Source organism: Taudactylus pleione, unplaced genomic scaffold (genome assembly GCF_031769625.1).
Source record: "Taudactylus pleione unplaced genomic scaffold, aTauple2 ptg000518l, whole genome shotgun sequence".
NCBI lineage: Eukaryota > Metazoa > Chordata > Amphibia > Anura > Myobatrachidae > Taudactylus > Taudactylus pleione.
In genome coordinates, this window is record NW_028284920.1 from 7,761,733 (window position 1) to 7,891,336 (window position 129,604).

The following is a 129,604-nucleotide window of genomic DNA, read 5'->3' on the forward strand; positions in this document are numbered from 1 at the left end:
TTTGGGGGGGAACCCTACGTAATTTTTTTTTAATTATCCCTATTTTATCTATTTACAGGCAGAAACATACATAAATCACAATGATTTGTGTATGTTTCTGACCATCTCACAGCTCAGGATGTTGAGAGATTGAAAAGTGATTTTGCAAGAGAGTTTGCTCAAATCTCACCCGAGCTTGTCATCCCGATTCTTTGTACATTTGAGAGATGTATGTTTTAGGTGAAAAATACTTCCGATTTGGGCTGATGGTGATTTGATTCGAGATTGCGATCTTACCCGATTTTGAGTTACAGGGAGGCCGAGGGCAGGTACACTGAGGGGGAGTTACAGGGAGGGTGAGGGCAGTGACACTGAGGGTGGGGGGGTTACAGGGAGGTTGAGGGCAGTGACACTGAGGGGGAGTTACAGGGAGGGTGAGGACAGGGACACTGAGGAGGAGTTGCCGGAAGGGTGAGGGCGGGTACACTGAGGGGAAGTTACAGGGGGAGTGAGGGCAGGGACACTGGGGGTGAGTCAGGGCCGCAACTAGGGGGGCTAAGGGGGCACGTGCGTGACCTGGGTGCCGGACTTGAGGGGGTGCTGGGGAGAGGGTGCCGGGAGACTAGGTTGCTGCTCTTGTGAGTTTTTAGCATTGAGAGGCACAGAGACACCATCAGTCTAATGTGGTGCCGATCACAAGCCAATCGGTGCTCGCAGACCGGTAGCCAATCAGCAGAGGCTGCTGGTCCATGAGCTCCAATTGGTTCGCGAGCAGCTCCACATTACAATGACGGCAGCATTGACAGTTCCCCAGCGTGTGGCAGCCCCATTCTGTGCCACCCCGAGCTCACCCACCACACGGCCCTGGCAGGTAAGAGAAGGGAGATGGTGCGTTACTGTGGCTTAATGTAAAAACGAACTTACTGTGGCATAATGTGTAAGGGGCATTACTGTAACTTAATGACTAATGGGCATTACTGAGGCATAATGTGTTGTAAGGGGCATTACTGTGGCAGAATGTGTTGTAAGAGGCATTACTGTGTGGCATAATGTTTTGTAAAGGGAATTACTGTGGCATAATGTGTTATAAGGGTCATTAATGTGTGGCATCATTTATTATATGGGGCAATATTGTGTCACAAAACCACACACCCTTTTCGTCTGTATGTTGTATTTTTTTGGGGGAGGTGCCAAATTATGGCCTTGCCCCTGGTGACAAAAATCCTAGTTTCGGCCCTGGGATGAGTTATAGGGAGGGTGATGGCAGGGACACTGAGGGGTAGTTACAGAGAGGGAGAGGACTGGGAACTAAGGGGGAATTACAGGGAGGCTTTGGGTAAGGACACTGAGGGGGAATTACAGGGAAGCTGCGGGTAAGGACACTGGGGGAATTACGAGGAGGCTGTGGGTAAGGACACTGAGTAGGGTTATAGGGAGGGTGAGGGCGGGGACACTGAGGGGAAGGAATTGCATCTTGCACTCACCAGTTGGAACAAGCTAACCTCCAGTAGCACTGCAAACTTGATTTGAATGCCCTGAGTGGACACCCCTGGCCTACAGCCATTGCATCTCTGGGGTCAGGCACTCTGCTGCCACTCTCTTTTCACCATACCGCACTAGCTATGAGGCACACTGGGAACTTCTCAGAAAAACACACAGTAATTACACTGCAGGAGCGCTGGAGTGGGTAAAATGATAGCCAATAGACAGATAAAAGCAGCTGTATAAGAAGAGGGTAGTCAGTCCTCAAAGATATTAAACAAGAAATAGAGAAAATAACAGCGCTCAACTATATTGAGTACATTTAATCATTTAATAAGGCATACAAGATACCAATATGCATATAGTTAAAAATATTCAAGGGGGCATAAAATCAGTCCAATCCACCAGTCACATAGATCTCATTAGATGTTAGGAGGCTTAGATGATAGTCCAATAGTATTGATCCAGTGGTACTGAGCATGTGCAATTTTAAAGGTCAGTCCAGACTTATAATTACCAAATCCAGTGTCCGCTTAGATTTAGGGGTCCTAATTAGCAGTGCTTGTGGGCTTCCGCAGGAAATGGTTCCCGGGCAGAGGTTTCGGCAGTCCGTTCTGTATAGCTAGATGGCACGTTGCTTTGACCAAGTATCAGCACTCCTGTGGTGGGTGGGTATTGTGAAAAAGCAGCCAAACTGACGCGTTTCGCTGTGTAGTACCCACAGCTTTTTGAGGTTGGAGTTGGAGACGTGACCGGTCGCCATGTCAATAAGCCCCACCCCCTCATGGGAAAATGCTGCGATTCGCGGTTCGATTGGGAGGGGGTGGAGCCAAATGATGCAATTCTGATTATATTGCATCATATTGGCTCCGCCTCCTCCCCAGTGACCCGTGAATTGCAGAAATTTGATGTGAGGGGTGGGGCTTAATAACATGGTGGTGCTTGCTCTCCCCTCTGTCAGGGGGGGTTTCTAGGTACTCAGAAACCCCCCCTGCGTGCGCTACTGCCACGAGGGGACAAGTTTTATTTTTTGGTGGACTGTAAGGGCATGAAAACATACTTCTCCCCTCACTCCACGTCACTTCCAGTACTAATACTGAAGGGGAAATATACCTTTTCATAAAACTTACTAGAAAAAAGGTCCTGACAGCAAAAATATGTAAATGTAAGGGTAATATCACCTGCTTAAACATAACAAAGCAAGTGGCAGCAGCATTCGGTAAATAATAAATCAATTGCTAGACAATGAAGTCTAACGTGCAATAATTGTGCAATGTTCAGAGCCCCCTCCCAACCCTTACTAAATGCAATGCACAGACCCTCTCCTCCAACCATTACTAAATGCAATGCTCAGACCTCCCGAACCCTTACTAAATGCAGTTCACACAGACACCCCCAACCCTTACTAAATGCAATGTAGACAGACCTCCCCAACCCTTACAAAATGCAGTCATATATCTTGTAGCCTGCGTGCAGCTTTGCAATTGCGATCCATGATGAATCAGGCCCTGGGTCTCTATCTCGGTCTTCAAGAGTAACTGAGGACACACCCAAGTTTGTATCTTAGGGCCTGATTCAGAGCCACTCACTCTGAATTAGGGTGGGGATTTTTTATTTTTTTTCACCTGCCCGCTCGCTAAGCTGTGGGTGCCCACCCACAGCTTGTGCGAGTGGGCTGGAGATGGTCGCGATTATCGCGTCCATCGGGCTTGGGAGGAGTGGTAGGGAGGAGACCCTGTGGTAAGGAGGAGACCCTGTGGTAGGGAACTCAGCTCTCGCAAGCCCAAGTGGACTTCCTGCACTAATAGAGCAGGAAGTCCACTACTAACATCACTAGTGATGTCAGTAGGGCCGCCCACAAACGCCAGGCATTCCTAAGGGAACGCCTGCATTTGTGCAGCCTCCCCGCCTACAAAACGGGGCGAGCTGTCACTCACCATCGACAGCCGCCCTGTCTTGTAGTGAGCCCCGGAGCGACTGAACTTCAGTCGCTCGTTGAGGCGGCGCATGCGCAGGGGGCAAACATCGACCTGCTTGCGAACGCTGTGCACTTGCGTGCGGGTCGGAATCAGGCCCTTAGTCAGGTGATTAATCTGTGGCATTCTCCTGCTGGTTTATATGGCAGGGAAGAGAGGAACGCCTCGAATCGTTTAAAAATAAGCTTAACGTACTCACCTTCAATTCCAGTAACAAGGAGGTAAACTTCCTAGACCTTTTTATGTAGAAAACAATACCTTAAAAACTAAAAATTATTGCAAACCAGCAGATTGCAATGCATATATACTGTAGATGTAAAAAGTAACTATCATCCGGTTTGGAAAAATATATCAAAAGGCCAAATCAGACGCATCCGTAGGAATTGTTCAGATGTCAAGATGTTTGAGGAACAAGTTACTACATATAAGAATAGGGTCATTTTGAAGGGATACAAAAGGAAGGAAATAGATATTCCCATTGAAGAAATGAAAATATGTGATAGAGATACATTATTACTATCCAAAACACAAAAAGAAAATCCTGAATCCTTCATACTACCTTTCATTACAACTTTTAACGGTCAACACAAAGATTTTTTTAAAAATCGTAAAGAGACATTGGAATCTCCTAACAGGAGACCCTATTTTGGAACCAATCTTATCGGCCCAGCCAAAATGTATCTATAGAAAAGCGCCAATTTACGTAATAAAATAGTAAAAAGCGCAGTTCCCTCTAAGATCACAGGAAGAATTAAAACAACAGGCTTCCATAGATGTGGAATATGCATAGTATGCAGAAATTTCACTAAACAACAGTCCAAATTAGAAACATATAAATCCAACAGTACCGGTGTATCATATGACATTACTGATTTTATTACCTGCAATAGCAGAAATTGTGCAAATCTTATAGAAGTACATGTGGCCTCCAGTATATAGGGAGAACATCTAGACCCCTGAAGGAGAGATGGGCTAAACAGCTCAAAAAAATTAGAAAAGGTTTTGATAAACATACGTTATCGACCCATTTTAAAGAAATGCATATGAGCTCATGTAATTCCATCAAATTCATATTAGGTATAAAACAAATAGAAAATCATTGGAGGAAAAAAGATTTGGAAGCCAATTTAGCCAAAGTAGAAATGAAATATATTTATGACTTTAAAACACTAATTCCAAAGGGCCTCAATGGGGATTTTGAATTAAAATATTTTTTATAATTTTTTAATGAAAATTCTAATTTTAGATATCTTATATCTGATAGGATTTATATGCTTAAATGTAACTTGTTTTTATTCTTTGTATCCTAGATGTAGATATTTATTACTGTCAGCCGGAAGTTAAGAATCCAACATATTAGTTATGCATTGGGCGCACTATAAACAACATTGTGAGTGCGGTCCACGCTAAACCGGAAGTTCCAATATCATACTTCCGGTGGACGGCACCGATACTAAGGATAGTGTCCCACTTGCTCTATTTATATATTAACATGTTTCCAACTACTCTTATATATCATTTATACATAGATAAGTACTTATTACTAGATATCTGTTAGTCAGGTGTCTACCACACGGATTGGACATTAGGCATGCCATGGCAACCATGTGAGTGCGTGTGGAACGCATAAACCGGCACCGATGTTGGGGGTAATGTCCCAATGATCCTGGTACATAGTGGAGGAGTGCATATACTCCTTGGATAACAGGGACTCAGTCACCACCTGATTTATATAATGATATAGCCTCAGAATAAGGTTATACCTACATATCGTGAACCAGAAGTGACGTGTTTCAGAAGGAAAACCGGAAGTGGTTTTCAGCGCCGCTATTGATAATTCAAAAACAAATCAAAAGTCAATTTATAAGTTTTAACCAAGTTTTTATCATGTTGTTATTCATTGTTAAGGATGTACATCAATGACCATGTGAAATTTCTGTTTTAATAAGTATTAATAATTCAATTATGATGGACCAATGAGAAAGCTAATATAGGGATATAAGCTGGACTTCACCACCAGACCTGAACACACCTTGATAAGGGCTCCCAAGGGAGTTGAAACGCGTTGGTGATCGAAGTAAAAGACTGTCCAGCTGACGTTTTGGGATGTTAGTGTTGGACAACTGTAAATGTGAGTATAGGTGTATCAACTACACCCACCCCGTCTGGTACACCTTAATTACTTACTTTTGGTGGTTATTCAGAGACTAGACGATCTATGTGTGTTACTGTTGTCTGTATTTATGATTTTTTTGTGATTATCATTAAATACTTCACTATTGTGGACTCCACTATCTCCCCTTGTTTTTGCATATGGATTCATACTAAATGGGAGTATAAGGAGTACCCATGGTATAAGGAATATTCAAGGTTCCGCTTATTGAAGACCTCATTGAAAAGGAAAGAATTCCACATCCTGTGGACGAAGTGACTATATCTTTTTTGTCTCAAGACTGTCTGTTCTGGTTTACGTATTGAAGTCCTGACATAAAGGGAGTGCACTGAGTGTTTTATATTATATTGATGTCTGTTAAGGGTGTTTCTAGGGACCACCCCTTTACACTCATTAGCAGCAACCCCAGGAAGCGCAGGTTTCTAGAATCACTTTAATGATCCAGCTCCTGTGCTTAGCAAGTTACTAAAGTGCTCCTCCTCTGCGCTTCTTCAGAGCACAGACAGGCAAGCACAGAGGTTGCGCGGCAGCATGACGTCATAACGTCACGCGCAAATCCTGGGTAAGAAAGCACAGCCGCACAGGCAGAGCTCGGAAGGTTCTGTGTTCCTCTCTTTGCTTACCTGACGGGCTGTGGTGGCAGAGGAAAGTATAATTGAAAAAAATTCTGGCAATCTAATGGGTGGTCCGGTGCACACCCGGACCAATCCTTAGTTTTGCCTATGACCCTCTCCCTGCTCTCACACCCTCACCCTGCTCATGCCCTCACCCTGCTCTCCCACCTTCACCTCTATATTATAGACTGACATGTTAACATCCACCCCCACTGCCCAAACTTTGATAATTTTTTTAAAACTGGTTTACGCACCAATTGATGTCCCACCTCTGCTGCCGCTCCACCCACATTATCCACAGCAACGCCCACATCCGACAAACTGCCCCCGCACCCAAGGGCCGGCGGTTCAAATCCCGACAGCAGCTGCCCGACAAAGGAGGAAATCCCGATCGTCCTAAAGGTAAGTATAAACTAATCTAATTCTACCCCCTAACCCTAGCCCTCCTTTAGGGTGCCTAACCCTAAGCTCCCCCCCCTGTGCCTAACCCCCCTCTAAGTGCCTAAACCAAACCCCCCCCTTCCCCGCTGCCTAACCCTAAGTCCCCACCGGGGGTGCCTAACCCTAACCCTCCGTCCCCCTAGCCTACCCTTAACCCTCCCAGGGGGGTACCTAACCCTAAGTCCCCCCCGGGTGCCCTAAACCTAACCCTCCCCCCCCTCGGCTGTCCGCTCGCGGCGCCCGGCATTGGGGAAATGTCAGGCATCTACATCTAGGTGCCCGGCATTTCACCCTCGCCGGGATATGAAAGTCGGGATGCTGGCTGCTGGTATTAAGGCAGCTGGTTTCCCGATTGTATACCCTGGGGAGGGGCCCTGCCTATTTTGTCAATCCTGGGCCCCACAAACTCTGATGACAGCCCTGACACTCTGTAAGGCACAGCTGACCATATGTAGTGCCCTATAAATAAAGGTTAATAATAATTAAAGTGAATTTACATACGCAATATACACCTTGTTAAAATACATTATTGATAGTGAGCATACTCATAATATCATTTATTGTTTCTAAATTATCAGCATACAATAAGAACAGATGCTGAAAAGTACATCCAGAATAAAATAAGCGCTAGCTAAGTAGTAACTACTACTGTAGGGTTTCACAGCTATGCTGCAGTTAAGCAAGTAGCAGTTTCAATGTTGATTGCAATAAATACAGAGATCAGCAGATGGCAGCAGTCACCGCTCAGCCAGCCACAGCAACTAGGGATGGGACATCGAAAGAAAACATTGGAAGTACCGATGTTTTTAACATTGAATGCAAAACATTATTTAGATATAAACAATGGTTCTCTGAAACCGATGTTTACCGATTGTTTTTTTTTTTTTTAAAGCAATCTGTATTTAAACATTTAATAGACTAATAAACGTATACTATGGCTATCTTCATGGAGGCAACAGTGTGTATATGTATATATGTATATATATATATATATATATATATATATATATATATATACACAAAGCAGCACAAGAGGGTATTTGATTTCAAGGTGGCATTTTAAATTAGATGTGTTTGCACATGTTTTTATCTTCTTGCTGCAGTATCTGCAAATAGCTGTTTTGGGCGGTATGCAATCGGGAAGCCGACTGCCTAAATACCGGCAGCCAGCTTCCCGACTGTCATATCCCAGCAAGGGTGAAATGCCGGGCATCTAGATGTAGACGCCCGGCATTTCCCCGACGCCGGGAGACCGGCGCCCAGCATCCCGATCGTAGTGATGCCGGGCGCCGCGAGCGGACAGCCGCGGGGGGGAGGGTTAGGCTTAGGGCGCCCGGGGGGGACTTAGGGTTAGGCACCCCCCCGGGAGGGTTAGGCTAGGGGGAGGGAGGGTTAGGGTTGGCACCCCTGGGGGGGACTTAGGTTTTGGGCTCATTATCTTTCCTATCAAAGTGTTTCCACAAATGACTTTTGGGTGGTGCCATTTTATTTGTATTGTCAGTACTCACTACTAGTGACAGACAGTATTGCAGAAGTGTTGTGTGTTACTGCTGGCTTCGTTCGCCACGCTTCAGGCACGGTGGCTCGCTACACTTGCCACATGGTTATATTCCCCCTCTATGCCCATTTGGATGGTAGGGAATGACGTTGGACACTGGCTGATGATGTCATGGTAAATCTACGGAAAGGGATCTAGCTGTTACCCTCTCAGCTCTTCACCAATGATGTCACTCCAGACACTTAGGCACCACTGAGTCTGTCACATGCAGAGTGCACATGCAGTGAGTGCCTGACAGTGACACTGTGAGACCGACAGCTCAGTTACCAATAGCTGCAGCAGCCAGACACCCCGGAAGCCAACCAGTGTTCACTGAGAGCAGCACCAGCAGGGCAGGGCTTGGCGATGGGGGCGGGGCTTAGCGACGGGGGGTAGTAGCGGCGGCCGGTCGGCGCATGCACGGGGCACGTGTCACGGTATTTTTTTGCGAAAATACCGTGACTAGTGTGCTGAGGGGATTCGCAGGGACAGAGCTTTCTCGCAAGCTCTGTCCCTGCAAGGGATTTGTAGTAAATCCCTGTGATATTGCCTGAATTTGCAATGCGAATTCACTCGGTAATATCTAACTACAATCTGCATTACCAATGCGGATTGTAGTAAATAGAGCCCTGGAAGAGGGGGGAAGGTTGTGTCTGGGGAATAGAGGGCAGTAGCTGGAGTACAGGGTGAAGTTGGAGGGGGCAGGCAAGAAGAAGAGGTAAACTAGATGATAGAAATGAGGCAGGTACATGGGGGTGAGTTAAAATGACTGAGGGCCTGATTCAGACCCGCTCGCGAGCGGGTCGATGTTGCTCAAGTGCGCATGCGCACGACCCGAATAACGACGGCCAAGCCGTCGTTATGGGTCTTGCACCAAAGGGGGCGTGCTGTCGATGGTGATTGTCGATGGTGGGCGTGTCGGGGGCGTGGCTGCCCATACGGAGGCGTTCCCATGGGAACGCCTACCGTCTGGGGCCGGCCCCACTGACATCACTAGTGATGTCAGTGGGAGTGCTTTTGGCTCTGATAGAGCCAAAAGCACTCCAGGGCTTGCGGCAGACGAGACCCTACCACAAGGGTCTTGTCGCAAGCCCGATGGTTGCGATGGTCTTGACCATCACGACCATCATTTTGGCCGCTCGCTATAGCTGTGGGTGGTCACCCACAGCTATGCGAGCGGCCAGGAGGCCGCTCCAAAAAGTAAGAGGGACGGCCCTGATTCAGAGCGAGCGATCTGTCAGAGCGTCCGGGGATAATGGAATTAGATAGGTGACAGGAATGAAGGAGGTAAGGAAGAGGGGTGAGAGAAATGTGGAGAAGAAGAGTCAGGTAAAGGAAAGGTGGGTACACACGAGACGATTTGTCGCCTGATCCTGCTGATTGGGCTGACATATCATCCACATCGGCCAGTGTGTAACCCTATGCATGTTCCTGCGCACTCCTGCGGGTCGTCAATCGGGGGTGTTCCGTCGGCCTGCATGTAGGTCCGATGGAACGACCCCGATCCCGACACTGGTATAGTGGATGGAGCCGGTGCCCGACATATCGGACGTTTGGTCACCACATCTTGCAGTATGTATCGACCATCTGATATATATTGCATGGTCAGGTGTCGCATAACTGGGAACACACATCAGCAAGTGTGTACCCAGCTGAAGACTGGCAAGGGAATGAGGTATGAAAAGAGTGAGGAGGTAAAAATATGGCGGCTTATGTAGAGGGAGAAAAGCAATATAGGCAGATAAGGCTGTGCATACACTAACATATTTAGGTTAGAGAAGATTGGGAATAAGGGAAGTTAGGCAGGTAGATAGTGAGGATAAAGATACACCCCCATCAATTGGGCTTTTTTATTGGCAATTTTAGGATTGGTTTGGGCTTGTTTTGGGCTTGTTTTTTACTTCTAGGTTGCTTGTTTTCCATTTCAGAGTTGGCAACACTGGGTGTGACCGTGTAATGCTGGTACAGTAGTCAGTGTACTGAGCGAGTGTAGTACAGAGTCAGACAACAACATGTCTAAGCGGAGGGTGATTGAGCTGTTCTATGATGTGATCTCCCCATATTCCTGGCTGGGGTTTGAGGTCTGTATATATTTACCTATTCCCTGTATACACATATGTGTGCAATTACTCAGGAAGCAGCAACCTATCAACAATGAATGCACTAGTATAGAGGTTCCCAAACATGGTCCTCAAGGCTCCCCAACAGTTCAGATTTTAGAGCTATCCATGGTTGAGCACAGGTGACTTAATTAGTTCCTCAGTCAATTAAATTTAACCACCTGTGCTCATCCATGGATATAACTAAAACCTGAACTGTTGGGGAGCCTTAAGGACTGCGTTTGGGAACCTCTGCACTAGTATGTTAATAAACCTAATAAATTCTCTCTACTTATCTGTATTGTTTTCTTTTATTCTCTCCCAGTGACTTTCTTTATCAGATTAAGGGACCTATGTATCAAGCCATATTTTACAGAAAATGATGTAGAAACTGCCGTTTCTGCATAATTTTATCTAGTTACCTATGTACTAAAAGCACAATGCAGGGGAGCTCAGAGAAATCTCCTGCAAAGTGCTAATTAGCGCTGCAGATCGCAGTCCCCATTATTAGCAATGGGAACTATAATCTGACCCCTATGTACTAAACTCCAAAATGCAAAGCTTTTCGGAGTTTAGCCCCAGTAGTTGCCACCATCTTCTATGGGGGCTCCAGGTGCAGGTGAGATATATTTCGATCTCTCCCCCGCAACCCCTGGTGGGCTCCGGAAGCTGACACTGTGCACATGTGTAGTGTCATCTTCCCCAGGGGAAGTCTTTCACTTTTAAAAGACTTCTAGATGGCGGGGATATAATTTGCAGGGACAGCGGTTACCGCAACCTCTGTCCCTGCGAGTTCCCCTCTGTACATAGTGGGGATATTTTCATTAAAAATTAATATATCCCCTGCGAGTTGGATACATAATAATCGCAGCAGTACCGCCATTATTAGTACATAGGCCCCTTTATATATGTGAGAGTGAAAAAATATTTAAGACCGGTCAGGAAATTGCTTTTGAACTGAATGTGTGATCTGGTTTATATGTATTAAAAAAAGAGCGATGTGTCCAAAAAGTTAGTGATATGGCCATGCAAGAGACGGCACTCAGGTGAGTATATTTTTTTTGTTCAAGATGCACACGAAAAGAGTTGTTGCCTTTATAGTATTTATGTTTGTATAATATATAATGTGTGTGTATTTACTTTACTGAGCAGTGGATTTTACATTTGTTATTATTGAATCGAGGGTTTGCTAAATCGACCTCTTAGTGAATATGCCCCATAGTGTGGTATGTAGATAGATATTATGGGGTAAATTTACTAAAGGGAGAGTTTTTAGAAGTGGAGATGTTGCCCATAGCAACCAATCAGATTCTACTTAACATTTAACTAGCACCTTCTATTAGATAATAGCTAGAATCTGATTGGTTGTTATGGGCAACATCTCCACTTCTAAACACTCTCCCTTTAGTAAATTTACCCCTATGGCTCTGAAGTATTTTATTTTAATGGAATGACACTTTCACTTTCTGTCCAGTTGATCTTACCCGACCCACACTTACCCGACCCACACTTACCCGACCCGGCAGCTCACCGGCCATCGCACTGACCGATCAGCCGATTTGATAAGCTACTAATTCTGCAGGAGAAGTCACTGGTGGCAGCAGTCACCGCTCAGCCACCCACTGCAAGGTCACCCGACTGCAGGAGGAAGAGAACACACAATCTCCCCATTACTTGTGTAGTAAGGGTTCTGGAGATAATGCTGGGGAGCTGGCGACTTTGGGGTGTTTGAAATCATTTAAAAGATTAGGATGAGGTACCTGTAGAAATTCTCGTTTTCTTTTAAATAAGTAAGTAAAGGTCAGACAATTTCACAAGTCATCTTTTTATTAGTGTCTTTAAACTCTGTGTGAAGTGATCATGCACACATTCATTGCATCAGGGTTGCATAAAACTCAGATTTTTTTTTTTTATAAAAATCAAAAAAACCTGATTTATTTGATTGAAATCAGATTTTTTTGGATTTAAATAGGATTTTTTTATTACATTTTTTTTAAGTAAACTTTAATTTTAGATGTTTAAACCTTGTTTTAGTAAAAAATGAACATTTTTTTAAGTGAGAACAGTAACAAAATGAACACAGTAATAGAATAAATCCACACTAAACAGTTGAATCAAGAAATACAATTAGGCTCTGAATTTCACTCAGTTGTTTGAGTCTGAGTCAAACATGTACATGTCTTTGTCCACGTTCTCACGTTTGTCCTCAAAAGAAAAGGCTCTGTAGAATGCAACCAGTTTAGCTGCTTTTTCATTTCCCAATCTGTTGCGTGTTTTAGATTGTACAAAACTGTATGTTGAAAAAATCCTTTAAATTCCTGCACTTGATGAAACTGCGGTGTCATCTGCTACAGAAGGTTTACTACAGAAGTGTTTTAACTGAAGTTGAGCTGTGTAAGACATCCACCAGGGTAGAGGAGATGCTTGGTGTCCACTTCAAACATGTATAGTGCAAATGGTTTCATGGATGCACGAAAGTTGATGATGACCGGCATAATTTGACGATTACTGGCATGAGCAAACTCTATAGCAGTCTCAATTTCAGCAGGGCTAAGATTTTTTCCCCTGTACCTAGGATCAAGTAGATTAGCCAGCAAGTGGGCATCAGTGAGTGCAATTTTAGCTCCTGCCTTTGCCATCTTTGTGCACGATCCAGAGCTACAGCTACATCATTTTATTTAAATCGTGCAACCCTGATGATTTAAATAATGATTTAATCATTTGATTTAAATCGTGCAACCCTGTTGCAAATGTTAGTCATATGCTTTAATGAAGCTACGCAGGATGTGCAGTTTTTACGTAGTTCTCTCTGGCTTTTCTAAGTGTATTTATGCTGTTTTTCTCTCTATAGGTCCTGTGCCGGTATAAGAACGTGTGGAATGTAGATATTCAGTTGTGTCCTGGGTTCCTTGGGGGAATAATGCAGGCATCTGGTATGTAACAGAACATAGAGCAGGGAGCAGACAATTTTTATTATCCGTTATTTATATAGCGCACATATATTCCACAGCACATGCGATGGGTAATAACGTGGTCCTGCTTTATAAAGTTCCCATATGGGATTAGGTACAGTAGTATGATTCCTGTATTATGTTCTAAACAAAGCACTTACACAGACTCTGTGGACCCTTATCAAGTCATGCATCACCCAGAATCTCCATTCATTACCCGGTGTCAGTGTAGGGAAGCAGTCGCGAAGCCGATGGACGGAATCCCGACCGTCGGCTTCCCGACTGTATAACCCTGGCAAGGGTTAAATGACAGGCGTCAAAATCCTGATGCCTGTCATTTTCCCTACGCCGGGAGCCCGACACCCGGCTTACCGATCGGGCGTGGATAGCCAGGGGGGGAGGGTTAGGTTTAGGGTTCCCGGGGGGACTAGGTTAGGCACCCCCCCTGGGAGGTTAGGTTTAGGCTAGGGGAAGGGAGGGTTAGGCACCCCCCCCCCGGGGGACTTAGGTTTAATCAGCGTGGAAGGGGGGGTTAGGTATAGGCTAGGCTCTTAGAGGGGAGATTAGGGTTAGGCACCTCTAAGGGAGGGTTAGGGATAGGGGGGAGAATAGGTTAGTCAATACTTACCTTTCCACGATCGGGATTTTCACTGCTGCCGGGATGCCGCTGTCGGGATTTGAACCGCCGGCCATGATAACCAGGGAAAAGTAAGTTTTGCTTATGTTCTGCAGCAATGCTCTCTATATAGTGCTCTCTATATTTTATTAATAGTGACTCCACTCTATTGAAATAATAATGAGTCCTTCCACAATGGAAGTAAACCCATATCCCCTGTACAATGATCCTTATATCTAGGTGACCTTTTAATCTAAATGCCGTTTATGCACAGGCATTATTGAGCACTTTGAATATGTGTTATATGGTACAAGTGGGTGAGGCTTGTTGGATTGCATACTTTGCATGTATGATCTATGCACTATAGATGTGTCCTTATATATCTTTGCTGCACTCGCCCCAAAAAGTCCCTCTTGGCGCCCCAGGTCCTGTGCAACTCTGCTAAAGGCACTATACACTAGCAGAGGTGCACAGGACCCGGTGGTTCACTAATGCCAGGCAAGTCGCGCTGTGAGGCTAGATGTATGAGGACACATCTGTAATTGTGTTATTAGCCTTTTGCAAAATACACCTAAAAATGACGTATCTACTTAGCAAGAGCATAGACCATATTAAGATGAATGTACTCCCATAAACACTTCTATACTCCAGAGGAACCTGTGAGGAGGGGGAAGTCACAGCCCCCCAAAGTTACAATGGAGAAGGTGCGTGTGTGTTAACTTGTGTGTCCTCTCCTGGTATAAGTGACAAACTTCTTAGGGGCTACGTTCTATATTACTGGGACCTCTGCAGTACAGTTGTGCTAGTTATCCTGGTTGGATTGGGAGGAATCTCAGTGCTTTTCATCAAGGGATTTGTAACATTTGGAAGAGGAGAACACTTTTTTTTCTGTCTTGTGCAATGTAACAAAATGTATGTATCCGTTTAGAAGTTATATATGGTAATGGCTCTAATGTGATATAACTGGGGATGAGGAGGGCTTCACTGTGCCTATGCTCATACCTTCAGTTGTGGTTGGGGAGAGAGCTCGTCTGTGATTGGTGGCAATGCTTCGTGTTTGTATCTGCTGCAGATCCTAATTGTATTTCTTGATTCCACTGTTTAGTGTGGATTTATTCTATTACTGTGTTCATTTTGTTACTGTTCTCACTTCAAAAATTGTTCATTTTTTACTAAAACAAGGTTTCAACATCTAAAATTAAAGTTTACTTAAAAAAAATGTAATAAAAAAATCCTATTTAAATCCAAAAAAATCTGATTTCAATCAAATAAATCCGATGTTCCACGTAAGAGTCAGAATGCCCAAATAAATGATAATGTATATTGTTTCCTATGCCCCATTGTGCTACTATATTATTTCTTAAAGGATTGTTGTGTTCTATTTGAAAATATGACCAGTAAGCTACAGAGCTGGATACACAGGAATATATGAGTGAGTTATAGGGGCCTATTTATCAAGAAATATTTGGGGGATATGCCCTGAAAACACCCGGATTGGGGTTACCTGCAAATATTAAGTGTCCTTGACATTTATGTATGGAAGACTGTTGAAAATATCTGTTGCGTTCCTTTTACTGCAAAAGCAATCTACATAGGTTTCTATCGGGGCTGAATTTACGAAGCTTTGATCCGCCAGCTAGCGCCATCTTCAGGTGGCCACTGTATCCCAAGGGCTATGCTACCCAGATATTACCTGGAAACAGTTCCGTAAGAACACTCCTCGGGCCATGGTCACCCCACAACCGTGCCTGTGCAGTAGAGCTGCCGTGTACTGATAAAGAAATGAAGTGATTGCATTAGATCTTACACATCGCAGGGACAGGCTCCTTCTAGAGCAGCCCAGTATACAGAAGAGGTGCTCTGAATATAAGGAACAAGAATGGATTGTGCGGTGTGTGGTGGGTGTAAATAATGTAAAATCTTACATACATATTCCACTGGTTCCCTACGTATTGTGTACATATTATACAAAATACCCAACAGCAATTTCAAAACGCCAAGCACTGAAGAAGTCAATGTCCATAATAACTATATCATTTGTTCTGTCATCAACACTTGTGTATGCAATATATTGCAGTCTTCTAAAACCTGCCTAATCATCTATATTGTATGTCCATATGATAGCTGGAAAACTGTGTTATTCTTTTCTGATACAGGTAACACATTTCTTGCAATGGTTCCCAATAAAGGTGCATACATGAGACAAGACATAGAGAGACTGTCCAAGTTTTATCAGGTTCCTCTTCAGCAACCAAGTGATTTCTTCAATGTTATCCTGAATAAAGGTCAGTCTTTATATTGAGCTATAACATATTCGTGCATGACCAGGTCCATGACAGTAGCAGCTTGGCTTCATACGGTTACAATGTATTTTTCTAGAGCAACAGTTTCCAGAAATGTCCTGTTTCTCGCTTTTAAATTAATGATACATAAAAGCTTGTGCTGTATATAAGGAAATGCACACTACCTGATTGTTTTGTATGAACTTTTGTTTGTGCTCTTCATATTTACATTATGCTGTTTTTATGTTTATGTGGAGTTGTAGCAGTTTATTCCTTGTACTGTACATCTGCTACATAGGTCATGAGCTAGTCTTTGTGTACTACTAATCTATTTGTACATTTCCGGCTTTACACTTATCTTTACATGAATAGGGGCATATATCTATAGGAATTAATAAATGGACATGATAAGTTATACGAGTAGCAGAGACCCATGCTGTCACTTTCTTTAGGGTCTGATTCAGAGATAAAGGCAGCAGCGATATTTACACAGTTACTCTTAGTGCAAACGCAAAGGCGTTCGTAATTGCGTACAGCATCCCTAACACTTGATAAGGGGTTTGGCAGGTGACCTAAAGTGATCTCAAAAAGGGGTCGTATCATGGGCGTGTTGGGAGTGTCACAAGCGTGTCTGGGAGCGCTGCTGCGTTCCCAATTGCTAATTCACAGCTTCAGAGGCCATGTTTAGTTGCATTAGAGAAAAGTAGCTAGAGTAGCCCCTAGCCTACCACAAATGCCGATGGTGCAACCGATGTTGCTTCGATGTTGGTGTGTTTACAGTCTTCATATCAAATGCACAGACCACACAGCCTGAAAGTGGGCATCTCACCGCTCATACACTCCATCATACAGTCCAGCACAAAGAGAAGGCTGAGATTAGCATTCGTGTATTCCCGCAGCCGCTATTGCCAGAGCTGCTATGACTCTGGCTGCATGACCAACCGTCTCAGAATCGGGGCCCTCTTTACACAACCTCATTTCTTGCACTGACCTAATTGGCCTTTGGAGTCCTAATATAATCAGTGATCTGTCTCTTCCTCCATTCTCTACTTCTTCTCGGTAACATGTCAGAGTCCATTTCACAGGGAGTCTGTCAGCCATGCGTTTTGTCACTGCTGTTCAGATGTCACATCCGGAATTCCTAGAGCCAGTTTCCCGGGAGCTGTGGATACGGATATGGTCTGAGGTTGGTGTTACTTAGATTACTGGGGTCTTCCTCTAACTACATGCTGTATCACTCACATTGACAGTGCATTAGTGTGCTTGGTGTAAAAGCTTATGTTTTATTTTTGATTTTATTATGTTCCAACAGGATAAAGATATTACAGAACCAGAGAGTATACTGGAGGTAATAATCCCCACAGCTGGCCTGAGTATAAAGGCATTACAATGCTTCTCTTTCCTTTCATTTGTTTGTTTAATGTTCGTAACATTTTGCACAGGTACATCTCTGCGCTAAAACAGTATCAACCAATCCAACGGGATGCAGTGAAGATGCTGATTGTCTAAATGTTGACCGTCGTCATCCCGGCAAGTGTCTAATGATTGGCGTCGAAATTCCGATGCCGGTCATTAGACCTAACGCCAGGAGCCCGACACCTGGCTTACCGATCAAAGGTAACCCGGGCGTGGACAGCCGCAGGGGTGGGGGAGGGTTAGGTTAGGGACTCCCTGGGGGGACTTAGGGTTAGGCACCCCACCGGGAGGTTAGGGCTAGGCTAGCGGAAGGAGGTTAGGGTTAGGCACCCCCGGGGGGTGGTTAGGGTTAGGCGGCACAAACCCCCCCCCCCGGGAGACTTAGCATTAAGCTGCGGGGAAGGGGGGGAGGTCAGGGTTAGGGGGCGGGAATTAGATTAGTTTTACTTACCTGAAGAACGATCGGGATTTCCTCCTCTGTCGGGCTGCCACTGTCGTGATTAGAACCGCCGGCCAGCAGTAAATCGTATGTATTCCAATCCAACATTGCCTTTCATTGGCTGACCAATAAAAGCTAATGTCTGATTGGTAGTTATGGTTTGTACCTTTTAGAAATGTTGGTGAATAATCCTCTGTCATTTCACTTCGAACTGAACAGGAATATAGCAGCTGTACAGTGGAACCCGGATTATTTGGGATGGCATTAACTGTGTTGCAGATTAACAGGGCATGATAAAAATATATATGTTTTTAACCCTACCTGGTACTACACTTTATAAATACAGTACAGTAGTCTGGGCTAGGATCCACGTGCTAATTTCTGGTGCAACTCTACTTACACTACGTATGTATTTTACTTTCCAATTTTGCTTCACAGAGTGAATTGTGTCTACATTAATAGCTAAATACAATACTGTAGTTAGTGTAGATGTAGCAATTATATTACAATGATTTAGACTACCCAGGCAACCCCTCAACTTGTTTAATTGGGGTTCTACTGTATAACATATTTTTTATTTATTATTTTACATTTCTCCCCCCCTTAAGTACATAACAATGAGTAACACGCACAGACGATTTGAATCACATTCCACAATGGCATTAATAATAACAAGATTTCATTATAGGATACTGGGCTGCTTTACAATGTGTTGTTCCTTTTTAAACTGTGTGTAATTGTTTTTTCTACTCCAGGGTCCTTAGGGAATAACAGGGATACCTTGCGGGTATAGGCTTGGCTCCGCCATGGGCACCACACAGTTAAATCTTTAATCCCAGGATGCACCAGGCCCCCTCCTATACCCTGCCCCCAGGCCAAGTCACCTCAGTTTCAGTAGGTGCCCGGCCGGAGCTGGGTTACCGCACAGGGGGCTGTGTTTCATGGCCCCTGAAGATCTTCAAGAGCAGCAACATGGACAGTCCAGCGGACGTCCATGTCACTGCTCCGACACCCCCGCCAGCGCCGACCACCGGTAGCGATCCGGGGAGCTCGGTGGACTCTGGGGGGTTCCAGCTAGCGGAACCCCCGGGGGTCTGTGACTGCGGCCGAACGTACAGGGGACATTATCAGGTAAGAAGCAGGCATCTGCGGATAGGCGCCCGCTGATACGCAGTCCGGCGTCCCCAGGGCTGGGGGCTCCCTGGGGCCGGCAGTATAGTGGAGCCAGACATGAGCCTGCGCTCACACTAGACCACCAGGGATGCGGGGCTGGAGCATTAAGGACGCACTCCAGCATCCCAGGGTTAATGGCCTGCCAGGGGAGGACGCCTTCCCTGTTCAACACAGTAGGTTCCTCCCCTTTCACTGTCCTCACGCGCCTTACTAATAGGTTTTGGCGGGCTGAGGCAGTGATCCTCCCAGGCCCGCCTCCCTTCACTCCGGCGGCCATTGTATGATGTGCATAACGCGTTGGATGGCAGAGTGCAGTGCCTGGGTGCCCCTTACATACCTCTCCTCCTAAGGTCAGCGTATGTAAACCTATCATTACCGGGCTACTGCTCAGGGTAGTGAATAGTACAATTAGTGCAGGAAGTTTTTCTGCATTGTATGTCACTTTTATGCTAGCGCTGTGTGTCTGAACTTCTCTATCAGCCATTTTACTATCCATATTCTTTTTTCTGCTCAGCCCTCTCGGTGCCAGTACTGTCAGGGTGGAAATCTGCCTCACAGTTTTTACAGAAAATTGTATTACTGGGGCAGAAGTCACATACAGATATGTCCAGTCAGGAATCTGTGTCCATTGGGGCACCTCTCCTATTTTCCTGTTCTAAATGTAAAACAGGTGTGGGGGAGGGGGAGGTACTTCAGGATGGTTTATGCACTGCATGTTTGGCCTCTCCGGGTACCTCTACTGCACCCAGCAACACCCAGGAACCACCTTGGGTTTGTTTGGCACAGGCCTTAAATGTCCTTATAAATAGACTGACAGTCCCACCTGCGTTTCCCCATTTGGGGTTCGCACAGCAGACGGTAGTCCCGCCTCCAGTACTAGGGGTTCAAGGGCCGTTGGTAATGGCACAGTGCCCGCCGCAACAGGTTATTGCTCCAGCAGACCCTGGTTGGCCTAATCCTGTGTCAGCTCCAGTACAAAATGCTGTGGAGCAGGATTCAGCAAGACCTGCTAAGAGGCCATTATTGTTGTATCCATCCACTCAGGATGATGATGACATGTCGTCTGATGACGGGGAAATTCTAGATTTGTCAGACACTGACACCCCTCAAGCAGGGGCAGAGGTTAAATCTAGTATATATATACCAGGTCAGTGCGGCCATGGTGATTACTGACGACAACCTACCTACAGCACCTACACATGCTTATTTCAAAGAAATTAAAAGTGCTGCAGCAGTGTTTCCTCTATCTAGTCAACTAGTAGATCACCTAGAGGAAGCGTGGAAATCTCCGGGAAAAAGATTTCAGCCTCACAAGCGCATGGCCCGAGCATACCCTTTTGCGGATGATTATTTCGCAAAATGGGAGTCTTCACCTCAAGTAGACTCATGTGACGCGGTTAGTAAAGAGTGCAACTTTACCGATGCCGTCCATGTCCTCCCTGATGGATACTACAGACTGTAAGGTGAGTGTGTGTTAAGTCTATCTATTCACTTGCAGGAGGAGCATCCAGACCAGCTATGGCAGTTTGCTGGGTGGCCCAGGCTATGGAAAGATGGGCAGATGCGTTGGAGGCATCGTTCACTCCGGAGTGTACCAGTGAACAGGTTGTGTTAGTAGGTAACATCAGGGATTTCGCTACATATATTAACGAAGCGGCCTTGTATTTGAGCCTTCTAACCTCTAGAATTTCCGTATCGGCTGTGGCTGCTCGACGCTCTTTATGGCTACGTTCTTGGAGGGCGGATGCAGAATCCAAGAAGGGTTTGGGAGGCTTACCTTATAATTGACAGGTCTTGTTCGGACCAGCTCTGGACAAGATAGTGAACACGCTGGTGGCAGCCAAGCCTGCATGTTTACCTTCAGCTCCGACCCCGTCGGATTCTAAAAATCCGTCCTTTCGGCCCTATCGCCCACAGGGCAAGCCTAAGGTACAGTCCTTTCCGAGACCTTCAGGCCCCAAAAACGCTGTCCAAGCCCAAGAAACAAGCTTGGAGTACTAGACATCCAGCCGCCAAGCCGGACGACAAACCCTCAACCTTATGGGTTGGGCCTCCTCTTGGGGGGACCCAAAGTGGGAGGCCGACTTCTGCAATACGCCCAGTGTTGGTACCAGACCACCACAGACACTTGGGTAAGGGAAGTGGTATCTCAGGGATATGCCCTCTCCTTCCGCAGAGGGCCCCCATCAGTACTTTGCAGCAGGCCTTCCTTCAGATCCAGCGAAGGCTCTAGCGATCCTGGGGGTAGTATGCTCTATGTTCCAGAGGAGTCTCATACAGCCGGTACCGTCTCCCCTAAGGAGGACTGGGTACTACTCGAACCTCTTTCTGGTCCCAAAACCAAATGGATCGTTCCGACCTTTCCTCAACCTCAAATCCCTGCACAAGTTTTTAAGAGTCCCTCGGTTCCCGATGGAGATTCTGGGCCTGATTCAGAGCCGAACGCTCTGACCAGAGAGCTCGCTCTGAATCAGTGCCCTCCATGAAAATGGAACGGCCTCCTGGCCGCTCGCATAGCTGTGGGTGACCACCCACAGCATATGCGAGCGTCCATGATGATGGTCGCGATGGTCTTGACCATCGGGCTTGCGACGGAGACCCTGCGGTAGGGTCTCGCTGCCGCAAGCCCTGGAGTGATTTTGGCTCTATCAGAGCCAAAATCACTCCCACTGACATCACTAGTGATGTCAGTGGGGCCGGCTTCAGACGGTAGGCGTTTCCATGGGAACGCCTCCGTCTGGCAGGCACGCCCCCGGCACGCCCACCAAAGGGGGCGTGCTGTCAATCAACATCGACAGCACGCCCCCTTTGGTGCGAGACCCGGAGCGATGGAGAGCCCGTCGCTCGCCTGGTCTCGCGCATGCGCACGACGGAGCTCCCTCCGTCGTGTGCATGCGCACTGGGGGAACATCGACCCACTTGCGAGCGTCCTGCGCTCGCGAGCGGGTCTGAATGACCCCCTTTGCATTCTATTGTGTTAGCTATGCAACCTGGGGATTTTATGGTGTCCCTGGATATTCAGGATGCTTACCTGCTTATCCCCATTGCCAGGGTGCATCAGCATTACCTCAGATTTGCAGTGTTGGACCAACAGTACCAATTTCAAGCTCTACCGTTTGGCCTTTCCACGGCTCCTCGGGTGTTCACAAAGGTGATGGCGGCACACCTGCGGTTGCAGGGAGTTCGCCTGTTACCTTACTTGGACGACCTTCTGTTGTTGGCAGGGTCGCCACAGGTTCTTTGCAGCCATCTGCAACTGACAATGTCAGTGTTGCAGGCTCACGTCTGGTTAGTGCACTGGAAGACATCATCTTTAGTTCCTTCTCAAAGGATGATCCACCTTGGAGCGTTGTTGGACTCTCAACAACAGACAATCTTTTTGACGGAAGAAGAGATCACCCTGTTGCAATCCAAGATACGCAAGGTTCTAAAGAGTCGTCGAATGTCTCTTCTCTTGGCAGTGAAGTTACTGGGTTCCATGGTGTCAACATTCGACATGGTGGAATATGCCCAGTTCCATTCCAGGCATCTGCAGATGTTGATCCTCTCCAGATGGGACGGAATTCCCCATCAAATAAAGACGAGGATGATCAGGCTCACTCCAGAGATGCGCCTGTCCCTGACCTGGTGGTTACAGAAGTTCCATCTCGGCAGGGGACGTCCATTTTGGATTTTGGATTGGATCCTTCTAACAACAGATGCCTGCCATCGGGGCTGGGTGCTGTGACGGGTCCACACGTCTTTCAGGGTCGGTGGACGTCAGAAGAATCGATTCTGCCAATCAATATATAGGAGCTTCGGGCAGTACTCAGAGCACTGCAACAAGCAAGACCTTTCCTGCAGGGAATTCCCGGTGGCTTACATAAACCATCAAGGAGGAACTCGAAGTCTAGCAGCTCTAAGGGAAGTATCTCGTATTCTGACTTGGGCAGAAAGCAATCTTCCAGCCATCTTGGCTGTGTTCATCCCGGGAGTGCTCAACTGGGAAGCGGACTCTCTCAGCCGCCATGCTGTACACCCGGGGGAATGGTCTCTTCACCAGGAGGTGTTCCAACTTCTGGTGGACAAGCAGGGTCTTCCCGAAATAGAGCTCATATCCTCAAGACACAACTGCAAGCTGTGGGCGTACGGGTCCTGAACAAGAGACGCAGCGGCACTCCTGGGACGCTCTGTCGGTGCGGTGGAACTTCCAGTTCGCGTACCTGTTTCCTCCATTCTCCCTTCTGCCTCTGGTAATTCGAAAGTTCAGGCAGGAAGGAGGCAAGATCCTACTATTGGCTCCTGCGTGGCCAGACGGAACTGGTATTCGGATCTTCAGTGTCTGTCCATCAACACTCCATTGCTGTTACCTCAGCGTCCGGACCTGTTGTCTCAGGGTCCTTGTCTCTACCCAGACCTGGCGGCGTGGCTCTTGAGTCTTCTCTCTTGAGATCAAAGGGTTTCTCTGGAGCGGTGGTTAATACCATGCATCAAGGACGGAAACCTGCTTCAGCTAGAATCTACCACAGGGTGTGGCATACTTATTTCGAGTGGTGTCGCCCTAGAGGATATGATCCTCAATAGTTTCAGATATCCAGGGTGCTGGCTTTCTTACAGGTGGGCTTAGAGCTAGGTCTACGCCTCGCTTCACTGAAGGTGCATGTTTCTGCCCTGTCGGTTTGGTTTCAGTATAGGATCGCTACTCTCTCTGATAGCCGCACTTTTATGCAAGGTGTCCTTCACATCTAGCCTTCCTTTGTCCCTCCGGTGGCTCCTTGGGACTTGGCTGTGGTCCTAAGGGCGCTTCAAGGTCCTCCATTTGAACCTTTTGGGTTCAGTGGATTTGAAAAGGCTTATAATAAAGACAGTGGGTCTCATTCAGACCCGCTCGCGAGCGCAGAACGCTCGCAAGCGGGTCGATGGTACCCAAATGCGCATGCGCACGACGGAGGCTGCTCCGTCGTGCGCATGCGCGAGACCAGCGAGTGACGGGGAAGCCGTCGCTCAGGGTCTCGCACCAAAGGGGGCGTGCTGTCGATGGTGAGTGTCAGCATGCCCCCTTTGGTGGGCGTGCCGGGGCGTGGCTGCCCGTCTGGGTCCAGCCCCACTGACATCACTAGTGATGTCAGTGGGAGTGATTTTGGCTCTGATAGAGCCAAAATCACTCCAGGGCTTGCGGCAGTGAGACCCTACCGCAGGGTCTCGTCGCAAGCCCGATGGTCTTGACCATCGCGACCATCATCATGGACGCTCGCATAAACTGTGGGTGGTAAAAAAACACCCTGATTCAGAGCGGGCACTCTTTCAGAGCGTCCGGCTCTGAATCAGGCCCTGTGTTCCTTCTAGCTATTGCTTCGGCTAGAAGAGTGTCGGATTTTGGGGCTCTCTATTGTCGCCCCCCTTTTCTGATTTTTCATTCGGACAGGGCGGTACTTCGGACCCGCCCTGGTCTCCTTCCGAAAGTGGTGTCTAGTTTCCACATCAACGAGGAAATTGTAGTCCCAGCCTTTAATTCATTGGATCTCTCAGCTGGTGAGGCTTCTTTGGACGTGGTACAGGCTCTGCGTATTTATGTGGACCGTACCAGTCCTTTGAGAAAATCGGACTCTTTGTTTGTCCTCTATGGGTTCCATAAGAGGGGTTGGCCTGCCAGTAAGCAGACCTTGGCACGGTGGATTTGCATGGCTATCTCTGAGGCTTACGCTCATGAGGGTCTTCTGGTGCCACCCTCAGTGAAGGCTCATTCTACGAGGTCTGTGGGTCCTTCGTGGGCTGCTCGCCGTGGTGCCTCGGCTGTTCAACTTTGTAAGGCGGCCACTTGGTCCTCTGTCCATACTTTCGTCAGGCATTGCGCACTTGACACATTTGCTTCTCAGGATGCTTCCTTCGGGCGGCGGGTGCTCCTTTCTGCACAGGAGCGTCTCCTCCCTTGAAGGGTACTGCTTTGGGACATCCCCAAGGTATCCCTGTGGAACCCTAAGGACCCTGGAGTAGAAAACAAGAGATATGGTAAGAACTTACCTTTGTTATCTCTGTTTGTACAAAGTCCTTAGGGTCCACAGGGCGCCTGCCCTGATGCTTGCCCTGACGCCCTGTGCTTCTGTAGGGTGCTGTTCTGGTTGCCAGTTTCTGTCTCCTTTTCTGTGAGAATGTGAATCTTGTGTGTTCCAGACTTTCTTCTTTCTTTCTCTCCTGCTCCGGCCTATGGCTTGTTACTAAAACTGAGGTGCCTTGGCCTGGGGGCGGGGTATAGGAGGGGGCCCGGTGCATCCTGGGATTAAAGGTTTAACTGTGTGGTGCCCATGGCGGAGCCAAGCCTATACCCCCAAGGTATCCCTGTGGACCCTAAGGACTTCGTAGAAACAGAGATAACAAAGGTAAGTTCTTACCATATCTCTTGTTTTATACTCTTACAGGCTGCTAAAAAGGCAGGGATACCCGAAGATCAGGCTAAAAATGTGCTGAGCACAATATCTTCCCCAGAAGTTAAAAACAAACTGAAGGAAACTACAGATAAAGCTTTGGCTTATGGGGTGAGCACCTATGAGCAGAATCTGGGAAGCGATCGCCTTAGGTCACAATAATACACTATGGGCCTTAATTGCAGCTGCATCTATTGGTGACTTTCTGCAAATGCCACTACAAACTCCATCCCTCATGTACAGCCATGGCCAAAAGTTTTCAGATTGACACAAGTATTGGTTTTCACAAAGTTTGCTGCTTCAGTGTTTTTAGACCTTTTTGTCAGATGTTACTGTGGTATACTGAAGTAAAATTACAAGCATTTCATAAGTGTTATTGACAATTACATTAAGTTTATGCAAAGAGTCAATATTTGCAGTGTTGACCCTTCTTTTTCAAGACTTCTGCAATTCGCCCTGGCATGCTGTCAAACAGTAAAGCATCCTGAGACCATTCATATGTGGGGCTGCTTCTCAGCCAAGGGAGTGGGATCACTCACAATTTTGCACAGCCATGCATAAAGAATGGTACCAAAACATCCTCGAAGAGCAACTTCTCCCAACCATCCATGAATAGTTTGGTGACGAACAATGCCTTTTCCAGCATTATGGAGCACCTTGCCATAAGGCAAAAGTGATAACTAAGTGGCTCGGGGAACAAAATATCGAAATTTTGAGTCCATGGCCAGGAAACTCCCCAGACCTTAATCCCATTGAGAACTTGTGGTCAATCCTCAGAGGCGGGTGAACAAACAAAAACCCACAAATTCTGACAAACTCCAAGCACTGATTAGGCAAGAATGGGCGCCCATCAGTCAGTATGTAGCCCAGAAGTTGACTGACAGCATGCCAGGGTGAATTGCAGACGTCTTGAAAAAGAAGGGTCAACATTACAAATATTGACTCTTTGCATAAACTGACTGTAATTGTCAATAAAAGCCTTTGACACTTATGAAATGCTTGTAATGTTACTTCAGTATATCATAGTAACATCTGACAAAAAGGTCTAAAAACACTGAAGCAGGAAACTTTGTGAAAACCAATACTTGTGTCATTCTCAAAATTTTTGGCCATGGCTGTACATCCGTGCGACCAAATGTGCAAGGTCTGAATCGCCCATTTTCTGCGCCTGTACACGCAGCAATACCGATTTCTGCGTCCTTAGATGCTGCCATCAGTCGCACCAGCACTATGACACCAGCTGCAGTTTTGCCTTCTGACAAAGGCCTCCTGCGGCTGTGTGTCTGTGTACGCATCCGTTATCAAAGACACGCCAGCGACACTCCCATAACACGCCAAGTGTGCGCTGTTAATTTGATATTTATCTGCTCCAGAAGTCCCTACATTTCATTTATAGTTTGATCCTTTTTGTTTCCCTTATTGTATCACAGATTTTTGGTATGCCTTCCATTGTGGCTCATATAAATGACAAACCCCAGCTGTATTTTGGATCTGATCGCTTTGAAGTTCTAGCGCATGAACTGGGTCAGTATTGAAATTCTATCTATCTGCTCGTATCTATCTGAAACAATATTTTAAGAAATAAGCCTTAACATAGTCTAGTAAAATGCACAGTCTTAAATGTTCATAGCATGTCAAAAACTTGTTTTTACTAGCAAACCCATTTGTTTATTAAGCCTACAGATGGGTCCACATACATCTAGCCTCCTGGCGCGTTAAACAGCCCTTCTAGTCGCGCCACCGTGACCAATCGTCTTTTCGTGGGTCTTTGTACCTTCAAATGCATCTTATTCGCACAACGATGCGAATAGCTAGCACAAGCAGCTTCGGCTGATGATATGCAGTAAGCCTGTGTTCTCTGTGTATCTGCATGAAAAATGCTACGTTACAGTGTTACAGCCGCTGAGCTTGAACTGTAGCATTTCGCATGCAGATACACCCGCAGACACACACAGAGAACACAGCATGCTGCATATCATATTAATCAGCAGAAGCTGCTTGTGCTAGCTATTCACGTCACTGTGTGAATAAGACACATTTGAAGGTAAAAGGACGAAAAAACGCTCGGCACTCCCGCATTATATGTGGCACGATCTGTAGCGCACGGAGGATAGATGTATGTGGGCGCATCTGTACAAAAGGCCCTGAAAGGTCTTGACAGGTTGTAGTTGGAATCCTGACTGGAAAACTGTGACTGCACCCCTTATCCTGTGACTGCACCCCTTATCCTGTATATATTGCAAAACAATGAATTGAGTCGACTAATATCAACACAAAATACAAGAATTAGCTTCCTGTAGATAAAAAGAAGAATCACTGTACTTTTCTGATCAATGGTTTTATCCAAAATGTATAGTAAATCTACTTGGCGCGTATCCTGTTCATGATTTTCTTTCCCTTTTGAAAGATGTTATGTTGCTCTTTGGGCCAGATTCAGTAGCATACGCAATTCTGATTGCAATCGCCTACGCATCGAAGCTGCTAAAATATGCTAATGCTTGCCAAGGCACAACCGACATAAGGACGCTCGCTGCTGCATTCTCACATCTGTCCAATGTCGCTCTTCTACGTAAACATTGATGCACATCGCACACAAGTCTGACAAGCCACACACTCTGCAATTATCCTCGCACGCAGAAAGAGCTCTCATGCTGCGTATGCAATTGCAGTGGCTAATTTATGCATGCCCCTGAAAACGGTGTTTAAACGGACAGACGCACCGGCGTTTTTCCGACCACCCCTAAACGCTGACAGCCTGTCACTCATTTTGCGATGGATTCCTCTGTGTGTTCATAATCGAAATGCGATAGGTGCGCACACGGTTTGGTTTATAGGCATTCGCAATGGTAAACAATCGCTTGGTCTGCGTCCATAATCTCAATTGCTTACACTACTGAAACAGGCCCTTTGTCCGTTAAAGAATGAACAAACGTAAAACAAATATGGTGTAGTGATTCAATGGCACTCACTACATATTTGCACATTGAGGATATACATCCAACAGCAAGCTGCGTGTGAGTCCCATAGATTAGAAGATCATCATCCACCAACTCTCCTCCACAACAGGTATTCAGGTATTATTCTTACCTGAAACTAGAAGTTAGCCTGCATATCCCACATACAACAACATAATGGTTCAAGCCTCTACTCTGGTGTGTAATAATATTTCCTCCCAGTTTCATATGTGGTCATAAGTACTGTAAGCAGTTACGTTTGTTCTACTATATATTTGCTCACATAAAGTATATAAACAACAACATTGAAACCACCACTATAACTAAGAATGATTAATACAGTTATATATTATATTTATTTTCCCACTAACGATTGATATTAAATTGTTTCCTGTCTCTCTGCCTGGAAACTTCCCCTAACCAGGGCCGGTCCAACAGATACTGTAGCTACGCAGGTTCTTCATTAGGGAATGGGTATGTAATGCTGGCTGTCGGGATGCCTCCTGTCAGAATACAGACAGCGACATCCCGATGGTTGGTTTCCCGGTCGTGTAAGTATACTTACCCTCCCCTCTTTTCCTCCTAACCCTCCCTTATTATAGCCTAAACCTAAGTCTCCCCACTTCATGCCTAAACCTATCCCTCACCCCTTAGTAGCTAACCCCTCCCCCCCTCCCAGCGGTGCCTAACCCTATCCACTAGAGGTGCCTAACCCTATCCCCCCCCTTGAAACCTAACGCTGCTACGCTCCCTAAACTTAACCCCCCCCCCCCCCCCCCGCAGCTAACAGTAAGGGCACCACTTATCTCGTACGGCTTGGCGTTCTGACGTAGGGACTAAGATAGGCGTCTGTATTTCGATGCCTTTCTTAAGTCCCTTGACGGGACTTTCTTAAGCCCCTGTCGGTATTGAGGCCGGCGGCTTACATCCTCTGTATTAGCTGGTAGCAGAGAGCTGCTGTCATTGCTGAGTGCAATGCTGCCGGATACCACTAGATGCCCCCATTTCCATTGCACCATCCACCTTTGCCAGAAGTCTACAGACAAAAAGGAATGAGATACACCTGAGAGGAAGACGCGCACAGAAAGGACCCAAACAGAGAGAGGGGGAAACGTCCACTTATCGAATCTTTAGATGGCTTCAAACAAGTGGAGAAGTTTCCTATAGCCACCAATCAGCTTCTGCCTATCAGTTTATAGAATGTACTTGATAAATGCTAACTAGGAGCTGATTGGTTGCTATGGGCAACTTCGCCACTTGTTCACTCTTTAGAAGGTTTGATACATTTCCCCGATAGTGCTGTGGGGGGTTCCAGAGAAACCACTGTAGAGCTGCAGTAGGTAAATACAGAACCTAAGCTGTTCCCACTTACTTGACCTCTGTGCTCCACTTTATCCCAGGAGCCCCTCCTTATGTGGGCTGCTCCAATCAGGTGTTTCACCCCTTTTATTGTTTACAGTTTCTCTTATTAGTAAGATTCTCATAGGGCACTAATCTCTCGTTTCATAGTTGTCAGTGGGCCCTCCACATCCTGATAGTGCACATGTTACATGGAAGTAAATAAATGACAGCAATTTATCTCTGATTACTAAATTACAATAAAAATTAGTACTGTCTTTGGCCCTCATTCAGAGCCGCTCGTTAGCGGCTGTACGCTCGTTCCGAGCGATGTTTGCACATCTGCGCATGCGTACGCGTTTTAGTACGCATGCGCGAACCAGTCAGTGCGGCCGAAAATCCTTTGTACGCTATATAGCGAGTGCCTGCTATTTTGAGTGACAGAATGAGGCGTATGTGGGTGGTAACAGGGGAAGGTGCTTGAAAATGGGGAGTGGAGATCCGAACGCAGGCGTGCTTAAAGGTCAAAGCGGGCGTTTTATGGGTGTGTATATTTAAAACAGCAGCGTCATTGACCACGTCACTGGGTTATTTTATAGCCAGAACTGCACGCAAATTTGTGGTAGCAAACACCAACCACAAGAATAGCGAGCAGTTCATACGCTGGTCGATGTACTCGATTAATCTAATAAATAGCGGACATGACGTAGGATGCGAGCGGCCAGGGGGCGTTTTTAACAAATAAACGAGCGTATGTTTTGCACGCAGACTTAGAGGTGTGGACAGACAGCAATGTGCGTACGGATCATTTGAATAGCCACCCCTTGTTTTTAAACGAACGACCGCAAATAGCGAACGGCTCTGAATGAGGGCCTTTGTTTTCTCATTTGGAAAAGTCTGAATATTCCCAAATATATGTAATATAGTGTGTTTATGTGTTTGTCCTGCAATCCTGGGTCTATACATTGTGTAAGAATCCTCAGGGAATGAAAAAGCCTCCAGAATACAGACAATGTAATATACTGTATCTCCTCTTCTCTTGTAGGTGAACAATGGTTGGGACCAGTGCCTCAAAAATCCAGATTGTGACACAGCATAGATAGGAAGACACTGCCACATGAAGCTGGGGATGTGGGCAGGTCAGAAGCCATGCTTCTAATCCTCTCCTCCTTATGTGGTTTGTCTGGATCCTCCTGATACACTTCTCCAAGAAACTGTGTATTTCAAGCTGAGACCTATTGTACTGATAATACTGCAATAATATGTTGTCTGAGTACATCATTATGTGATGTATAATAGCAAAAAAATATATCATTGGCTTATAGCCACCGGAAAATTAATTAAACCTACACAGTAATTCAAATCCGAACTATAGATCGCAAAGATGGATCACAGGTTTAATCTGGTGTGAAGCCAATAAAGTTTAAGAACGTCTATTATAAGCTACAGTATATCTGCCACTAATTCTGCCATGGTTAATAAATTCAGTCTGCATAGTTTGATTATTGACCTTTGTGTGATTTACTGTTAAATTATACCATTGTTTATTACATGGGAATTATGGGCCTGATTCAGATGGCAGTGCGCACGCGAGCCCCGGAGCGAGCGACAAATCATTCGCTCCGGGGCTCGCAACAATACGGGGCGGCTGTCGATGTTGATCGACAGCTCGCCCCATTTTGTAGGTGGAGAGGGGGGGTGGCTGGCCAAACGGAAGTGTTCCCGAAGGAATGCCTGCCGTTTGAGGGCGGCCCTACTGACATCACTCGTGATGTCAGTAGTTGAGCTTCCTGCTCTATTAGAGCAGGAAGCTCACTGGGGCTTGCGGGAACGAGACACTACCACAAGGGTCCCGTCGCAAGCCCGATGGTCACAACCATCACGACCATAACTTGGCCGCTCGCAAAAGCTGTGGGTGGTCACCCACAGCTTAGCGAACGGCCAGGAGGCCGGATTGAAAAAAAAAAAACAGGCCGCCCTGATTCAGAGCGAGCGCTCACAAAGAGCGTCCGGCTCTGAATCAGGGCCTATATTTACAGGGTTAATGGCACACTTTTCGTAATGTGATTTCGTATAACTGCACATTCTCTGCTTTACATGGGCCCATCCTGTCCTTGTGACATAGGGTTGGGGAGGTTATTGGTGTCGACAGAGTTTGCAAGCTACAGGGCATGTTACATAGGGAGAAGCCCCATCTTAGGGCTCTTCTTATGATAAATAGACTCCTACATTGTACATTGCTGCAGTCGCGCCAAATAACCCCTCTCGGCGTGCCAGTTCCCTTGAGACTCTGCTAGCGCCAGGTGTCTTTCTCGTGTCTCTTTTTGCTGAAAATGCGATATGACTAGGACGCACTAGGAAACTGTGCTGATTAATGTAATGTGTGACACTTGTATAACTGTGTGCAGTTATACAGTCCCTGGATCAGCATGCAAAGTGCTACGATGCACTGGCCGCAGCTTTTTTCCACACCAAGTTCTGTTTACAGGCGCAGTCCCACATAGATATACAAATGTCACATATCAAATTAATCAGCACAGTCTCCTGGTGCATCCTAGTACATCTCATTGCAACCTACATATTTTTGTCAAAAAAAGACACTCGATGGTAGCAGAGTTGCACGGGACCTGGCGGCTCACTCATGCCAGCCGCATGGCGTATTGAGGGTAGATGTAGGAGGACACCTCTGTATATAAGGTTTAAATGGGATTCACATAAATAAATATTACTTTACCACATAGGCATAATGGGGGCATACAAAAAACATTATTTCGGGCATTCAAATAAAATATTTGTTGTACTTCTAGAAGCACTTACTACTTATGGTCTCTCATATCTGCTAGTGTCTATGTAGGTGGGTCCTGTGCAGAATCAGGCACTGGAATAAGTGGGCTGGGAGAAGGGATTACTACTACTACCCTGAACTTTAATGATGTCTCTGACACTGTGGGGTAGCTTTACTAAATTCCAGTCTTTCAAAGCTGCCCATCATCAGCGACTTTGACCGATGGATTTAGCTAGGTTGATTTAGCATTGATTCCTTTGCAGTTTTAGAGCGATTGGTCAAAGCTACATTGTTGGTTTGCTGCCAAAGGTTGACTTAAGGGTCTTTCTACTTTGCGAGTGTCCAGTTGCAGAATCCCCTGTGCTGCGCATGTGTGACCATGAATCATCCATGGACAGCTTTAGCAATGACTGCCTAGACTAGCTCAGCGTTGCAACAGTTCAGTTGCAGAATCCCCTGTGCTGCGCATGTGTGACCATGAATCATCCATGGACAGCATTAGCAATGACTGCCTAGACTAGCTCAGCGTTGCAACAGTTCAGTTGCTGCAGCAATCACTCTGTTTTCACTGCCACTTGTAAAGGACCCACAGTAGGCTGTCCTCTGCCAGTCCCTTTCTATATAAACGCTACTGTCGTCATTGCAAAGTAAAGACTGGAGAAACAAATCCAGGCAGGGTAACAGATTTTAATTCTATGTATGCGAGGCCAACAGGTAGCAGGGACCATTAATGATATCCCCAATGACATTGACCATACCTCACCCAAAAATAGCCTTTACAAAATCTGACAAATAAAAACCAAAAGAAAATTTTTATTTCTTAAATGAAACTGTCCTATATATATATACTGTATATTAATGTGCTCTAACCGTCATCTATATGTTCAACCCCAGCCCCCATGTCTATACCTTACTTATTATGCACCCCAGTCCTCTCTTGTTGACTCCTCACCTCTGATAGGCAGTGTCACAAAACCAACATTACATAACACTGGCAATGCTGCCTGGGAACAGGAGCCTCTTCAGGCACTACTCCGCATCATACAGTGCTAGGCCCAGATCCCCTGGTGGGCTGACTGCATTACCTCCTCCCCTCAGCCGCACAGCACGCTAGGTGGAGTACTGCTATCTCACTATACTACCGGAGGCGTGCAGAGGCTGCGTGTCCAACTTAGGGCCTGGCTCTGGCAGGGGTGCCTGAGTCACGGGGCCCTAGATGGTGGCTACCTATGATGTCCTTACTTCATGCTGCTTCATATTTTTATACAACATATTCTTCAAGTGATTTTAAACTTCTCTATTCACTGACTAAGCTTCAATTAAATGAACAAAAATGTTATTTTGTGCTCTTTGGGGCCCAAGGGTTGTTTTATGTGCCTAGTTGTCTGCCTTTGTTGGATACTTTCTCACAGGTACGTCGTTCCAAGTGACTAAGTACTTTTTTAATTGGATCTGTTATGAGATAGCATAATACACACACAGGACATGTTTTTGGAAGAGATCACTCAAGTCAATAGAGATCACAAAACCACTAAGTACCCCAGCCTGGATGGCTTTTCCTCAGCCTGCTATAAAAAATTTTTGCAGAAACCTTGGAGCAACCACTCCCCTCTGTGTTCAGTGCTTTGCTTCGGGGTCCTTCCTTCCCCAAGTCCATGTTCGAAGCCAGGGTAGTGACTATACATATAGTAAGGAGGGAAAGACTTGCATAAGTCTGGGAGTTACTGAACCATTCCAGTGCTTAACAATGATTTTAAACTGTGTGCCAAGATCCTGGCTAACCACTAAAGTTCTTCCAGAAATTGTTCACTATGACCAAGTAGGATTTCTTCCAGGGCGTCACGGCTAGAGATAAAATAAGGAGAACTATATGTAGATCTCATTGTTAACACGATGAAACTGCCTGCTGTGATTTTATCCCTGGATGTGGAGGAAACATTCAATAGAATGTTTTTGCAAATGTATGTTTCAAACATTGAAAGTTTTTGGTATCTCAAGTGAATTCCTCACAGGAATCACTGTTCTCTACAGCTAGGGTGATAGTCAATGGCAATCCATATAAAATCATTGTATATATTACATGACTAGCCACGGTTGTCCTCTGTCACCTTTTGGTTTTTACCCTGCTAATAGATTCCCTTGCAGCATTGCGCAGAAGCACAAAAACTATATGAGGAGTGCAGATGAATTATCAACACTTTAACGTCCCATTGTTCGCAGATGATCATCTCCTATCTCTTACTTATCTTCAAAGCTCCATTCCTGTCCTTTATGATTTGATAGTGAAGGTTGCTTTTCTGGTTACAAAATAAATTTTCGAAAATCATTAATTCAGCTTTCCCCAAATTTGTCTGGAACAATAAATCTACCAAAAGGGACAAGAGACTTTCCAGATGTCAGGCTGTATTATTTAGCTTTGCATTTGACCCTAGTTGTCGCTACATTTATCCAGCCCAACACTATTGCATAGGTGGACATAAATTCTAAACCCATTGGCTTTAACCATCTTCTCTTTTTGAGATAACAAATAACTGTCTCTTAGGGGGGAGTTCAATTCAACGCGATGTTGAATGGCCGCGGGAGGGAGCTCCCGCAGCTACTCAATACACCGTGTTGGGTGGTCGGAGAATGCCAGTTATCACGCCTACACAAGGGTGTTAAGGTGCATTAACCGGCATTCTTTGACCAAAGTGCCGGGTGCGCGGCTGTTAGCGCCGCACTATGCAGAAAAACAGCTGCGCGCCCGCCACTTTGGTCGGATATTTCCTCGCATCACCAGGGAGGTGCAAGAAGAAATCCTTAGCGCGCCCAAACAGCTCGGTGTATTGAATAGCTGCGGGAGCTCCCTCCCGCGGCTATTCAAAATCGCGTTGAATTGAATTCTCTCCTTAAATTTTGTCATCCATTTGGTACACAAATAATCCTAAATTATTGAGCATACTGAGATGATATCTGTCAAAATTCTCGCTTTTTAGACCCCAGTTCTTTGATTTTTTTTTTCCAAGTTAGGCATTTCCTTACATCCCACCCTCTCACAGACACCCTGAGAGAGTTAACTCCATTCAAACAATTTGTCTGATACCCCTGATCAGTAAACATGATCTCTGCAATCTGCAACCTACTTATAGAGGTAACCTTAGACTCATGGGAATGACATACACTGTACAAAGGAAATGGGAGAGTAATTTCAAGCCACCTCCAGATCAGTTCTACTGGGAACATGTCTTCCACAATGTCGAGGAGGATAGAAAAAACTGAATATAAGAACTATTACAAATGGTACTACACAAAATTACAGGGAACAAAACGAGTAGGGTTCCACCATAATTTAGGTACCAGCACCAGGCTGCAAGGCCAGTCCTTGTTTTAATTATAGGGGGGGAAATTGCGTAGGGGTTCCCCAATAATTAAAACCAGCATTGGACCCAAAACGGCCGGGCCGTAACACCACAGCCCGAGAGATATCTCGATCTGCTTCACCATCAGCCAACTCACTTTCAGCTAAACTCACTTCTTAGTTAATTTGCGAGATGAAAAACAGGAAAATCACCCGAGATTCGGTGATGCAAATCGAGATAAAAAAAATAAATAAACTTGACCATTCTCGATTCTTAGTAAATTTACCCCCTGGTCTCTAACATTCTTTCAACGGCAAAATTTCAACTAGCTAAAAACTGGAAGAAACAGGAATCCCACTGTATATTGATGCTCCAAAATGTAATTTGACACATTGCAAGCATGGAGACCATACTAACATACTATCTTCACTATAACAAATCTAAATTTTGTGTTATCTGGACTTTGAGCAACACAATGTCATTCGTATAAAGGGACTGACTCAGCTCACACACAGCTTTGCAAGTCCATCCTTGCAAATGCAGGAGGAGGTGTCTGAAAACTGCTGCATTTGCGACCCCACCAGGCTGGGACGGCTCCAGCCAGCTGAGTAAGCCACAACTTACGCAGGCTGGCCAGCTTGCAAGGCCAGGAAACTGCGTCCATTGACGCAGATCCTGGCATTGCCACTCCTGGAAAATGGGGACGACATGCCCACAGCCTGCCCTGTAAACGCCTCTGTCAATCAGGCAGAGGCATAGCAGGGGCTGAGTGCGATCACGCAGGACTCATTCTGCACATGAGCAGAATGGGTCCTGCGCGCGAGCAGATTCCAGATAATCTCCCCTATAGAGCATACAGGTTGCTGCTTCTGGGACCTTTTTGGTTCAATAAGGACACAAGCTCTTTGTAGGACTCGCTATTACAGTATATGTTCTAGGTTATATGTCATATATAAATGTTTAGTCCTAGTAGTTTTCCTGTTTCTTCTTCAGGGTCCATAGGCTCCCCAGGGAGACCTTGGGGTTTAGGTGATGGCAAGGACATCCAGGCACCACACAGTTAAATTCTTACTCCCAGGATGCACTGTGCCTCTCCCTATACCCCATCCCCAAGCCAGAGGCACCTCAGTTTCGTTTGGTGCTCGGCAGGAGTCGGGTCACTGTAACGCAGGTGGGGCTATTTACAGCCCCAGAAGAATTTCAAGTTATCTTCAAGTTTATCTTCAGAGCGGACAGTCCAGTGGATGTTTACGCTGCCGCTCCGTCACCCCGTCAGCACCGAGGCGCCAGTACTGATCTGGGGATCTCGGCAGGACCCCGAGGTCTGTGCTAGCCAGACCTTGCGGGACTTCTAGGACTGCTGCTGGATGTACGGGGAGCAAGTAAGAAGCAGATCACTGCTTGCGGTGATCCGCTTGTAGCAGTCCTTTTACTCCAGGTCTCAGGGGACGGACCGGGGATGGCGGCAGTGGAGCCAGACACAGACGATCTGCGCTTCCACTAGAACACCAGGGACTTATACTGGCGCGCATACCAGCGTCCCGGGGGTTACTTGCTGGCCAGGGGAAGCAGCTTTCCCTGTTCACAGCGGCTCCTCCCCTCTGCTCAGCGTGCCTTTCCACTGTGGTCTGGCTTGGCTGAAGCAGTACTCCTCCTACGGGCACACCCCCTCTGAGGTCTCTGGCAGCCATTTTCTTCCTCTGGTAAGTCACAGATCTCTCAGGATGTCGAGAAGCCCGAGTGTCCCTACATACCTCACCTCCTGGTCAGCATATGTAGGACTATAACCTACCAGACACTGAGTCTGTGTAGTTGACTTGTAGTGCCATTGTGCAGGTGTTTTCTGCATTGTATGTGACTTTATGCTAGCGCTGTCTGTCTGTGTTTCTTACTCATTCTGTCAGCCATATTACTGTACCTTTCCTTTTTCTGAGCCCTTACAGTACACGTGTTGTCAGGGTGTTTATTATACATCACATTTAAATTAATATCTGTGTGGTTTTTCACATACAGTTTGGACTTTCTTCTCTACAATATGTCTGAAAGAGAGGATAATGTGCACAATTCCAGTCCTGCTGTCATGCAAGTCATGTGTTGCAAGGTGAAGTGTGGGAGACATGGTGCAAGAGGGATTATGTGTGAGGTGTTATAATCCTCCAGCGTCCTTTGCTCAGGCATTGACGGCCATTGCGGGGTGTTTGTCATTAACTCCTGTGTTTCACCTGACGGGGTTCCCACAGCAGTCGGTTTTGCCCTCACAGGGCCTGCCTCAACAGGTGTCAACCAGGCAGGTTCCATCTGTGCCTCCTTCATGGGTAAATACACTCTCTACTACAGTGCAGAACCTGGTGGATACCTCTACTGCCCTCCAGGCTATGCTGCGGGATGATAAACCCCCTAGACTGGCTAAAAGGTCTATGCCATTATCTCAGTCTGCACTAAATTATGACATGACATCTGATGACAGGGAGATTCGAGATGTCTCTGACTCTTAGCCCTCTCCGCGAGAGGCGGAGACTAAGTCTAAGATCAATATTCTGGCTCTGATACGTGCTGTCCGTTCGGCTTTAGTCATAGAGGAGGACGAACCACCAGCTCACCGGTCCAAACATGCTCTGTTCAAGGAATTAAAGGTTACCTAGTAGAGCACATGGAAGTGGCTTGGAAATCGCCTGGGAAGCGATACCAGCCTCAAAGACGCCTGGCTTATGCCTATCCCTTTCCTGTGGAACATTGTACCAAATGGGAATCACCACCTGGATTCTCATGTGACGTGCTTAATTAAAAGTGCTACTCTACCTATGCCGTCCTTACGGATAGGAAGATAGAGGTCTGTTTAATGTCAATGTATTCTCTTTCAGGGGCAGTCTCCAGGCCGGCCATGGCTATCTCCTGGGTGGCCAAGGCTATGGAGTTCTGGGCAGACTCTCTAGAGGAGTCCTTTCTTTCAGATGCTACCAGAGATCAAGTGACGCTGGTGGGTAACCTCCGTGAATCAGCCGCATACATTAATGAGGCTGCGTTGGATGTCAGCCGCTTAACTTCCAGGATTTCGGCTGCTGCTGTGTCAGCTCGCCATTCCTTATGGCTGTGCTCTTGGAGAGTGGACCCGGACTCTAAGAAAGGATTACAGTGTTTGCCTTATAATGGTAAAATCTTGTTTGGTCCTGACATGGACAAGATTGTGGATACATTGGCAGTGGCTAAGTGTGCGTGTCTGCCTTCGGTATCTACTTATTCAGGATCCCGGACCTTGTCCTTTGTCCTTAGGTAAGCCTAAGGGTCAGCCCTTCCTAGGCAGTCAGCCCCCAAAAAGACTGCCAAGCCCAAGAAGCAGGCCTGGAGTACAAGACATCCGGCGGCCAAGAATGACGAAAAGTCCTAACGGGATGGGTCTCCCCTTGGGGGATCCCAGGGTGGGAGGCCAACTTCTTCAGACCACCACAGACACTTGGGTAAGAAAAGTGGTCTCACGGGTATGCCCCCTCCTTCCGTAGAATGCCTCTCCATCAGTTTTTCTGCGCTGGCACTCTGTCAGACAAAGACAAGGCATTACAAATCCAGAAAGCCATACATACGTTTGGCCTCTCTACTGCACCTCGGGTGTTTAACAAAGTTATGGCAGTCATGGCAGCCCATCTACAGCAGCAGGGAGTTCGCCTGTTGCCTTACCTGGATGACCTCTTATTGTTGGCAGGGTCTCCAGAAGTACTTCACCACCATCTACAGCTTACAATTTCTGTGCTTCAGACTCACAGGTGGTTGATCAATTGTATGAAGTCCTCCTTGACTCCATCCCAGAGGATGCTCCATCTGGGAGCTCTGTTGGATTCCCAACAGCAGAGGATTTTTCTGACTGCAGAAAAGATCTCTACTTTGCAGACGCAAGTACGCAGATGCCTCCAAGTGTCCATTGACTTAGCAATGCAAGTACTAGGGTCCATGGTATTGACGTTCGACATGGTGGAATATGCCAAGTTTCATTCCAGGCCTCTGCATAAATTGATCCTCTCCAGGTGGAACAGATTACCCCATCGGATAAAAGCACAAACAATGGTGCTCTCTCCGGAGGACTGTGGGATCTACCTGACTACCCTACATGCATCTAGCCTCCGGCAATCAACGGCCAGCGATTTCTGCCTAAATAGAATTCAAACAGATGCAGTAAGGTATACTTGACTGTTGAAGACATTACTCTCCGTCTGCTACAGCGCTACAGTGCCTGGACACACTGCACCTCATGATTGAGACGCAGTAAGGTAAACTCGGCTACTGAGGATTTAATTCCCTGCCTGTCACTGTATTTCAGCGCTATCCACTGCAACACACTGTACACTATTATCGAGAGACCCGGGGTTGAGATCTGCTCCCCCCAGTGTTTCTTACTGAAGACTTTTGCGGTGTTAACCTTGGTGCTGCTTTTTCAGTTCGGGACTGATTCATCTGTATATGAACCCCGCTGGGTTTGTGCACAGCCAGCGGCTCTGACTCCGGAATTTCACAGTGGGGAGGAAGTAACATACCTTTAAAACAGCACCTTAATTGTAACAGTGTGTCTAACATCTATCTGATATATTGATGTGGCTGGTATAAATTTAATATGCAGGAGGGGATCTGATACATTATCTTAAATTGGATAAATATAAACAGGCATCTTGGAACTTTTGGACACTAACGAAGCAAGTATTTAATTCCTTCTCCCCACTCCCCACAGAGATATTCCTTATTTAAAGGAGTACAATTTGTGCTGGGACTAATGCAATAAAGTGTAGTCTATTTGCATATATGTATGATGAGTTAATTTCTTTCTGTCTTGTATTATGTGTTTTTAATATGTCAATATTTTTAAGATTAAATTTGTCTTCGTATAAACCAGACTTCTCTTTTTGATCTGTAATTCTCAACCAGGTATAGCGCAGTTTAGTTTTAAAGTTCTTTTCTCCAGAGGTGCGTCTGTTTCTTGCCTGGTGGCTGTAGACATGTCACCTCACCAAGGGGTGCAACTTTTGGATTCCGGAATGGGTTCTCCTGACGACGGACGCCAGTCTCCGATGTTGGGGCACAGTGACAGGTCCACACTAGTTTCAGGGGTGGTGGACAGCAGAGGGTTTGCCCTACCAATCAACATATTGGAACTTCGGGCGGTCTACAGGGCCCTACAGCAAGCCAACTCATACGTCATGGAAAACCTGTGCAAGTTCAGTCAGACAATGCCACGACTGTGGCTTATATCAATCATCAAGGAGGAACTCGAAGTCAGGTAGCAATGACAGAGGTGTCACGCATTCTGACATGGATGAAAGGTCATCTCCCAGCCATATCGGCAGTGTTCGTTCCAGGAGTTCTCAATTGGGAAACTGACTTCCTCAGCTGTCACGACATGCATCCAAGGGAATGGTCTCTTCACCAAGAGGTGTTTCAGCTCCTAGTGGACAAGTGGGGCCTTCCAGATGTGGACCTCATGGCCCCCCGACACAATAACAAACTGCCAGTGTACGGGTCCAGAACAAGAGATGCCGAGGCGATCTTGATGGACACTCTGTCGGCACAGTGGACCTTTTGACCAGTTTGCGTACCTGTTCCCTCCAGTCTTCCTGCTTCCTCGAGTAATTCGTAAGTTCAAACAAGAATGAGGCACTGTCCTGCTGGTGGCTCCACTGTGGCCCACATAATGCTGGTACTCGGATCTTCAGAGTCTCTCCATCGACACTCCGTTGCCTCAACGTCCGGACCTGTTGATTCAAGGTCCTTGCCTTTACCCGGACCTGGGTAATCTATCTTTGATGGCGTGGCTCTTGAGACATCCCTCCTAAGGTCAAAGAGTTTTTCCAGCTCTGTTGTAGATACTATGCTCAGAGCGCGTAAAGCAGCCTCTGCTGGGGTGTACCACAGAGTGTGGCATACCTACTTCCAATGGTGTCATTCCAGAGGTTATGATCCCCTGATATTTTGGATTTCCAGAGTGTTGGGTTTCCTACAAACGGGTTTGGATCTCGGTCTCCGCTTGGCCTCGCCGAAAGTGCAAGTCTCGGCTCTGTCCATATGGTTCCATAAGAGGATTGCTCCTCTGCCCGATATCAGCACCTTCCTCCAGGGTGTCCTTCGGATTCAGCCTCCCTTTGTCCCTCCTGTGACTCCTTGGGATTTGGCTGTTGTATTTAAGGCCCTCCAGGGCCCTCCATTTGAACCCATGGCTTCAGTGAATCTCAAATGGCTTACAGCAAAGCCTGTCTTTATTCTGGCCATAGCTTCCACCAGAAGAGTGTCAGACTTGGGGGCACTCTCCTGTCGCTCCCCATTTCTAATATTTCACCAGGACAGGGCAGTGCTTCAGACTCGCCCTGGGTTCCTTCCTAAAGTGGTTTCCAGTTTCCACATTAATGAGGAAATTGTTGTGCCAGCCTTTCAGTCTCCAGACCTCTCGGCAGGTGAGGCCTCTTTGGATGTGGTGCGGGCCCTCAAAATTTATGTGGACCGTACCAGTTCCCTTCGGAAGTCAGACTCCTTTTTGTCCTCTACGGATTTCACAAGAAGGGATGGCCAGACAATAAGCAGACATTGACTAGAAAGCTGCGTATGACGATCTCTGAGGCTTACATTCAGGAGGGCCTTCCTGTTCCGTCCTCTGTTACAGCTCATTCTACTCGGGCTGTGGGTCCCTCGTGGGCAGCTCGCCGTGGCGCCTCAGCTGTTCAGCTTTGTGAGGCTGCCACGTGGTCTTCTGTCCAGACCTTTTTAAGGATCTATGCATTTGATACCTTTCCCTCTCAGGATGCTTACTTTGGGCGGCGGATTCTCCTCTCAGCACAGGACTGCTTTGGAACATCCCCAAGGTCTCCCTGTGGAGCCTATGGACCCTGAAGAAGAAAATGAGAGATATGGTAAGAACTTACCTTTGTTATCTCTCTTTCTTCGAAGTCCATAGGGTCCACAGGGCACCCACCCTGATGCACCTGTGCTTCAGATGGGCTTTGCTCTGGTCACCGTTTTTTCCGTCTCCTTCTACGTGAGAATGTGATTCTTGAGTGTTCCAGACTTTGTTCTCTCTCTTTTATCCTCTTCCGGCCTTTGCTTACTACGAACCGAGGTGCTTCTGACTTGGGGGTGGGGTATAGGGAGAGGCCCAGTACATCCTGGGAGTCAAAATTTAACTGCATGGTGCCCGGATGTCCTTGCCATCACCTAAACCCTGGGTCTCCCTGTGGACCCTATGGACTTCAAAGAAAGAGAGACAACTAAGGTAAGTTCTTACCATATCTCTAATTTTTTCCTCCCTATTCCCCCCCCCCTCTTCCTAATTTATACATATTTAAATATGTGTGGGCAGATTTATAGCAGGGAGAAAGGCATGTCCTAGCTCACCTTAAAACGCAGCATAAAAGTTAAGCTGCCCCCTATTTGTGTGCTACTGTACACGTAAAAACAGACAGTAGTTTTGCAGCGTGAAAATAATTTTTTTTGCATTTTCACCCCTCGCATCACAAAATTATGCAAATCTGCACCCTTCATCTAGATTTCTTCCAAACCCTACATGAGGCTCACCATGTCTAAATAAATGATTAAACTCCTATGAAAAATATGTACTGCATGAGTAATTGGGTTTAAAATGACTGAGTAGTAAGTGAACTACAATATGAGCATTTAACCAGAATGTTCCTTTAAGAGGGGAGAGAAGAGGAGGGGCGGAAGTTCCCCACCATATAAAAGGTCATGGAAGACCATTTTTAGGGCAGTAAGATCAGTGACAAGAAGAGAACAAGATCAAGAGCGAGGCTTGAGATCCCTCGAATTACCATCTGCAATCCTCCCTGCCTCTCCCCCCCCCCCTTCTCTCCATAAACCATTTAGCAGGGAACACAAGAAAATTAAAAGGATTCGCAGTCATGAGTGAAGTAACAGCTGAAGAACCAAAGCCCAAAGCTCCTGGGACCGATCCAAGTGGAGCTACCGCTGGTACAGTTGAAGTAGACAGGAAAGTATTGGGTGAGTTGTGATCCCATGAATAGTAACTTTGTACAACAGTGAACCATGACAAATCATATATAACTGTATATGGAGAATTTCACTTTCTATCTTCATTACCTAACACTACTGTCATGGTCTATTTCTGTTCTGACTGATTCCGCATCTGCTCATCTACATCATTATTCTATGCCAAGCACTTCTCCTCATAGACACGTTATAATATACTGCATTTAGTGCAAGTCTGTTCTTTACTATCTAACTTTATTTACAGTCTTATATTTTTACATCGTTTTAAAACATCTTTTGTTTACTTTCTAAATACTGGATATTCCCAATTACAAGACCCTCATGACAATGGTATCTAATTACCCTACTGTACATGATGGGCCAAATGTAATAGGGTGAGAGTTTAGAAGATGTGACAGTTTAGCAGTAAACTCTGACACTTTTTAAACTTGGCCAATGTAAGAGAACAGGCAAACTCCCATGTTTTTATACTAAAAAAAACTCTCACGATTTAAACTCTCATCCACATGCATTTTGAAGATAAAACTCGACAAAGGTGAGAGTTTACTGCTAAACTCTGACATTTTCTAAACTCTAACCCTATTACATTTGGCCCGATATGTATATTTGTCTTTGTTTTAAAAATAATTTGTGAAGCTGCCAAATAGGAAAAACTGATTTGGATTCTTCGCAATCAGAAAAACACGAACGGGTCTATTTACAAAGTGAATGTTGGTGGCTCTTGAGGGAGGATCTAAAAGGACTATAATATTAAATACAAAGCACTCCTGGGTATGCGTTTAATATTATTGCCCTTTTAAATCCCGCAAACAGATCTACTGACTTGCAGCGTCTTTTCCGAAAGTAAATATACCAAAGTGTGTGCCCTGCATTGTACAAGGCAGTACATTGACTATGCAGTGATTTTCAAAGATGCTATATCTTCGGGGGTTTCGGAAACTGGATTTAAAAAGGTGATAATATAAAATACAAAACATGCCTGGTTTTGTATTTAATTTTATTGCCCCTTTAAATCCAGCAGCCGAAAAACTGCAACCGTCTCGGTGGCTTGAAAAGTATAGTAAACTTACAACAATGCTGTTAATCTCCATATATCTGTATTACATGTATTATGTATTGTAAAGATTTTGTTTAAATTGGTGTTAGGTATTATTAGATATTAACTAATACTGGTATATAGAATAGGCACAGTGACAAAAAAGATTTTCTAGGTAAAAATATAGTTACAACCTGGAGCCAATGTGTATGTCTCGGTGGCATTTAGCAATCACAGACTGAAGCATTCTACATGATAATGATGAAATACAGACTTATAGGAACTCACTGAGGATAAATACATGTCAAATAGGTTGTGAAATAAATTCAATGAATCTTGTAAAATATAAATGTAATATACAGGAGTAAATTACTTGTACATGATCTTGTATAAAGTTACACAGACAGGTGAAGCCATTTTCCATATTTTGTCTATCACGGTGATTTCACACATGTGGGTGGGTCTATATCATTAGCCGCTCTCCCTTACATGACATTAGAAAAATGACGTTATGCTACAAATATGTTACTAAGACTGACCTGACAGTTACAGAGAGATGAAAATTAGCCATTAGCAAATACAGTACATATTTAAAAAAGAATTTCCCAACCACAATACAATAAAGTCTTCAAACAAAATATTGCAACTTTATTATCTCAAAGAACATGACATAAGCAAAGACGGTTGAGCGGAAAAAAAAAAAAAAGATGTTTTCCTGTTTGTTGTTCTAGCGATTAAAGTCCAAGGAACTGTGAAATGGTTCAATGTAAGAAATGGCTATGGATTCATAAATCGGTAAGTTTTAAAATACCAAACAATTGGTCATTGGAACCTCATATTGATACAGAGGTGCACACAGTTCATGGGCAGCTGCGATTTCTCTCGGATTCGCAAGTGTAAAACTATGTAAATGTCAGCTTGGGCATTCCTCTTGTGTACTTCAGTGTGACGGACTGAGCAGGGCCCTGCGACACCCATTTTGCATATCTGAGCAATGCTCAACTTTGCTGGTGGATCCGATCTCTCCACCATCAATGCACTATCAGTCACAACATTGACTTCCCACACATTGACTTTCTCAAAATATGGCCACTGTGGCTGCGGTGCTGCAAAAGAGAATGCAGCCACATGCTGAAACACTCCCATAACACGCCCATGCCACCTCCTCTTTTTGCGATCCCTTTAGTTCACCTCCGTCTCCACCCTAAAACGCCCATGGATCTCAGACGCTGTCTAAAGTCATAGCGATGCTGTACGCCACCTCACATATTGGTTCGCGCGCAAGTTTTCAGGAATTTTAATGCATGTGCAGTAGCAAAACATTGCTCACCTCCAAATTAGGCCCATTCTCCTGTGCATGTGGAGACTGAAGTTCATATATGCACCTGCACATTGCCTAACCAAATGTCAGTGAAAATAAGCCAGTGCTCCCTGCAGTATAGCAGTGATTGGCTGCAGACCTACAAATACATAGCTGCAAACCACAAGCTGGGCACTATGTTTTACCCACTAAGGACTTAGGCCCTGATTCAGAGCCGGACGCTCTGACCAGATCGCTCGCTCTGAATCAGGGCCCACCTCCATTAAAATGGAGCATCCTCCTGGACGCTCGCATAACTGTGGGTCACCACCCACAGCATATACGAGCGTCCAACAAGATGGTCGCAATGGTCTTGACCATCGCGACCATCGGACTTGCGAGTGAAACCCTGTGGTCGGGTTTCACAACCGCAAGCCCTGGAGTGATTTTGGCTCTATCAGAGCCAAAATCACTCCCACTGACATCACTAGTGATGTCAGTGGGGCCGGCTTCAGACGGTAGGCGTTCCCATAGGAACGCCTCCGTCTGGCAGGCACGCCCCTGGCACGCCCACCAAAGGGGGCGTGCTGTCAATCAACATCGACAGCACGCCCCCTTTGATGCGAGACTCCGAGCGAAGGAAAGTCCTTCACTCGCCGGGTCTCGCGCATGCACACGACGGAGCTCCCTGCGTCGTGCGCATGCGCAATGGGGAACATCGACCCACTTGCGAGCGTACTGCTGCTTGCGAGTGGGTCTGAATGACCCCCTTAATTCAAAGATGCACGCAGTGTCGATGACGCACGTAGCTTTAGTCTGTGCATGCGTCCGGGCCTAATGTATCCCAACAGTTACCGCCAGGCACAGCTAATCCAATTTGGATGCAGAGAGAACCAATTTCAGAGGGCGTTTCTGGCAGGGCCGGCTCCAGGGGTCGGAGCAATATGTGCCGGCTCAGTTAATAGTGCCCCAAAATGGGGGCGTGGCCTAATAACCATAGGCCATGCCCCCTAAGTAATGTCAGGCTGGGGGTAAGCCCAGCACTCCGTCACTAGCTGGGCTTCCCCCAGCCCTCTCCCGGCATGCGCTTATCATCCTTTCAGCTACTCCGGGGTCCCGCTTCGGCCCACGGATGGAACAGCTGGACAGTACTGGCCCGCTGAAATCGGGATGTTGGGAAGGGGTGCGCCCTCTATGGGGTGACGCCCCTATTCAACCGCACTGGTCGAACACCCCAATTTCTGGGTGGTAACGGGGGTGGCGTGTTGTGGTTAGCGATTGCATTTTTTGCCGCATTTGCACTGACAACGGTGGATTAGTGCCGCAGCCGGTAGGCGTTTCTATATCAATACCATTGACTGCGGCATTAGCATAAAGATACAGTCACTCTGCTGCAAAATGCACAGTCACAGCTGCAACAGTGTGCATCTCTGAATCAGACCCTAAATATATACAATGTACATTACTATTTTACATTAAGCGTTTATTTAAAGAAAAATAAATACATGGAACATATTTATCATGTTAGTGAATTATTTGTATTATCATCTTCATAGGAATGACACCAAAGAAGATGTATTTGTCCACCAGGTGAGAGAAGAGTACTGGACATGGTGGAATATAGCCCACAGTAAGAGTGTATATTCAGTGTATTACAAGGATTCTACCCCTTTGGACCAGGATTCAGTTCATTAATTTTGTTTTGTATCTCCTTTTTGGTGCAAATATATTTTTGTATCCATAGTATTCAAATAGTTATTTGGATACTATGGACCCCCAATAAACACCAAGGGTCCCATACCCTGATGTATAGTATGTTTCACCATTTGTTACATCCACATGAAAGAAACATTGAATAGTGACGTGCTCTACATTTACTGTATGTGTACTCAGCACAATTAAGCTTATTTCCACATGTATGCAAATGTCAGTAATTATATATGTACAGAAATTGATTATTGATTTTTGGTACATTTGCAGTAAGATCCACCAAGCTCCAAATTTCTTCATGGTTACATTAATGATTGGCTAATCACTGACTCCTAACAAATACTTCAACCCTTCTTTTTCGGCACCCAAAGGCATTAGTCCCGATCAGCTAAAATAGAACACTCCACTACTGCCAAATTTGTCAGGCGGTAATGTAAGAGGAACTAACACTGACCCAGTTGTCAAGCATACAGAGCGGAGTCATTTGTTGGGTCAATGGGAGTAGTTGGTGGATAATATTCCACGTATAGTAACTTATGTTTCATATTAGCAAAGTGCATAGACATTTCAGCATCAAAGCTACAGGATGAATTAGAAGATGTATATAGTGGAATATCCAATAATAATTATGTGTAACAAAGGGCAGCATAGTGACATGGGGATAGGGTGTTGTTGGAATAATTCCAGTTGTCATTCAGCGTTTATTCCCATTGATGGCACAGAGCCTGATATTGCTGCTGTCCTATGTACAAAGCACCTGTTCCCTTCTCACACTGCCAAGCACAGCGAATGTGCTGATGAGGTGGACTCTGTGGTGTGAATTCTCTCTGTGGGGGTAGGTCATTAGCTTGTCTACTGCTGACACTCATCTCATTTTTAAACCACTTGTGCTCACTTCACATGATTAAGCTTAGTGCTTTGTGCATTAAGGAACTGTATAGTGGATACCTGTAAATACAGTCCATGATACATAAATAAATGTAATCAAAATTTAAAGTAAATTGCTGTTAGAAATTTGAACTTTTGTGGCTATGCTTATGGCCTACATTTCCATAGCGGTGTGGTTTTCAGCACGTCCTACTCTTTAAACAGCTCCTAAACAGAGTACGGTACTTTGTCTTGTAAGATGTCAGCTAGTATATAAATATATGGTAACTAATATGAAATGCTTGTTACTTGTTACAGACAGCAATCAAGAAAAATAATCCCCGCAAATACCTGCGGAGCGTAGGGGATGGAGAGGTTGTGGAGTTTGATGTTGTTGCTGGGGAAAAGGTAAGATGTCTGCTACATTGTGACCGTCGTCTCCAGGTTCTGCATTCTCTAGTCAGGGCATATTTAATAATTTAGCTGATATATGGGGAGATTTATCAAAGCTTGGAGATAAATTAAGTACCAACCAATCAGCTCCTAACTGCCATTTTACAGGCTGTTTAAAATGACAGTTAGGAGCTGGTTGGTTGGTACTTTATCTCTCTCCAAGCTTTGATAAATCTCCCCCATCATTTTTACTTGTAGTAGAAAAAAATATGCCTAGAGGGTGTCTAACACTATCATGCGGGTGTGTCTAGCAGACCCCTGTATCATTATCCCAAGACATTGCAGCATTGCCTCCTAGTGCAGTTTTCAAATACACTTGCAGATCCCACTATAGCATTTCCTTCCCTCCAGGGGCATATCTATAATGGGTGCAGGGTGTGTGGGGCACACAGGCCCCGGGTCCAGGGGGGCCCCACACCGCACACCCTACCCCATAGTATTACTTACCGCTCTGGAGTCCCACGTCGACGCGGGGGTCCAGCGCTGTAAAAACAACTGGAAAATGGCCGCTGCGGCCATTTCCCGGTGACCTGCGCATACTCTATAGACTCTGGGCTTACTCTAGGGCCCAGAGTCTATAACTCCGGTGCTGGCCGTGCACAGCTCAGTGTGTTGCCGGCCGCCGGACAGAAAGGAGGGGCCCATGTCGGAGACTGCACGCGGGCCCACCTGTCTCTCGAAACGCCCCTGCTTCCCCCACATTTTCCCCCACACAACTGTAGCTGTAGATTCCACTACATCAGAGAAAGACAACCTATTTGTGGTCCCATCCAATATTGTTAAACATAACTAAATCCCACCATATATTATAACCATTCTCTAGTAAGTTGAAGTTAATGAGGCCAATTCAATTAGCCATGTGGTTCAGTGGTTACCCCGCAGGTATGTTACTGTACAATGTTCTAGCCAATAATCTACACTCATTTGTACTTGCACGTCATAGGTTACCAGCTAAAATGAGTGATGTTTTCATTACTGCAAATTACTTATTTGTGCACAGAAACATAGCAGTGAGGTTACTATGGAGCTTCATGGTACAATTGTGTACACAATGCAGAGATCGCTGGTAAAGTTGATGTTGTAGCTGGCATAATATAAGCTGTATACAGTACATTGTAGTTACTGTATGTGTACACTGAATGTTCTATCACTGGGAACACTAAGTGACTTGTTTATGATTTTAAGCCCAAAGGCTTCATAGTCCTTATTCTATTTCCAGCACACAAAACAGTAATTTTTCTTGAAATTACTCATTAGTATTGGTTGGTGGGTAACTCCAAGATAACTCAGAAACAAAGCTCTTTTGTTTTCTTGTAGAAGAATACTTAAGGCCGGTACACACTAGACGATGTCTATTGTGTTCCGACCAAGTTAGCGACCGAACCGGGCGTGGTGTCGGCATCGGCAAGTACGTAGACATTTGCCAATGCCGGGAGTGACGTCGCGACAGCGGGGGCCATGCTACATTCTGCAGCATGGCCCCCGCTGACAATGCGTGGGAGCGCGCATCGTCAGTGACATAGCCAGTGATACGTGCCCTATATATGAATCGTATGACATATCGTCTACTATGTACCCGGCATTAGATAGATACAATGTTAAAACATATGGGTTATATTAACATAAACCAAAACTGTTATTTTTATATTGCGATATATATTAATTTGCTAAATCGTCTCATTCTTTTTCAAAATCAATACTTACAGGGCGCCGAGGCATCTAATGTAACTGGCCCGAAAGGGGCCCCAGTTCAAGGTAGTCGTTACGCTGCAGACCGACGCAGATATCGCCGCGGTTACTATGGCCGCAGGAGAGGGCCCCCAAGGGAGGTATGTAATAGGCTATAAAGTTATGACTTGTTTAGTTTATGAGAAAGTGACTGTGACTGGTGACATGAGCTGTGATTTATCAATGGCCTGGCCTCCGACTATTCTGATCTTCATGTCTAAGTATTTAAGCGCAATGCATGATTTGCCTATGTTGCCATATCTGTACTTTTTTATTTAATTCAGTACTGTAATAAATCCAAAACCCATCGTTTGCCATGGTGCCCTCAGATAGCACCTGATCAGGAGCCTCCTTCCTTTGTACTTTCATTTTGTTTCTTTATCACTTTTTTGTTCTTTCTTTCCCATTCCTGTTATTCATCACCACTTTACATTATCTCTGTCATTATCATCCTCTTATTAATCACAAGTCTTCATGATCTCCCTTTTAACATTTTGTAAAATCATCACCACCAGCCCCGTCATTACAGTATCTGCCTTCATCACCTTCTCCAGTCATTATTCATTATCCCTCCTTCATTATGTCCCTTCAACACTCCGTCAGCCCTGCTACTGTATTCCACGTCACTTTCTCCTTTTATCACCTCCACCTATTATTCATCATCCTCCATCATCACCCCCCTTCATCATCCCCTTTAACACTCCTTTCATTACCTCTCTTTGCCACCTCCCCAACCTGCTTTTCTTCTCTGCTCTTCATTATCTCTGTTTACCACCTACTCACCCTGTTATTGATCACCGCCCTTAATTATATCCCTTCATAACTCCATTTACCACCTATCCGCCCTGTTATTGATCACCGCCCTTAATTCTATCCCTTCATAACTCCATTTACCACCTATCCGCCCTGTTATTGATCACCGCCCTTAATTATAGCCCTTCATTAACCCATTTACCACCTATACGCCCTGTTATTATTCACTGCCCTTAATTATAGCTCTTCATTACTCAATTTACCACCTATTCACCTTGTTATTGATCACCACCCTTAATTATAGCCCTTCATTACCCCATTTACCACCTATACACCCTGTTATTGATTACTGCCCTTAATTATAGCCCTTCATTACTCCATTTACCACCTATCCACCTTGTTATTGATCACCGCCCTTAATTATAGCTCTTCATTACTCCATTTATCACCTATCCTCCCTGTTATTGATCACCGCCCCTAATTATAGCCCTTCGTTACTCCATTTACCACCTATCCACCTTGTTATTGATCACCGCCCTTAATTATAGCCCTTCATTACTCCATTTACCACCTCTCCACCCTGTTATTGATCACTGCCCTTATTTATAGCCCTTTGTTACTCCATTTACCACCTATCCACCTTGTTATTGATCACTGCCCTTAATTATAGTCCTTCATTACTCCATTTACCACCTATTCACCTTGTTATTGATCACTGCCCTTAATTATAGCCCTTCATTACTCCATTTACCACCTATCCACCCTGTTATTGATCACAGCCCTTAATTATAGCCCGTCGTTACTCCATTTACCACCTATCCACCTTGTTATTGATCACCGCCCTTAATTATAGCCCTTCATTACTCCATTTACCACCTCTCCACCCTGTTATTGATCACTGCCCTTATTTATAGCCCTTTGTTACTCCATTTACCACCTATTCACCTTGTTATTGATCACTGCCCTTAATTATAGCCCTTCATTACTTCATTTACCACCTATCCACCCTGTTATTGATCACTGCCCTTAATTATAGCCCTTCATTACTCCATTTACCACCTATCCACCCTGTTATTGATCACAGCCCTTAATTATAGCCCGTCGTTACTCCATTTACCACCTATCCACCCTGTTACTGATCACCGCCTTTTATTATCGTCCTTCCACACCTACCCACCCCTGTTATTTAGCACCCATTTATTATCTCTCTTCAACACTCCTGTTATTCCTTCAGCCCCCTGCATTATCACCCTTTACCATGCTGCCATCCCTGTTATCCACCGCCCCCTCTGCATTATCTCTTTTCGTCATACTGGTTATTAATCACCTCTTTTGATTGTCTCACTTCATCACCAACTTTATTGTCTTCTTTCCTCACCACACAACCCTTGTTATCCATCAACCCTCTTTATTATCTAATTTCATCACTGTCTCATCACTATTATTCATAACCCCTCAACATTATCTCTTTTCTTAACCAACCCTTTTTTTTATCTCCCTTCATCACCCCACCACCCGTATTATTCATCACTCCCCTTCAATATCTCCATCATCCCCTCTGCTCATTTATTCATTATGTCTTTTTCGTTATATCTCCTCATCAAAGCCCAACCCATTATTCATTTCGCCCTTTCATTATATACCTTGAGCAGCTCCCCACCTGTTATTCATTTCCCCACCATTATCTCCTTTCATCAACTTCCCCTCCTCATCACTCTTGGCCATCCCGCTTCATCAATCCCCACCATCCCTATTCATCGCTCCCCACCATCCCTCCATATCACTCCCCAGCATCCCTCCTTATCACTCCCCACCATCCCTCTTCATCACTCCTTACCATCCCTCTTCATCATCTCTCGGCCATCCCTCTTCATCAATCCCACATCCCTCTATATCACTCCCCGCCAGCCCTAATTATTACTCCCTACCATCCCTATTCATCACATATGGCCATCTCTCTTCATCACTCCCCACCATCCCTCTTCATCATCTCTCGGCCATCCCTCATCATCAATCCCACATCCCTCTATATCACTCCCCGCCAGCCCTCTTTATCACTCCCTACCATCCCTATTCATCACATACGGCCATCTCTCTTCATCACTCCCCACCATCCCTCTTCATCATCTCTCGGCCATCCCTCATCATCAATCCTACCATCCCTCTTCATCACTTCCCACTCCTTGTGTTTTATGATATGCCATAATTGCTCAGTGCAGAGATGAAGGCACTGACCGCTAATGCCATACCTGCCCAACTGTGAGTCAGACTCACAGCTGAGCAGGATAATAGATGGGGGCCAATGAAGCACTCTGCCCTGAAAATATAAATGTACTGTACGAATACCCTGTCCAATACACAGAATGATAACTTGCATTAGTTAAGGTGAAAATTTAAAGCAGCGCTAACATTAAGGGTCAAATTCAATTAGCCGTGATAAAACGAAAACTTAACCCCAGAGAAGTTTTCACACTATTCGCCAGGTTTAGTGCAATATTTTGTGTCTATACTCTATGTGCGCTCCCGTTTCTTCCTTCTCAACTAGGGGGCACAGGGATGAAAATGGGTATAGCCTGGAGAGGAGAGACTGGGCACCAAATGGTTAATGAAATTTACCCACATACCCAGGCTCCTCTCCTCTATACCCTGCCCCCAGCCACTGGGACCTCAGTTTGAAGTTTGGCGTGGCAGGAGCGGCACCATTTCTATGGGAGGCTGCTTTTAAATGATCCCCCAGTCATTTATTTTATTTTTTTTTACTGTATCATTGAGCAGTCTTTGCAGGCGCCCTGCGAAACTCGCACAGCCGCTCCGACACCAGCGATGGGGTGGCAGCACAAGTGAGTGGGCTGGTACCTTCCACTGCAGGCCTCAAGCAGGGACAGCGCGAGTCTCTCTCTCCGTTCCCCAAGCCCGCAGCCACAGCTGGTTGCCTGGCAGGTAAGCGATCGGCTCCTTGCTTTCAGGGAGCCGCATCATTGCGGCTATACCCTGCTGGTTATGGAGACTGTTGGAGGGGTGGGTGTAGTGGCAGTCCAGCATGCTGCTCCATCCAATAGACCACCAGGGCAGCGTGTAACAGGCCACTGTCTACGTTATAGGTTAAGGAAGTTCCTCCTCTATGGGCCCTGGGTCCTGACGTAGGTGACTTTAGTCCTTTAGACAGCTGGCAGGTCTGTTGCCACAGGTTGAGGTGGAATTCCACCCAGAGTACCCCAGTGTGGGGTCGGGATGGCCGAGTGGTCTAGGGAGCTATGTTCGGCCGCAGTCTCCTCTGGAGACGTGGGTTCAGATCCCACTTCTGACAAACAATCTAGTTGGTTAATAATGCTATGGGGTAGTGTTCCCATCTTGGGACCAGCATAACCCAGGTTCCTGGCCCCTTAGGGGCTCATTTATACCTTAGCAACTTCAAAAGATGCCAGAGCTTTTTCCTCCCCTCTGACCTCCAGGATCATTGTCCAGAACCCCTGTCTATGCGAATTACTATATCGATCCCTTACTGGTCAGATGTAGGACTGCTTGAGCAGCCCATTCTCATTCTCTGGGCATTAGCGGGGACTGCAAGATTCTCAGGTTTCGCATGGGTTCACTCTGCTTCGTCATTTGCTCAGACTAGAAAGGGCAGTAGTTTACCTTTCAACCATTCTCAATTTGAAACACTTAAACAGATTTCTTCCCGCATGGAGTTCCTTTGGTCTATCATCGAACTGGGGGACTTTATGGCATTGTTACATATACAGGATGCTTATTTGCATATCCATATACGAGCCAATTACCAGCATTTTCTCTGGTTTGCTATCCAAACCAACCTCTCCCCTTGTGTGTTCATGATGGCCATGGCAGTCATGGCAGCATCTGCGCAGCAAGGGTGTCAGAATTTTACCATAACTGGACGACTTGCTTCTCTTGGCACAATCTCCAGCAGTTCTCAGTGGTCACATCCACCTGATGGTAGATGAACTTCAATCACACGGCTAGATAATCATTTGGAAGATATCCACGCTATCTCCATCCAGAGTTCAGAGAGTCTCCACCCTCTGGACAAGATCACAAGCCAGAATTCACACCTTTTTCAGTCAGTATTGAGTGTCCATACACTGGTGCATGCAGATTCTGAGGTCACTGGTTTCAACATCCGACATGGAGGAGTATGGTTAGTTTCACCCCTGGCCTCCAAGGAACCATTCTGAAGCGTTGGATTGAGTCACGCTCAGACTATAATTCTTCCATGGAGATACGTCTCTCCCTACTATGGTCGCTCCAGTGCTCACATCTGGACAAGGGACACCCTGTTTGGATCCATGACTGGGTCCTTCTCACTACCGATGCAAGTCTTCGGGGGTGGGGGGCAGTAACTTGTCAGCTAACCTTTCAGGACCATTGGAGGCGTCAGGAGAGACAGTTTTCCATCTGTATCATGGAACTTTGTACCATGTACAGGGGCTCTGTGTGAGCCACAGCACTTCCTACGGGGACATCTGGTTAAAATACAGTGGGACAATGCAACCACAGTTGCCTGCATAAATCACCAAGGTACAACTACAGTCATGGAGCCATGCAAGAAGTCAGCAAAATTATTCGCTGGGCAGAATGTCAACTTCCACCACACTTCTTAAGTCGTCAGGACGTCCATGCAGGCGAGTCGACGCTACATCTGGATGTCTTCCAGCTGTTAGTCCATCACTAGGGAACCACCATCAGCTTCCAAGATATTGCTCCTGCACAAGGGCTCTGGAAGTTCTAGTGGTGGATGCACTGGCGGTTCCTTGGACCTTCCCTCTGGTTTGTCTTCCCTCCGATCTTGATGATTCCTTGAGTCCTCTGCAGGTTCCAGCTGGAGTGAGGCATTCTGATCCTGGTGGCTCTGGCCTCAGCGAGTGTGGTATGCAGATCTCCTGGGCCTCTCCATAGATGCCACTCTGCGTCTTCCACTGCGGCCAGATCTTCTGTCTCAGGGCCCCTGCTTCCATCAGGATCTGGCCCGTCTCGCGTTGACAAGGTGGCTCTTGAGACATCCATCCTAAGAGCAATAGAATTTTCCCGGTGGGTCATTCGGACCATGCTGCAGGCTAGGAAGCCTTCTTCTGCATTTTCTTCTCACAGGATGTGGCGCACGTCTATTTCTTGGTGTTCAACCAGGGGTTTTACCCCTGGTCTTTCCACCTTTCCCGGATCCTTTCCTTTCTGCAGGCGGGATTTGGGCCTCTGGCTCCTGTCCTTGAAGGTCCTGGTCTTAGCCTTGACCGTCCTTTTTTTCGAAGACAGGTGCCTCTGCTTCCTGAAGTACGAACCTTTTTCCAGGGGGTTCTCCATGTTCAACCACCATTTATTTCTCCTGTGGCCGAGCTGTCCAGTCGGCTCCATTTGAACCATTTCAGATGATGGACTTGGCTCACACTGTTTTCTACTAGCCATCGCATCAGCCTGCAGGGTGTCAGATTTTAGCGCCCTCTCGTATCGCTCCCCATTTCTTGTGTTCCATTCCGACATGGAATAGTAGTTCCTGCATTCCAGACAAAGCATTCATCTCAGCCAGAGGCTTTGATGAGGGCTCTTCGGATTTCAGTGAAGACCAGAGAGATTCGCTAGTCGGAACTCTCTTTGTTTTATATGATGTCCATATGCGGTGGCCGGTCACTAGGCAGAACCTAGCCTGCTGGCTTCACTTCACCATTTGCCAGGGTTACTCCTTGGTGAGCCTTCCTACCCCTGTTGTGCTGACAGCCCATTCCACCTGGTCTGTGGGTACTTTGTGGGCAGCCGGCTGTGGGGCTTCTGCGGAACAGCTCTGTAAGGCTGCTACATGGTCATCTGCTTATACCTTTGTCAAGTTTTATGCTTTTGATACTTTTGTGTCCTAGGACGCCGCCTTTGGGTGTTCTGTGCTCACTGCAGCTCAGGATCATCTTCGCCCATAGGGGTCAGCTTTAGGACATCCCATTGTCATCCCTGTGCCCCCTAGTGGAGGAAGAAGAAAAGGAGACTTATGTCTTACCTGTTAAGTCTCTTTCTTCAACTTAATAGAGGGCACAGGGTGCCCACCCTGATGCACCAGTCTGCCGGGGGGTGTTTCCTTGGTGACCGGTCCGGCTGTACTTTCCATGGCGTATCTGGTTCTGAATGTATGCCGATCTTCCCTCTCCTTCTCCTCTGCCTCACTCCTGACATGGGCTTGCAAACTAAACTGAGGTCCCAGTATAGAGGAAAGGAGCCTTGGCTTGAGGGTAAATTTCATTAACCGTTTGGTGCCCAGTCTTTCCTCTCCAGGCTATACCCATTGTCATTCCTATGCCCCCTATGGAGTCGAAGAAAGAGACTTAACAGGTAAGACATAAGTCTCCTTTTTTCGCCCTATCCAATTAAAAAAGACGCGAAAACGCATATGTGCGATACTAGTGAAAAGTACAGCACATTTTGGGGAAATCAGTCTGTACCCCATAAAAAACTTAACTGACATAGGAAGTCAATATAGAGGTATATTAATAACCCTAATAAAAGTATTTTGGGTTTTTAAATTGTGGGAAATGGTTGTTATATGAATATTTGCATAAGTGTGGAAAATTTATAAAGAACAGTATTTTTTGGAGAAAATAATTGCTGCAGTTAAATTGGGGGTACATTAATATGGGTGCTAGTATATTGTATGTGTCTATAAATTGCACTTTTAATTTTTTTTTAAAATACACCTGCTGCAGCCACCTGCAATCTTAAAAACATCTGTCACATCCATACAGACCCCCAATACTTTAAATCCATTTTTCACTATTTTTAATTTTATTCACCCAAAAACTGACATGTCATTATTGGCCAAATTAAGCTAATTAAAACATTATTTTTACCTAATTAGTAAATAGGGGAAGTGTCCAAGGGGTTCTGAACCAAGGGCCTGATTCAGGTTGGATCGCAATGCTGCGTTCGCACACAACCGGCCACTGTGAAAATATGCTAATGAATGCATTTGCACTGCCGTCGCAGCACAACATGCAGACGGCCAGCACTACATAATGCCCCTTACCCTCTTCTCACATCCGTACTAATGTGCAAGTATGCAAAATCATCAGTACCATCAAGTAACATCGGAGCTGCATGGACACTTGTGGTTGACATGACCCTGCAGCAGAAGTTGGTAAACTTCCTGCACGCAGTGAGTACTCATGCGCATGGGTTTGCTATGAATAATTTATGCACACCTCTGCAACAGCGTCCGAACGCACTGACGCGCCTGCGTTCGCACGACCAATGTGTTTTGACTGCGGTTTGGCGGCGGTTTTGCTATCTGCAGATTTACTAAGAACAAAAAGATGCAAAACTGCCGTCAAAACCCATTTTAGAATAGAATAGAACAGGGTTGTCATTTAGAAACTGTTGCAAAACCGCCACCAAACCCCTGGGATTTAGAACAGAATAGAACCCGCCGTCAAACCGCCACCAAACCATCGGGGTTTAGAACCTGCCGCTTAGTAAATTTTGCCCAACATCTTTAAAAACTTGGTGGGTTGAGCTTGCACGGTCCTACTAGCGGGAATGGGGAAATTAATTGAGACAGAAACAGTCTCAGCTACAGTTTCCCATTAAAGATCACTCTGTACACATAAGTGGACTCTTGTTGCAGTTGTTTTCCATTAGACAAATAATGCCCACACTCAGGTAAAGTAACCGTGTAGATATAGATGTGACAGTTCTAAGTCTTAAATGACTCCTGTCAGTGCTTCCTGGAAATGAAGGGGTACATGAAGAATTAACTGGAGCAGCTGCCGTTGTTGAAAGTCTAAATTTGTCTCCTGAATTTCATGTGTGAGAGAGAGAAACAGATGCTTAGGATTATAAGAGAAAAGGGAGTGTGAAAGCCCAGTCAACTGGCAACTCACATTACAAGCACACGTGTCCACGGATCATGCCCACTATGATTTGTCATGTATTAAAGACCTAGGAAATATGCAAGACAGGCAAGTCTATCAAAGTAGTCTAGTACATTTTAGAAGCTCTTTGTAATCTAAACTTTTGCAGGTGGTTCAGCCCTGTGGTTGTCGGTCAAGGTTGGTTCTGCACAGAAGTAGCAACGCTCAGGGGTGGCTGCTGGAGTAGATTTAGTCATGGGCACCTATACATTTCTGGGCACAAAAGTGACTAAAAACAGGTTAAGCCAAAACAGTTGAGAGAATGCGCTTGCAGGTTGCCGATTGTTGCACAATGCGCATGCATTGCAGTGCTCGTGAGTGAAGACACCACTGCGATCGTACTGCGATAACGGAGGCCGCGAATAGCCATCACAGAGTAATTGACAAGCAGTGAGCGTTTGGAGGTGGTGACAGGTGTGCATTTCCGTTTGAACGCCATTGCATGGGCGGCCATTGCCTACGCAGCTTGAGTACTCACTGCGTGCAACGAGGTTAGCAATTTCTAAGTAAGTTCAGGCATCTGCGTGAGGGGCCGATGGTACTCAATGTTACAGATGTTTATGGAGGTTTGCAAGGTATTGCAGATGTGAGACAGCGGGAGTGGGAGGCAGTGGGCGTCTCTATGCTGGCAGTGCGATAGTAATCATTAGCAGATTTTCGCAGACCTGCATGCGATTACGGAGCTGTGATCGCAATAGTGATCCTTAATGAATCAGGCCCTGAGTCCATACAGGATGGTGACACACTGTACTGTATGTAAGTGGAGAAATATAACCTGGATAGAGCGTCACTAGATGGGTGTATACATATATCAATTATCCCAATAGTATTATAAAACTTGTGACTGAATCCAGACAAGGAGCGCTATATAAACAATTTATTACATTAGCATAAAAGGACAAGAAATGGATAAAATATATAAAAATCACACACAATACAAAGTAAATAAATACATATAAGCTGGTTCCGTAATTATTGTGCAAATGACACAACAGATACACCCCTGTAGAAGGTGTCTCTGATGTCCTGTGTAAAATATAGCACTATTTTGATGTGGTTCCACAATAAACATCAGCCTCCAGATACATAATGGATACAAATCACCAGTTGTATCAATGCTCCTTCATGCGCGTGTATATATATATATATATACAGGTTTGGTGCAGTCCTTGCTCCACGTGACCAAGAGTGGTCGTCACTCGTGTTTAGTACGGAGTCACAAACTGATGCAATTTCACTTAGAATAAGCACTCAGTGCTGATGTGCCAATACCGGGTAAGAAAAAACACTTGTGTAGTGAATTGTTTAAAAGCCACTTAGGCACAAGTTCACTCGTGAGGACTCACAGTCCTACCAATAACAACACTGTCCATGCACACAGAGGGGAGAGGATTAATAGAGACTGCTTAGTATAGATTGGTCTCAATGATAATACATTATCGCCGGCCGGCTTATGGTAGTAGATGTACTGATCCGTCAGTCATACGAGAGAGTCCCGGACCTTACTCGCACAGGTGTTCTAGCTCTACTGGCTAGTGATATCTTGTATGTGAACTCCCGGAGTTTAGCTGAACCATTCATCGATCTCGAGCCCACTCGTTCTTCCAGACAGTAGCGAACCAGCTGATGATGAATTAAGGTCCCTTTTGAAATCATGTAAGTGGAGAGTCAATACAGCACAATGCAGTATATGTTCTCCATATACTGTACTCTAGTCATGCATAGTTTATCTCTAATAAACATCAAGTGGTAAATGTAATAGCCTGAGGACTGCAGGCATCGGCGAGCTCCATGCGAGATCGCCCAATGTTTTAAAGTAGCAGTCATTTATAAGGCAAAACCAGATGCCTGCACTCTACAGGCTATTACATTACCACCATATGTAAGAGAACAAAAGGATAGACTACTCCCTGTAGTATTAGTTTTCACTGTAACTATTGTTAGTTACAATAGTTACAAATGTTTGCAAAATATATCTTACCTACATTACCATTGCTTTTCCTCTGTCTCATTAACCCCCTCTAATCACCTCTAAACACCATGCAAATCCTGGGGGGTGGCTTAGTCCAGTGACATGGTGACGTCCATGTCCACATTTTTGAAAAAGGACAACTAAATACTACGTAAATATATTTTTAAGGTTAGTGTGTCTTAAATATAGACGTGGTTGGCAAGTAATACTGCCCATTTTTGGAAACTATAAAGGCTGACTGTGGTTTATAAATTAATTTACTTACTGACTTAGCAATACTTAATGTTGGCAGGAGTTTATAATTGTTCACTTGGATATATCTGCCTCCTCATAGGGAGGAGATGGAGAGATGAAAGACGGTGTCCCTGAAGCAATTCAAACCCAGCAACCAATGCGCCAACCTACCAACTACCGTGGAAGGTATCGGCGGTAAGTCTGTGCTGTCTGTAATCAAGTTATCCATTCTTACTTAGGCTACTTATATAGATCAAATGAAACAACAGATATGGTTTAATAAATGTCCAATGCAGCCTTTGTCTTTTTTAGATATAAATGTGAATTCTAATGTGTGTTGGTTGCATGTTGTCTATCTACCAAGTTTGTTTTATTTAATAATGGAAGTAAATAAGTCAAATTCCACAATTCTCATTGTGAATGTTTGCTGAGGAGCTAATTGTATGTGTTTTCATAAAGTTTTATTTAGTTATTTCTCACTCTCATTTGCCTAAAGAACTAGATAGTGGGCCAAATGTAATAGGGTGAGAGTTTAGGAAATGTGAGCATTTGGCAGTAAACTCTCACACTTAATAAACTCGGCCAATGTAATAGAGTCTGAGAACATGCAAACTCCTATGTTTTTACACTCACGATTTAAACTCTCATCCAGATGTTTTCCCATTTTGAAGATAAAACTCGACCAATGTGAAAGCTTACTGCTAAACTCTCTCATTTTCTAACTCTCACCCTATTACATTTATTCAAAATGAAAACATTTCACATACAAAGAAGTGTTCAAACATATGTCTTAATAGACTGCACATTGAATACCTAAAAACCCGGAATGGTTCCACAGATGCAGTTCTTAAAGGAGAACACCTGCAATTTCTCTTTATCACCTGGTATCCAAGACAAAAGCAGTTTGAGAGATCCTTGTCTGTTTCTGTCTGTGATGCACCGGGCTCAGTTATTGAAAAATTTAAATATAAATAGCTAAATAGCTTTGTGCATAGTCACTGGAAGCTGACAGGATGAGCCAGAAGTGTGAACCATTTCTATTTTGTCCAGTGATAGGGGCTGAGGTGGCAGTGGATTGGCTAAGAGCAGCAATGGTTTCCATGGCAGGATCCGCTCACAGCCAAATAGCACTGTTCTCCATTACTGTTAATGCAGTGACCGGGAGCAACCTTCTGTCCTTTTGCTTGGCACCAGGCACTGCATGGCGCATGTCCATGGGTACTCGCTTGTTTTTTTTATTTTAAGAAGACGTTTGGACTATTACTTGGACTCAAGAGGGCCGAACACATCCATTGATTTTACACCAATGTTCTTGCATCCACCATCTCCACAGGAGGGAGAAACCCATATTATTTTTGGAGTCCCCACTTTCTGGGGATTTCCAGAATTGGGCTTACCAGTTTGGGGCTGGTTTTACATTTTTACAGGGGGACCCTGCACTGTGTATTTCCCTGCTATACATTAGTGTAAGCACTCCGGCTGGTTCAGCCCAGTGCTGGTATTGGTAAATCAGGGGCAACCGCACGCCGGTGTGTCCCCCTGTTTTTTCCAGTACCAGATCAGACTGAAAGGGTCAGGGTTGGTTATGAATTAAGAAGGGGACCACATACAGGTTTTTACTGTTTCAAGTAATGAAGCCTGCACAGATCATACTGATCTGTGCAGTGCTTCTCACAAACTGGCCTACCACAGTCGGGTCTATTATTTTGGTGGGTTTGCTGTTGTTTTGCCCTAAGTTTTTGCCCATTTTACACACCGACCATTTGTATTGTTGTCTATGTGAAAGTAACGATTGTTTGACCAATGTTCTAAACTATTCTAAAGTAAAAAATGTTCTCGGTTTTGACTATAGTAAATCTCCGATTTGCAAACTAGACTGCAAATCGCAAAAATGACACAAACAACCATTGGGTAATTTACCCCCAGTAGTCAGTAGCCATTAGTATACACAGTGTGTGTTGTAAACTCCACTTTTTCATTATTTTTACACAGACCCGTGTCTCAACCCAGACCTTTTCCAGCTATTGGGGAAAATGAAAACAAGGACAATCAGTATGAGACAGGGGCTCCAGATCAACAACAGAACCGCCGTGGTTTCAGAAGACCATACAACTATCGGCGTCGACCCGACCAAGTAAATGCTCCAGCACAGGGGGGCAAAGAAACAACTAAGGTCTGTAACAGTACAATCATTTATATAGAGATATATGGCATATATTTTGTTAAAGATAGTCTGACTAAATTATTGGTTGAGTGACACTTTCCATATATAAATTAAATAATAAATTTACCCCTAAAGAGCCTATTACTTACCTTAAGGGGCCTATCCACCTGAAAGACTGAACGTCTAGTGTTCAGACCTTTGGGTCGCCGAGGTGCTGTGCCCGCACTGAACGGCGTTTACTGAACATCATTCACTGCAGGAGCCCGGCCTCCTATCTCTGAACATGCCGAACCTGACGAGCGTCATCAGGTTGACGGGCATGTTCAGTAGATAGTCGGGATCGCCAAGGACGCTGGTCCTTGCCGGCTATCCATTACACGACTTTGTGAACAATGCGACCAAAACCTCCTGGTTTCGGTCTGATTGTTCACAAAGTCGTGTAATGAATAGGCCCCTTTAGTCTATCTCATCACTACTTCAACAGTATTCACAGCAATAAATATATTTATTTAATTATATACTGTAACTGTATGTTTTATTACTCAAGCCCTTTATCCCCTTTGGTGCTAAGGGTTTCCTCACTCCTGTGCTGAGCCCATTTTTCATCGTTTGTGCTCATCACATTCCAACAGCAATATAGCAAGCTGGTTTTATGCAGTACCTCACAAATTATATATTGCTTTATTCAGATGACATTGCATTTTCAGAACATACCATTTGTCTTTTTGCTCTTTCTAATGCATCATATAATTATTTATAAATACCTTAAAGAAATAATTTCTGGTTCGTGCTTCCTGTTAATCCACATTTCCAAAATTGCAATCAGCAGAATTCTACATACAGGTTTTCCAAACAAAATCTGCACTTGAAAATGATAATGTATTTTTTTTACAGTGAATAGGAATAATATGATAATTCAACCTACTGTATTAAACAAAGGTGCTCTAAATCCCCAGAAAACTTTGGAAAACTTGATTTTATTTATCTACTATTTTAGTCATGATATGGTGATCACCAGACAATGGGGTAGATGTATTATAGCGGCACTTACCGTGCCGCTTTAACGCTTCCCGCTTCGCCTCTTTACCGAGGCGAAGCAGGAAGCACTACCGATGAGATGTATAAACAGCTCATCGGCCGGAGAGGGGGAGCGTTAACTCCCCCCTCCGGCGCTACCCGCTATAGACAAGCAGCGCATCAGCCTAGTGCTGATGCACTGTGTCTCTGTCCCGGCCGGCTCCACTGAGCATGCGCGGGATCTCGCAAGTATCGCGAGATCCCCGCGTGGAGCCCTGGAGCCGGCAGCGCTGTCCCTGCTGTGGGGATAGGCTAATGCCAGGCTGTCGCTGTCGATAACGACAGCTACAGCTGGACGAACGGTCATGCGGTATGACGCTCGGCGCTGCTATCTTGTAGATAGCAGCGCCGATAATGACAGGGGCGCATAGCGCTCCTGTCATTTACAGCCCAGACCCCCGATCATACATCGGGGAGAAGCGATATCAGCGCACATAACGTGCGCTGATACCGCTTCTGGGCTTCGTACATCTACCCCAATAGCTACTAAGGTGTCACATCATTTCAAATGGAAGAAGCAGCTTTATCAAACAAGTGTGTCCCAACGTGCTCTTCCCATCTGTGGAAATGACCGTTTTTTTTTTAGAGCAGTGTGATATTGCCTGGTGATAACCAAGCGATAGCGTTTAAGGGGCCACATCATTTGAAAGTGTGGGCAACCAGATTCTGAATGCGGGTTCCCCTATGTACAGTATGCAGATATCATTATTGGGGGTGTAGGGTATTCTGCCCACATACAGAAAACATATTCTTCTGTAGCACATTGTTTCCGTAGCACAGTGTAATTATTGTCTGGCGATCATAGTCAATCCCTAGACAATAAGTATTAGGTGGCCCATTATGTAAAATAGGGACCCACCTTTTTAAAATGTCAGTGTTACTTAATTTATGGACGCTATGTTGGGGAAGATCTTTCCCCATTTCTGGATTCCATGATTTTTCTATATTGAAAGGATTATTGCCTGGTGATCACACTTATTGGCAGGTTTTAACATCTATGTCAGCATCTAATTTGCATAGCACTATTAATTTTTTTCGTAGGGGACGTGAGCATGCCTCCTGGATTTGGCCACACACCCCAGTACTCAGGCCCTGTTCATTGGATATCATTTATGTCACTCAGAGCTCGTTACGGTGGCTGGCCACTCATTGCTTTGCTAGTACAGTAAAAGTACAAGTAGGGAGGTAGGGAAGAGCCAAGGCCGGTGCTAGGGTGTTGGGCGCCTCACTGCAAACTATAAATTTGCATCCTCTTAACTTGTCTCTTTACAATGTTTCATATTTTTAAATGTAATGTGCAATATGTTGTAAAATAATTGATTATACCCCTCACTTCTGTCAGGGACAGGCAGCTGCCAGCTGTCTCTCTCACTCACTGTTCGACGGCTCCTCCTCCAGGAGTTGCTGTGCGCAGCTGAGGCAGCTCCTCCATTGCTCCTCTTTTTGGGCACAGCACACCACACACAGAGAGCGCGGGTGTTTGAGCATGTCGTGACATCATTGTGTTCGTTACGCTTGTAAACTGCTGGTCTCCATGCTATTGCTGGCAGGGGTGCTGCTTATAATAACTTAACAAGGAAGGGGAATGAACCAGCTCCTTCCGCTCACAGGCAGGCATTGAAATCAGTTCCTGCCCAGGCGGCCGCAGACATAAATTACATCTAAATTCTGGTGGATCAGAGATATGGACAATGGGTGGTCCTGACTCGGACCGTTCATTTGCCAGATCGCCAATCCACCTGAATTTAAATGTAATTAATGTCCGCAGCCTCCCTGTCCACCCCCGGACCACCCCTTAGTTTCGCCCTGCCTGGCCCACCCATGACGCTGCTGCACTGGCTGCCTCAGCCTGCTTGTCACAGGCGCAGGGAAGAGCCTTGGGGTGTTGGTAAATCCTTTATAATTGATTGAGGTAGAAGCAATAATGAAAAGCCAGGAAGAAAAGCTTCCTTTTACACACTAAGCTCCATGGAATACACGTCATGTTTGTGATAGCTGTGATCTTATTACCATAGGAATTAATGAGGGACTTACTGCTGATGCTAAAATAACCTGTTTTATATATGCACTGTAGCTGGCTGAAAGCGCAGCCGAGAAGCCTGTGCCAGTGGTTGAGAAGAGCAATGCTGCGTAATCTGAGTGACCCGATCGTCCATCATGTAAGTGATATGGTTAGTTACAGTTACAATGACTGCGGTTGCTTCTGTCCCTCTGTCTAAATCACCCAGGACTATAGTGATGATGATTAGATAATCATATGTTTCATTGCATATTAATAAAAAATATGGTCAATTTAATGTCTCCATTTGCTAGATCACAGCACTTATATATGCAGATCCATTATATGTTACTCCAATATTATATATGTATCTATATCTGTAGAGAGGGTAAATACAGTAGGCGCACCAGAGTGGTGCAAAACGAGTCACAAAACAGTGCAAAACAATGTTAACTTCCAAAGCAAGATTATTGAAATGAGGTAAAGGGCAGAAGAGCAGAAGAGGCTGCAGTTTTGTGGGATTACCTTGCTGTGTGGAAAGGCACGGGGAGGTTTCCACTCCACAGTGGGATGTTAGAATTCCATGCATCTTTTCCCTTTCAATCACACTTTGTGGAAGAAGCACATTTCTAGGCTTATATTGACCAATGTAAAAGTAAATCTTCAAACACACAAAAGTACCAAGGGCCTATTCATTATCACTAATGGGTCCATTACATATGTGGAAATGCTAGTTTCCGCATGTTTCAAGTAACTGGCTCATTCATTAGTATTCAGTAAACTCGGAAAACTTGGCAGTTTTTTGGAGTTTGCCTGAGGGAACCAATGCCATCTTCAGATGGGGAAGTTGTGGGAAGTCTCACACTATTTGGGGACCAGACTGACAGACCTGATGAGAGACACTGCTATGGCTTTATGTAAGTGCTGTATTTAAATGCAGTTTTTTGTGAGTTTTTGGACATTAGGTCCTTCCACCCTTAGAGAGGGAGATTTATGTATAGTTAGTGCTGGACAGGTCAGGATTTAGTTTTATGTTTTGTTGCGAAATAAAACTAGCTGCGGATATTTGTACCAAGGCAATGGACTAGTATGCTATTAATCGGCTGCTGCAAGAGAAGTGCTACCATTTACCCCAGGAGATGGAAAGATGGAAACCCTTGGCCTGATCTTGTGACAATATATATATATATATATATATATATATATGTATACAGTATATATATATATATATATATATATATACAGTATACATATATATATATATATATATATATATATATGTTTGTTATACATTTTGATTTTAGCAACTTAAATGTTACAGAAAGGCCAGTCATGGCAATTTTCATATGCGGCAATAAGTTCTTAGGAGGAAATTTAGGAGAAAAATTTAATTTCTCTATATCTAATACTGTAAATCAAATAAAGAGTCCCACCTCTTTAGCAGATTTATATACACCCAAACAAAAATGGCAGCTGCTCAATCAATCCAGCAGTACTAATCAGGTGCATGAAAGGGAGGGGTCACACTAAGTAGAAAAAGGAGGGGGATTTAACCCCCTATTGTACCTCAGCACACTGAATAATACCTGCAACAATATATGAAGACTATATGGTCATAGAAATTCAGAGATATTAGTTGCATGCATTTGCAAATACATGGGAGGCTGCTGGGCCACGTCACGGCTTCTCTGTTACCAGCAGTCCCTAACACTAAGGGGTTCACGTCTGGGGCGCAGTGCACCCCAAAAAACGTCCAGCCCAGGACCCCCCCAGGGCATCACACGAAAATGGAAAAAGAGTGACAGTGCAGTGTAAAGTGTAGCTGTGTGTGAGTAATCATTAAGTGTGGAATGAGAGGTTAAAATATATGTGAAAAAATACATGAATAATAAACAAACATAAAAGGTGATGTGAAAAGCAACTATGTGTATTAAGTGGTGATGCCCTGAGGAGGCCCAGCCAGACCAGTCCCGGGGGCCCTACGCCCAAACGCTCACCCCAAATGTAAAATATACCAATTATAAGGCCTCATGATAAAGGCACATATATAATTTTGTCAAATGTAAGGCCTCATGATAAAGGCACATACATAAATGCATCCAAATTGAGAGCCAGCTTACCTGGGAGTCACCCCTGGGAACTCCAACTAGCACTACTGGAACCAGCATGCCCTACTAATGCTGGCTCCTTCATGCAACGTGGCCCAGCAGCCTCCTATGTATTTGCAAATGCATGCAACTAATATCTCTGAATTTCTATGACCATATAGTCTTCATATATTGTTGCAGGTATTATTCAGTGTGCTGAGGTACAATAGGGGGTTAAATCCCCCTCCTTTTTCTATTTCGATTTATATACACCCACTAGCAACAAGGCTGTGTGCACCCTACACACGCCACAGAGTACTCTTACCTTAGTGAGGCAGAGGGTCCGCACATTGGGCCTGATTCAGTAGGGATCGCAACTGCGATTACGCATGTAGACCCACTGCGAGAATATGCTAATATTTGCAATCACAATGCCATCGCAGTCTAACATAAGGACGCCCACTTCCCCTTACTCACATCCATAATAGACCTTTCCCAGAAATTGCTAACCTCGTTGCACGCAGTGAGAGCTCAAGCTGCGTATACCATCGCAGTGGCTAATTTATGCACACCCCTGTAACGGCGTTCAAACGCACTGACACATTTGCATTTTGCCGACCCCCCCTCCGTCACCACCTCCAAACAGTCACTTCCTGTCAAGCACTATACAGTGGGTCTGCGTAGTGTCTGCAATCGCAGTGTGATCGCAGTGAGACCTTCGCACACGTGCACTGCGATGCATACGTATGAGCAGAACGCAACAATCGTCCATCTGAATGTGTAATCGCAGTTGCAATCGGTAATGAATCAGGCCCGTTATACAGTCTAATACCGAAGTAGTTATATCCTTACCACAGACACTAATGAGCTCCAATCACCATTACCGTTCCAGTCCCCAGCTCACACATGAAGCAACTGCTAATCCCAGCACCACCGAACCACCTACTCCCTGTGCGACTGAGTTTTCAGCATGATGGGACTGAGTGCAGTATGAGCCGCAAGGGTTGTGCTTTGTAGAGATGCTGGTCAGGGAGGTGACCTGAGTTGAGCATGGACCCCAACCTGCTGAGCCCCCAGACAAGTGTCCTCCCTTATTTCAAGCCCTATTTGCACCTGTTTTTGCATGTAAACTGAACACTACAGTAGTGGCAGATTATATTAGGAGGGATGACCATATGGGCACAGAGCAATAGGGGGCCCCATGCTTTTTAGTTTATAAAGTCTAGATTAATATCAGCAGGGGAGTCCATGTGGGCATTCTATGCATAACACTGATGATGCTATCAGTGGGAGTCACCAGCGTTCTGCATAGACTTCTTCCCTAGGTGAGGGGGTGGGTATGCAACTGTGGGAGGTTGTAGATTAGTGAGGTAGAGAATTTGGGTGATATATATGCAGTATAGTGGGTATACATACTGTATGTTACAAGGGGTTAGAGTAGGATATATAACTAGAAAGGTTGAATGTTTGAGAAGAGGAAAGTTCTGACCAAAGCGAGAAGGTAAGAGTGGGGGCATTGGTGACAAATGGAGAGTTGTGGCATAAGTGAAAAGGGGAATGTGTGGGACATATGGGGCAAGGAGAGCATACTGCCAACTTTAAAATCCTCCCATCCAGGAGAGTTCCCAGAGGAGAGATGCATCTGATCACTGTGTGGTGGGGCTAAGAGCTTCTCAACATTAGACCAACTGAGTATTGCATCATCATGACCCCCATCCTGCCTATTTAAGAATTGGTAGGGATGCGGGAGTGTGACTTACTCTTCTGCATATCTGTGGGACTCCCCAAAAGTACCCAGATGTTCTTGGAGAGTAGGCAAGTATGAAGGAGAGACAGGATGAGTAGCATATGAGACAAAGGGAGGAAGGGTGGGTGGAGGGGACGTATGTGACATTGGGATAGTGTGGAATGCATAAGTCAGACAGGTAGCATATCGGGAACATAAGAGACAATGGGATAGTGTGGAATGCATAAATCAGACAGGTAGCATATCGGGAACATAAGAGAGAAGGGGACAGTAGGGGCCAAAGCAGTAAATATAAGAGTTGAGGGCATAAGTAAAAAGGGGAGGAAGGGTAGGAGACCTTTGTGAATATTTGGTAGAATAGGGGGTATATCTGAAAAGGAGGGAGTGTTGGTTGGGTTGGTCCCATGAAATACATACAGCTTAGGGATCATCTTAATCCACCGCTGCACTGTAGGCAATGTCCACTTTCAGAGGCAATGTTTGGATATTATAAAATTACTTTATGATAATCTTACTATTTATTTTTGCCATTGATCACCTCTGTTTTGTTTTTGTTTTTTTCAGCCAGAATGTGAGATGAACCTTAGAAGTGACCACTACCTACTACCGATTTTGATAATTCTGAATTTGACTAATAATGAGGAGGGAAACAGATTCCTGCTCAGCTTGCTTGCTGTGGAACAACATAAACCTCCTAGATGTCAAAGATACAAAGTGCTACAAATGGACATGGAATTCCTAAACTAGTCATTATAACCATAAAGCAACATTATGACCACATAAAAGACGTTCAAAATGAATACTGAATACTGTTATTACACTCTTACGTCAGGATATATCAAATATATGCTGAGACTCATGTATACTGCTATAAAAACAACAAGGCGAATACTGAATACTGTTATTACACTCATGTCAGGATATATCAAATATATGCTAAGATTTATATAATGCTATAAAGACAACAAGGCGAATACTGAATAATGTTATTACACTCTTATGTCAGTGTATATCAAATATATACTGAGACTCATGTATACTGCTAGAAAAACAACAAGGCAAATAGTGAATACTGTTATTACACTCTTATGTCAGGATATATCAAATATATGCTAATATTTATATGATGCTATAAAGACAACAAGGCGAATACTGAATAATGTTATTACACTCTTATGTCAGGGTATATCAAATATATACTGAGACTCATGTATACTGCTAGAAAAACAACAAGGCATGTAAAATAATTGACAATAACAATGGAAACTTTATTTACAGCTACATCAGTAGATTGAAATCTTGTTTGAAGAATAAATGGTTGAAGATCTAATTCTACACTAAGAACAAAAAAAAGAACAAACAAATGTCTCCTTCCTAGCTGCTGCCATCATTGTTGATTCATTATTATCAGCAAATTTGTGGGTATTTTTGCACAAGTCTAAAACAACCCCTAGATGCCTTTAAAATAAAATCAATAGGTTTGGAAGATCATAAACATTTGTTGTATTTTATTTTTATGTAAAAAATATATTGCAAATTGCTTAACTGCATATTTTTACTTGCCAGTGAATTTAGATGGATGGACTATAAAAGAGATGAATGGGATTTTAGAATGAAAGTACCCACTGACTTATCAGGACAGGGGAGATTTGCCAAGGGTCTAGCTATCATTTTCTAGCCTGTAATAGATGCATGATTGCTAGAATATAATTAGTTGCTATGGCAACAGCTCCACTATTTCATTTTAGAAAGTTTGATAAATCTCACCCTCTAGTTTCTAACACTAGGGGCCAAATGTTAAAGGGTCCAAGTTTGAAAAAGTGCAGAATTTTGGAGATTCCAGTGACCCCAGTAATATTATTCCCACAGTGCCCCCACAGCACTGTGCCGCACAATGCTCACAGTATTAATATTATACCCCCAGCACCCTCTACAGTATTAAAATGCCCCACAGTATGCCACTCAGAGCTCCCAATACTTACCTTTTGTGGTGGGCTCCTGATGATTTCCCGGCATCTATACTGGGCTGCCAAGCTGCTCCTGAATGCATAGTGCTTACAGAGTGGCTTCCAAGTACCTTAACCGTTGCGGAGGTGATGTAACAATTAAGGGACTCGGGAGCTGCTCTGTATGCTTAATGCATCCAGAAGCAGCGGCACTGCATCCCTGTGACCATCCAGGAACTGGGCACCTGCTCTCTGTAGACAGACCCGGTGTGTAGGGGGCCCCCTGCCACACCCCTCCTGTTAATACGGCTCTGCACGTCCATGGCCACACCATTTTAGGACTTTTATTTCTGTATTCTCATATGAAGAAGGGACATGGCAATACCATGTTGGGGGTGTGGCTGCACCTATTTGGCAAGATAGTTTACGCTACTTTCTACGCACATCCTTCTTTGTACCCCAGCTTCAAAGTATCTATTGAGCAAGATCACTAGCATTGATATTTACTATGTACTAGATTCAGGACAGTGTCTCTCCAGTACAGGCACATCTCAATAGATAGTATAAAATTTAATAATTCATAAAGTAGTTAGGATTGCCAACTGGAACATGAACCCATGAGCACTGGGGTCCAGCCAGGGGGATATTAAGAGAGGAGGAGACCTGTGTTCACTCACCATAAGGGCCCCTCCTCTCTCTGACTGCTGTCAGTGAACTGACAGCAGCGGTAGACTCCGGGCACTAGAGTGTGCCCGGAGTCTACTGCACATGCGCAGATCACCGGGAAAATAGAGTGGCAGTCATTTTCCCGGTGATTTCCTACTGCACATGCGCAAACTTCGGGAAAATGGCCGTGGAGGCCATTTTCCAGCGTTGTGGTGTTCCTATATTCTATGTGGGTCAGGGAAGGCAGCATGGTTGATAGCACTGTAGCTGAAGAAGGTGTGATGTCTAGCTGTGTTTCTGTGTGGTGGGTTTAGTTAGAGGTAAGATTACGGAAGCAGGGTTGTCTGCTCATATTGTCTATGGGCTCAGGGGCCATTAGCTATGCTACTATGAACAAAGCAGTCATTAGGAATTTCTCTGCACAAGTCTGTTACTTATTAAGCATATAACAGAAATTCTTAAGAACACAAAGAATTACTACAGCACTAGGGTTGATGTTTGCAGTATAGTAACCTGTCTACCTTTGTGTCCTTTTTAAATAAAGTTGACAGGGTGATCACTCTTCACAGGAAGACGAATGTGGGTGGGAAAAAGAACTGTACTGCATTACATAAGGCATGACACCATACACCGTATAGGAAAACATGCTATTCTGTATAAGTATAAGCAATCATTATCTAAAATGGCTGAATACAGTCTGCATATTGACAGCATCTCTTTCCCTTGGGCCTTGCACCTGAGAGATAAACAATGGTAACATGACACACCTGTGACTCCTGTAATGATACACCTGACTACGTGCATCTGAATAGGAATTTGCTTCTGTTAAGGTAGACTGAGTTTTCCAAATAAATTGTAATAACGCTCTAAATTATAAACACAGCTACAAAGGCTCATAAGAAAAAACAGAGCAGAAAATTAATAACTTTCAAAGACGATGTGACCACAAAAACATCACTAAGATGGTGCTCCCAACCAGTGTTTAGGTACATATAAGTATTTTACAATACCAGAGCAAAGGGAGTATTTATCAAAGCTGGGAGAAAGATAAAATTGTGAGAGATAAAATACTAACCAATCAGCTTCCAATTTATATTTTGCAGGCTGTGTTTAAACAATTACAGCTTTGATAAATCCCCCCTCTGCTCTCGTGTATGCAAAAAAGAGTCTGTGTGGGGGGAGGGATTTACACAAATGTGTACGCATTAGGACGTTGCATAGTATTCTTCTTGCAGTCCATTCACATTTAAAATGCATGCGCCTCAGAATCAGGCCTGTATACTTAGTCAGGGCCGGCAACAAAAATCTCGGGGCCTGGCACACTCATCTTTTTGGCTCCCCTCGTCACCTTTCAGTAGGTACAGTACATGCAGGTTGGCCACCCAGACCCTGTGCCTCCCAGCCCCAGCCGCTCTGCCTCCCAGCCCCAGCCCCTGTGCCTCCCAGCCCCAGCCCCTGTGCCTCCCAGCCCAAGTGCCTCCCAGCCCCTGTGTCTAACAGATCCAGCCTCGCAGCCCCAGTACCTGTGTCAGAGCTCCAGTGTCTGTGTCTCACAGACCTATTGTCTGTGTCTCACAACCCCAGCCCCAGCCGGTGTCTCACAGCCCCAGCCCTGTGCTTTCCTCTCCATCCCGCCTACCAATTCATCTCCCGCTTCCCGAACCGTGTCTCCCCACAACCAATGCTCAAGCACCACTTACCTGCAGCCTGCTCCTGTTCCCTTCCCTGGCGGCTCGGATCCGGCTCCTTCCTGACACAGCGGCGTGACGTCATGACGTCACACGTGCTGCTTCGGGTCAAAATAAAACTTTATTGTTCCAGGATGCCAGCAGTCGGCCTTCTTCTCTGCTGTCTCTGTGCCCTGCTGAATACGGAAGAAGCAAGAGGGACACATGAACTGGACTCCTGAGATTCCCTCTCAATCTCGCTCGGGGCCCGGTACATGTGTCCCCTTTGTCTCCCCCTGTCGCCGGGCCTGTATCTAGTGCTGCATGATGCTTTCAGTGAGCACATTGGTCAAATCACATTGTACTTCTCAAATATACTGTATATACTGTAGTCTGAGTTTAATCTACTTTCATATTTGCTTTGTATCTAAGAGGTCTATTTATGACATTTCTCTAAATCAGCAGTTTTTGCAGTTTTCTGCAAAGTCTTAGCACAATATTTACCAACTCCAACCTGCTGAGACGAACATATAGAAAAATACTGCGCTTGGTGAAAATTAACAATGGCAGGAGATCCCCTCCGCAAATTGTTATTCACATTTGTCACACATTTCCATAGACAAGTGCGCATATGCCGACCTGCACGTGCTCAGAACAGGCGTCACAGATGTCAGTGAATGAGGAGGACCCCAGGGACCAATGCAAAGTGGGAGAAAACAGGAAGAGCTCTGTTACTTCACTGATTTTTCTCCTGATTGGGCAGCATGTAAGTGTACATAGCACTATCTATAGATGGCGTTATGATCTGAACAAAGTATTATAAAGGCAAAACCCTTTGCGAGCTACGGAGATGGCCTATAGTGCGAAGCTAAATGAGAAGTCAGAAAAAAATTTACATTTTTCCACTATTTTTAATATGTTAAATAAGAAAAGCTAAATTTAGTGATTTCTCCAGCTAAAAAGCTGGAGATAAGGATATTGTTAATTTCATAAATAGTCGCCTTAATGTTTTCCTGTGTTGTGAAACCATAGGAAAATTCAGTTTCCTTCAGAAATTCACTACTGTCATACTTTTAATACATTGCAAATGTCAAAATATGGCTGGTACAGATTTAAGGGTCGGTTTTAGAATTGAACAAAATTCTTTTTAAATTTCTATTTTAAATAAGTAAAAAACTGAGAATTTGGTGAAAGATTTGGCAAAAATTCATGAAGAGACCCCTGAATCACATGGTCTACGTCATGGTCTGAGCCGCGCAGGAAGAATATTGATCTCTACCCATGACACTATAGTCCTCAGCTTAGCCTTTTAGCGCAGAAGTATGTTCAAACTTGATACAAGGTTCCTATTATGATGAAAAGTAGCTGAGAAGTTCTAGTTACAATACAGGAAAAATATAGTAATTGCCAGAAAGCGGAACAAATTATTGCATTGTTACAGGGAAAAAGGACATCATCTGTGATATTGAAGTACTATTAAAAAAAAACAGTTTGATGCTGTACAAAAAGGGGTACATCAATTCTAAAAATACATTTTAATGGGTCAAAATTTTCAGTCGGTCCCAGTTATACAGAGGGGAATGCACGGTACTGGTATGTATGCATGAGACACATCACAAGAATATTTTAATATAATGAACCATATATATGTTTGTGTATTTATCACAGACTGTCACAATAGAACCTTACTTAGATGCTTCTTTTGTGGAAAACTGCAGTCTTCAATAGAATATGATTGTATAAGGAACAGGCTGTGAAATGATGAGAAATAGAGCTCACTATTGTAGAATATTTATTTTACTGCATAATAATAATAATAATAATAATAATAATAATAATAATAATAATAATAATATACAACTTCGGTCATTTGCCTGAAAACTTTAAGTATGTTACTTTTATCACTGGGAGATATAATAGAGATCTACCTTAAGTACAATCTTCTGCCTTGATCACATTACCAGTAGGTGCTGCCAGAAAAGAAATAACAGGAGAGGATCACTGTGCAATACATTGACAGAGATGCACTACAAGCGACAAGAAGCTACAGCACTGGGCTCCTGTATTCACTGGAATCTAGCAGATAAAACCAATCATCTTTTTAATACACTGATATTGCATCGCTCATTGTCTGCAATCTGCACGAGCCTGTGGTACCGATACCTACAACAATGGATGGAAAAGACTCTGTAGCAAGTCAGGATATCCCAGCTGTTCTTCATGCCCTGGGGGCATTCGCTCTGGCGGCTGCCATGGCTGTAGCCATCAAATGGTTTATTTTACATGACAGCAAGGCGGATAAAGCAGTGGATGATGAGACAGACTTACAGAGGAATCAAAACTCCCCAAAGAATGATCCTAGAGTGCCTGATGAAGTACCAGGAGAGACTGCAAATGTACCACAGGTCAGTGATGGGGATGAAATAAACTTGATACATTTGCCATATGACTATCAGCTACCTGGAATCTCACAATGTGCTCTAGATACATCATGTAATTCTCAAGTTAATGATTATGTCCATGAAAATAGGAAACAGATGTCATTAAACATTTATGGTGACTTTTCTCCTGACAACGGAAAGTTAGGAATCCTAACTCCAGTTTCCCGCAAACCTAGTACTGTGGATGAGCCTCAATGTTCTTTGCTGAAATCAGGAGAGGCAGAAGTGAATATCCTAGCCCTATCACCAGCTTTTGTGGACCTTAACACAAATGAGGCACAGAAACGTGTGTCCTCTAGCTGCTTCACACACAGCTGTGATGTTCCATATTTTGAAAGTCCTGAAAGCGTTCAGGTGCTGGAGAGCAGTTTTGAAACAAGTTCAGGCAATGGTGAGGATATGAATGGGGAGTCTCTGGGGTGTCAACAAGAGCTTATCGGTCATGGCAACACAGTCTCTGGGAGGTTTTTACAGCACAGAACTGTAAGCATGAGTTTGCCTGGAGATACATATCATATGAACACTTATGAAAAAGTTTTAAATTGTGATTCAAAAGTAAATATGGTGACGCACTCAAAATACTCAGTGGAGAATAAATACAATGTATGGAGCTCAGCTATGGTGGAAAATGTGCAAGACAATATTAGGAGATCTAATGATGAAAGAGACGAACATAAAATCATATGTGTCCCATGTCTCTCCAAATCAGAGGAGAATATAATTACCAATATATGCATGCCTATTTATAGTCAGTTTTCTGGCAAAGATCCAAAACTCATAATAAAAAGTGGCCTTGAAAATGCGGCTGGAGCTTCAGATGTGAATCAGACAACCGCAAGTTTATCCACAGCAAATGAAGATGTCATATTAACAAATGAATGTTGTAAAGAATTCCCACAACATGACCCATTCCGTCATAAACTGGATGCTAATATTGCATGCACAAGCCAATCAGATATGATGAATGAAATCCTTTTTTGTGATGGAAAAATAAAAGAAGCACATGAAAAACTAGAAGCGTCCAATAGAAGCTCCATGCTATGCTCTGTACATGTAGTAGAACAGCACATGACTGAAAAAGAAAATATTGACGCTGCAAACACAATGTTCTTTCCATCGGCGAAGGTCTTCCATGAAAGTCATAATGAAAAGTACAAAGAAGAGACCACTCCAGCAGATGGTCAGATTGACAACCGTTCTCAAAACCAAAACAAACTGTTTCACTCATCTAAGTGTGTTGCATTAAAATGTATGGTTGGAAGCAACACAAACAGCACATTTTGTCATCATAATAACAGCAATGTACTAAAATGGAGTACTACCACAGTATATAATTCTACAGAATACATTGACCTGATGTACCCATTGGATGTTCATGCATCTGGAAATTCAGATAGTCCTTTTAGAGAGAAAAGGCAATGTCAGGACTATCCAGAAGACAGCGCTTTGGTTTCAAAAAATAAAAAGATGTCTAAAGATCTATTTGAAAATATCAGTTTTGAAAGAACATTTAAAGAACTTGATGCTGATGTGAAAAGTTCATCGATGAATCCTTCATGTAATACCACACATAATGAACCTAAATACCTGGCAAGAACAGTTGAACATTCTCTGCGTGAACCTTCCAGTCTTGATACATTCAATTCAAAAATGACTGAGTTTGTTTCATGTATTAAATCAGCAAGTAATACAGAGGATAAAAAGGCATTCCATACCTGGCACAAACATGAAGCTGAATACCAGAATACCAGTACAAAGGAATATTATACAGGCATCACTAATGGATGTTTTAGCAACAATCACAAACGTCCAGATACCAACAGTGTTGGTAATTCTTCCAAGATATATAAGCTAGAAGAAAACTATGGTAAAGACCGAAGGCCAAGCATTACTAATACCTTGTCAGCCTTATTTCAGAACACCACATTGCCTATTAAAGAAATTACCAGTTGGGGCCAACCATATTTCCGCAATGATAACAATGCTCCTTCACCGGTTATGATGGACACACATAAAACTGAACAAAAACAAAATGCTGTAATATTAAATGAGGAATCAAATATCTTCACAGGACGTCTTAGTGTAGGTGGTGTAGAACAAACATTCGACAACTTGTTGCCACCGACTGAAAATGCAGAACAGAGTAATAATCTTGATGAGATGTGTTTAGGTTCCAACATTACATGTTTTGGACAAGACCAGCATAATGACTTTACCTGTTCTATTCCTAGTCATAAGCAGGAAAATGATAAGTCATTACCATTTGATAATATAAAACCAGTGTGTGCAGTAAAGGCAGATAACTTTTTAATTTCCCAGAAAAATATTATGTCCACTATTGCTGAGAACCCAGAGCTACTTTTACCAAATTACCAGTCTGTTTCTGCGTCTAAAATGAAAATGCCCTCAATGACTAAGAGCTGTGACAACATCCATTCAGGGTCATCGCGTCAGGCACCCACACTGAGACACAAAGCACAAAGCATGTTATGCTTGCTCACAGAATATTACTCATCACAACTGCATGCTTTGGAGAATGGGCCAGTTGAAGAAGTAGCAAGGGGAACTTTTATATGCATTCCAAAGGGTCTTCAGTATATAGACGAATCAAAGAGGTTTCAGCTAACATTAGGAAACTGCCTACAATTGTTAAAGTTAGCAAGAAAGAACCGTGTCCCTGAACTTCTTAAATCAGTTTACACAGTAATAAGTGACAATTACCTTAATGTGCTAAAGAACTCTGCCATTTATGGTCATTTAACCGGCTTGGAGAGAGAGAGGATTCTTCAACTAAGAATGAGGGGAAAATTGTCTCTTTGTATAGTTGAAACGAAGAGTATATTTGACTTAAATACTAATATCAGATGCTCAGTGGAGGCAGATCAAGCTCAATGCAAGGCTCAACTTTACTCATTAGATATGGACACAAACCAATGGAAAAGAATGACCAGTATCCCAGAGGAAGCCTGTCTTAAAGGGTGTAGCATATGTTCTATGTACAACTACCTGTTCATTGCAGGAGGCATCCAGAAGACCAATGGAAGCTCAGTATGCTCCAATAAATTATTTTGTTATAATCCTCTAACCGATATCTGGACCCAACTCTCACCAATGATACAAGCAAGGTCCCAGCTGAAGCTCATCCCACTTGATGGCTACCTTTATGCCATCGGAGGAGAATGCTTGCATACAATGGAGAGATATGAGCCAAGGTCAAACAAATGGACCTTTGCAGCTCCCCTTCCAAAAGGCACATTTGCTGTAGCACATGAAGCTGCAGCCTGTGGAGGAGAAATTTATGTCTCAGGAGGACATTTATTTTATCGGCTATTAAAGTATAAACCCAGTCGTGACCAGTGGGAAGAATGTCCATTTAATGCCAGCAAGGGCCGTTCTTGTGACATGGTAGCAGTTGGCAGCATCCTTTATAGATTTGACATATACAAGGATTCCACCGTAAATATTTTCAAATACAATATCACTTCCAAGGTTTGGAGTGAATATACAACAACTTTTCCAGGAAGCAAAGTTCCTTTCAGATGCGCTGTGCTGGACGATACCATCTACTGCGTAAATAGAGAGACAACTGCACGCGTTTCAGTGGAAAATGGTAAAGCAGTGTTTGAGTCAACTACTTTCAGCGCAGTCCCCACCCAGGGAGTAGGCTATCCTTGTCCTATTGTTCTAACTCTGCATGGGTCAATATCACAAACATCTGTGTAAATTGTTTAAGAGCTTGCTGTATCTATATTTATCTATAGATTGTCTAGAACAAATTGTGTTGTGACCTACAAAGGGTGAAATACCCATTCTATACGCAACTATCTATTCAGTTCAAGTGAATTAAAAAAAAAAAAAGCAACGAGGATTCATTCTGTTCCAACACAAAAAAATTGTTATCACCATCTTAATGATAATGGATGCAACTCACATCTGTGAACAAAGCAGGTTTGTCATTGTTGCAGAGTACTTGCATATTACAGAAAGATATAAGATCAGGGTCAAATAAATGAATCTTTGCAGCTCTTTTAGCAATAGGCTCCTTTGCTGTAGCACATGATGCTGCAGCCTGTGGAAGAAAACATTATATATCTGGTGGGACGTTAGATTTACCAGTTAGCGGGGAGGAATATCCATATAATGCCAGAAGGGGCCAGTACTGTGACTTACCAGCAGTCAGCAGTATCTTTACAGGTATGATATGTAGTACAAGGACTTCACTGTCAATATTTTTAATACAATGCAGTATCTTCTGTATAAACTGCTAAGGAGATAGTTATGTGTCATGATGTATCTCAAGAATGTACAGTATGATTTAAAGTGGAGAACTTTTAAAACAAGTGGAAAATAGGCTGTTAAGGTTATGTGTTCACAATTTTTTAATTGGACATTCATTTATTTGTTTTAAGGGTCTATTCATTATCACTTAAGGGGGTATTTATCAAAGCTGGGAGAGAGATAATAGTGTAAAAAATAAATTACCAACCAATCAGCTCCTAACTGTCATTTTTTAAACAGCCTGCAAAACGTAAATTGGAAGCTGATTAGTTATGCTGGGCATACACCATGCAATTATCTGTCAGATATCTGTCTAATCTGGATGGTTGGAATGAAAACCTGGTAATATATGGGAGCAAATCGACCATATGGTCTTAAACACTGTAAAACGGACAAAAACAATTGTTCAAATTGGTTTAATTAATTTGATTTAACCATTTTGTCTGAACGACCATTTTAGTCTTGTTTTCCAGTGTTTGCGAGCAAATAGTTGATTGTCATTTGCTCCCTTACATTACCAGATTTTCAATACAACCAGCCAGAGTGGACACATATCTGACAGATAAGAAGGTGTGCTGACACAGATGTCCCAAAAAAGGTGGGGCACTGCCTTAGTGTATTTTGATAAAATGTAATGTATGGTTTCCCTGCCTATCAAATATAAAAAGCAAGAAATAGATACAAAGAAACAGAAAAAGCAACAGAGTGCAGCAAATGTTATAAACATAGGTACAGCATTTGTGGGTTTTTTTTTTTTTTTTTTCTTGTGGTTTACTTTGTATGCTGTGGTGTTCTTATAAGAATTTTATCACCTGCATGGTTGAAGCCTTCAAGTTAATGCTAAAAAAAGGCACTAATTTCCCAGTAAGTGGTAATACCTGCACTACCTGCAGTGCCTGTAGATGGGGTAAAAAAGGTGTTTACTGACCATGATAAGTGTATCATATATGTATAACATAATTGTAACATAAAACACCCCTGAATACTTCCCTAAACCACTCACAAAAATGGCCAATTACCATTTTAAGGCATTACTATTTTCATTTTTTTTTGAAAATTTGAATCTATTTTAAACTTTTTTTAAACTAAAAACAAAAATTCACTGCTCATGAGCCAACAAAGCAGTGCATGCATGCACACAACTGCAGCCACTGGCCCAGTGACGGAATTTAATTCTTACCACTCCATTACAGCTGAGTAAATGATTTATTTTTCAGAATAGTGATATGTGATTTTTTTCTTTTTTTTTATCCCCATGATAAACTGCTAGAAATATTCAAACCTATAGTTTCATATGTAAGCTTGTTATATTGAAGCATTTGGCATATTTATTGTTTATTTATCAATATTACCCCCGATGTTGATGTTTTTCTTATTGTCTGCATTTAAAAAAAATATATTACCCACTGCGGTTAGAGTTGAGTCACCAGTCGGCTGAATGAGTCTCTGCAGTTGTGCACATGTGTGACCTTGTTTATCTCATAATTGCTAATGACATAGGATTCAGAGTTGTGCGCTAATGCCAGCGCTGCTGGTTATGTGTATGCAGCTGTGATGCACAGATATGCAAATGTCACGGAATTGGTATGTAATGCCGGCTGTCAGGGTGCCTACTGTCAAAATACCGACAGCGGCATCCCGATGGTTGGTATCCCGACAGGAGTTGGGTAAGTATACTTACCGTCCCCCCTTCTACCCCTAACTCTCCCTTCTTGTAGCCTAACCCTAACCCCCCCCACCTAGCACCCTAACCCTATAACCCTCCCCGGTAATGCCTAAACCTAAGTCCCCCCCTTCATGCCTAAACCTAACCCTCCCCCACTAGTGCATAACCCTAACCCCCCCAGTGGTGCCTAACCTTAACCCTCCCCCCCTAGTGGTGCCTAACCCAAACCTCCCACCCCAAAACCTAACACTAACCCCGATCTGCTACCTAAACCTAACACTCCCCTCAAACCCGCAGCTAACAGCTAAGGGCGTCCCGAATTTACCTCGTTTTGCATGCATCCTTCTGGATCCCAGCGTCGGGATTAAGAGAAGCATCGGTATTTCGACACCTATCTTAAGTCCCTTGTTGGACTTCCCCCGTCGAGATTTAGAGCGGCGGCATCACGGCCACCGGTCTCATAACTACATCCCAATGTCATAGCTGCCTAGAAGATGTATTGAGACGCCCACCTGCGGCTTTGTAAATCCAAGCATCTGCGTAAAGACGCAGCATCGGATGCAAATCATTTGATTGTTGTCGCAGTCCTGAGTAACCCTATGGTCGCGCAGAATGGCTGTGGGACATGTGATGCTGGAGCCATATATTTTTCATACAGGACTTGACACCCCCAAAACAGTACCGACACGCCTGCATTCTTTGTCGCCACTCACTTTTACCTTCCCCAAACACTCCCTGACAGTAAACCAGACTGCGAGTAAATAATCACTGCAAGCAACTGTAGTAATGTACCTTGACGCATGCACCATGTGACTTAGATGCATGCGCAGATTGCCGATTATCGCTCAACTGCGAAAACATCAGCATAGCGTACAACTCTGAATCAGGCCCAGAGTAGCATTTTGCATCATTCTCTGTGTAAGCATAAGTAATCATACATAGCTAAATAGAGCTTAAGAACTGCTACTTTAGGTTATGGCTGCCTGTATCACTCACTAATTTAGGCCAGGTACCCAATGGCATCTAGTTTGCATTTAATAATGCAATTTCAAACAGCAATGAAATTGCATGTTTTAAATGGAACTGTGGGCCTGATTTAGACCCGGTTGCAATTGCTGTACGCTCGCAACCGGATCGATGGTGGGCCAGTGCGCATGCGCGGCGTGCGCACTGCGCATGTGCGAGCCCCAGAGCGAGTGCAAAACGCGTTTGCTCCGGGACTCACTACAAAAGGGGCGACTGTCGATATTGATCGACAGCTCGACCCCTTTTGTAGGCGTGGCCAGGGGGTGGCTTCACAAATGGAGGCGTTCCCACGCGAACGCCTGCCATTTGTGGGCGGCCTCACTGACATCACCAGTGCTGTCAGTGAGAGGGCTTCCGGCTCTGTTAGAGCCGAAAGCTCTATGCGGCTTGCGGCCACGAGACCCTACCAAAAGTGTCTCGTCGCAAGCCCGATGGTCGCGATGGTCTTGACCATCGCGACCATCATCATGGCCGCTCGCATAAGCTGTGGGTGGTAACCCACAGCTATGCGAGCAGCCAAGAGGCCGCAACTTAAAAACCAAGCGCCTGCCCTGATTCAGAGCGAACGCTCGCTTTTTGCGAGCGCCTCTGAATCAGGTCCTGTGTTTGTTATTCGGTTGTTTTATTACTTGCATTCTGGAGGTCTCTTTTACCCTCACAATATTTAAATGCATGACTCTAGCTGAAAACCACTCACTAACGCAAGTAACATTTACGTTCCATTTCCGAATTTTAGACCTGTTTACAACTGCTGCACTAGCATTAAAATCACTAGTTCAACGTAGGTACATTTACATCATTGGGCACCAGGGCTTAATTAGCAGTTCAAGCAACATTGATCAACTTTGCCAATTAAGGTGCACCTGTCACCATAAATAATATTTTATATTTCAATATTAAGGAAAATCCCCCTTTACACCCTGTTCCATAAATGCTTAATTTATTATTATTTTGATGTCTCCCTTGGCTGATATACCCCATGTACATCTATATTTGAAAACTCATTGTTTGCTGCTAAATTTGTAATATTAATAAAAGTGATTTTTTCTTTTAAGGAACCGCACAGTAGACGTAATTGACCTTTTTTTTAATTTAAATTAAATTCATGTCTTGGATAAAATGCACAATTTCATTGAACCAAGGTGGGTGTTGTTTTATTTTATTCTATTTTGCCCTTTTATATGTGGTGATAACAGTGTACTGTACGGGATGCATCCTCGGGGATTCCGGTGCTCAGAATACCGGCGCTGGAATCCTGACCGCCGGAATCCCATAGTAAGTAGCGGGGTTGGGGGGAGAGTTAGCATTAGGGTTAGGCACTAGGGGGAGGATTAGCGTTAGGCACTAAGGGGGGAGGGTTAGGTTTAGCCATTAGTGGAGGGAGGTTAGGGTCAGATTCCGGGGAGGGAGGGTTAGGGTAGGGGAGAGGGGGAGGGTTAGAATACTGACCGACAAGCAGAGCCGTAAGTGGACTTTTTGGTGCCCTGTGCCAGAAAGAGCATTGGCGCCCCCCTCATTTTACAAAGGGACATAATGCACCCAAAAAAGGGCCATGGCTTCATGGGGAAGGGCCAGGGAAGATATAGGGGAGGCCAGGAGATGCTGAGGATGAAATAAGAGGAAGCTACAACAAAGAATGATAATAAACAGAAATTTGACAGGCCCAAACAGCACCCCCTGACCTGTGGTGCCCTGTGCGATGGCACCGGCCGCACTTTCCTAGCTACGGCCCTGCCGACAAGTGTCAGTATTGTGACCCTGTCGGGATGCCAGCGTCTGGATTATTACCACCGGGTTCCTCAGCGCCGGAATCCTGTACTGTACATAGACATAATGGAGATTTAAAGATGGATAAAACAAGCTACAAGATACTAGCATTACCCTAAGGGTAGTGTTCAAAGGGCCCCACACATGGAGCACTGCGGTAGATCTTCAAGAAACGAGTGGATGCTGCAGTAAGCACCACTGTATTCTGTAACATACAATATGGCAAAAACTTTAATACAGACTCACAATTACTGTATGAGTGATGAGATGAAGTTGTAGAAAATAAGTGCAGATAAAGGATACGAGAGATATGAAGATATTTATTTCCCTGCTTCTTGATAATAGATTGATAGTAAACATGATTTATGAATTTTATACCATAACCATTAGTTTCTACAGAGGCTAATTGTCTTGATAATTTTACTCTACACAATATAACCTTTATTGTTCTAACAAATTTACCTTTCACTGCCACCTGCTGATAATTTATGGTTACTGCTGCAATATGAACAGTGTATTCCCACATTGTAATATTGGCAGGGCCGCAACTAGGGGGGGGCTAGAGGTGCAGGTGCACCGGGTGCCGGAATGCAGGGGGTGAAAAAAGGATGACTCACAGTGGCTTGAGGGCTGCAGAGTCAGAAAACGGCCATCCAAAAATGCTAGAGGTCCTTACTGGTCCTCTAGTGTCTGTCTCCTCCTTGGCGGCGGCCATTTTTGGATGGTCATTTTCAGCAGATTCCATGCGGACTAGCCCATCCGCATGGGCTCTGCTGAAATTGGCCATCCAAAAATGGTCGCCGTCGAGGAGGAGACAGGCACTAGAGGTCCTACTGGACCTCTAGTGTCTGTTAGGCCAGCGCAAGTGCCGGGAGAAGATGCTGAAAGCTGCATGTTCTCCCATGAAACCCCCTGGCAATGAGCATAAACCCCATGGCAACGAGCATAAACCCCATGGAAACGAGCATGTAACCCCTGGCAATGAGCATAAACCCCATAGCAACGAGCATAAACCCCATAGCAATGAGCATGAAACCCCATGGCGACGAGCATGAAACCCCATGGCAACGAGCATGTAACCCCTGACAGCGAGCATAAACCCCATAGCAACGAGCATGAATCCCCCTGGGAACGAGCATGAAACCTCCTGGCAAAGAGCATGAAATCCCCTGGCAACGAGCATGAAACCCCTGGCAACGAGCAAAAAACCCCTGACAATGAGCAAGTAATTTTAAAGTAATTAGAAGCCTTACTGTGGGGCATAAAATGGTGTTGGGCAAATATGTAAGTGGCACTTTGGTAATAAGCATTATAGTGTGTGGTATTTTGTGTAATGGGCATTATTGTGTGTGGAATAATGTAAGTCACTATACCAGGGACGTTTGACTAGTGCACTGCCTTATGGAGGAGCAATGACAAAATCCAGGTACAAGAAGGGAGGGGGCGCAAAATTGCTATCTTGCACCAGGTGACCGATATCCTAGTTTCGGCCCTGATATTGGTTTTAATAAGCCCACATTATGCATTCTAGAATGCAAATAATAGTATGACATATTAGTAAGTATGTTAGGATTATTGTATTGTTTGACATATTCTAATTATTGGGGAGACTTGACATGAGGAGACCAGTATTTTTTACTAGCTGGGATACCCGGCATTGCCCGGGTTGAAGACTGGACCCTGAAAAACTCCTACAGCCTATTTGTTGACATTGTTCTAGCCTATAACCCCATTCCAATGATCCTGAAAAGGACCCCACTGTTTTCTAAAATGCATGTAAACAGTGGCGTAACAACTGTGGGTGCAAGGGGTGCGGCTGCTATGGTGCCCGAGCTACCTCTGTGGCCTGCCACTCCCCCTGCACCCAGTCACGCACACAAGGTGGGCCGGGCAAGTCATGGCCGCTGAGGGGGGTTTGGGTGTCAGTGATGTTGCTTTGGTGCCGGCCCACCAGCTGATTACAGCTGGCACACGGCAGGCATACATAGAGAGAGACAGCATGAGTCACAAGGCAATCAGAGCTGAACAGACAGGCAACCAATCAGCAGTGCTGGCTCCTGATTGACTTGTGACCGGTGCCAGATTCAAATTGCGCCGGCGATGTCTGTCCATGTCTGCCGCTGCCTGCCAGTGTACTAGCTGTAATTAGCTGGTGGCCCGGCACCTAATCCACACCTGCTAATGGCACACAGAGGGAGGTGAGAGGCTGCTGGAGGGACATGGAGAGGTGAGTTGCTGGGCATAATGTGTAAGGGGCATTATTGTGTGGCATAATGTTATAATGGGCATTACTATGTTGCATAATGTGTAAGGGGCACTACAAATGTGGGGAATTATGTGTTATATGGGGCACTATTACTATATGGCATAATCTATAAAGGGCATTAGTGTGTAGTGTAAGGGGCATTACTGTGTGCATAATGCATAAGGGGCACTACTACTGCATGGCATAATGTGTATAAGGGGTACTACTGTGTGGCATAACATGAATGGGCTCTGAGAGGGGAAAAATGTATGTGTTTATTTACCTCTGGGGGGGCTTTTAAGATCTTGATATGTGGCCGACAAAGTTCTAGTAATGCCCTTGCATGCAAACACAGAGGGCTAACTAATATAAATGGTCACTTTAAAAAGGACTAACTGTGGATTTAATATGAACTTGCATGAGCCATAAAGTTTGGCACTTCCTCAGACTGTGAGGTTAAAAGGATACTTTTGTAGCTTTAACACAGGTTTTTGGCAGACTGACAATTTCCACTTGAGCCAGCCCTGAAACCTATGTAATTTAAGAGTGAGCCCCATTTTTAAGGATTGTGTGACAGTGTGTGGCCCTGTCAAACTTCAAACCTAGACAAAAACTTAATCCTGGTCAAACTACACCACCATGCCAGATTTGGTGGAGCTAGGTCCAAAACTCTGGCTGTGCATAAAGGACAAACAGACAGACACGCTTTCTTGTTTATTCTATGGATATAGGCCCACATTCAGAGTCGATCGCAAGAAGCGATCGTTCACTCTGAATCAGGGCGGGCACTTCTTGTTTTGAAGTGCTGCTTCCAGGTTGCAAGCTAAGCTGTGAGTTACCACCCACAGCTTAGCTTGCAATCAGGGTGATGGTTGCGATGGTCATCACCATCGCGACCATTGGGGCTTACGACGAGACCCTAAGGTTGGGTCTGGGCACTCGTAAGCCCCAGGGAACTTCCTGCTCTGTTTGAGCAGGAAGTTCCTCACTGACATCATCAATGGAACGCCTCCGTTTGGCCGGGCACACCCCCGGCCCGTCCAGCAAATGGGGCGAGCTGTCACTCAACATCGACAGCTCGCCCCGTCTGCTACGAGACCCCTAACGACGGAGCGCCCGTCGCTAGCTGTGTCTCGTGCATGTGCACGATGGAGCCGGCTCCGGCGTGCGCATGCTCTGTGGGGACCATCGACCCGGTTGTGAGCGCATTGGCGCTTGCGACAGGGTCTGAATGAGACCCATAGTACCTTTTGCTGTAATGGTGAGATCTTATCATTTAGGGCCCTATTTTCTACAATCCGCATTTCTAGTGTGATATTTTTGCCTAAATTTGCATTGCAAATTTTGGAAATATCAAAGGACTTTATCTTAAATCCCTTGCAGGGTCAGAGCTTTCGATAAAGTTCTGTCCCTGTGAATCCCTTCCGCAGTCTTCTCAATGTATTTTTTGCAAAAAATACATTGAGAAGGTTTACGCTCATGCGCTGCTGCCTCACCAACCACTCCTGTGGCTGTACCCCGTATGACCCCCCGCTCACTTACACTTACCTCGGTGAGCGGTGCTCCGGTGAAGTCCTCCCTCTGGGGCTCCGGTCAGCTGATCTCCTGGCTCCTGCACTGTGACCCCGGTCAGCTGCTTTATGCAGCAGTTGACCAGGCTCACAGTGCAGGAGCCTGGAGACCAGCTGACAGGAGACCCAGAGGACATCACAAGGGCACCGATCACTGGTCCCTGGAATCAGGTGTTTTTTGTTGTTGTTTTTTTTAGACTATTTTTTCCAGTGATCTGCTTGTGGTCTATTGAGACCACAGAGCTGATAACAGGGGCCAGCTCCCAGCTCTGGTCTGCCTGTCAGAGCAGAGAAGGAGTCGGGGGACCGACAGAGAAAGCCCTGAAAATGCCATCTGAAGATGGCGCTATTATCACAGGGCTTTCCCACTTATTTTTTTACAATATATTTTTAGTAATTCTCAGGCAGATCACATTTCCCATTACAAGTATGGGAAATGCGATCTGCATACTAAAAATATGCAAATTAAAGGGCATAGGGTAGTTTTTCATGAAAACTACTCTAATTGCCCTTAATAAATTTATGAGATACTAAAATACTGTGAAAAGGGTGTAAAAACATCCTTTTTCACATTTTCTTAGTAAACATAATATTGATAAATAGGCCCCTTAGTTTGTGCACTTTATGGTAGTTTGCTGATGTTTATTGATACTGAGTCAAGCCACAGACTTACAGAATCTCTGTATGTTCATTCATTATCAACAGCCAGGCAGAGAGCATAAAGGTGGAGCCAGCCTTGCCCCCTAAACCCGTGACATTATGATGTCATATCTAAGGGTCAGGGCCACCAACTACAAACTAGAGCACTGTGGGACAGTGGCATAACAATAACTCCATAACAACCAATGCTTCAAGAGAGACACCTCTCTCCACATCAGTTGTCCATAATAGTGCCCTATATAATTTTATGTGCCATAGTAGTGCCCTACATAATTGTATGTGCCATAGTTGTGCCCTAGTTAATTTTATGTCCCACAGTAGTGCCTAATTAATGTTATTATCAATAGTTGTGCCCTAGTTCATTGTATGCCCAATAGTAGTGCCCTAGTTCAATTTATGCCCATAGTATTGCCAAGTTCACATTACACCCATAGTTCTCCAATTCATAATATGCCACATTGTATTGCAATCATTTCACAATATGCCACATCATAGTGCTGCCAGTACACATGATGACAAATGGTGCCCCCGATCACATTATGCCACACAGTGTCCCCAATACATATTATGGCACATTTAAGTGCCCCAAGTTCATATTATGCCACATTGTACTGCCTCCAGTTCATAGTATGCAACATTGCTCATTACGTCTCAGTTCACTTTACAAAGGCTGTACTTTAGGAGTAGCCTTTTGATTGACAGCATCAAGCTCACTGTTTAAGAGCATGAAAGATGGATCCTATCAGTGTGAAGCTTTACAAATGATGACAAATGGTGCCCCCGATCACATTATGCCACACAGTGTCCCCAATACATATTATGGCACATTTAAGTGCCCCAAGTTCATATTATGCCACATTGTACTGCCTCCAGTTCATAGTATGCCACATTGCTCATTACGTCTCAGTTCACTTTACAAAGGCTGTACTTTAGGAGTAGCCTTTTGATTGACAGCATCAAGCTCACTGTTTAAGAGCATGAAAGATGGATCCTATCAGTGTGAAGCTTTACTGATAGGGAGAGATAGAGACCACCACCTATATGAGCACTGATGATTTCCCCTTTTCAGTCCAGGATTTGCTTTGCGGGTAACCTGGGAAATTGGTAGACAACTATATGACCTGGGTCCGGGGTCCCCTAAGCCTCTGGGACCCATAGCAACACAACACCCCATGCACCAACTATAGCTAAGCCAATGCTCCAGGCAGCTCGGGTTGGCTCAGGATCCCGATGCCAGCATCCCAACAGGGTTAGGATACAGACACTTGTCGGTAAGTATCCTTTTCCTACACTCACCCCTAAACCTAACCCTCCCTTCCTGCAGCCTAAACCTAACCCTCCCCCCACAGCCTAAACCTAACCCTCCACCCGCAGCCTAAACCTAACCCTCCCCCCACAGCCTAAACCTAACCCCCTCCCTGCAGCCTAAAGCTAATCCTCCCCACCAGTGCCTTACCCTCCCCCTAACCCCACTACTTACCATCGGCATGCCAGCAGTCAGGATGCCAGCATCAGGGTTCTGACTGGTGTCGGGATTCCGGCGCCGGCATTCTAGATGCCAGCATCCCAACAGCTGGGATTTAAACTACCTACCCTGCAGCTCCACAGCATCCCTTGGACGCACCTGGTGGGTCTGCAGCAGTTCTACAGGCTTCAGGGTTCCGTTCCAGGCAACGCATATGATTGTATAGTCTCAACACATGTTTTTATTTTAGTAGTATTGAAGACATATATTTCTATTATTATATTTCTTACAAGAAGACATATTTCTTTAATAGTACAGTATATCAGGGTCTTCTCTATTCCCGACTCCTCCAAAAAAATTCAGATTTTTCTACTGCCTCCCCAGCTAAGTGGAGCAGACTATGCTTTTGGTGTTTCCTCTAACAATCCAGCAATGCAGTATACTGTACATCTTTTAATAATTTCAGTCAGTTGTCAGCAATCTTCTCATGAAACTCTAGGGCAGGCCTGGCCAACCTGTGGCTCTCCACCTATTGTGAAACTACAAGTCCCAGCATGCCATGCCACAGTTTTGCTATTAGTGAATGCTAAAACTTTGGCAAGGCATGTTGGGACTTGTAGTTTCACAACAGCTGGAGAGCCACAGGTTAGCCAAGCCTTCACTAGGGGGTCAATGCATTGGAAACATTATGCCATATCTGCCAACTTCTGACACCATTGGGATGTGTGTGGCGTATGGTTGGACAACATTTGGCTGTGTTGAACAGAGTGAGTTTGCTGCAATCTCTACTAGTTGTTGTGTAGGTGAACATGGCAGAGCATACAAGTAACGTCCTGTATACAGTACAGTATGTTACAGCTCCCAGAGATCAAAACTACTGCATCATGGGATGCACCACTCTGGTCTAATTAATTTTCTGTACACACATGTCTAATTAATGTCTAATTAATTTTCTGTACACATGTATAATTATTGTCTAATACATTTTCTGTAAACACATGTCTAATTAACATTCTGGACAGAAAGTACAGTACAATGCTGCCCCCATCCTACAAGATTATACATTGCAACCTTTCAGTGTCAGTGTCAGGAAGTACAGGTATTGATAATTCAGACATTTATGTTGCAGTACCTCACTGATCACCTGGGAGTGGCAGTGTTCTCATATTCATTGAAGCTTCTAACAGTTTACCGCATCAACGTTTGCCTCCAAATGTACATTCAAGTTAGGGGAAGTTAATCCAAAAACTTGGATGCAAATACTTTTTTTTGTTATTTTTTTTCTGTTAGCTTCTCCTAATCTGATTGAACACATGCCAAAAACAGATCTAAAAATAAACTAGCATGTTACTTGTGTTGCTTTCATAGATAAGACCCTCAATGTGCTCCCAAATAGTTTTGAAAATAGGCTCATTATATCACCCAAAACAACAAAATGGTTACTGCCAGCAAAAAATATGTAAACTCAATGCATTAGCCTATGTAACAGGCATTACCAGATCAAATGCACTTTAAAATACAGTAAGTTACATAAATTATATAATGAGCCAGCAAGGAGAACGCTGGAGACTGGCCAGAAGCGGTAACTTAACTATCTCCGTTCCAGGTATCACCAGTGATCGGGGTTTTTTTTTTATAAATACAGGTGAGAAGTGGGTTTCGAAAACATATATGCTTCTCTCTGCGATATTTGAATAACAATAAACATACCCCATATACATCTGTACTCATATACAGTATGTAAATGCATATTCATAGATTTTGCATATACAATATTGTGCACACTAACCAGTGTCTTTATTGCTTATTTTTAATGGAAAATAAACCATCTATGTTTTAATTAAATGCAATAAGCATTTTAATTATTTTTTGTATTGACACTGTTCTACTTTTTTTCTCGTTCACATCCATTTCCACAGGCAGTGTACAGGCTTATCTATAGAAATAGTTTCTAAAACATAAACAGAAAGTAACAGCTGGGAAATAGTACACTGTTGGTATTGTTTCCTGCTATGTAAATTAATTGTAAATATTGTGTGTGAACGCCATGCAGGTGTTAATATTTGCTTTATAGGCATTCTAAATCTAAATATTGAGCTTGGACTCCTTCAGCTTTTTGTGGCAATTATGCTTCCATAAGAGTAGACAAATTAATCCACTGTATACTATAACCTCCGTTAGCTGATTTTAATAAACAAAGATTTGTGAAAAAATTCAAACTTGCACAATTCTTTGGTTTAGTTCGATACATATAAATGAAATTGCTCAACAGCAAAACATTGTATCTTTTATAAGAACTTGTTTGTTCTCCACTACTACATAAAGGAATCAACCCTAACACAAAAGATTTGATTGATCTCTCACTGTACTAGGTGCATATTATGTGATTACATTAATCATTATAACTATACTCTCTGAAAGAGTGTGCAGATATTTATTTAAAGCCAGAGAGACGAATATTGAGATACTGTAAAATATCAATATCTAGTATTCAGTTATGTACTGTATATACTAGATCAGTGGTTCCCAAACTGGGTGCCGTGGCACCCTTGGGTGCCACAGGGCACTTGCGGGGGTACCACGGGTTGGTGGCCCAAGACCAACCAATGTGATAAGCAAAACCAGTGCTGTTGGCTGCCAATCATAAAATATATTGATAAGCAGTTGCTCAACCTTCTCCACCACAACATAACTGAACCTAAGGATGACAGGCAAGCACAATACACTTAATTTAATAATCTTAGCAGACTTTCTCAATAAGAAACTTTTGGCCTAAGGGAGCTGTGAGAAAATGCTGATACTCATGAGAAATGACAGGTTACTAGTAGACATGGGGACCTGATGCAGATGTGGACAGTATTGTACAGCTGCAAGGAAGCAGCTGTATACTGTCCAACATTTATTTAAATACTGCAGGTGGCGTCTATGGGAAGCAGACACAATAGTGATCCGAGAGCACTGTCCATAGACGCTGTTTCAGATCACAATGGTCATGATGGTTGCTGACCTCAGTCAGGCTATGTAAGCTGAAGATTACTCAGCCTGGCCGCTTCCTTACAAGGCCAGGAAATCTGCATCTAACGATGCAGACCCTGGCCTCAACACTCCCAGGAAATGGGGATGACATGCCCCCTTTTCCAGGAATGCAACCCGGAGCCGCCCCCAAAGAGCAGCAGACTGTCACTCACCTGAAGTCTGCAGCCATATTACGTAGCAGGAGGCCGGACCTGACCTACACATGTGCAGTTCGGGTCTTGCCCATGCATAGTTTTAAACATCGGCTCCTGTCCATAGGAATGGGGAAGCATTGATTGGTGAGAGCAGACACTGCCATTGCAACCGTCCACTCAGCCAATCATTGCTTCCCCATTCAATCCTATGACAGTGTCCTCGCTTGACCTGTCATTTATCGCTAGCACTGTACACATCACCCTATACAATACCACTACCAAGAAGTTGTCTGGATACAAAACAACTTTTCCTGGAAGCAAAGTTCCCTTCAGATGTGATGTGCTGGATAACACCATCTTCTGCATAAATCGGGAGACTACTGCACTGTTCTCAGTGGAAAATGGAAAAGCTGTGTTTAAGGCAGCTTATCTCAGTGCAGTTCCCATCCAGGCTGTAGACTACCCTTGCCCCCGATGGCTTGAATCTGTGAGAACCAAATGCCATTACATCTGTGTAAATTATTGAAGGACTTGTCGAACTTAACTTTTACACATTATTGTCTGCAATCCAATACTGTAAGCAGAAACGTTTTTGTCATGTGTTAGTTTTCTTAATAGGATATTAATAAGCTGTTATTTGTTTTAGTTCTGAACTAAAATCATATGTATCCATCATTCTGGGTTTATTACAGTACAAATATTTACGCACCTAATCTGCAATAAAGAGATATTAGCATCTATTTAATAATGAGCCCTATTGATGGTGAAAGCTGGTGTTTTTGACAGTGAATGAGCTCATTGTTGCATTGCCCAATGTGGTTATCGTCAATGCTTTTCCTTGGGAAAGATTACTTAACAAGAATCACAGGAGTACAGTGAATGTGATAACAAAACAAACAGCATTTATATTAATTGAATAAAGGATTTTTTATGCATTATTGTTTTGAAATATTTGTTTTTTAGAAATAAAATATATTTTTTAATTTTACTGTAGTTGTCATTCTAATAAAAAAAAGTGGTCTTTTAGTTTAAGAGAGAACTAGCAAGCCAGCTCATACGGTATGTTCGCAAATGCAGATTCTGGCCCAGCAAAATGCTAAATTATCTTTCACCACCCCATAACAGTATTATTGGGGCAGCTGAATATTACCCATCTGTCTGGATAAATCTATTTACATAAATACCTGCAAAGAGTGATTTTTTTTATCATGCTAAATGGAAATCAAAATAACCATGATGAGCTTGGCATTAAAAAATAAGCCCCTAGTTATGTATGCTTGTGATGTTGAAACATGAGAAGGTACGTGGGCATATTCTGATTTTAGACTGTTGGGCACTACTTAGAAAATAGATACTATTCTTCTCTTGTGAAGCTGAGTAATAAATGAAATGAGTGGTGGAGAAGTCACGGCAGGTTGGCAGTGAGTAGGCAGCAATACAAGATAACTTGACTAGATCAATGCGTTTTGTCCTTCATCTAAGGACTCTTTCCAGGAAAGTTATCTTGTATTGCTGACTAGTCACTGCCAACCTGCCTTGACTTATCCACCACTCATTGCTAATATAACTGCTGCTGCTGCTGGGAGAGCGAACCTGCTTGTGGTCTGACTCTGCTGCCAGCTATAATTACCAGAGGTGGACAAGTCCTCTGGATGTTTCCACCACTGATCCCTGCTATGTGGGCTTATATTGCTGCAAGGATACAGGTTCTTTGGAGCCAGACCGCTACTTTCATTCACTACTGCTGCCGGATCTGATCTTAGATCCTGCCAGTATATATTGCTGCAAAGTGATATCCCACTGGAGCACAGACCGACTCTTGTGACTCCGAGTCCTCACCGCTGCGCTCCTATTCGCATAGGACCGCTGCACTGGGTGGTGAGTACTGAGTACTATAAGCTAGCGCCAGATGAGGAACTACTAACATTTGCTGGACATTTATTATAAGACAGGTACTTTCCGTTACGCAGCATACAATATTATCATCCATCTAAAAAAAAACATTTGGACATAATTTATCAGTTCAATATAAAGTGGGGTCTTGGACACTCCTACCTGGTAATTTGAGAAGTGGTTGGTAACTATAAATCTAAAAATAGTAAAATAGTTCTCTGTGCTTGTAATGTATAAAAAGCAGCCCATTTATATAAGAGAATGTAAATAAAATGTTTTAACAGTCCCCCCCAAAAAATAGCACAAATGTTAACAAAACCATTTACTTGACATACTGTAGTAGTCTTAATTTTATTTTGATTATTTTTTAATGTTTATACTCCTTTAGTGATGGAGTGGTGGAAGCAGGGCTGGCAGATAGTTCCCTGTTTGTCGCACGCAGATGTTGGTGAAATAAACACTGCTGACCCTAGACTCTCCCTGACTTACTGCTATTCCTGGTCCGGTCCTCCTTGCTTAGCATGGTACAGCTGGTCTGCAGTGCTGCATGTTCTTCTCCGGCTATGCTCCAGTACACATGATGACCGCAGCGCTAAGTGATGAGGTAGGAAGCCGGTCGGGTATAGCGTTACGGCTCCCGGTGTTCTCGCTTGGTCACTATAGCTAGTGTTAGTCCTCCGCTCATTGGGCCTGATTCAGCAAGATACGCAGTTGCTTATACACACGCAATTGGCCGATTGTTGCTTTCTGCGCATGCGTTATAGTGCGCATGCATTGCAGTCATACTTGCTAACTCTCCATCATTGTCAGGGAGACTTCTTGAAATAGTAGCAATCTCCCTGTCTCCCTGAAAAGTCTACCAATCTCCCTGATTGCACCTTATCCCCATTATGAAGCTGTTATATAAAGAAGGCAGGGATAAATACATTCAAATGGGATCATTAGTATAATTTCCCTGCATTGGTTATAAGGCACAATGATGCCTATGGTTACATGCATTTTCTAAAAAGTATCAGTGTGTTTTCATCAACAAGTAGATCTTACTAACTGCTTTTGGGGCTCATTTACATTTGGATGTAAGTCAGTATTATGGCACACCTCTCAGATGTAGCAGTACACGCCCACTTTACTGCCGCGCTCACAGGTGTTACTTTCACAATCTCTCTGAAATGCTTTTTCAAAAGTAGGCAAGTACGATCGCAGTGCACAAACCAGTCATTGTGATCGTAACTGTGATCGCAGTGACTACGCAGAGTGATTGACAGGAAGTGCTGTTTGTGGGTGGTGACGGGGGGATGGTCGGCCGAACGCAGACATGCCAGTATGTTTCAATGCCATTTCATGGGTGTGCATAAATTATCCACTGCGATGCCATATTCAGCCTGAGGTCTCATAGCATTCCCTGAAGTGAGCAAGTGGGCATACCTATGTAGGCGGCGGCATTGCAATCGCTATGGATTAGCATATAGTCGTAGCAAAACTGTGTGCATACGCTATATTGCGATCCTTGCTGAATCAGGCCCTTTGTTCCAAAGCATTTCACACCCATATAGCTGATTTATCAAGGATATTTTAGATATACTGTATGTTTATATGTGAGTTAAAATTAATTAAATAAATATGTATACATAAAGAGAAACAATTTTGTGTCCATTATTTCTATGAACATACAGTCAGGTGCATAAATATTGGGATATTGACAGAATTTTCATATTTTGGCCTCTATTCACCACCACAATGGCTTTGAAATGAAACAAAAAGGTGTGCTTTAACTGCAGACTTTCAGATTTAATTTGAGGGTAATAACATCCACATCAGGTGAACGGTGTAGGAATTACAACAGTTTGTATATGTGCCTCCCACTTTTTAAGGGGTCAAAAGTAATGGGACAAACTAAACAATCCTAAATCTAACTTTCACTTTTTAATACTTTGTTGCAAATCCTTTGCAGGCAATTACAGCCTGAAGTCTGGAACGCATAGACATCATCAGACGCTGGGTTTCAACCCTGGTGATGCTCTGCCAGGCCTCTACTGCAAATGTCTTCAGTTCCTGCCTGTTCTTTGGGCATTTTCCCTTCAGTTTTGTCTTCAAGTGAAATGCATGCTCAATCGGATTCAGGTCAGGGGATTGACTTGGCCATTGCATAACATTCCACTTTTTAGCCTTAAAAAACTGTTTGGTTGCTTTTGCAGTATGCTTTGGGTCATTGTCATCTGCATTTGTGAAGCGCCGTCCAATGAGTTCTGAAGCATTTCACTGTATATGAGCATATAATATTGCCCGAAACACTTCAGAATTCATTCTGCTGCTTTTGTCAGCAGTCACATCATCAATGAATACAAGGGAACCAGTTCCATTGGCAGCCATACATGCCCATGCCATGACACTACCACCACCATGCTTCACTGATGAGGTGGTATGTTTTGGATCATGAGCAGTTCCTTTCCTTCTCCATACTCTTCTCTTCCCATCACTCTGATACAAGTTGATCTTTGTCTCATCTGTCCATAGGATGTTGTTTCAGAACTGTAATGGCTTTTTTAGATGTTGTTTGGCAAACGCTAATCTGGTCTTCCTGTTTTTGTGGCTCATCAATGGTTTACATCTTGTGGTGAACCCTCTATATTCACTCTTGTGAAGTCTTCTCTTGATTGTTGACTTTGACACATATACACCTACCTCCTGGAGAGTGTTCTTGATTTGGCCAACTGTTGTGAAGGGATTTTTCTTCAACAGGGAAATAATTCTTCTGTCAACCACCACAGTTGTGTTTCGTGGTCTTACGGGTCTTTTGGTGTTGCTGAGCTCTCCGGTGCGTTCTTTCTTTTTAAGAATGTTCCAAACAGTTGATTTGGCCACACCTAATGTTTCTGCTATCTCTCTGATGGGTTTGTTTTGATTTTTCAGCCTGATGATGGCTTGCTTCACTGATAGTGACAGCTCTTTGGATCTCATACTGAGAGTCGACAGCAACTGATTCCAAATGCAATTGTCACACCTAGAATCAACTCCAGACCTTTTACCTACTTAATTGATAATGAAATAATGAGGGAATAGCCCACACCTGTCCATGAAATAGCTGTTGAGTTGATAGTCCCATTACTTTTGGCCCCTTAAAAAGTGGGAGGCACATATAGAAACTGTTGTAATTCCTACACCGTTCACCTGATTTGGATGTAATTACCCTCAAATTAAATCTGAAAGTCTGCAGTTAAGGCACATCTTGTTTATTTCATTTCAAAGCCATTGTGGTGGTGAATAGAGGCCAAAATATGAAATTCTGTCAATGTCCCAATATTTATGCACCTGACTGTATATATTATTATTACTAATATTATTTATAATTTATTTTTATAACTAATCTTCACTGACACAGTCTTTTTTTTTTTCAACTATCCGACAGTCAAAAATGTCGACATGGGCATGAGGTTGACAGTTAAAATGTTGACAATGGAAAAAAGAAATGTTGACAACCAAAATGTAGACACAATCATAATGTTAACATAGATTAAATAATACATTTTATTGACCAGTCATAATGAATAAATGTACCACATAGTGTCCAACTGAGAGAAGTACAAACAGTGACCCTGTCATGTGTGCCACAGTGTCTTATGGCCGAATTGTCATATCAAGATATGTGTAGAGCAGGGGTAGGCAACCTGTGGTACTCCAGCTGCTGTGGAACCACACATGCCAGAATGCCCAGCCACAGATTTGCTGTTAGGCATGCTAAAACTGTGCCAGGGTATGCTTGCATGTGTAGTTCCACAACATCTGGACTGCCACAGGTTGCCTACTGAAGAAAGAGCACTGCACATGTGCAAACACTGATCCTAACATGTCACACATACAGTATAATAAAAACATTGTCACCTCCCTGCTAGAGAACTTTGCACTAACTGCGTGCCCTTTATGTGCTGCACCATCAATTAGTTGCTGAGGCTATTGCGCTAAACACAGTACCGCTTAGCCCCATCATAGTAGCGCTAATTATTTTCATAGTTGCGATAAATAACAAGCAAATCATGTACACCTGCCTATACTATGACTGTTGGTTAAACTATGTGCAGTAACTTGCTGTATATTCAAAATGTTGATTAGGTCAAAATGTCTACATTCTGACCATAATGTCTATATTTTGTTTGCTACGTTTTAACCATGTGGACATTTTATCCTGTCTTTAATATATGAATTGTCTACTACATTATGTTCATGTCCTCATTATGACATTTTGATTATCTACTTAATGTACCTGTTTACATTATGATATCTATATTATGATTGTCTATATTTTCAATGTCGACAAAATATGCCACACCCCATGTGTAAGAATAACCTGCCACTTGCATGAAGCAAGAGTTCCTAATGATAAATAGGAATCGTACATGTGATGTTCGCCTGAATGCTATTGATTTCTGAGTATTCACAGCCATCATTCCAAACTGATATAACTAAAGCAATTTGTATAAGAGGATTGCCTTGCTGATTACATACCCTGTTATCTATTTAAAAGAAATTCTCATAGTATACTCCTAATTGTAGGCAACGTAAGCACCTTTGAGTTCTGAAATTAGACTTCATTTTTCAAAGCTATATCAAGATGCTGTGAGGATGAATACACAGATAAGTTCCTTTACTAAAGTGAACCATTGCCTTCACCAAACTGAGGCAGCCGTGAGCCAATATTTATGAGAATGCATTTTACCAAATTAATACTGATAATTTGTTTTTCAAAACAACTTTAATGTCTTTAAACAACAGTTAAGACAAAAAGTAGAAGTACTTTGGTGTACTGTGGCTCTATGATGTTTGATTGGTTTCACCTAATATCTCTTTCCAGTTTTTCTCAATCTCCTCTCTGCACTGCATGAAACTTTCTTCCAGTCTTCTCATTTGGTCGGCCAGATCCGGATTGCTACGGGCCATTACCATGTCATAAGCCATCCATGTTGCTTTAACTAATAGCAAACACAAGGTACAAAAATAGACATTTACAAATATTTATTACATAAATCCCAAGGTTGAGCTAGCCAGGACTAAAAATTACAAAGCAGAGAGGGGGCTGTATTATGTGTTTTTGTTTGATTTTGTTTATCATGACAGGGTACTATGATACATTTGCCAATATACATGGTTCTTTTTTATTTTGCAATTTGTGTTTTTTATTATTAGTATTTTGAGAAAGAAAATATAACAGTCTATTTGGACAGGGAACAGGAAAATTACAGTATTTCAAATACAGAGAAAAGTGGTACAATAATTGGTACTTTTACCAGATTATAGCCAAGCTAAGTATAAGCATTTCAAATAGAAACAACACTGTAAATGGCGAAGTAAAGGAGAGTCATCAAACTAGGATTTCTCTTGAACTCTAGAAGCACAGGATGACTGGAACTAGCATAAGTCACACCAAACGGCTGGCACTCATTCTCTGTGCTATACAGTAGGTGTTTGAAATACCTAACTAAGCACCTGATTCAGAGATGTATGCAAACCCGATGGTTTGCACACATCTCCAATGGTGGAGAAACTGCGCATGCTCATGACCCGTTCTGCGCATGTGCAGAACAGGTCCTGCAAGATCGCTAACAGTGCCCCCAAAGCCGCAGCATGATTGATATGTTGCGGCCATTTGGGGGCAGGGAGGAAGCGGCAACAGGGGACATTTTACATTGGTGATCTGATGCTGCATCTTCGGGCACAGCACTCGGGTCTGCGATGCTGGCAGGAGGTATCTTTTGTCATCAGATGCCTCCTGCTCCATTACCATATGTTAGAATTGCTTCTGCATCTAAACATGCAGCAGCGATGCTAACAGTGTACATCTCTGAATCAGGCCATGAACCAAGAACAATAGGGATGATCAGAGGCGTCACTCACCCTGGCGACACCCAGTGCGTGCCAGTAAAAGGGGGTGTGGCCTCACAGGTATGGATGTAACCTCACTGATAGGGCATGGCCTTGTGGCCCGAATCCCCCGTTTTAGTCACTCTGGGGGTCCAGAGAGGCGAACTGCCCCTGGGGACCAGTAGTGCAGTGCCAGCTCCCTCACTGTGTCAGGAACCAAGTGCGTACTTTGGTGTCACCCTCGGCGGGTGTCACCCGGGTGCGGCCCGCACCCCTGCTCCCACTGGTGATGCCATTGGGGATGATGGGTAGTACAAGAAAGGAGAGAGACGAATAGGGACTAAAGGGTTGGGTAAGGTAAGTACAGACGCCCAGGAAATGGTATTTGTGAAATTATCCAGAGGAGTGAAATTGCTTGCTACAAAGGAGAACTTGTGTTGGAAGGTAAGGGATGGGATTGACAAAAGGGTTTATTTCTATCATCAGTTTCTATATATACGCTAACCACCCCGACCAAATTGAAACAATATTTATTAATCACTTGAAGCTTTAAATATTTTTAGTAAGGATTTATTATATTAAGTCTAACAAAATGTTCATCCAATTTAGGGGCCTATGTATTAATAATCGCGGAACTGCCGTATTATATAAGTATTATATGTCACAGGTGTTTTTTTAACTTTTGCACTTGCTGCAATCACTTGCAATGTTTAAAACATCTGTTGCATCTATACAGCCTTTACGGCGATCAGGTGACCAAGCCTGAAGAGGCGAAACGCGCATCCGTCGGGACTGTTTGCTCTCAAATAGCCCAGCCACACACCACCGGCAGCTGCTCCTCCTGCTTCATTCCTATACGAGGTATCTCCTTCTCTATCACACCAGCACTCTCTCATCCAAGCTGGACAGAAACTCTCCCTCTGCAGTGCTTTTTAGTAACAGAGGGGAGACACTGTCAGGAGCGGGGACAGTAGAAGCGCTTTGAACTGTTGTTTCTCCAGGGATGTTCCTCACTCCTCTCTCATCCCTTGTTTGACTATATAGACAAGGCACAGCAGAAGCAGTATAGCATAAATTGTCCCCGCACTTTTCTTCCACTCCTTTATAATTTTACTTCATTTGTGATATCCACCTTATATCAAGTGGATACAACTTATTCCTATTTCACTGTACTTTATTACTCATGAATATGTATGTTACATTGTATATTTTATATATTTGATACACTGCCGTAAGTAACACATGTTGCCTTTGTGAGCCACTAGTTGGTAACCCATCTTAACAGGCTCATACATGTGGCTTGTTCACTAACCTGATTGGCATGTTTTGCATACTTCATTAAAGTATCTATCTATGGAGATTTATGGAATTCCTTTCTTTACCTCAAGGAGAATGATTTATCAGGTTGGACACTAATTAGACAGAATCAGACCAATTTTCTTAAACTGTGTATGTTATGTGTTTATATTGCTAGTTATATGGTCTCTTGTTCATGTGCATATTAAGTGGATAAATCAATGATTAAATTATGTATATGATTTGAGTAGCTGCGATTTTGATGTGCTACATTAATTCATGTGCATATACAGTCAGGTGCATAAATATTGCGACATTGACAGAATTTTCAAATTTTGGCCTCTATTCACCACCACAATGGCTTTGAAATGAAATAAACAAGATGTGCTTTAACTGCAGACTTTCAGATTTAATTTGAGGGTAATTACATCCAAATCAGGTGAACGGTGTAGGAATTATAACGGTTTCTATATGTGCCTCCCACTTTTTAAGGGGCCAAAAGTAATGGGACTATCAACTCAAAAGCTATTTCATGGACAGGTGTGGGCTATTCCCTCGTTATTTCATTATCAATTAAGCAGGTAAAAGATCTGGAGTTGATTCTAGGTGTGACATTTGCATTTGGAATCAGTTGCTGTCGACTCTCAATATGAGATCCAAAGAGCTATCACTATCAGTGAAGCAAGCCATCATTAGGCTGAAAAATAAAAATGAAAAACCCATCAGAGAGATAGCAAAAACATTAGGTGTGGCCAAATCAACTGTTTGGAACATTTTTAAAAAGAAAGAACGCATCGGAGAGCTCAGCAACACCAAAAGACCCGTAAGACCACGGAAAACAACTGTGGTGGATGACAGAAGAATTATTTCCCTGGTGAAGAAAAACCCCTTCACAACAGTTGGCCAAATCAAGAACAATATCCAGGAGGTAGGTGTATATGTGTCAAAGTCAACAATCAAGAGAAGACTTCACAAGAGTGAATATAGAGGGTTATCCACAAGATGTAAACCATTGGTGAGCCACAAAAACAGGAAGACCAGATTAGAGTTTGCCAAACAACATCTAAAAAAGCCATTACAGTTCTGGAACAACATCCTATGGACAGATGAGACAAAGATCAACTTGTACCAGAGTGATGGGAAGAGAAGAGTATGGAGAAGGAAAGGAACTGCTCATGATCCAAAACATACCACCTCATCAGTGAAGCATGGTGGTGGCAGTGTCATGGTGTGGGCATGTATGGCTGCCAATGGAACTGGTTCCCTTGTATTTATTGATGATGTGACTGCTGACAAAACCAGCAGAATGAATTCTGAAGTGTTTCGGGCAATATATGCTCATATTCAGTCAAATGGTTCAGAACTCATTGGACGGCGCTTCATAGTGCAGATGGACAATGACCCGAAGCATATTGCAAAAGCAACCAAACAGTTTTTTAAGGCTAAAAAGTGGAATGTTATGCAATGGCCAAGTCAATCCCCTGACTTGAATCCGATTGAGCATGCATTTCACTTGATGAAGACAAAACTGAAGGGAAAATGCCCCAAGAACAAGCAGGAACTGAAGACATTTGCAGTAGAGGCCTGGCAGAGCATCACCAGGGATGAAACCCAGCGTCTGGTGATGTCTATGCGTTCCAGACTTCAGGCTGTAATTGCCTACAAAGGATATGCAACAAAGTATTAAAAAGTGAAAGTTAGATTTAGGATTTTTTAGTTTGTCCCATTACTTTTGGCCCCTTAAAAAGTGGGAGGCACATATAGAAACCGTTGTAATTCCTACACCGTTCACCTGATTTGGATGTAGTTACCCTCAAATTAAATCTGAAAGTCTGCAGTTAAAGCACATCTTGTTTGTTTCATTTCAAAGCCATTGTGGTGGTGAATAGAGGCCAAAATATGAAAATTCTGTCAATGTCCCAATATTTATGCACCTGACTGTATATATATGACATATCAAAATTAGGTGGTTTTCTATTCTACTTCTCCATTTATTATTTAATCAACAGCAATTTAGGATTTATATTGGAGAACTAGTAGTAGAGAGCTATTTCGCCCATATTATCACCTTAATATTTTATGTATTTGCATGTATGTATGTCTCCCTTTTTGGATCCCAATAAGAAATGTATCTTTCATACATTCTCTTTTAACAAATATTTACTAAAGGTTAAGTTATAATTTTTCTTAATTATTTTTCTCTTTTTGATTACTTCTATTATGTATTTAAGAGTGCACCAGTAAGGCTATATTTGTCTTTTTTGCTTCTTTGCAAATAAATTTCTATTGCATCTAGAAAGCCCCCCGAAATAACAGACCTAATACGTTAAACCCATTTTCAACAAAAATTTTTTCACCTAAAACTTGGAATGGTCGTTTTTGGATAAATTACGCACATTACAAAAAACTTTTGGAGTAATTAATCATTAGGGGGTGTCCAAAGGGTTCTCAAAGAAATCCCCACATTTTTAGGCAAAAATATGGACTTTGCATTTTTTTTCTCCTGGTCTGAGATTTTACACTATCTGATTATTGCGGGTGCAATAATTTACCGTGATTTCGGCACTTGTCGCACCAATTGAACACCGCCCATAATTTGAGCAAGCCCTGAAAAGTATCAGTGTATTTTTTTCATCAACAAGTAGATCTTACTAACTGCTTTGGGGCTTATTTATATTTGGATGAAAGTAAATTTTATGACACTCCTCTCAGATGTAGCACTACACGTCCACTTTACCGCCGCGCTCTTAGGTGTTTCTTTCACAATCTCCCTGAAATGCATTTTCAAAAGTAGGAAGAATGCCTGATAATGGGGTTCTCTAACTAAGGGCCTGGTTCAGTACGGATCACAACTGCAAATGCAATAGCGATTATGCACGCAGTCTCATTGCAAAGCTATGCTAATCCTCTGTGATCGCTATGCCGTCCTAGCACTACATAAGAACGCCCAACTTATCTTAAACACATTGGTAATACTTAGCAAGACTGCAAAACCATCGGTAACATCGAGTACCATCGCAGCCTCACACACACTTGCACATGCTCTGACCTTACTCAGGATTTGCTAACCCCATCGCACGCTGTGTGTACACAAGCTGCGTATAGGGCATCGCAGTGGCTAATTTATGCACGCCCCTACAACGGCGTTCAAACTGACTGGCACACCTGCATTTTGCCGACCACCCCCTCCCATCACCCCCCAAAATGGTAATTCCTGTCAATCACTCTGCGATGGGTCTGCGTAGTCCCTGCAATCACAGTCCCGATCGCAGTGGGGTGTTAGCGCACGTGCACTGCGATGCTTACGCATGCACAGAACGCACCAATCAGACAATTGTGTGCGTAATCACAGTTGCGATTAGGGATGTGCAGGCTCGGATAGGTTCGAGTTTGCACGTGGAGTTCGGATTTTTCCCTCCAAAAAAACGGAACTCAGAAAGAGGCAAAACGTCATCTTACATGGATGAACATCATCATTCCTGGACTTTTGTCCAGGAATGATGATGTTCGTCCATGTAAGATGACGTTTTGCCTCTTTCTGAGTTCCGTTTTTTTGGAGGGAAAAATCCGAACTCCACGTGCAAACTCGAACCTATCCGAGCCTGCACATCCCTAGTTGCGATCCTTGCTGAATCAGGCCCTGAATACACTCACAACATTAGTCTGGGTGGTTCAAAAAATGGTGGACAGTTAGTCTGGCAAAGATGTTTTCAAGGTACACTATGAATCCAATAATGTTATCACTCTTACAAGACAAATAAAAACAATGAAATAATACAGAAAAGTTATGCTCCAGACAAGTGTCCATGTCTTTGTAGCACAATCAGCTTTTGTCTAACATTTATCTAGTACATTCTATAAAATGATAGGTAGAAGCTGAATGGTTGCTACAGTATGGGCAACTTCCCCACTAGTGCTCTTTCGAAGGTTCGATATGTCTATCTGCTATTCTGGACAGTCTCCCGATGAGAGCTATCCTTTGCAATGCCCGCAGACAGAGAGACTTCCGGGTTTAATACCAAGAAGTCCCTCATGCGCAGAAGGACGCCGGCCACTTGGGGATATAGGAGGGATCCAACTAGATCCCTCTAAGGGGGAGCGTCCCTTAAAGAAGCCCATAGGCTTCTATTGGGTAACGTCACCTGAAAATGCCGTTACCCACCTGAATGAAACATTCTGGTGCTTTGCACATATGGGGTATGCGGTAAAACTCCTGAAAATACCAAATTTTTGTGTTTAGTACATGCAGCCCTAGACAAATAGTAGCTAATTGATTAGTTGCTGTAGTTCAGTTTAGTATTTTCAGTTCCATTCTTGCACCTTCAGGATATCCTGGACAGTGCAGCATGAGGAGGTGGGTTACACGAATATACATTTATAATATTGATTAATATTCACTGTACCCAGGGCAGCCTTTTGGTGTTAGAAGTACAAATCAGAACAGACAGTAATGAATTGTTGTGCCCAGACTAAACACAACATTAATATTACATAGATATATATCAAGTAATTACGGTAAGTCTGAGGCTGAAAATGTATACATTCCAGTGGTTATTGGTTGCCCTACCTGATATCTTCTCCATCTGCTCTAGCATTATTTCCAGATCCTTGTTAAGATCTTGCAACATCTTTGACACTTCATTATAGGTGTGACTATCAGAATCTGCTTCAGCCATCTAGTGGAAATATCTATATAAATATATGAACTGTCAACTACTGTATTTCCATGCTAACAGCAATATCATTTTGTTTTGGAGAGAATACAAATATATGCAGGATAATGGGTGTACTGAATGCAAGAAGTTTTAAGAGAAACATAAAAAAAAATACCGAAGAGGAGCAATGGAGCAGATATGAATTTAGAAATGTATATATAGGGCCATAGTGCCAACCATAGACGTATGCAGGCTTAGAGTAAGGTGTCTGGTGAATTTGCATGTATCCTCACTCTATTACATGTAAATGGGCTACAGTGCCTTTTGAGTTATAAAAACAGAGTGTTCCTGTGAGCTTAACAGATCCTGGTGACAGGATGAGCTGCAGAAAAACACTCTTCCACAGTCACATGAGACCGATTCAACTCTGAGAAATCTGTGTATTGAGAGTAATGGCTCTCTAGTGTCAGTTCTACCTTTCCTTATGGGAGTAACTGAGCTCTTATGGGAGTAACTGAGATTATATGAGCACTGCGCTTTTCTAGCTGAAAAAGTGCTATCCTTTGATGCTTTTAACACACCTCTCATTTAGGGGCTGATTCAGAGGTACATGCTTTAGCATCTTTTACCGTAGTTGTGAATGCGACTTTATGCTTTTGCTTGTATCATACCTTCCCCCGGTGTACATCCATGCATGTGAATGTGCAAGGACTAAGACGCCCTCTTTGAGCGACTTAAAAGATGCTGCAATACTGCTCGGTGCGTCTTGATGCAGCCATTCGTCACGCCATCAAAACGTGCACCAGCCCCATGCTACAGATTCTCTGTAAGAGTATGGCCTCCAATGTGAGTGGTTTCATGTCTGAGTTTACGTACAACTAGTTCAGCAACTGCTCACGTCATTCCTATAACATGCCCTTAAGGCGGTACATCTCTGTGCATCTGAATAGCCACCGTCCAGTCACAGCCCAGCAAAGGGATGTAGTCAGCATGCCTCCACACGGCATTCCGATGGACTATATCCCGGCTCCAGAATACCGACCTTTGGCATGCTGAAGGTAAAGTATTGGGGGATTAGGTTTAGGGTTAGGCACTAGGGAGAGGGTTAGGCACTAAGGGGGGAGGATTAGGGTTAGTCACCGGGGTGGAGGCGGTTAGGTTCAGGCACCAAAGAGGGAGGGTTAGGATAGGGAGAGGGTGAGGGTTAGCCTAAGGACCAACAAGTGTCGATATGTTAACCCTGTCGGGATCCCGGCATCGGGATTCTGACCGCTGGGATCCCGTCCCATCTGTCTGCATTACATACCCAACCCCCAGGAAAGATCAGAACATTTCTGTTACCAGTCTCAACTGCAGCTGCGCCTCTGTGTGTACACACTGTGGGACACATGCGCTGCGAAACCTATGTTACAACTTAGACACGTGCAGTTTAGGAAATGTAAACAGGATGGAAAAAGAGGTAACAGGGACAACAAATTGAAGCAGAAGAATGAAGACCAACAAAAGGGAGCAAGCAAGAAGAATGAGCAGGATGTCTTTGAAAGAAATATCATTTAAAAAGAGAAAGAGTAATGGCTGTTTCCGCAATGCATTCATCTTCTCAGTCTTCGGTGTAGCTATAGTGTGTGGGTTATGCTGTTACTATGGGGCCCAGAAGCTTAGGGGGCTCCAGACTGAGGTCATATACAGTAGTTGTTTATAAAGTTAATTCGGTTGCACGGCCTGAAAACAGGAACTTGTCAGCACTCATATCGGTGGAGGTCTCTGTCACTGCCTCTCAGTAATGCCCCACACACATGATTCATCTCCCGTGTTCCGGTTTCACCCCCACAGGCACAGCTGTGCTAATCAGTGAGCCCGGCACTATCAGAGAGTAGGTTTCTCCTTGATTACAGCCTTTGAGAAGTATGCTAGGGGGTGAGGATTGAGCTCCGAAATTAGAACTGTGCCAGAAAGGGACATCGTGCTGAAATAAAGAAAATCTCCACACAAAGAAGAATTTCCTGTATTAGGAAGTATCCCCCTCAGGTAGGAGCTGACTGATCCCCCCATCCTCTGCCCCTATGGGGCATAACATAAAAAAGGGCACTTCTTTGGGGCATAACATTGACTAGGAAACTACTATGGGGAATAACATTAACTAAGGCACTACCGTGGGGCATAACATTAACTATGACACTGCTATGTGGCATAACAAACACTAGGACACTACTATGGGGCATAACATTAACTAGGGCACTACTATGGGGCCAGTGGCGGAACTAGACAGTGGTGGGCCAGGTGCAAGACTATGCTTTGGGCTGTCCTATGCAGTGCCCACAGTAGTGCCCCATATACAGTTCCCCCAGTAGTGATCCCCCTATGCAGTGCTCCCCAGTAGTGCCCTTTATACAGTGCCCCCAGAAGTGGTCCCCCCTATGCATTGCCCCCAGTAGTAGTTCCCCCTATGCAGTACCCCCAGTAGTAGTCCCCCCTATGCATTGCCCCCAGTAGTAGTCCTCCCTATACATTGCCGACAGTAGTAGTCCTCCCTATACATATCCCCCAGTAGTAGTCCACCCTATGCATTGCTCCCAGTAGTAGTCCTCCATATGCAGTGCCCCCAGTAGTAGTCCTCTCTATGCATTTCCCCCAGTAGTAGCCTCCCTATACATTGCCCCCAGTAGTAGTCCCCCCTATGCAGTGCCCCCAGTAGTAGCCCCCCTATGCATTGCCCCCAGTAGTATTCCCCCTATGCATTGCCCTGGTAGTGGTCCCCCCTATACAGTGCCCCCAGTGGCAGCCCTCCCCATACAGTGCCCCCTGTAGCGCCCCCCATTTGCAGTGTCATTGCCTTTTACACACACACAAAACAAAAAAAACTTATCTGAATCCTCGCTCCTGACGCGATCGCCACTGTCTGCTCTGAGTCCCGGCCTGTTCTTCTCCTGCACCATGGGAGAGACATCATGACATCTCTCCCATCCCCCAATGCGGGGGGTGCCTGAAAGGGTGGAGCTCATGAGTGAACTCCAGCCGGCTCCTTCGGTGGACGCAGCCAGGGCCATAGCTAGGGTAGTGCGGCCGGTGCCACTGCACAGGGCACCACAGGTCAGTGGGCGCTGTTTGGGCCTGTCAAATTTCTGTTTATTATCATTCTTGCTTGTAGCTTCCTCTTATTTCATCCCCAGCAGGTCCTGGTCTCTCCTATCTCTTCCCTGGCCCTTCCCCATGAAGCCATGGCCCTTTTTTGGGTGCATTATGTCCCTTTGAAAAATGAGGGGGGCGCCAATGCTCTTTCTGGCACAGGGCACCAAAAAGTCTAGTTACGGTTCTGGATGCAGCAGCCAATGAGAGTCTGTCTGATTCTCATCGGTTGCTATAACAAACGTGTTTGTTACTGTGTAGTATGGACCGCGCTCACTGCAGTCTGCACTACACTAGCGGCAGGGACACTAGCGGTGGGTGCAATGGCGGCTTTGGGCCCCTGCACCACAGCAGGGCCCGTTGCAAGCCACCGGCTGCACCGCCGCTAGTTCCGCCACTGTATGGGGAATAACATTTACTAGGAAACTACTACTACTGCGCATAAAATTAACTATGGCACTACTATATGGCATAACATCAACTAGGGCACTACTACATATGGGGCATAACATTAGGGGCCTGATTCCGAGATATACGCTGACAGATCACAGATCGCAGTTGCTAAAATATGCTAATGTCTTCCAAAGCATAGCCGCACATAGGGACGCCTACTGCTGCCTTCTCATATCATCCAACGACGTGCAACAGCGTAAACATCAATAACATCGACACACATTGGGTAGTCACGCAGCATGTAAGTCAAGTCTGAGCAGCCGCAAACACTACAGCTCTCCTGACACACAGAAAGCTCTCATGCTGTGAAGGAGGTCACAATGGCGCTCGCTCTGAATCAGGGCCGTCCTTCCTACTGTTTGGAGCGGCCTCCTGGCAAGCGGCCAAAATGATGGTCGCAATGGTCAAGACCATCGCAACCATCTGGCTTGCAACGAGACCCTTGCGGTAGGGTCTCGCTGCCGCAAGCCCAGGAGTGCTTTTGGCTCTATCAGAGCCAAAAGCACTCCCACTGACATCACTAGTGATGTCAGTGAGGCCGGCCCCAGACGGTAGGCGTTCCCATGGGAATGCCTCCGTCTGGACAGCTACGCCCCCGGCACGCCCACCAGACCCACTCAGCGCTCGCGAGCGGGTCTGAATCAGGCCCAGAGTTTAAACGGTCCTGACACACCTGCACCACCCGTTATCTCCCCCAAACTCTGACTTCCTGTCACTCACTTTGCGAGTGATTCCTCTAAGCAGAAATGCAATGCAACCGCTGCACATGCGCAATTGTAAAAAAAATCGCTCGATCTGCGAAAATATCCGCATTGCATAAATCTTGGAATCAGGCCTCAGGATACCACTATGAGGCTTAAAATAAACAGGAGAATTGGGGCTGTGGCCTCTTCAAAATGTTGCTATGGGGTCCATAATGTTCTGACTATTCCCCTGTTCTCAGTATTGCTAAATTTAGGCTTTTAAATTGACAAAGTAAAATTTCTAGATACAATTTAGTAATTCCGACCATTCTTTATGACGTCACAGCACAGGGCTGAAACTAGGATATCTGTCACCCAGTGCAAGGCAGCAATTTTGCGCCCCCTCCCTTCCTGTACCTGGATTTTGTTCTTGCTCCTCCATAAGGCAGTGCACTACTCAGACATCCCTGGTATAGTGACTTACATTATTCCACACACCATAATGCCCTTTACACATTATGCCACACACTGTAATGCCTATTACCAAAGTGCCACTTACCTATTTGCCTGACACCATTTTATACTAGGGGTGAGCGGGTTCGGATTTCTGAAATCCGAACCCCCCCGAGCCCCCCCGATCCGAGGCCGATCCGAGTCAGGCTCGACTTTTCCCGCCTGACTCGGATCTGAAATCGAGGCAAAATGTCATCATCCCGCCTTCCGGGTCTCTCGGGTTTTGGATCCTATATAAGGTACCCACGTCGGCGCCATTTTCTCACTCGGCTGTGGACAGTGAAGAGGGAGGGTGGGAGTTAGGGCTGGCTGGGCTGTGTAGTGTAGTGTAGTGTTGTAGTGTAGTGTAGTGTAGTGCAGTGTAGTGTTGTGCTGTGCTGCACTGTGCTGCTGTTGTCCATAGGGGCTGTGTCCACTACTTCAAAGTCCATAGGGGCTGGCTGGACTGTGTTGTGCAGTCAGTTGTCCATAGGGGCTGTTTCCACTCCAAAGTCCTGTGCAGTGTCCCAGTCCTAAAGGGGTGCTGTAGTGTTGTCCAGGGGGTGCTCTGTCCGTCAGGGGTGCTCCCCCAAGTGCTAAAAAAAAAATTTTTTTTTCTGTGTTTGTGAATTGTGTGCGCAATAGCCGCACGTGCATCAACAAAGTAGTGCCAAGTGTGCGCCTGTGTCATAAGTAAAGGGCCGGCTAGCTTGTCCGTTAAAGGGTGCTGTAACCCCCAAAGGGCACTCCAAACAAAATAAAAAAAAATATTTTTTTGTTTGTGAATTGTGTGCGCAGTAGCGCACATGCATCAACAAAGTAGTGCCAAGCGTGCGCCTGTGTCATAAGTAAAGGGCCGGCTGGCTTGTCCGTTAAAGGGTGCTGTAACCCCCAAAGTACACTCCAAACAAAATAAAAAAATATTTTCTGTGTTTGTGAATTGTGCGCACTGTGGCTGCACGTGCATCAACGAAGGAGCAGCGCCAAGCGTGCGCCTGTGTCCCATAAGTAAAAGACCGGCTGGCTTGTCCGTTAAAGGGTGCTGTAACCCCCAAAGGGCACTCCAAACAATATAAAAATATATATTGTTTTGTGTTTGTGAATTGTGTGCGCAGTAGCCGCACAAGCATCAACAAAGTAGTGCCAAGCGTGCGCCTGTGTCCCATAAGTAAAAGGCTGGCTGGATTGACCACTAAAGGGTGCTGTAACCCCCAAAGGGCACTCCAAACAAAATAAAAAAATATATTTTTTTGTTTGTGAATTGTGTGCGCAGTAGCCGCACATGCATCAACAAAGTAGTGCCAAGCGTGCGCCTGTGTCATAAGTAAAGGGCCAGCTGGCTTGTCCGTTAAAGGGTGCTGTAACCCCCAAAGTACACTCCAAACAAAATAAAAAAAGATTTTCTGTGTTTGTGAATTGTGTGCGCAGTAGCCGAACGTGCATCAACAAAGTAGTGCCAAACGTGCTCCTGTGTCCCATAAATAAAGGGCCAGCTGGATTGACCGCTAAAGGGTGCTGTAACCCCCAAAGTACACTCCAAACAAAATAAAAAAATATTTTCTGTGTTTGTGAATTGTGTGCGCAGTAGCCGCACGTGCACCAACAAAGTAGTGCCAAGCGTGCGCCTGTGTCATAAGTAAAGGGCCGGCTGGCTTGTCCGTTAAAGGGTGCTGTAACCCCCAAAGTACACTCCAAACAAAATAAAAAAATATTTTCTGTGTTTATGAATTGTGTGCACTGTGGCTGCACAAGCATCAATGAAGGAGCAGCGCCAAGCGTGCGCCTGTGTCCCATAAGTAAAAGGCTGGCTGGCTTGTCCATTAAAGGGTGCTGTAACCCCCAAAGGGAACTAAAAACAAAATAAAAAAAATATTTTTTTGTTTGTGAATTGTGTGCGCAGTAGCCGCACGTGCATCAACAAAGTAGTGCCAAGCGTGCGCCTGTGTCATAAGTAAAGGCCCGGCTGGCTTGTCCGTTAAAGGGTGCTGTAACCCCCAAAGTACACTCCAAACAAAATAAAAAAATATTGCGTTCTAAGAAGATATCACAAATCCCCAAGGAGAGTCCAAGTGTGGTGGTGGTTGCGATGCCTGACCTTCCCAGCACTGGACGGGAAGAGGTGGCTCTTTCCACCATTTGCACGCCCCCTGCAAGTGCTGAAAGGAGCACCCACAGTCCACTTGCTGATATGCAAATTGAAGATGTCACTGTTGAAGTACAACAGGATGAGGATACTGGTGTAGCTGGCGCTGAGGAGGAAGATGGTGATGTGGTTTGTTTAAATCAGGCTCCAGGGGAGACAGTTGTTGTCCGTGGGATGAAAAAGCCCATCACGGTCATGCCTGGGCAGAAGACCAAACATTCCACCTCTTTGGTCTGGCAATATTTCTATCCAAATCCGGACAACAACTGTCTTGCCATATGTACCATATGTAAAGGTGGAATAAGTAGGGGTAGGGACGTTAACCACCTAGAAACTTCCTCCCTTATACGGCACCTGCAGCGCGTTCATAATAAGTTACTGTCAAGTTCAGAAACTTTGGCTAAGACTGTAAGCAGTCCAGGGACACCTAAATCCCGTTGTCCTGTTGTATCCAAGTGCCTGCAAACCACACCGTCAACTCCCTCCTCGTCAATTTCCTCCTTAGTCAGGATCGGAAGTAGTCCTGCAGGCCATGTCACTGGCATGACTGACTCTCCTATCAGGGATTCCTCCGGAGGATCCTGCATTGCTATGCCTCCTGCTGCCGCTGCTGCTGCTGCTGCTGGGAGTAGTTCATCATCCCAGAGAAGAAGTAGGAACACCACTACTTTTACTAAACAATTGACCCTCCAACAGTCCTTAGCGAGGAGGATGAAGTACGACAGCAGTCATCCTGAAGCAAAACGTATAACTGAGGCCTTGACTGCTATGTTGGTGTTAGACGTGCGTCCGGTATCCGCCATTAGTGCAGTGGGATTTAGACAATTGATGGAGGTAGTGTGTCCCCGGCTCCAAATCCCATCTAGATTCCACTTCACTAGGCAGGCGATACCGAGACTGTACAGAAACGTCAGAAAAATTGTCCTCAGTTTCCTGAAAAATGCCGTTGTACCCAATGTCCACTTAACCACGGACATGTGGATAAGTGGAACAGGGCAGACTAAGGAATATATGACTGTGACAGCCCACTGGGTAGATGTATCACCTTACGCAGCAACAGCAGCAGCGTCACCAGTAGCAGCATCTCAGAAATGCCAGCTCGTTCTAAGGCAGGCTACGCTGTGTATCACCGGTTTCAGTAAGAGGCACACCGCCGACAACCTCTTAGAGAAACTGAGGGAAATCATCGCCCAGTGGCTTACCCCACTTAGACTCTCCTGGGGATTTGTGATATCTGACAACGCCACCAACATTGTGCGGGCATTACATCTGGGCAAATTCCAGCACGTCCCATGTTTTGCTCACACAATAAACTTGGTGGTGCAGAATTTTCTGAAAAGCGACAGGGGCGTGCAGGAGACGCTTTGGGTGGCCCGAAAAATTTCTGGCCACTTTCGCCATTCAGCGACTGCGTGCCAAAGACTGGAGCGCCAGCAAACACTCTTGAACCTGCCCCTCCATCACCTGAAGCAAGAGGTTGTGACGCGGGGGAACTCATCCCTCTATATGCTTCAGAGGATGGAGGAGCAGCAAAAGGCCATTCAAGCCTATACATCCACCTATGACATAGGCAAAGGAGGGAGTATGCACCTGACTCAAGCGCAGTGGAGAATGATTTCCGTGTTGTGCAAGGTTCTCCAGCCCTTCGAACTTGCCACACGTGAAGTCAGTTCAGACACTGCCAGCTTGAGTCAGGTCATTCCCCTCATCAGGCTTTTGCAGAAGCAGCTGGAGAAAGTGAAGGAACTAAGACGGAGCGATTCCGCTCGGCATGTGGGACTTGTGGATAAAGCCCTTCATTCGCTTTGCCAGGATTCCAGAGTGGTCAATCTGTTGAAATCAGACCACTACATTTTGGCCACCGTGCTCAATCCTAGGTTTAAAGCCTATGTGGTGTCTCTCTTTCCGGCCGACACAAGCCTGCAGAGGTGCAAAGACCTGCTGGTGAACACACTGTCAGCTGAAGCGGAACGTGACACGTCACAGCTCCTTCTTCATTTTTTCCCGCAACTGGGGCTGCCAGGAAAAAACTTAGGTATCCTAAGCAACCCGCTGGCGGTGATGCAGGGCAGGCAGGACCAAGTTTGGACATCTGGTCCGGACTGAAGGACCTGGCAACAATTTCTGACATGTCTACTGTCACTACATATGATACTGTCACCATTGACAGAATGGTGGAGGATTACATCGGTGACAGCATCCAAGTAGGCATGTCAGACAGTCCATACCTGTACTGGCAGGAAAAAGAGGCAATTTGGAGGCCCCTGTACAAACTGGCTCTATTTTACCTGAGTTGCCCCCCCTCCAGTGTGTACTCCGAAAGAGTGTTTAGTGCAGCCGGGAACCTTGTCAGCGAAAGGCGTAGGAGGTTGCTTCCACAAAATGTGGAGAAGATGATGTTCATAAAAATGAATTATCAACTCTTCCAGGGAGACCAGCCTCCAGAATGTACAGAGGGACCTGTGGTGGTGGATTCCAGTGGGGACGAGTTAATACTCTGTGAGGATGAGGATGTACACAACACTGAAGAGGGTGAGGAATCGGTGGATGAGGAGGATGAGGACGACATCTTGCCTCCGTAGAGCCAGTTTGTGCAGGGACAGATTAATTGCCAGCTTGATTTGTGGGGGCCCAAACGAACCAGTCATTTCAGCCACAGTTGTGTGGCAGACCCTGGCGCTGAACTGATTGCTTTGTTAAAGTGTGCATGTCCTGTTTATACAACATAAGGGTGGGCAGGAGGGCCCAAGGACAATTCCATCTTGCACCTCTTTTTTTTCTTTGCATTATGTACAGTTTGGGGCCTAGTTTTTCAAACTGCCATCCTGTCTGCCACTGCAGTGTCACTCCTAGATGGGTCATGTGTTTGTGCCGCCCACTCGTGTCGCTTAGCATAGTCATCCAGCTACCTCGGTGCAACCTTTTGGACATAAAAACACTATTGTGAGGTGTGAGGTGTTCAGAATAGACTGGAAATGAGTGGAAATTAAGGTTATTGAGGTTAATAATAGCATAGTAGCAGAAAAACCTACAAATTCTGTGATTTTAGCTGTTTTTATGCTTTTTAAAAAAAAAATACAGATCCAAAACACAAAACCCAGAACCCAAAACACGGAAGGGTGGTTTTGGCAAAACCAATCCAGATCCAAAACACGAAGAAAGATCCAGATCCAAAACCAAAATACAAAACACGAAAAGTGGCCGGTGCACACCCCTATTTTATACCCCACAGTAAGGCTTCTAATTACTTTAAAATTACCTTACTAGTTCTCAGGGGTTTTATGCTCATTACCATTTCCATGCTCGTTGCCAGGGGGTTTATGCACGTTGCCAGGGGTTACATGCTCATTGCCATGGGGTTTCATGCTTGTTGCCAGGGGGTTTATGCTCGTTGCCAGGGGTTACATGCTCATTGCCATGGGGTTTATGCTCATTGCCTGGGGGTTTCATGCTAGTTGTCATGATATTTATGCTCATTACTAGGGGTTCCATGCTCGTTGCCAGGGGTTTCATGCTCATTGCCAGCGGTTACATGGTCGTTGCCAGGGGTTTCATGCTTGTTGCCAGGGGGTTTATGCTCATTGCCAGGGGTTACATGCTCATTGCCATGGGGTTTATGCTCATTGCCATGGGGGTTTATGCTCATTGCCAGGGGGTTTCACGGGAGAAGATGCAGCTTTCAGCATCTTCTCACGACAGCGCCAGCGTTTCCGGTGCTGGGAACGCTGTGTGCATTGCGCTGGTCTAACAGACACTAGAGGTCCATGCGGATGGCTAGTCTTATGAACTTTTTCCTTCTTCTGTACATATGTTCTTGTAAAGAGCTGAATACACTACATAAAAGCTGGACAAGCTATATAAACATTTTTACATAGAAATTGTGTTAATATCCCTTTTATATGTGGATTTTAGAATACACTAGATAGATTCATTTTCAGTTCAGCAATGAAGTATCAGTATTTTGAGTAAACATTCAATTTACATACATACATATCTTTGCAAACAATTAGATATATTCATAAGTATATTGGGACATTTGTTCATACAGTATGACATTTGTTCATTAGCTGGCTGTTTTCTTTATTTTCTCTTATTGTATTCACCTTAGACTCTTATATTAGTCTTTCCTGTTTAGTTTTCTGTCAGGACTTCCAGTTGCTCCCCTGCGATACCTCAGCCCAGTGCTGCCTAGATCTGTCCACTCTGCCACTGCCATAAACTGGTTCTGGCGGCAGTTGCCATGGCAACAGCATGAGGCCAGGCTACAGCTCCAAGGGAATTCCCACTGACCCTAACTTGTGCCTCTGTTTTAGGATTAAAAAAAGTTACACACTCCATCATGTAACACTCTGTGTGCCTAATATGACACAAGTTATCAGGGTCTTAGGGCCTGATTCAGACCCGCTCACTACCTGCGTACGCTCGCTGGATGCGTATGTAAATTTGTCAAAGTGACGCCACGGGAAGCGAACTCTCGCCAAGGTATAAGCACGCCCAGTATGTCTTAGCGAGCGGCCACTTTGTCTGAGCGTACGCCCAATCGCACAGGCAGAGCCACCCACCAGCACACGTCATCTCCAGGAAGTGTATTAAAACATTGGTACATCGAGGACCATCGGATGCTAATGCAGTGATTGCGGTTGCTTTACCCTACCGCAAGCATTGCGAGGAAATTAGTGTAAAAAAAAGGCAAGTGACGTGTACTATGAAGCTGCCTGTTAATTATGCACGCCTCTAAAACGGAGCTGAAACACTCAGGCACGCCTGCGTTCGCATCTCCAACCCCCCGTTATTAGTGTCCTGCCCCTGTTACCACCCACAAACGGCCTCTCCTGTCACTCATTACCCTGGGCTACCTTTGCTGGGCGAGCGAGAGGGTTGCGATCGCAGTGTGTAGTTCGCGCACGCGCAGAAAGAAGCATGCGCGTACGCAGAACATCAGGTAGCTTGCGAATGCACAGCGCGAGCGAGCGGCTCTGAATCAGGCCCTTAGTTTTGAATAAAAATTGTTGGTATAAAGTAAGTTTGCCTTTTGGCAAAGCAAAAGTATAAATAAGTAATTCATACTTTATTGTGTATTATATTAAAATTCTATTAAAAGTAAATTTTAACCCCTGTTTATAAACAACCAGTGGCAAAAAAAACTACAATTATTTTATTAAATTACACCCCTTTTATGACCCAGAAGTCCCTATGGGCATGCGTCATATGACACGCGCGCCGCAGGGGGTGCTGGGAGGGATCTGATTGGATCGCAAGCAGCTTTGCAATTCCGCACGCAAGCAGCTTTGCAATTCCGTTCTTGCAATTATGTTAATGCAGCAGGCAGCGTAATGCCTCTGGCATACATTACTTATCCAGGCTGTGTCCAAGGACGCAGCATCGGATAATCTGCATTAACATCAGCCGGCTTAGTGATCCATGGGGCATACTTAACGACTTTTTAGGAATCTTCCCTGGGAGCAGCCTGAAGAGGAGAGCTGTTCTCAGCTTCGGGGGGCGGGACCAGACTATAGCCGTCAACAGGCCCTGCCCCCTTTACAGGAAAGCCCCATGATTTGTGGGTCCGCGAGGAGAGGATGGGTCTAAATGAAGCGATTTGCGTCATTTAGTCCCACCCCCTCCCTATGGACCCACAAACTTCTCGTAAAATCTCCCCATTATGCCCACTTCACTAGGAAGTGGGTGGGATGTGGGAGATCTGCCTACTCTCTTGGGGGTGATGGTGGTTACCCGACAAATCGGGAGCCTTCCACGACTCCCAGGAGAGTAGGCAAGTATGCCATGAGGTCACGCAAGCCGGCCGCCGCAGTTACAGGAAAGAGGCCAAGAAATCTCTGTCAGCCAACGGAGATCCTGGCCTCTTCCCTCCCCCCCAACAGCGGCATCACACCTCCGATTCGGGAAACGGAGGGCATCGCCGTCCACTCCCGTCCAGAAATGGCAGCAGACTGTTAATCACTGACAGTCTGCTGCTGCTCTGCGTGTGATCATGCAGGACCCGTACTGCACATGCACTGCTGTATAAGGCGGTAACAATTGGGACACATGCAACGTGTGACCCACTTCCTCGCAAACATAGCACGAATGCGCACTCCTGAGAAATGCGAGATCCAATTAAAAATACTAATTTGCTGTAATTGCCGCAAGTGTGTGGGATGCAAAAATTAAAAGATGATATTGTGGTAATTTGATGCTCCTTTAATATAGATTTAAAAAAAAAAAAGGTAAAAAAATTATAAAAGCAATTATTTTTCATTTAATTAATGAAATTTGAAGTGCCTAAAGTTACAGAAAAGTAGATTTTGCGCTAATTTGAGGACATGACATGTAATTATTGGGCTGAAAAAAGCTAACTTACAATTTCAGAATGCCTAATTAGTCATTGCGTGTGCTGCTGAATTAGCCCCATAGTGCAGAACACCAAGGGGTTCTGCACTATGGGGCTAATTCAGCAGTACACGCAAGGGCACTGCTGAACGCAGATTCCCGATTATCATGGGGAATCTCAGGGGGGTGAGCAGAAAAAAAGCAAATTTCCTTTAGAAAAGCAATGCGAGTTTGATATTGGATTGCATCTGCAATTTACACTGTGGGTTTGCCGTGAAAACGTCTGGCACAAGCCAAACTGTACCTAGCAGGATTGACCCCCAAGTGTTCAATACAACAGGGGGAAGGCATGTGGCTAGCCATTCTGCAACCAAAGGAGGGTTATCAGGGTCATTTGACAATGGTGGTAATACTTACTTCAACTTGCAGTCAGTTATCCACCACTGACCCTCGTGCACGCACTCCAAAAAATCCAAAAACACAAGAACAAACTCTCCTGATCAAAAGCACAAATGCTAGTGGGCTTGGTGTTAAATGTGAAGGGGCATCCTTCACCTGCACTATACAAACTGCCATAAGCATTTGTGTGCAAGTTGTGTGTACAAATTATAAGCATTGTTAGACCTACAAGTAAGATAATCATTTATTTATTATTATTTCACAGGTTTGGCTCTTTGTGTTTTTCATAGGACTGGATATTCTTTAAAGGTAGTTGCCAGTCATACCAGACACTGGTAATAAAAAACAAAAGGCAGAAGTTATGAAACCATAAGTGACGTCTTCAGCAAACAATGGAATAACAGGAAGAAGAACCTGCCAGAGTCACCTGTCACATTTATACAGAGTAACAATCTCACAGGTACTGTAGGCTGGCACAGAGGTTACTATTTACAGGGCTGATTGCTTCCTGAAAGGTTCCCTGACTTGTTATCTGTGCCCAGTATCTACACAGAAGTACTCGACAAAGAAACTACTGTATACATGAATATATTTTTAAAATATTTTTGCATATGCAGTTTAAACTGGGGTGGGCTTGTTACTTGCATAGACTATCCTTTTGAACAGCTCATAAAATATCAAAACATTTTACATTTAACAAAGAGAAATTAGAAATGTATTTAAAAAATGTTTCTTTATATATGTAAAAAATATATATTTACTTTGATGGAGCTTTTTCCTTTAGTGCAATATGAATTATTACCCAAATGTAGGAGTATATTTTTGAAAGACCAAAAAGCCCTATTGCTTTTTGGTCTTTCAAACGGTGGGATGGTGTTTAGATTTGGCAGAGATAGCTTTGCATGGGGAAGCCTATTAAACAAGGATCACGCCATAATCATTCTTCTGTTATTAGCATCTCAGGATGGTGATAACAAAAGAAAATTAGACAATACGTTACCCCTTATTACTTTGGGTCAGTATTGCTGAGGGCGCTGAGATTTGATTTAATGGTAAACTGCAAAAACAGGTGTACATGTGATCAAGATTCAGCTTGAAAAAGTCCACGGGAATGGATGAAATGCGTTGCTGCCCTTTTCATCTAAAGCAGGGTTGGGGAATCTCAGACCCGGGGGCCGTATAAGGCCCGCGGAATCATTTGGTCTGGCCCTCGGAGCTTTCTTCTGCTAGCCTCACCTGGCTAGGAGGGTGCCTAGAATTACACCCTGCAGCCAGAATCTATGCAGCAATGCCAGCATTGCTGTAATCACCCGTGCTTTTTTTGCCCCGCCGAGTGTCACGTCACTCGGAGGGGGCATGGCCTGCACCGGGCCTGCGAACAATGTTTTATATATATATATATATATATGTATATATATATATATATATATATATATATATTAAAATGGCCTTTGGCAGAAAAAAGGTTCCCCACCCCTCTTCTAAAGGATCTACTATATGTGCACTTTGGGCCTGATACTTAGGTGTACGCATTGCTGAAATGTATTTAAGCAGATCAAGTAATTGTTTGCCATCGTGCATGTGTATAAGCCACACTGATTGTCTGCTGCGATCGCATTGCAATTATGGACACACATAAGAATATATTGCATAGTGATTGACAGGTTGTCAGCATTTAGGGGTGGTAATGGGGGTGCTCAGAAAAATGCAGGCGTGTCTGCCAGTTTAAATGCCGTTATATGGGTGCGCATAAATTAGCCCTTGCGATCTCCTACACAATATGAGAGCCCTCTGCGTGAGAGGAGAGCTGCCGAGTTTGCGGCTAATTAGACCTGCCGCAAAGGCAAGATGGATGATCGATCTGCTTCGCAAGCAGGTAAGAAGGCAGCAGTGGGCGTCTTTATGCTCGGGTGATCTTTGCAAACATTAGCATATTTTCGCAGCTGCGTTGCGTAAGAAAACAGCTGCGATCGCATTAGCGTTCATCTCTGAATCAATTCTGAATTTGTCAATAATCGTCTATGCAGACCAAGCCCCTGCAGCCTGCAACCCGCAGACCATCAGCGGAGGACAGGGAGGAGAGAGCTCCATTTACAGAGCAGCTTTCAAAGTCATGTGCTGGACTTCCAGTAATTAATCCAGAAAGTAAGTGAATGGATGCTGGCTGCGGTACCCGTCGAATGGAAACTAGTGATAAGAGACCAGTGAGCAAGAGCACCAAGCGGAATTGCAACTGAAAACCTGGCAACAAACAGGAGCCAAAAAAATGCTCTGGGACTGGAAGTAAAGCACAACATAGATCAGATTTAATTACAACCAGGGACGGCTCCAGGGTTCTGAGCACCCTGTGCCGGACCCTGAGAGAATGCCTAAGATCGCGCGCGACCGAATTTGGGTGTGTGGTCTAATTACCATAGGCCACGCCCCCTCTGTATCGTTATTTGGAGGCGTGCCCGCATGGCACGCCTTCAAATAACGTCAGGCTAGGGGTAAAGCCCAGCACTCCGTCACTGGCTGGGCTTCCCCCAGCCCTCTCTGTCAGTGAATGGTTGCCGCGCGCATGTGCGCAGCATCCATTCACTCTCCCGGGGTCCCCAGCCTCCCGATTTGACCACCCGTGGGCCACTTCGGCCCGCAGGTGGAACAGTGGGACAGTACTGTCCCGCTGAAATCAGGATGCTGGGGAGGGGTGCCACCCTCTACGGGTGGCACCCTTGTGCGACCGCACTGGTCGAACACCCCTAGAGCCGGCCCTGACTACAACCATGAATCAATGAGGAGGCAAGCAATTGGGTGTTGTAGTCATGTCACCTGGCTTTTATGGAGCAGGTTTATGCGCATGCCCACAAACCAAGATGGCAACTGGGAGAACCTAGAAGCACTGGCAGCATCTGGGAGAGGCTTGCCTTTTGAAACTGCAGACAGTGAGCCAGGCCCTGGTAACTGGTTAGTACCCTACAAGGCCTGGCACATGACACAGCGGATGTCGCAGTGTTGCTAGAGAGGTGTATTTTCTACAGTAAATTACAATTGGTACAATTGATTAAAGCATAATAGGATTATTGTAGAGGATTGATTCTAGAAGCTTATGACTAAGCTAATATTTTGTTTAATTTATGGGTAAGAATATAAATTCAATTAGTTAATGTGATTTTTAGTTCTGTGAGGTTTATAATTGAAATTAATTGTAACATCTGATAAACCCTGCAAGAAAACGTTCTGCCACTAACTAGTGTCTAATGTGTTTACTTATTATTTATTTATAGGAATTAATCATTTATGGACCTATGGGCCTGATTCAGACCCACTCGCAATTGGGCGTACGTACGTTCGGCGTACGTAAAAAAATATTTAAATTCAAGCACTCGCTCGTATTTTCGTACGCAGCAAAAAATCCGCCCCAAACTCAGCCGACCTCTCCTCTAACTAACGAGCGTGCCAAATAGCGAGCGTACATCCCCGAAATGGCTTGAAGGGAACGCACGCACAAGTACAAACCGGAAGTGGGACTGTCAGATTCCGATGACCTGCTCGTTTTTTTTGCCTACCTCCCTCAATCGTATCATGCCAATCAATGTATCAATTAGCTTAATTGTTTTTTTTTTTCAACACAATGCAATAAACTTTAATCTTGTCCGTGTTTATATTTGCTCGCAGAATACGTACGGCTGAAACCTTCGCTTTTATTGTTCAAAAGACATGTTAGCCCCAATTAAACAATTGTTCTATTTGTTTGTCTCCCCACAAATTTTCTGTGGTTCATTTCTTTATTTAAATTTGCTTACGCATGTCACTGCATCAAGCCTATCATAACTCTCAAGAGATTTGTGGCCCTGTCGAACACATGACTCATACACTAACCAATAGAATTTGTCCTGTTAATTTCCCAAATACATTAGCCAATCAAATTTTTTTGGGGTGCTTTATTAAAAATATTTTGCCAAAAAAACACCATTGCCATCATGAGATCCGCCGCATTCACCAGGCGCGAACTGCTGGTGCTGACGGAGGTGATGGACAGGCGGATCACCAGTCAGCCTCCACTCATCTCAAATAGGCGAAAGCGTTCCGCATATGCGGAGGTACGTCGCCGCCTGCGCTCCTTCGGCTCACGCAGACATATTGGCCAGCTGGAGCGCAGGTGGTCGGACCTGCACCGGCGGACGCCCCGCTTGCTGGCATGCTTTCGCATGCAGATTGCGGAAAATAAGTTTTCTGGACTGTGGTTTTCAAGTTTATCTTGTGGGCCCTAACTGCGTGTGCATGTTTTCATGTCTGTCCTATTTAGTCATTGTTTTTTTTTTTTTATTGTTTTTTTTATTTTGGATCCCTGTTGAAACTAACCACAATATTTTTTTTATTTTTTAGGGGCACAGCAAAGACTACGGCGGCATCGCCAGACAAGACGCCGGTCCCAGCCCCTCTCTCCAACCCCCAATTCCTCAATTACCCCCTCCTCCCCAGACCCTGTGGCCGAGATTTCAGGTCTACTTCCCCTCCAGCCCAATTCCCCCTCTCCTCCATCCGTCCCTCCTCCAAATACCCCCTCCCAGGATTCCTCAAACACCCTGCCCCTAGGTTTGGGGAATGTAGCCACCTCCGAGGTGGTCCAGGGAGTGGCTTCTGGCTCTGTCGTTTTGGAGAACGGTGTGTTTTTAAATTTTCTTTTGGCCACCACAAACTGTTTGTATGTAATCATGTGTCGTCCCCATTTTTGTTGGCTTTCTGTCGCCTTAGGGTATTTTTGGGGGTTGTCTTTACCTGTTCCTGCTGATGTCACCATACACATATCACACCTGAGTGCATTTTTTTAGGGCCCTTGTATTTTTGGCCTACGACATTTTGGGGTGCTGGGTTTTATCCGTGCAATGTTTTTTTTGCCCACAAGCTTTTAAGTTTTGGTTTGCTTGTTTTGTGTTTTTTTAGGATGTTGCTTCATTATCGATTTATTAATCCCCAAACTTTTGTCACCCACAGAGGAACAGAGGCGTCGGGCACAAATCTTTCATTGTGTGGCCCGTATGCGGGAGCAGGTCACCGGGCTTCTGCAGGGCCTTGACCATCTGTTGGTCCTCCTTAGGAATTAGTATTTTTTTTATTTTTTTTTCTAATTGTTTCATAATAAATCAGTTTTAAATCAAGCTCTGTCTCATGCGTTTGGAGTAAATCCGAGATTCTTTACACTGACATAAGTAGACTCTTCAAGCAAGGATTGCCACAGAATCTCACTACAGATTGTGTGTTGTATTTTGAATGCAAACAGGCACAAGAAACACCTCCCAGTACCAATGTCATTTTCCTTTTTTGTGGTGGTCAACATGATAGTTTACACCATTTTTCAGGTTCCTATTTGGTGGGCAAACTGCTTAGGACAATTTTACGAAGGCAACTGATTGTACAGGATTCCTTGGTGTGTTGGTTAGTACACCGAAAACATATTACATTTTAGCTCCACTTGCTTCATTACTGGGTTACCCCTTAGGTAAAATTAACATTTGGGAGTTTGTTTACACTTGCTTCTAACGTGCCCAAAAAGGAAACAAATTACACTCTCCAAATATTTATTCACAACAGAAATCAAAATACAAAGTGGTCACTCACAAACAAAACACACAGTGATAATCAGAAATACACCACATACCAAAAACACGAAACAAACACACAACAAATCAAGAACTGGTTGACGAAGGTCCATGCCCACATGATTTCAAAAATATGGCATTGCAATATTGGTGTCAGAATATATTCCAGAAGTTTCCACATAAAGGTTTTTGAAGGGTAGCAGGAAGTAGTCATCGTGGGAGTGCCAAAGATTATGCAAACAAACAGAAGATGGTGCAAGAATTAATATCAAAAAGATGAACGCTAAAAAACCGTAACACATTGGGTATACACACTGTTGTTTGGTCAATAATTACCTAAAATATCGGGCCACCACATCATCGCGTATGGCCCCCCCACATACTGACCTCCGACCAACCTCGGGGGGGCCATCCTCAGGTAAGGCATCCTCTGGCTGCATTGGAACACCACTCCTTGTGGCGATGTTGTGAAAGATCCCACACAGGACCACAATTTTTGAAACCATATCCGGCAAATACATGAGCTCGCCACAAGAGCGGTGGAGGCATCTGAATCGGCCTTTTAAAAGGCCGATACAGCGCTCCACCACTTGCCTGGTGGCTGTAAGTGCGGTATTAAACTCACTTTGTGGACCTGGTGTGGGAGCCAAATAAGGAGTGAGCAGCCAGGGCATGCAAGGGTATCCACTGTCTCCTGTGAAAAAGAATAGACAACATCAGGATCACTGTGTATCAAGCTTAACATTGTTATGTACTAAAGGTCTACACTTACCCAGAAGCCACGCATCACCAGCTTGGAGGTTGTTTAATTTGTGCCATATCCCTGATTGCCGGATGACGAAGGAGTCATGTGCACTTCCTGGTAATTTTGCATTCAGGGACAGGATCTGGAGGGAGGCATCACATACCACCATTACATTCAGGGAGTGATAGTGTTTACGGTTGCAAAATATTGCCTCCAGCCGTGCTGGAGGCTGAAGTGGTATGTGAGTACCATCCACAACCCCTATGATGTGTGGGAAGCCAGCTATTTGGTAAAAATTGGCCTTGGCCACACTAAGGGCACCCATATCCAAAGGCATTTTAATAAAATGATGGAGGTGCTTGAAAAGTGCCT

The 129,604-nt window shown here is 44.5% G+C and overlaps 4 protein-coding genes across 6 annotated transcripts; 3 read left to right on the forward strand and 1 right to left on the reverse strand.

The window, feature by feature from the left end:
- Window positions 1-10,148: 10,148 nt before the first annotated feature.
- Window positions 10,149-31,373, forward strand: LOC148501460 (glutathione S-transferase kappa 1-like). Its single transcript, XM_088450488.1, has 8 exons — window positions 10,149-10,283; window positions 13,153-13,234; window positions 16,025-16,153; window positions 17,236-17,336; window positions 17,463-17,498; window positions 25,574-25,690; window positions 27,010-27,103; window positions 30,917-31,373. The coding sequence occupies exons 1-8, from the start codon at window positions 10,215-10,217 to the stop codon at window positions 30,958-30,960; spliced, it is 672 nt and encodes a 223-aa protein (XP_088306614.1). The 5' UTR covers window positions 10,149-10,214; the 3' UTR covers window positions 30,961-31,373.
- A 12,344-nt stretch (window positions 31,374-43,717) lies between these two features.
- On the forward strand, window positions 43,718-72,509 carry LOC148501461 (Y-box-binding protein 3-like). 3 transcript variants are annotated; one of them, XM_088450490.1, is made up of 9 exons: window positions 43,718-43,977; window positions 45,754-45,817; window positions 47,879-47,912; window positions 49,218-49,307; window positions 51,059-51,181; window positions 62,041-62,135; window positions 63,933-64,113; window positions 67,256-67,352; window positions 71,579-72,509. In XM_088450490.1, the coding sequence occupies exons 1-8, from the start codon at window positions 43,878-43,880 to the stop codon at window positions 67,313-67,315; spliced, it is 747 nt and encodes a 248-aa protein (XP_088306616.1). In that variant the 5' UTR covers window positions 43,718-43,877; the 3' UTR covers window positions 67,316-67,352; window positions 71,579-72,509. The 3 variants fall into 3 exon arrangements, with proteins under 3 accessions (XP_088306616.1, XP_088306615.1, XP_088306617.1); XM_088450489.1 differs by having other exon boundaries at window positions 67,256-67,340; XM_088450491.1 differs by having other exon boundaries at window positions 67,256-67,340; window positions 71,583-72,509.
- A 4,955-nt stretch (window positions 72,510-77,464) lies between these two features.
- Window positions 77,465-81,536, forward strand: LOC148501462 (uncharacterized). Its single transcript, XM_088450406.1, has one exon. The coding sequence runs from the start codon at window positions 77,465-77,467 to the stop codon at window positions 81,455-81,457; it is 3,993 nt and encodes a 1,330-aa protein (XP_088306532.1). The 3' UTR covers window positions 81,458-81,536.
- A 20,745-nt stretch (window positions 81,537-102,281) lies between these two features.
- On the reverse strand, window positions 102,282-109,300 carry SYCE3 (synaptonemal complex central element protein 3). The gene is made up of 2 exons (XM_088450407.1): window positions 109,192-109,300; window positions 102,282-102,439 (listed from the first exon to the last, which is right to left on the reverse strand). Exons 1-2 carry the CDS (start codon window positions 109,298-109,300, stop codon window positions 102,282-102,284), a joined length of 267 nt encoding a protein of 88 aa, XP_088306533.1.
- Between the last annotated feature and the right edge of the window lie 20,304 nt (window positions 109,301-129,604).

What these genes read in the sequence shown, in the direction of transcription:
- SYCE3 (XM_088450407.1), bottom strand. Translation starts at nt 109,300, where the DNA reads ATGGCTGAAGCAGATTCTGATAGTCACACCTATAATGAAGTGTCAAAG. An exon ending in GCAGATGGAGAAGATATCAG is followed by an intron (nt 102,440 to 109,191) that starts GTAGGGCAACCA and finishes GTTTGCTATTAG; the next exon opens with TTAAAGCAACATGGATGGCT.
- LOC148501462 (XM_088450406.1), top strand. Translation starts at nt 77,465, where the DNA reads ATGGATGGAAAAGACTCTGTAGCAAGTCAGGATATCCCAGCTGTTCTT.
- LOC148501461 (XM_088450490.1), top strand. Translation starts at nt 43,878, where the DNA reads ATGAGTGAAGTAACAGCTGAAGAACCAAAGCCCAAAGCTCCTGGGACC. An exon ending in GGCTATGGATTCATAAATCG is followed by an intron (nt 45,818 to 47,878) that starts GTAAGTTTTAAA and finishes TCATCTTCATAG; the next exon opens with GAATGACACCAAAGAAGATG. An exon ending in AAGATGTATTTGTCCACCAG is followed by an intron (nt 47,913 to 49,217) that starts GTGAGAGAAGAG and finishes TACTTGTTACAG; the next exon opens with ACAGCAATCAAGAAAAATAA.
- LOC148501460 (XM_088450488.1), top strand. Translation starts at nt 10,215, where the DNA reads ATGTCTAAGCGGAGGGTGATTGAGCTGTTCTATGATGTGATCTCCCCA. An exon ending in GGGAATAATGCAGGCATCTG is followed by an intron (nt 13,235 to 16,024) that starts GTATGTAACAGA and finishes TTTCTGATACAG; the next exon opens with GTAACACATTTCTTGCAATG. An exon ending in CAATGTTATCCTGAATAAAG is followed by an intron (nt 16,154 to 17,235) that starts GTCAGTCTTTAT and finishes TCCATTTCACAG; the next exon opens with GGAGTCTGTCAGCCATGCGT.